The 144,179-nt window shown below is 37.9% G+C and overlaps 3 protein-coding genes across 10 annotated transcripts in view; 2 read left to right on the forward strand and 1 right to left on the reverse strand.

Moving 5' to 3' along the window:
• Positions 1 to 7,837: 7,837 nt before the first annotated feature.
• Positions 7,838 to 112,948, forward strand: LOC148830850 (synaptotagmin-6-like). The gene is made up of 7 exons (XM_088921920.1): positions 7,838 to 7,994; positions 79,260 to 79,617; positions 93,286 to 93,844; positions 100,478 to 100,598; positions 104,530 to 104,701; positions 106,740 to 106,890; positions 108,684 to 112,948. The coding sequence occupies exons 1-7, from the start codon at positions 7,838 to 7,840 to the stop codon at positions 108,753 to 108,755; spliced, it is 1,590 nt and encodes a 529-aa protein (XP_088778046.1). The 3' UTR covers positions 108,756 to 112,948.
• A 2,074-nt stretch (positions 112,949 to 115,022) lies between these two features.
• On the reverse strand, positions 115,023 to 120,969 carry LOC148830851 (olfactomedin-like protein 3A). The gene is made up of 3 exons (XM_088922254.1): positions 120,753 to 120,969; positions 118,298 to 118,583; positions 115,023 to 117,046 (listed from the first exon to the last, which is right to left on the reverse strand). The coding sequence occupies exons 1-3, from the start codon at positions 120,855 to 120,857 to the stop codon at positions 116,262 to 116,264; spliced, it is 1,176 nt and encodes a 391-aa protein (XP_088778380.1). The 5' UTR covers positions 120,858 to 120,969; the 3' UTR covers positions 115,023 to 116,261.
• Positions 120,970 to 123,741: 2,772 nt separating this feature from the next.
• The window catches only part of LOC148830852 (homeodomain-interacting protein kinase 1-like), a 23,938-nt gene continuing 3,500 nt past the window's right edge, over positions 123,742 to 144,179 (forward strand). Inside the window, exons 1-15 of one of the 8 annotated variants that reach the window (XM_088921775.1) lie at positions 123,924 to 124,040; positions 124,153 to 124,239; positions 124,986 to 125,677; positions 126,085 to 126,458; positions 127,224 to 127,347; positions 128,862 to 128,981; positions 130,260 to 130,346; positions 131,233 to 131,417; positions 132,212 to 132,362; positions 133,033 to 133,240; positions 133,390 to 133,508; positions 136,459 to 136,593; positions 140,916 to 141,079; positions 142,020 to 142,199; positions 143,108 to 143,296. In XM_088921775.1, coding sequence (XP_088777901.1) covers positions 124,988 to 125,677; positions 126,085 to 126,458; positions 127,224 to 127,347; positions 128,862 to 128,981; positions 130,260 to 130,346; positions 131,233 to 131,417; positions 132,212 to 132,362; positions 133,033 to 133,240; positions 133,390 to 133,508; positions 136,459 to 136,593; positions 140,916 to 141,079; positions 142,020 to 142,199; positions 143,108 to 143,296 — 2,726 coding nt within the window. In that variant the 5' untranslated portion in view covers positions 123,924 to 124,040; positions 124,153 to 124,239; positions 124,986 to 124,987. Of the gene's footprint in view, positions 124,041 to 124,152; positions 124,240 to 124,985; positions 125,678 to 126,084; positions 126,459 to 127,223; positions 127,348 to 128,861; positions 128,982 to 130,259; positions 130,347 to 131,232; positions 131,418 to 132,211; positions 132,363 to 133,032; positions 133,241 to 133,389; positions 133,509 to 136,458; positions 136,594 to 140,915; positions 141,080 to 142,019; positions 142,200 to 143,107; positions 143,297 to 144,179 lie in introns of all 8 variants that reach the window. The other 7 variants (XM_088921770.1, XM_088921772.1, XM_088921773.1 and 4 more) reach the window with 7 other exon arrangements.

The following is a 144,179-nucleotide window of genomic DNA, read 5'->3' on the forward strand; positions in this document are numbered from 1 at the left end:
CCCTCCCTCTAGACTTGCTTTGTAATTACTACACTACTAGGCAGCTTCACTTCTCTGTCCCTGCAGGCCATGGTTTCTTTACTGATTTATTTTAAGTTTGTGATTTACTGTATTTTCTTTGCTTTATGATGTCGATTTCTTTTGTCCTCTTATTGCAGTGATTGTTTACAACTGTGCATTACTTGACCAGGGGTTCTTGCTAAGTAGATAATAATAACAACAATCATAATAAATCCATGCTATCTGAATACAGTGGCTGAATATGCAAGATAAATATAGAACCCAAGATCAGTTTTGAAATGACAGTAGGCTATTCGACCCCCTATAGTAGCTTCTTTGGTGTTGAAAAGAACACCATCTTTTTTCTAAGACTTAAACAAAATAATGTCTAATCCTGTGATTGCTGCATGGTTGATTTTTGTAGTATAAATGTATTTATTTTTGTCCTGTTTTATTGACCAGAAAATACAGGATGTCAAGAAGAGGATAATAAATGAAAACAATAAAACTCATGGACAGCCATACTCAACAATAGTATTCAAAAGGTTTTAGTAAAGGTCTTCTAAATATATAACACAGACCTTGGTTATTCATTTTTATCGGTGTGATTTTGAAACTTGAGTTATCGAAAATTCATATGATTGTGCATCAGGGAAAGAGTTACAAGGTTTTTCAATTACTCGGAATTACCCAAATGGCCAGAAGCGAATTTCAAGGCACTGTTAAAATAGGATTAGAAATCCAAGAATGAATTTTAGCTTCAGTGCTTTGAATTTGGTTTTGCTTAGTGTTTCTGGACAGCCTTAGATGGAATGTTTTACCAGCTGATGGACTGTGGCTTTTGAAAAGGGTGCAGTATACCACAGACTTTCAACTGCACATTTTACTAACACAAAAATGATTAAAACAAGAAAGTTATATAGGACTGCGTGACAGTGCAGTAGTTAACATTACTTCCTCGCAGTGCTGGGTTTACTCCGGGTTTCCTCTCTCAGTCCAAAGACATACTGGTAGGATAATTAGTTTTGGGGAAGATTGGCCCTTGTGTGACTTTGTGTGTATCTGTGTTTGTTCAAGTGTGTGCCTTGTAATGGACTTGTCTTGTCCAGGGTGTATCCTGCCTTGTACCTGTTGCTTACCGGGCTAGGCTCCCCTGTGATCCTGTACTGGGCAAAAGCAGTTAGAAAATGGGTGGACGGAATGCAGTAATATAGCATCTAGCCCTCTGATCCTCCTTCAGCAAAGCCTCAGACAACCTTTTATGCTGGATACCAGCAGCCATATCACCCTGCATCTCACAGCACTGAAGCTAAGCAGGTGTGAGCCTGGTCAGTACCTGGATGGGAGAAAAAATAAGGTTGCTGCTGAAAGAGGTGTTAGTGGGGCCAGTAGAGGGGGCTCACCCTGCAGTCTGTCTGGGTCCTAATGCCCCAGTATAGTGATGGGGACACTATACTGTAAAAAGACGCCATCCTACGGATGAGATGTAAAACCGAGGTCCTAATTCTCTGTGGTCATTAAAAATCCCAGGGCATTTGTTGAAAACAGTAGGGGTGTACCCCAGCATCCTGATCAAAATTGGCATTTACCAATCATGGCCTACTAATAATCTCCATCTCACTCTGTTCTCCTTCCCACTGATAGCTGATGTGTGGTGAGTATACTGGTGCACTATGGCTGCCATTGCATCACTCAGGTGGTTCTGCACATTGGTGGTGGTGGAGGGGAGTCCCAATTAGCACTTTGAGTGGACTGTTCCAGTGAAAGGAATTATTATTATTATTATTATTTATTATTATTATTAACTCATTTCTGAGCATCGCCAGCCACTTATATACTGAACCATATCCCACAGGGTGACTCTCATTTAAAGGAACATCTCTCATATTTTACAGAAAAGACAAAAAATAAGTTTCTTGTACAAGTTTCTTGTATTTTGTGCAGCATGACACAGTGAACTGTAGCAGAGCTTAATACAAAGCAGTGTTTAAGTGGGTTTTGCTTTTTGTTATGGTTTCTTCTTGCATGTTGAACTAACATGTTTCTGTCATAACTAAAGAATTTCAGAACAAAACACATTTTCTGTAGAGGGGATAAGTCATATTAGCTTAGGGTCTGATATCACTATTCACATCCAACCAAGACAATCTAGTAGAAAGAACCAGAGCAGTATCAGTAAAAACATCATTCTTTCTTTGCCTTATATACTGTACCCCCTAAAACTATTGAAACAGTAAAAAACATTTATTTTTGATTTTGCAATTACATGATTTCCATTTCTGATCTTATTAATGTGAGACAAGTTCTTATTAAGATTCTTTGTATTTGTTTTACTTATCCCATGCTTACATTTGACCATATTAGAATAAAAACATGCTTTATGTTCAAGTAATTCTAAGAATAATTATTCTCTAAGTAATTCTCTAAGTAATTATTTGGTTACATGTCCTTTTGAAGGAATAACTACCTGAGGTCTGAAATTTGCTTTGCTGCAGCCAACTTTGGGCATTCTGATTTTAATTGTTTCTTCAGCATGTGAAATACTTGGCCCATCTAAGATGTGTCTAAAGCGTCTGTTCTAATATGATCATATGTATGCATGGGATTACAAATAAATTATATTGTACTATCATTCGTATTTATCTCGTGATTAAGCTTTGCGTCGAAATGCTGAATTGGCTGCACGGGGATTTCGATTAGTCACTTACAGTAGCTGGTGCTTTTTTTCCCCAGAGATTAGCAGGCGCAATGGGTCTCAGCAACTGCTACTAAGGACCTGCTTATAATGGGAACTTATTTTTTAGTCTCTTTGAAATGAGGGAGATGCAAAGAGGCTAAAATATTACAACCTAGATGGGACATCTGTCAAAAGTACACAAAGACACAAACACACATACTCCCACCAGGGTGAATTTTCACAGAAGCCAATTAACCTATCAATATGTCTTTGGACAGTGGGTGGAAACCCATGCAAACACAGGGAGAACATACAAACTCCATTCAGATAGCACAGCAGGAATTGAACCAAGGACCCTGTTGCTGCTAGACAGGAATGCTAATGGGCAGTGTGCCACTTTGCCTCCTGGTTAAAAATCTTACTTTACCTAATCGTATTTTAAATGGGACCTACAATAAAAACTTTACCCTACTGGACTACCTTACCTCAGTGGGCTGATTACTATTTAATAAACACTTTGAACATGGAATGGGACGGAGAAAATCAGCACTAAAAACCGTTCGTTTATATAATGGCATTGATAGAGAGGCTGTCATGGTGATGTTTCCCAGGTGTCTTCTCAGGGGACAAATCTTCTTGTACAGCAGTTTTTGCACCTTATTTGTGCTTTGGGATCAGCCCTTTGGAGGTGTGCCTGAATCTGCAGTCTAAACCCAGAGCCTGAGTGCATAAGCCATACTTTAGTGCCATGCTGAATACGGATGCTTCTGTATAGCTTCCTTTACTATTTCCTTTATTTCAATACAAGGAGAGAATGTGTTTATGCTTCATTCCCATGTTCATACTTTCGATTCCAATACTGCAGCACAGAGTAGGGAGAATATAGTATTAGACTCATAAATATAAACATGAGGTCATTGCCAGTGTCTCGTTTGCAGAATCCGGGCTTTCCTAGACATCCAGAAAAGATGTCTGCAAACAGCGTCAGCTTGTCAAATATAGCCTGTGATTTTGAGGCCTAGCCAGCTGACCTGCACAATCTTAAAGATTTTGAGGAATTAGTCAATCAGCCTGAAAAAAGGGTGGATTGAAAAAGGTGAGGGGAATTATAATATATTCTAGGGAAGTGTGGTATAGAAAGGGATTGGGTCACCTCGGAAGTGGATTTAGATGTTAGCTATGCTGATAGAAGCAGAAGCCGTATTGTACTGTACTTCATAGTGACAAAGAAGGCTCGGAATGATTTCTTGTCTAACTTTTTAGATGGGCTTCTGAGGGGATCAAGTTTTCCTGATCTGCAGGATGAGTGTAAAGGGTCAGAAGCAGAACCTCTGTGGTTGTTTTGTATGACACACTATGGGTACTACATGTTCATCCAAAACAGCAGACATAAATGAAAAGATCTGGGAAGAATCCTGGTGCAGTGGAGGTGGTTTTAGGTTTATTGTGCATTGGATTTATTTTAGGGCAGATGCGACCTGTGCAAGCAGGACTATTTATATATGAATCAAGAGGAGGCAAAACATGTAAATGATTTTGAATGTCCTGCTTGAGTAAAAGTACAGTGACGTGAAGAAAAAGGCAATTCAGTAAAAGTATCAATTCTAGAAATACACTTAAGTAAAAGTAAAATGTATCCAAGATGCGCTAAGTAGAAGCCCTAAACTGTCATCATGAAAGAACATGAAATCTCTTTTAAAATGGCTGCAGAACAGATTTGTGCTAAATATTCTGAAGCAAGTGATTAATTGTTTAAATACTGCACAGGATACAAATCTCCTTTTCTTTTTCCTATTTTTGCAAGGAGTTGTACTCAAACTTTTGACTGGTACTGTATAATATATGGATTTACATTTCAAAGGTCAAATAGACTTGAATAGAAATTGCAGGCCCTTTTCCATTAAACATATCAGTTTATAAAAAAAATCTGAGACACTTTTTAAATAAGTCAGTTGATTGGAGAATGCTTGTGAACAAGACAAGCTCAGAAAAAATTAAATATGACCTGCAGGCCCCATTGTCTTCCACTGCCGAAATAGCTTGACTAACTTTCCATGATTACTGTATACTATTTCTTTGTATTAAATGCCTTAATGAAACACTGTTTTTTAACAAAAAGGGGCTGTGTTAATTGAATTATTTTAACTTGTTTACCTATTACATACCAGCAGGCTCTTAGCATTTTAAAACACATTCTCACATAACTCACAAAAACCCAAATGTGATGCATCAGATCTGGGAAATTACCTATTTTCCGACAGTGTGGCTTGTTCAATGATGATTTCCTACCCTCTTGTTTAAATGGTAAAATGTTATGTCAACACAGCTGTAACTAAATGAAATCAATGTACTTTTAGAATTAATAGAAAAAAACTAGTTAATTAATCAGTAGTTATGATCAATCATCAAATTTAACATTGTAGGACTCCAAGATGTTGTGGACACATTGTGGTAAAAAGCAGATTTCACGGGATACTGTGAGTAAGGTCATTTTACCCTAACCTGGAGTGAGGTCAGAAGCATGAGCAGCCTGATCTCAATGGGTCAGAAGTAAAACAAGGCTGGGCTAGGTCAGTACTGGGATATGAGACCTCTTGGGGATGCAATGATCCCACTGTAAATGTGCGTTAGGGGATTAGTACGTAGTATGTATGTAGTAGTACTGTGGTATAGGATGTTCCATTCTTCAGAAGGGACATCATAGTAGAGTGAAGAGCACCTCCCACTGGTCCACCAACTTCACTATCTAGCTATCTAGCAATCTTGTGTTCCTTCGATTCTCCCACTACTGACCAGGCTCAGCCTTCCTTAGATTGTGAGATCTGACAAGATCAGGCTACATGCTGATAATGCTTCTAGCTCTGGCTCTCTTGGTTGATCTCCAGGGTTTCTTACTCTGTCTGTTTTCTTGGAAACGCATTAATAAAAAAGAAAAGAGGCTGGCAGCATTTTTTCCCTCATCCAAAGATATCACAGTCTCCACTGAGAGCTTCAAAATTTACTATTTGTTCCCCATGAGAACTCGTTACTTTTCAAATAGATTATATGTCTGTTTTTTTCTTTTTTCCAAGTGAAACTATAATTACATTTAAACACATTTGCAAGTCAAATACTGAGCAGTGTGCATTGATATTGCCAGGGTGAGTGTTTGGGGAGGCTGAGCTGGCTAACGGCTTACTTCACATTTTTTAGCTCCTCTGTGGTTTAAGAAGCTCAAGCAGCATTTTAACTCATTATGCCACAAGACTGAATCCTCAACTGTAACCCAAGGCTGAATCCTTAACTGTATTTTCCCAGTTAACAACTGGTGTGTGTGTGATGACATAATTGCTGCTGTATACAGTATATTGTCAAGAAAATTATCCCAGTGCTCATCCTGAATACAAGCCACCACAAATCCTGTTACACTAGATATTTTCAAATTGCCTTTTCAAATAATCCATTAATTACTTATTGTTTATATTGGCACATTTATACTTTTCAGCTTACAATACTCTGTATAGTTTTGTTTGCCCTACTGAAAAAAAGAACTTCACTGCCTCAAAAAGAGTTTAAGAGCAATGCTGTATATATAGTAGATACATTAGGCAATTAGACAATCTCTTTTGTCTTGACAAAAGGAAATTCAGAAAGGAGTTTTAATCTATAATCTATGTCCTCACAGGTAGTAACACTGTGAATACTTTTATTCAAAGTACTTATGTGAGGGTTTCAAAGCTTCCTCAATCCCCATAGAACTGAAAAAGAAACAAACAGATAAAAAATCAAAGGTTTGATTTTTACTGGCCACTCATTAATCAGGCCCTGAAATCTTGAGGAAGAACCATCCCTACAATCTCAATCTGTTTGGTTTTGTCATAAAAACCGGTTTCATCAGCAGGTCTACCTTACTGAAATGAGTGAATAAAAACTGTTTATAGTGTAAATTGTTTGCTAGTTATATCATATCATATTTATGTAGATATGAGCTACTTACATCACTATTATACTAAACATGTAGCGAAGGAAGAAAGTTCTAGAGGTGGAACTGTCAGAGTCAGATGACTGTAAAATATTAATCTTGCAGAAAACAAGCAATAATTGCTATATACTGTATGAGATAAAGCATTTCTGCACTTTTTACATTTATTTGGCTTGGTCTGTTTGGTTACTGTATAACTTTGTATTTTACTTTTGAATTCACTGTTTTTCTGTACAAATTGGTAATATTTCACCCACTGCAAAAGTTAAGCTCAGTAGTTCAGGTGTTTGTTGCCATATTTGTTGAGCTTTTAACCCTCTGCATCCACAATTGGACTGCAGCCCTTACAACACTTGAGTTACTTTTTCAGGTACTTTCAGTTTTGCCCTTGACAACTTTTTTTTTGCTTTTTGATTCTTTATTACTGAAAAGTTTCCAGTTTTTGATTTGGAATCATAACACCTCCATTTCTGCCACTCACAGATTGTGATGATACTATTTATTATAGTTTCCTCAGCCCCTGCAAAGCTTGCATTTAGCAAATAACCAGTTTAGAGGCTTAGCTTCGCTATTGATGGCATGCCTCTGCATCTGAGCACAGCTGGTAGTTGCAGGCACTCTCAGCTAGCTCTTTCTGATTTGCAGTTAACCTGCTTTATGTGCAGGGGAAAGGTTCAGTTGGAGTGCGGTATAAAGCACTTTGAATAGGGCCATACAGAGGATAACACAATTGAATTTAGTGGGAGGTGCTGTTAAAAGGGACCCCTCCTTGCCAGTAAACACAGAACTGATCTTGGAGGCAATCAGGGAATGAGAAGAGACTCCGAGTGCTCCGTGTTCAGGGGAGAACTCCACTTTGGGAATAGCACAGATAAGCAAAGCAAACGACATGCACTAATGAGACTTTTCACTGCTGCATACAGTGGCTTGTAGAGAAATAGCCCTACAGTACTAGTTGCAAAGAGAGCTATTTAAAGAAAAACATTTTTGATTTGATCTTTTTTGTGTTCCATCTCAGGCAGAGTCAGAGCATAGACAGTTCAGCATACCCATCTCCAGAAGTGTGCTTTTGAGAAGAAAAGAAGACAAACAGAAACTACTGTTTTTGAGGTTTTTGTTTTGGTGTGTGTGCTTACTTACTCTTTACATGAAGTAAAACACTTCATTGTCCAGAGAAAAAAAAGGATGCCTTTTGGGAAATGAGTGGATCCAGGCAGGATCATGACATCATTTGCCAGAGGGCGGTTGGTCTGATTGTTGACCTGTGTCAGAAGAAAAACCCAGGCCTGGAACCCAAAACTTGTCAGGATTTCCTGCTGCTTCTGTCAGAGCAAAGCTCCAGCATTTCTGAGTCAGGTAATATCTTTTGCTGCTACTTATAAAAACTAATCTTTTGAGAAAGATAATTCACAGATATTACACTGGTATTTTTGTTTTTGGTGTGTTGATAACCTGTGTGATTAATTTTCACACCTAAAATGTTTGGATAGAAAGTCATTTCAATTCAAAACAATCTACAGCAACACATTGTTAAAGGTAAACTAAAATTGTAGAGTGGGAAACCATTTGTCATTATCTCACACAAGCTAGTTACTTTTTTTCTTATGTGAGCATCAGCTGGTCAATGTGGAAACATGAATTGAATTTTTTATTATTACTTTGACAAATAGAATACACTAATATCTTTGCATCACCTCAAGCCAAAACAAATGTTATGTGGTAGCAAGCACTGACTAAATTTTCCGGTAGAAAACTTTGGTTCAGCTTGTTAATTCTAGACTTTCTTTTCACATAAAATGTCACTGTAATAATGACAGCAATATAAAAACAGCAACCATGTGAAACATTTAATCATACATTCACTCTATATCCATGAAAAATACAGGACCACTTTGCTAAAAAATATTGCATTTTTCACTGTATGATAAATTGTTCTGGGATTGCCAGAGATCCCCTTTGGTTCCTTTAGGAGTGTCAATATGTCAAACTTAAAAGGTAAAACAAAAACAGATAACCTTTGACACCCATTTTTAACTTGACTAATAGGGAATACAGCTGGACTTGTATTGCAACAATATGTTGATAACTGTTATATCAGTTTCAACAGTTGTATGTAGTTTATTTTAAAATCTGACAATTATAAGCACTTTGTTTCAAGTCTGTTTTTATTTGTGCATTGGTAATTGGTAGATCTACATCTCAGTTCCAGCAACATCAGACTCTTGAGCTTGTCTTTTCGGTTCTGTCCTTTAAATGTTGATTGTATTAAAGCCAGAATGAATAAAATCCATTTGCAAAAAGATCAAGCCGGTATGCAGACCAATACTTGTAGTTGTTTTAAATGGAAGGGGAACATCACTTTCCATTGCATTTGATCATGATTGGGAAAAGTCAGTTCATTTCTAGAGATGTTTTTGCAGTTGTCGTGACTGAAGGCTCTGCTGATAGCAACATCATTTTTTTCTTAGCTCATCTGTTGGGCAAGTTATCTACATATTCTATGTTCAGGACCACCATTTCTTTTTCTTTCCATCTGCTCCCTGTTGGGAATCTCCTCTTATTGGTCAATCCAATATTTGGAAACCAATTTTGTGAATACTCCTGTGTTTTGTGAACACTGACATACCTGCTGTCAAGTCATTTGCTAAAGGTACTGTACCTATTAAGATGTTTGGAATATCTAGTAATGGGACAGGTAATATATCTCTCACTGACAACACTACTTATTCACATGCTTCTTGGTACTGTAAGTCCCAGAAGATGCTGTTGTGTGAAGAGATGACTTACACCCTGGTCAACTCCAGCACACCTCATTCTGCCGGCACTTGTGAACTGTTTGGACAATCCTTGCCACAGTCTGCTAGCCTAGGATCAAACTATTGTTGTCTAGATAGTAGAACTCATCATCTAAGCAAGCATGTGTAATTGATTGAGCTTTCCAGGTATCCCTTTACAATTTGTGAAATCTTATGCTAAACAAATACCATCTTATACTGACCAAACAAATACAAGTACTGTGGGTTATCATATTTCATAAATTACTGCAGCTGACAACATAAACATTATGTTCGAAAAGTAGTCAATGGCCTATATAGGACATTTAGTTAACATTTAATAAAGTAATTCTCATTGAATTGTATGCATGGGAGATTTGGTCCGGACACTGGGGTAACACCCCTACTCTTTTCTAGAAATGCCCTGGGATTTTTAATGAACACGGAAAGTCAGGAGGTTTAATGTCTCATCCGAAGGTCTTTTTAACAGTAGTGTACCTATCATTATACTGGGGCATTAAGACCCACATAGAATGCAGATTAAGTGCTCCCTAATGGCTCCACTAACACCTCTTCCAGCAGCAACCTAAGCTTCCCCAGGCGGTCTCCCATCCAGGTACAGGCCACACCTGCTTAACTTCAGTGGGATGCCCGCTGTGAACTGTAGGGTAGTGTAGCTTCTGGCTATAAAACCTCTTAATTTTATAGACGGTTTTGTCTATAAAACATATTTTCCACTTTAGTTTCTTATTGTATTATCAGGAACTATTTAAATTCTACCAACCACCTTTGTATAAGACGGGTATTAATACGGAATGCTCTTATTTTCATGCATTTTTATTCTTTCCAGATCTGCTTTGGTCAGCTGTTATGTTACTGGTTTATTTTATTTTTAAAATAAAAAGCAAATGAGTTCGTGACAAGCGTTTCTCTATAAGGCATATTTCTTAATATTAGCAGACTTTGATGTTTTAATAGTGCTGTCATTTGTTTTGTGACGTACTGTAGCTGGTAGTCAGGGTTAGATGCTGCAAACTAGCTAGCTTCCTAGTGGCTCAGTTGTTAGAATTCCTGCAACTCAGTGCTGGGGCCCTGGGTTTAATCTGCATGGAGTTTGTATGTTCACACCATGTTTGCATGGGTTTCCTCTGGGTGCTGCAGTTTCCTCTTTCAGTCCAAAGACATACTGGTACTGTAGGTTAAGTGGCTTCTGGAAAAACTGACGCTAGTGTGAGTGTGTGCATGTCTATGCGTGGCTGTATCCCACTCTGTACCTGTTCTTGTCGGGATAGGCTCCAGCTGCCCTGTGACTCTGTATTGGATAGTTGTTAATACTTTCACCAGGTTTAGGTTAGTATTATAAGTTGTTCCATATATAATATTAAAGTAATTTATATGTGTGAGTAAAGAAAATTAAAATGATCTGGACAGAAATTGTGTAATTACTTGATATTATTATAGAGAAATCATCAGCCTGTCTTATGAATGGTTACCTGAGTGTTAATTTTGCATCTTTGCCGTGATTTTGCTGTAGTTATGCAGTTATAGTTATCGCAGGCTTTTTTACTTCACTGTGTTTAATATGGTCTCAGTGTGGTTGAGAATGTTCTTCCCAATGCTCACAAATCTTGTAAAGTGTTTAAAAAAATCCCTCTAGAGGAACTCCTGTATGTTTATGGTGATCAGAACTGTCATTGACTCCAGTTTCGTCCTATGTGTTGATCACAATCATAGTACGTGTGAGCTTGTCCAGTCCAACACACAGCTTCAGTCCTTTGTCCTTTCACATCCCTCTTGTGTGAGAATCTCTGATTTTCCTGTAAATCACCAATCCTAACTAATATAACTACTTGAACCAATGGAGGTTAATGCAGGTCTGCAGATGAAATGGATTTTCTTCTTTCTTTTTCCCTTTCAGTATGCACTTAACCTCTACATGTTCCTTTGAAAATGACACACATCCCCGCTCAAAAGTGTATAACAAATCTTAACACCTGTTTCTCCTACATGCATGCATGGCAGTACATCCTATCAAACAGTGGAACATTTTTATTTCATTTTACTGTCTTATCTTGATCCAAGAGAACCAGAAGTTAATGCAATGGCAGTGTAACTAAATTGTTATAATTTGACTACAATGTAATGTATTTCACAGAAATGCGTGACCGAACACAAACCTAATGCCTTGAGGGACAAGGTAAATGTAAAAGACAGATCATACAGTAGCTGCAACGAAAGCAAAAGACATCTTGAATTGTGATCACTTTGTTTTCCCCATAACAATGGAGATGTTATGCAGGAAAAAATGTCACAATAAAATACAATATTTCTTAGTTTTTACATAAAGCTTGTTAGTATCTGTATGTTCTTGTACTGAGAGCAGTATTTGTTTATGGTAAGGTGATATCTGGGAGGGTTATAATGAACTTGTCCTTATGGAAATGAAAATGAATGTGGCTGAATACAAAGATTGGTGTTATAGTTATTTGTGAAATGCCATAATACATGAGACGTTTTTTCTTCTTAATTAAAGCTGTTATCTGAATGGACAACAAGGTACTAAAACTGGGGAATTTTGAAGGTGAGGTTTGTATGTTTTATTTCTGATCTCAAGATGGCTAAGGTCTGCCGGTTAAATGTCAAATCTTGCTTGCAGGAAGAAGTGTCAAACCTGAGAATAGTAAAGCTTCACTCAGCATGTTAAATTAAATGTGTGTAATTAAACAACATAAGAAATTGCTTCATTTTGCAGCTCAATTATTCATTGGGGTGTTTGCCGTTTAATTTCTGATACCAGACGTGACATTTTTTTTTGCTTTGTTGGCTTCGGTAAAACAAGACTGCTGCATTATTCAGACCAGGAATCTGGTGCTGAACTGTATTTTTGTCCATTAAAGAGCCTTAAGGACATGCTTGTTTCAGAAGCTAAATTTCACATACATGTTTTGTTCAGTTTTCCATATTGCAACATGCTTGCCTATATATACTATATAAAATAAAGTTTATTATTATATACTGTACAGTGCATTGGCCCAAAAGGGATGTTGTGTAAATTGTCCTACAAGCAAAAGTTGGAAAGAAACTGATTAATCTTTTCAAAATATTGCAATAGGTATTGTATACTCACGCATATTAACAAATAAGGACAAGATTTTCTAGGTGTTTCTGACTCTAACGCATACATATTTTGTCTTTGTTTTGGCGAGGTTGCTTAGTCTTTTCAAACTAATATTTTAAGTCAGTGAAGTAAATTTTCCAATCAAATGAATGGATTTGTGTGCAAACTCATTGAAGAAGAGCTAAACCCTAACCTACAGATCCAGCCATTCAACATCTGCAGGAGATATTGCAGTAATTCACAGTTACCACAATTTACGGGGTACCACATTTTTTTAAAATAGTTTATTTGAAGATGTTATGGGGCTGCACTACTATTTAAAACCGCCAGGTGGAGCATTGAAAGGTTAATATGGCATGTGGAGCTTTTGGGCTGTCACCTGAAAATTCCTGGTTTCGATTCCCAATCAATGCTGAGGAACTTTTATCCTATTACAGAGTTTAAGTTGTGTACTGTTTAAAGTTTTTAGAATTTTAAACTGTGTTTTTCTTCACTGAATTTTTTAAATTTATACAGAGGGGGGTAGATGGGTTATTTTTACAATTGCCGGTAACCGGAGCTGATCAATATGTTGAAACCGTACCATAACAGTGAAGACAGACGTGTTACCGCTTTAGGTGATCCAGCGACTCACTCTGTTGTTTACTAATGTACAATGTCTAGATGCCGACAATCTTGTACTAGAAGCGTTGCAGAAGGTGATATCCTGTACATTATTTGCTGGAGTGCGGTTTAGTTCAAACACGAAAGTATTTGGGTTCCCCCTGTTTATTGGTACCAAACATCACGGTACAGGGACATCAAGGTTCTGTTGGAAAATTACAGAAAAGTGAACGCTGAAACTCCACCAGACATCATATGTACTGTTTAACCATAAGTACCGATGCGCTGTTTTTTGTAATAGGAAATTAGACACAAGACGGGCAATGATGGACAATACTGTGAGGCTTTGGGATAATTTTTCTGAAACTGAAGAGTTTTAGAGAAGATACATTGTGTATTTTCTCTTTTTAGACTTGTAAAAATCTTCCAATTTTAATGTGATTCACACCCGAAGAAGGCTCCACAACCGAAAAGTTTTTTCTTTCTTCTCTTTTCAGCATGGAATAAACCTATTACTTGTTCCTAAACTTAATATAGTCAGAATGAGAATAAGTCAGAACTTTTCCAAAATAACCACAGTAAGTGACCGAATGAAAGACTTTGATGCATAAAATGTTTATGAAGAAAGTGGAATACTGTTGTGTATTTTTTATTTAAACTACCACTACCAGCCATATACAGTTTGTATAATCTGTTTATATTCCTAAATTAATATTGTTTATGATGTTCAGAGCCATTATGCTCCTCTTATTTTTGTGCTCAGCTACCAAACTTTTCCTTTAGTTGTAAAATTCCATATTAATTTTCCATATTTAGCGGATTTAAACATGCATAGTAGAGAGATTTAATTAATCAATCATTTCACTAGCAACTAATGCACAACAAGTGCTACCTGTTGAGCATTTTGGCCAGTAAATCACATACCACGGTAGACTGTAGAACAATTCCCACAGTACAGGGTTTTACCATGCATTTTGTATGGCTACATCTGTACTACACATGTAGAGCCCTAACATCACCGACAGTTTGTTCAAGACTACAATTAATTTTATTTTTCTTAAAGTGAATGCCAGTTTATTTTCCACACAATGTGATCTAGGATAGGTTTCTGAAACATTTTCTGAACAGCACAGGAGGCCTGTCTTCTTCTCATGGGGTTCATGTATTTTTTAATATATGGATTTTAAGCAGAGGGAGGTGATATGCTTGCTTCCCATCATGCTGATTGTGTTCCAATTAAAGTGTGGGCTTTGTGAATGCAGAAAGAGATGCCTGCTGTTTTTTTTAAAGACAAAAGTGACCCTTTTAATGGATTTTAGTATGATGTCTGGAAAACCATCCCTACCCTTGGTCTTTTTCACCATCAGTATTTCAGCATTTAAAGGTCTTCAATCTATTAAAAGAAGACTGCTGTGCTCCTTCTTATTTATTCCTTGAAGGTTATTTGCAAATTCGTATAGACTGTTAAAAGAGACACTCTATTCTTAAAATGCCAAATAAACCTTAATGGCACAGTGCTGCTTTTTCAATACCTGTGTTTCTCTGCCATTGGTCTCCTACTGCAATGATTTGATAATCACATTAGTCAGCTTCCAAAGCAGATCTGAAAACAAAAAGATTAGAAGTCTGTGGCAATGTCATGTCAACGCCATCATGACTCTTATATTGGGATATGGGAAAAGAGTGCTGCAATGCAAATAAACTAAAACCTAATTTCTAAGCTCCAGCATAGGCTGCCAAAGGTTGTAGAAGAACTTGAACAGATTTTGCTCTCAAAAGTAAATTTACAACCATACGTTAACAGTCTCTTGGGTCTTTTCCAAGCGAAATAAAACTAGAAAAGGAAGAATCAGCATAACATATTGATTTATTTATAAAGGAAATGCAACAGAGGACACATTTTATTGGCACTGCAGCCATTTCTCATTGCGTTATGCTGTCCTCTTCCTCTGTCTTGTAGCACGTACACTTGCCCTTCCATACACAACTTCAGAGAGATGGAAACTCTTGTTTTAGTCCTCTCTGTCTTAATGGGCTTTTTCAAAACATATTCATTTTTTCATTTTCTCCTGAAGCTCATCAGAAAACAAAAAATGGGCCAAGCTTAGAGAACTAGTAAAACCAGTGGAAACTTGATCTCAAGACTTAAGCTTTAGCTTTACACTTTCTTTGCGTAAAAGATCATTGTCGTTTAGACAATGGAATGGCGTTGTGCTATTTACACTCACTGGGGCTAGTGTCATTGCTTTTCATTGTACTGTGCTTTTCACTGCTTTGTCATTTCTCAATTGAGAGTGCACTGAAGCGCAAGTGCCAGTAACTGTGTAAACCCATCTCTTGTAAACTCATCTCTGTTGAAGTCTTGACAGAGCAGTGATTCTGTGAGATCCATCCACCCCATTGGACAGCGTCTCTCTGGGTTGCTCTCTGGGTTAGAGTGAAATGTGACTCAAACTAAATTTCTAATTTAACATTAGAACACCAGCAGGCTAATTACCCATCCATACTAAAGCACCTGGATTGTCCTGCACCACCAATCAAATCTGTTCCCAAAAAGTCATGCCAGTTATAAACAGTTTTGTACCAGAAATGTTTATTTTGCTTTACAGAAGACAGTTCTTCCTGGTAAACCTTTTCTATACTGTAATTATTTTACCAAGACATAACCATAGTGTGTTAAGAACAGATGTTGGTTTTAAAAATAGTTAGAATCCTACAGACAGTGAGATATCTCCACAGAATGTAGATGTGGTCTTGACAGGAGTAACATCAAACTTCATGTCATGCAGACATTTCAGATTAGTATCTGAAAGCACCAACTTGAGCTTCTTTCTCGTATCATTAAATAATAGATGTTTTCTCACTCAATGTCCATTTTGGAAAGGCTTCTATGTCAGGCTTTGTACCAAAAATAAAAGTAAGAAAAGCAATACATTTTTAATCAATACCAAAGACAAGTATTTTCCACTTTCCTAAAATATTCACATAGCCAGCTGCTCTAAAGCACTAATGAAAATTCTGTTGATTGCACTACGTTAGGAATGAAAGTGTTTTGTGCTTTGGAAGGGTTTTTCATACTCTGCAAAATCAATTAGCTATTTAAAAGCGTTTTTCTGTTTAATCTTTTCATCATATTAGCTGGCTTTTACATGCATTTTGTATTCCTTCTGAATTGATTAGGTTAAAGCTATTATCCACATGGCCTACAGTTAAAATACTATTGAGTTATTTTTAAATACATATTATAAACACATAAAAGATATGGCAACCAATAATTAACAATCAGTACAAAGCATAGTGGTGTAAGAAATTAATTTAAATGGATTGAACTAATCTAATGCAATTAGTTTAAACAAAGTAAGTGAAACAAAAGTAAAATGGTCAAACTCTTACATGCAGCTTGATTCAATTTCTGCAGGTAAAGAACACAACATCCTCTGAAGCACGGACGGGTACAGCCACATCTTGTGTCCTGAAAACAGATGAAATGTAGGTTTTTAACCAATGTCAATGTGCCCTGTTCTGTCACAATGTGACATACAGTATGCCAATCTGAGGGCAATGTCTAATCGTAACTTTCTGTTGCCCTGTATTATTTTATCTATAGTTATGCCTGAGTACATGCATTATTATTGTTGGAGCTCTTGTTAGCTTATTTATTGAAGCACTGGATTTAACAAGGCACGAGGGGGAGAGAAATTAACTATTCCAAGCCAAGGTTGCCTGGATGGTGGTGCTAAATTGAGTTGATAGTGGGGGAGAGTCCCACTAGTAATGTCATTGATATCCAGCAAATATTGTGGGTGGCTTTCCTAATGGAAAACAGACCCAGGTTAATGAGAGTTAAGGGGACGTCAAACTCACTTGGAGTTTTGGTCACTGGAGCAAATGTTATAAATAGTTGCTTGTTCTATCTTGTTTTTTATGATTTTGTTGTTGGTTTTATTTGTTGTGCCTGCAATGAATTATTTTCCATTCTTTAAGTAGATGCTGTTGATTTAAACTTGCTTTAAGGACATTTTAAACTTTTATTTCAAGCCTTCTTGTACTGCATCAATATATACTTCATACTTCAAGCCATACCATATTCTTGAAAAGCAGATATGTTTTTAGTTCACGTCCAATAAGGTCCAATGGGTCAGTCTCTGGTTAGAGTGGGTACAACTGGAAAGCAGTACAGCACAGTTGGCTCTGAGCAGCATATACAGTACAAGTCTGAGTAATGATAACATCTTCACTGTGCAATAGAAAAGGATATGGGGGATTCAGGCATTTCCATTGACCGGCAATTAATTCTTGCCGTGTTCAAGTTAACACCAGTAGCTGTAAAGAAAAGCTTATCTGTTTTGGTGTGTGATTATATTCTCTCTCTCTCTCACACACACAGAGATTATTATGACAGGGACTAGGATGAAACCACAAGAATACAAAACACATACACTGGTTTAAAAACTGTATGATAGTGTTTTAATTAAAATTATTTCTAAGTTTTCTTTCCCATTAATGCTGCTGCTGTGCATATGTACAGTAGTGTCACGAAATGCCAGAGACAATGCATATCTTGTCAGTGTTATCTCTTAAGACTCATCATGCTAGGCTGTATATCTGCATGCATTTCTTCTACTGCAGCATGTTCTAATGAATAAATAAAACAGTATCTGCTAGTATATGATAGCACATAAGCCAACACTTAGAGTGTTAGAATGCTTACTGTTTGCTCCCCTGGTGTATTATAGGCACACAGATTTATATTGAACTAGTGTAAATAATTTAGATGGCTTACTCTGATACACACCAAATGGCATGCCAAAATCTTCAGTCCACTCATAGAGATTTTTTAGTGTAGATATATAAACACTGGCAATCTGTAGAATTAGTGGTATAATACCTTTCATTCTTGAACAGTGTATTGTTTTGTATTAATCTTATACATTAGCATAAACATTTAATTTTAAAACTTTTCCCTGACCCCTTTATGCAATGTGTTTTTCTAATTAATATTATAAATATATTACTTATTTATTATTACTTTATTTAATATTATTATAATTACGTATATAAATATATTACTTAGTATTGATAAATTATAAATATATTACTTATTATTGATATTATGTGTTATTAGTAATATTATTGTGGAATGTAAGAAAAACAAGACAATCACTAGACAAAAACAACAATCACTAGAGTGATTTAACAAACATAAAATTAGCATATAGCTAATCTCATTAATTTCTACTGTGAGCCAAATCTTCAGTGCAACATACAGAGCTACAGGAAATAAGTGAAGGGTTAAAATCTGAGCAGCAAACGTACAGTTAGAGAAAGACTGCAGCTAAGGTTGTTTATGATTCACTTTTTTACAGAGGAAGGTGTCAAAAACCATAGTATGGTTGCTAGCAGATCATCACCCACCTCTAAAAATGTATGTTAAAAACTCAATATATTTCATCCAAAATTGTAAAAGAAAGAAAGACATGACAAGCTTTGTATTAACAAAGCAGTGGGAATCATGGGTAGAAGCATGCTGCTCTACCAGGGTAAAGCTAAGCCAAGTATAAACTGTTCTGTCTGGGCCAATTGGTAAAACAGTTAAGGGTTCATCAGTAGCTCCTCCAAGGAGGGCTTATTCAGCTTTCTGATTGTTATAAAAGTGCAATGTAGGGAATTTCTCTGTGTACGATTATATTACATTTTGCTTAGATTTTTTTTTTAACTCAACTGCAACAATAAGCCAGTCGCGGGATGCTACAGTACATTGGTACGTAATGAATTTATTTACTGCAGCAAATAACCACTTGCAACAGAAATGAATCATGTCCTTGATGCTTCAAAATCATAGGAAAGGTTTTTGTTTATCAGTATTCTTTGGGAACTATTACATATTTGCTATCTCACTACAGAAAAACCCACTAAAATATGCAGGAATGTTGGAAACATTAATACACCAGTATACAGCAGTTAGGAAATGATTTCCTTTTCTATTTTCCTTCTAGTCTAGTGTAGTCTGCTAGTATAGTCTGATAAATTAGCAACATCTTTAGGCAAAGCCATTGGTTTGCAACAATTTCTGGTTATGGTGCTGTTTTAAAACAATTGTGTATGCAGTGCTATTATTAATTATCCAGGCATGCTTTTCTAACCACTCTATTCAATATAGGGTAATAGAGGAATTAAAACTTATCCCAGCAAGCAATAGGCACAAGGCAGGATATCACATCTATGGGACTCTAGTCCATCACAGGGCACACAAAGACACAAATAAATACATTCACACCAGGGGCCATTTTTCCCAGAAGTTCATTAACCTACCAATATGTTTTTGGACTGTGGGAGCAAACCAGAGCACCCAGTGGAAACCCATGTGAACACAGGCTGAACATCCAAACTTCATGCAAATACAGTACTGTAGCATCCCAGAAATTGAACCCAGGTCTCCAGTGCTGTGAGGCAGCAATGCTAACCACTGTGCCACTATACCACCCTATTATTAATTATGAAATATAAAGCACTGTGGTTGAGCAGTTTGAACTATGCTGTGGCCCTGCCAGAACACGTCTACTATGTGAGTATTGGTTTTGCACAGTACTGAACTAGTGGGAAAGGTGCCCTTTAAGAGCTTACCCTGTACCTAGTTAAGAATCCCAGGTCACAGAAGTACTGTTTATCATTTTTCCTTAATGTACAGGTGATGTTATATTGAATATTAATCCAACCAAAGTGGAAGAACAAATGTTATAAATATAAACAAAATAAATATTTTGTTACAGATATCAACTGATAAAACTGCAACAATACTTGTTTTTCTTTTCATTCATAACAATGAAAGGAATGTTAGAAAAGAGAGGAGTCCATTCAGTCCCTGTCATTCCTTTGAGAGATAGAAGGAAAAAGATCTAGCAGTTCAATCAAACTCTCTCCTAAATGGCTCCATAGTGTCAACTTTCTCAGTATGCCTAGGGTCTTGGTGCAACTCTCCTACAATTCTCTTTATAAAGATGTTTCTCCATTTTATTTTCCTCAATGCTGCTAAGCTTATTTCCCATTTGTCTCTCTAGGTCACTGCTTCTGCTCTTGAAGTGTTATATATTACCCATACAGAATCAGAATTGCTTCTATTTTTAATTCACTAACTTTAAGGTTGTTTTGAACATGCATATAGTTAATTTCTACCATCACTTCTATCATATACATGCCTTAGCAATTCATACATTTATAGACTGTTTCAGAGTATCTGTTACTGAAGCCTGAGAAAGAGTCCTTAAATCCAACAACCTTGCAATAAATCAGTGTACTGTTTTCCATTGGAAGGATTTGGATTTAAGGATTCTGAGAATTTAATAAAGATATGCTAGAATTAGTTGGCCAAAAGCAGAAGAGACCTGTGTTACTGTAAATAAAAGTTCACAAAATTGCAGTTGAATTAATCCTGAAAGGATTAAGCAAACATCAAACAGGTTAGTTAAAACCCTTTTGGTAATGGGTAATTGAACCCTTACATGCAATTGGAGATTGTACATGTATTCCAATTTACACTGTAAATCACCTCAACATGCAAGCTATTTATTAAGATCACTTTTGTAGTGGGGGGGCTGTTTTTCCAATTGCCTTCATATTACAGAACTATGGAAGCCCGTTTCTGCCAGGGAGTAAAAAAAAAAAATGCGCTATGGTATCTCTCAATTGCGACTTTATATCTCAGAATTCCGACTTTATATCTCACATTTGCGACTTCGAAATAGCCCACATTTCATTGTCTGTCCTTTTGTTATTGTAACGGATTGGGGTTCTAGGGCTTGTACCCTCACCTCTCCCACCCTAGTTCATGCCTCACTGCATCGGCTCGAACCCAGGTTCAACCCAGTTGAAGCTTATTGTTATTTTTATGTTTATCTCTATTTTACAGATATGTTCAATTTACTTCAATGGGGGAAATCATGTTTGCTTCTGTATATCCTATACTTTTAAGCCTATATGAAATTAAAGAGAAAAACATACTGTACATACAGTACTGTCTATGCAAGGAAAAAGCATAAGCAAGAATCTTATGCTGAGAATCTTTTTGTTTCCTTGTAGTTATGATCAACAATGGAGAAACTTTGTACTGCTGAATTACATATTTGAATGCGTGCTCTATGTGTTCAGCTTTTCTATCCATATATACAGTATGTACAGTATATAGGGCACAGGTACAATAAATTACAAGATGTGGAGACATGGACAGCTGAGGTCTGAAATTGGAAAAGAAAGTAGACTTCACTGCATAAGAAGCCTAGTGGAAATGATCTAGAGAACAGTGAGTTTCAGATTGCTTAATTTAAGAAATCTGATTTCTTTCTGGGCATTCTGTTATTCTTTTCCTTTACAGAGATGACCATTCTATCTTAGAATATTTTCATCTTCTCTATTCACAGACAATGTCTAGTTTTGTTTAATTAATAGAACTGGAATGGGTAGCAGTATTTCACAGCTCCTGGGTTGTCTGATTTATTTAAATTTGTTTATTTAAATTGACTCCCGGAATTATTGTATCAATTACTACTAGTGATGTACATGTGTAGGTTTCGCTTAGAAATTACAGCAAAAATTGACAGTTAACAAAGTGCATTTTTTAATAAATGTACATCTGATGATAAATGCAATTTTAAAATTGGCCTGGATTAAATTTGTTAATAGGAGTAAGAAGAAAACATTATGTTGCGTTCTTCTAAACCAATGTATTGTGTATAACTATTCTGTGTTGATGGTAAATGCAAATTTGAACTCTGTTCTAAACCTGTGTGGATTGTGGATTCCTGTAGAGACTGTGAAAGTAATGAAACAGGTTACATTAAGAATAAAAATGAAAACATAAGTACAATGGGCTATTCTGGGGCATATAAAAGTAAACACAGAGAACAGTGCTATAATTTAGAGCAGGGCAATAATTTTGTATGCAAGTAAATTGACATTATTTCCTGGTTGGTTGTATCCTGGTTATAGTACTGTACTGTATATAGTTGATTTTTATAATGATTTGAGAATTTAAGAGTTAGGATTTGGACTTGTAGAAACCACTGATTTTACAGACACTAGTCATTTCCATGCAGATGAACCAGGCAGAACATCAGTGAAGATGGATTAAAATCACTGACTTAGGGTCATTTAACTGATTGTTAAAGAGGTGCTGATTCTGATAAATAAAGGCTGTTGTAGTAACCATGTATGTTGTATGCATGTCAGCAGTATACCCAGAGCAGGACAATGTGTTGGAGAATAATTGATTAATAGAAACAGATATCCTTATAGACAGACAAAACCTTCAAGGTGTTTGGATGTGGTGATATCTCAGACACAAATTCACTGTGAATTTCCTTTGGGCTGAATACAGCTACTTCATTGCTTGCTTTTATTGACAGTTCCTTTTTGCATTCAAAAGCATTACCAAATCCAGGGGAACTTTGAATATCTAAATTTGGAATCACATCTGCTACCAGACTATTAACAATTTAAATTGGGAAAGGAGTCTGAAACAGAGCTTCTGATATCCTGTCTTCATGAATGAAAACATTTAGGCAAAATACAGAAAGAAAAACAGAGAAACCTCCTTTTTAATGTGAACTACCATGTTTAGAATGAAATCAGCATTGAGAAACAGACCAGGGTCGACTGTGCAGGCAGAGATAAGAGAACTTGAAAAACATTTACAATGAGACACCTAAGACGCACATGCCAACACTGATTTCATAGTGTACATTTTACAGAAGCCTAGATCTCTAAAACTGTCCTTCATTGGTGTATTTCTGAAGTTTTAAATTGTTTTAGGTGAATAAGCCCATGAACAAAAAGGCAGAAATGTATTCAGTTGTACGCAGCATGGCAGCACAGTGCTTGGCATTGCTGCCTCACAGCACTGAGATTCTGGGTTTAATTCCTGTGGTGCTATCTGCATGGAGTTTGCATGTTCTCACCGAGTTTGAATGGGTTTCAACTGGCAGCTCCAGTTACCTCCGACAGTTCAAAATCAAAATGGTACAGTAGGTTAATTGGTTTCTGGGAAATGTGGCCCTGGTTAAGTGTGTGCATACCTTTGTCTGTTTGTGCCCTGCGATGCACTAGCATCCCATCCAGGTTGTATCCTACCTTGCATCCGGTGTTTCCCTAGATAGGGTCCAGGCCACTATGACCCTGAATGGGATAAGTAAGCATTTAGTGAAAGTGATCTCATGATGATGATGATGATGATGATGATGTATTCAGTGGTGTTTGTCTGTGATTGCTACAGTACTCCTGAAAACTGATAAATTTTGACTTACAAATGTGTATTGTTGGGGGAATGGTTACTGGCCCCTAAATCTGTCCGGAATGATTCAAGCCTCCAGTGCCAGGACCTTATTCACTTAGAGTGACCTGTCTCCTTGCATTTGCTGTAGTTGATGAGACAGAATTCGAAAAGATGAAAGTCTGGATCGCATTCTTTATCTTAATGCACAATTGGAAGACCAGTGCTGCGTTTGTTATTTACGTGCTGTGTCACAAACCCTTCTTAAGCTAATTAAGCATAAATTTGTGCAGCATTTTCTAAATTATAGAGTGAGAATTTAAAAGAAAATATGGATGATTTAACCAAAACACTGGCAAAATATGCATAAATTCTACTTCTCATCTAGCTGTTTTTTTTAAAGAAGCCAGGATATCAGCTCCAACAACATGGATGTCCAGCTTGTTCCACACCCCCCAACCCTTTGTGTAAAAAAGTGCATCCTATTCTCGGTTTTGAAAGCCATTTTAGCTCCTTTAAGCTAAGCCATTGAAACACAAAAGAAGGATTCCATTTCAGTAAGAATATCTTTCTGAAGATAGTGAAAATAATTAAAGTAGTCCTTTCTGCTAGAAGTGTATTAAATAAGTGTGACTCATGATACATGAGGGAAAGATGAAGGAGAAAACCAAAACTTTCTTTCTGGCACAAAACCTGATTAATGAATAAAGTTCATGGTGACCTTTAGCAGTTTCCCAATTTTTATATTTTTTATCATTTGTTGGACACCTAACAAGCTATACTTATCTTAATGAATCCTTTGCTGGCATTGAGAAAAGAATATGTCTCCTGTCACGACAGGTACTGTACATAGCAGCGCTGCTGAAAATAAAGCATGAATTCAAGATTAAGTCAGACATCCTTGAGTTTATTCTGTGTACTAATATTCATCACACTGTGGCCATGACAGAGACTGCAAATGTCTCTAGCTCGGGTGAAAAGAATGAGATCACTCTAAAGCAAATTTAAATTGCAAGATTTTCTTAAGAAACAAATTGAGAACAAGTGCAAAATAACAGAAACATTGAAGGAAATGACAGGTACTTAATGTGATCTTATACTGCATTGATGCCCACCTAATCTCTCCCATCAGTTCGATCATTATTTCTTTTCCTGTTCTTTCCTGGTAGGACATAAGGCTGAGTCAGCTGGATGTCACAGACTAAAGAAACTGTACATGCACAGCAAATATTTTCTACATCAAACATGACAAACCTGTTCATGGACTATACCACATAGGCTAGAAGCTGGAATGTGTAATGTTTTCCAAATCTTCACAAGACTAAACCATTTTATCAGAGACACTCTGGCAAGAGCTGGAGGACTTTTCACATCAGACATGACACAAGAAAGGGCACAACTTCACATGTACTATGTACAGGACTGCAGGAGCTTAAACTGGTTAAAACTGCTAGCCTCAGGTTATCTATGATATACATCGCTCTGTAGGCATCCTCTCACGAGGCACCAATAAATGTAGGGGTTTGTGCATTTACTGGGACAATTATTAATTGTAGCAGAAAGTCACAAAATGATTCTTTAATGGCTATTAGAAAACCAACCTTACAGCATAACTCAGCAATGCACACACATGGATACTAATACATGACGATACATTTATTAATGCATAAAATGTGCATATAAACATAACAGATCTTATAGTGAGGGTTAGCAGAATACAAAAGATATATATTCAATCACCAAGAAGGACATACATTCAGTATATCATTCATTTATACCGTTTCGTAAATGAATTTGGATTACAACTTCTACACTAGATACTCAAAAGCAAGTACATCACTCATAGGAATTAAATTGATATCAACTGGGGTTGAGATAACAATTGAATTCTTGAGCTGTAATGCAGAATGTTGAATACTCATCCAATCTGTGGGGATTCAGATCTCCCGCGAAAACAAAGGAACAGTGGCGGGTTGTTGCCGTGTCCGATCGGCGTTCTCTGGCCAGGCAGTGCTGATTCGACGAGACAGAAGTGGGAGAGATTCCTGCTGCGATGCTCTGGTAGTAGGCTCTCTGAAGACCTGCTAGTTAGTTCTGGCTTTACTAGTGAGTGTTTGTACACGGAAAGTGACTGCGGGTCCAAGCAGGTCACACTCTTTAGACAGGAAGAAGACCGGTTCGTTCACGATGTAGTGCTAGCCCTGAATCCTGAGATTCAGCTGTCCACAGTTCCGACCGTAGTTCACTTGTTGATCAGGTGAGCGTTCACGGTGGGTTCACGGGGCTTGCTGCTGGGCTAACCTTGGGTGGATCCTTTGGTTACGCGCTGGCAACCTCTGTTCTCAACTCTTAGAACAAAGGAAAGTCCTGGCACTCGGACACACTGGCCGTTAAGTGATTGTCCAAGCTGAGTTTGAGAATGTCCAGGAGGTGTAGCCCTGTGCTGCCTGTTTTACCTGGAGGAACTACAGTCGTTCATTGGTTGAAAGTTTCGTGGACATCCGAGACCCACGTGGGGTTACCCTGCCCTACCAGTTCCTGATTGGCTGATCTAGGTGGAGGATGAGTAACCATGCTCTCTGACCTTAGGGTTGTAAACCTTGGGATGAGACTCTCCCTTGGAATCTCCCAGACAGTAAGGCGCCAGAGATGACCATTTATTAGGGTTGCTGGAGAATCTCAGCATTGGGAGTTGTTCCTTGTCAGGACACTCTATCACCTAGAAAAACACCTTAAATGTGAACCAAATGGAATGGCCTCTCTGTATCCAGCACCACTGAGATGAGAGACAGAAAAACTGGCAAGGGAGCAGCAAACTTAATTCCTGTATTTTTAATAAGCCTTGCCGCTACAGCTCTTTTTTGTTTAGCCACAACATTTCACCAGGTCTCACACTGCATATTTAAAAAAAATTGAGTACAGTAAGTGAACTACGGGCTTTGGAATTTATTGTATTTTGAGTGTGCTTTGCTCACTATCATTTAATTAGCGAGTGAAAAGGAACAAGTGAAGGTTAATTCCGTGCTGAAAACGAAAAAAGTAAACAACTTTTTTCTCTTTGGTGTCTCAAGAGCCAATATGCTTGCTTCTTCTTTCTAGTTTTCAGTGCAGAATTAACCTTTATTTCTTCCTTTGTGGACAATGCACATTGATACAGCTCCCCTCTTAAATCTCTTCAGTCTTTTAATTCTGATATTTGCTTTTTATTCTAGTAGGACAGTCCTCCAGGCTGTCTGAATGAAATGTAAATAATCTTAGTCAACAATTGCACAGGTATAACTCTTTAGCTCTCTGGTGGTGCTGGGGTTAGCTTTGCTGCTTTACAGCTCTGGAGCCCTGGGTTCAATTCTGGCCTTGGGTGCTAACTGTGTGGATTTAGTATGTTCTCCCCATGTTTGCGTGGGTTTCCTCTGGGTGCTCCAGCTTTCTCACACAGTCAAAAAATATATTCAGGAGAAATTGTGCCTGGTGTGAATGGGTGGGTCTGAATTTGGACAAGTGGTAAGAAAATGCATGACTGGATGTCTCTCTTATGTCTAAGATCATGTTGTCATGATTGTGTCCAACTCATATTTTTTTCTATCAATTCAGTTTGTATGACTGGTGAAAGAATTATCTTACAGTAACTACTACAATATATGTGATTAAAAAAAATGTTTTTTAACTTCAGCTCATTGGTTGCTGTTTTAGGTGAGTGTAATGATTACTGATGCCAAAATGGCTCCTCCACTGAATGTATAGTAGCATACAAATTGCATGAACAAACTGAGAGATGATTTGTTGGACAGATAGGCCTCTCCAAAATTTATTTTCCAGCTCTACATGAGCAGGCCAGTTTGAGACAAAAACTACTAACACACAAGATTTATAAATTCTGTTTGTCATCTGTAGGAGAGGCCTTCCTTTCTTTCACTTCAGTAAATATGTCAATATAACCGGACAGGATATTATATATACAGTGGTGTGAAAAAGTGTTTGCCCCCTTCCTGATTTCTTATTTTTTTTGCATGTTTGTCACACTGAAATGTTTCAGATCATCAAACAAATTGAGATATTAGACAAAGATAACACAAGTAAACACAAAATGCAGTTTTTAAATGAAGGTTTTTATTATTAAGGGAAAAAAAAAAAATCCAAACCTACATGGCCCTGTGTGAAAAAGTAATTGCCCCCTAAACCTAATAACTGGTTGGACCACCCTTAGCAGTAACAACTGCAATCAAGCGTTTGCAATAACTGGCAATGAGTCTTTTACAGCGCTGCGGAGGAATTTTGGCCCACTCATCTTTGCAGAATTGTTGTAATTCAGCCACATTGGAGGGTTTTCGAGCCTTAACTGCTTTTTTAAGGTCATACCACAACATCTCAATCGGATTCAGGTCAGGACTTTGACTAGGCCACTCCAAAGTCTTCATTTTGTTTTTCTTAAGCCATTCAGAGGTGGACTTGCTGGTGTGTTTTGGATCATTGTCCTGCTGCAGTACCCAAGCGCGCTTCAGCTTGAGGTCACGAACAGATGGCCGGACATTCTCCTTCAGGATTTTTTGGTAGACAGCAGAATTCATGGTTCCATTTACCACAGCAAGTCTTCCAGGTCCTGAAGCAGCAAAACAGCCCCAGACCATCACACTACCACCACCATATTTTACTGTTGGTATGATGTTCCTTTTCTGAAATGCTGTGTTACTTTTACGCCAGATGTAATGGGACACACACCTTCCAAAAAGTTCAACTTTTGTCTCGTCAATCCACAGAGTATTTTCCCAAAAGTCTTGGGGATCATCAAAATGTTTTCTGGCAAAACTGAGATGAGCCTTTATGTTCTTTTTGCTCAGCAGTGGTTTTTCTCTTGGAACTCTGCCACGCAGGCCATTTTTGCCCAGTCTCTTTCTTATGGTGGAGTCATGTACACTGACCTTAACTGAGGCAAGTGAAGCCTGCAGTTCTTTGAATGTTGTTGTGGGGTTTTTTCTGACCTCTTGGATGAGTCGTCACTGCGCTCTTGGGGTTATTTTGGTCGGCCGGCCACTCCTGGGAAGGTTCACCACTGTTCCATGTTTTTGCCATTTGTGGATAATGGCTCTCACTGTGGTTTGCTGGAGTCCCAAAGCTTTAGAAATGGCCTTATAACCTTTTCCAGGCTGATAAATCTCAATTACTCTGTTTCTCATTTGTTCCTGAATTTCTTTGGATCGCAGCATGATGTCTAGCTTTTGAGGATCTCTTGGTCTACTTCACTTTGTCAGGCAGGTCCTATTTAAGTGATTTCTTGATTGAGAACAGGTGTGGCAGTAATCAGGCCTGGGTGTGGCTAGAGAAATTGAACTCAGCTTTCCGAAGATGTGATAAACCACAGTTGATTTATGTTTTAACAGGGGGGGGGGGGGGGCAATCACTTTTTCACACAGGGCCATGTAGGTTTGGATTTTTTTTCCCTTAATAATAAAAACCTTCATTTAAAAACTGCATTTTGTGTTTACTTGTGTTATCTTTGTCTAATATCTCAATTTGTTTGATGATCTGAAACATTTCAGTGTGACAAACATGCAAAAAAATAAGAAATCAGGAAGGGGGCAAACACTTTTTCACACCACTGTATATACAAAGATACACACATTGCCACCCATCACTGTTTTGGGTTCTGCCTGGCGGTGCCATGGCACAAAAGACAGGACTGCAAATGCATTTTAATTTGTTGGAATCTGCCAAAAGAAAGGTTTATAGGAGTTCTATTTGTGTGTGGTGAAACAGGTTTATTAATTGTATAAATCATAGAAAGCAGGGTCTGAATGGCACTTGTTGGTAATTAAATTCACAAAAGGGGTTTTAACACCAAGATTACATATTCATGTATTATTAATAGTATTCAATAATGCATTATTATGTAAATTAGATTTTCTTACAACATTGCACCATATATTGCTTTCATTGCTCATTATCAAAATTCTGAGAGGAAGATAAAAATGAATGAATACCAGAATAGTAAATCTCTCCTACATATTGTGAATTTTTAAAAATATTTTGGAACTTTTCAGGAAGCTATAATGAATTGACATTTGTTGGCTTCATCATGCTTCACTTGATACAACACATCCTATCTCTCAGTTCTTCAGGAAAAAGGTGTGTTAATGTTACCACTGTGCATGGGTTTGAAGCATTATCTGATTTAGTGAATGCAAAAGCAAATGCCAAAACTTCAAAAGGAGAATTCTTAAGAAAAAACTTCCAGCAATGTGCATCAGCTTTGGACAGAACGCTGATGAAAATGACACCTGTCGGAAGAAGTTTCCCGTTTCGTCTCAGTTCCTTGGAGCACACAGTCAAGTCAACTTGCTCCTAAACACGAAAAAGGTGCAGGTGTTGGGCTGTCCACTTTGATTAATATTTGGCTGACACTTATTTAAAGCCGCTTTTTTCTATGTATTTATACAGCTGTGAAATTTCCAGAAGTAATCTGAGCAAATTACCTTGTAATACTAGTGCCCCACTTAGCATTCAAACTCATACCCTTTCAGTTATGAGTCCAAAGCCTTAACCACTACTCCACACTGCTGCTTCCTTGCCTGAATCCTATTGAAAAACAATTAGGGGGCCAGAAGTAAGCTGTGGGTACTGGGAAACCAACCAATTTAAATACACTCCAAGCTACTTTCTCTGAAGAATGACAAATAAATTAGCATCAATCCTTTCTAGCTATCTGATGTTCCCAAGAATGTTTAATTGTTTTACCAAAATGCAATGCACATACATAAACATCATGCTATATGTATATTCATGTTTTTCTTTATTTTACTCAAAGGACATGACTTACCATTACAGCTCTTCAACTACTGATAATTAAGCACAATGAATTGTACTTTCAAAAGAATTTTGCAAGATGTTTTTTTTATCTAAATAACTAATCAATATATACAATAATTTGTATTTGGCTTGTTAGTAAGGTTTATTATTATTAAATTATAAAGTTATAGTCCATAGGCTGTAGTCTGCCACACAAGGCGTGGGGCTGCCTAAACTGCCTGTGGACAAGCTTTGGACATTTTATCACGGTTGGAAGCTTTGTTCTGACAGTAGGAAGGTCTGTGCCATTCACTGCTTTGAATTAGGATAGGCTCTGCTAACTCAGGTCACCACTGTTGCATAAGACTCAGCAGCCAACTGGTTAAATGAAACCTTTGACTGAATGTAAGACAGCTTGTATTTTTATTCATATCAGACACAGTGGTTGTACATTGAACTTGTGAATAATGCCACCCTGCCCATATCTTGGTCAAGCAGAGATTATTTGTGGTATGTTCTGGACAAGTTGGATCATACAAAGAATATATGGCCTTTCGAAACCATTTATTTGTCACGATCGCAAACCCCTCCTCTTAAGGGCGCTCCAGCCCTTCCTCGTTTGCCTCATTCCCCGCACCTGTTCCCTGTTCCTACCCCGTTTCAGTTCACCTTTAAAAGCCAGGCGCTCACTTCACTCGAGGCTCTGCATCTGATTTCCACATCGTGAGAGCCCGGGACCTGGTTGAGTCTGTCTCCGTTATGTTTTTAGCTTCCTGCTCCTGTTCCTGTTCCCCCCGCCGGTCCCGACCCGGCACCTGTTTTTAGTCCCTTGTTTTTGATGGATTGCCCGGCAATGGACTTTTGCTTGTTTTTGGATTCTCCCTTGGACTTATTCTTTGGATTGTTTGCCTCGGCCACACCTCCCCGGATCACCAGCACTGTATGGACACGCCCCCCTGTTTTCATCCCCGTATTCCTGCATGACTTTTTCCCCAGTGTTTCCTCACAATTCTGGATTGTGTCGTCCGCATAGGGTCCGGAAAGAACTGTTCATTACAATATAATGAAGAACATACAATATCCTTATTACAGTCAAGAGCCTGACAATTATAAATTTTCTGAACTTTTAATTTTTTTTTTAGTCTTCATTTTGCAAAAAATAAAACAAATTATTTTTTATGTATTTTCTTCAATTGAAACCGACTCTCTGAGGTTGTGTCTTATTTTCTCATCCGATAAATACCCTGATTCAACTGAAGTGTATGTTGAACTGCCTGAGCTGTGAATAAGAAATTAATTCATGCACCTAGCCAGTTTTCCCAGAAAACCTTTAAGTATAATCAGCTTACAGTTTTGTGAAAGACATTTGTTGTATCTTCACGTAAATGACACGGAGGCGGGTGAGGAACAATTAACTATATATTAAAGTTAAGTTTGGTTGTTCAGAACATTACACTACTGATCCGACATCTTACTCTCCCGCTAGCTCTCTTCAACTGTCCTCAAGCTCCCCAGTTCTTCCCGGTTTTCTCCTTTGCTTTCTGGTGCCAAAACTATAACAGCCGGGTGACTCCTACAACTTAGGCAAATGGGGTAGACTCATCTGATGGACTGTTACTTGTAATTCCAAACAATACTTATGCATTTATTTATGTATATATCACTTGACTACAACATTGGTAACACAAACAGTGTTGTGGTACAATTGGCATGTTTTAGCATCTTATTTGTGATTTAGACAGGAATTCTGTTATAGTATGGCTCAATCTACAACTCAGTACAGGTTATGATGTTCCGATGAGATTACTGAAATTTTAGTTGGATGCTTTATGTCTGTAATATTTCCTATTCACCATGCACAGGGAGATCCCAAGAATCACTAACCTTGTTCAGCCATGTTTGGATACAGACGCTTCTCTCTGATAATGGGCATGCATGCTATATAAAGACTGTAAAGAAGACATAGTTGTATCTGCCATTATTTTCCTTTCCTTGAGTTAGAGAAACAATGTTGATAACAGAACATTCATGGCTCTGTGTGGCCTGCAGGTGAAACCACAGTCACAAAATAAAGCCACATCAGATGATTGGTAGTTGATTGGTTTTGGCTGGTACCTTCCAGTACATTTATGGTTCACAACATATGAATTAAAATAACCCAAAGGCTTAAAGTAAGGAAGTGCAATTGTTGGGTATGCACTGGCCTGCTGGGCATTTCTCTCACCAACCACCTCTTCTCTGAAATTGTGGTGTACTCACTTCACCTGATACCTCCCTTTTATTTCCCTGGTGGACCAGCCCTGGGAGATGAAGTGAAAATAGTCTATTTCATGCTTCTTTAACTCTGCACATGTTTATTAGTCCTCTGTTCTGATTGCTCTGATAACTCCCAGGGAGGTATTGTTTTGTCTTTAACAATAAATCAGTTTTTTTTTCTCAACTGCATTGAGAAATGCAAATTTAGAAGACTTTATAACGGTGGAGATGAACTAGGGCACTAGACCTGGAAGACTACTATCTTGCTAGTTCTGCAGTTTTTGTAATTTATCATCTGTGTACAACATTGTAAAGAAACCAAATCGGTTTAATCTCGCCAATGCTTGATTCAGATGAATGGTGGAGACTGCAGGCACTACAAAAAAAAACCAGTACAAAACAAACAATTGCATGAACACATCTTCCTAACAGTGCAGTATGAGGATGTGAATGCAAACAAGAAAACTGCTCATATAGGATTTGTTTAATTTGCAATCTGCTATACTGAAAGCTGGCTCATTCAAATAAATTATAGTGTCTGCTTTCAATTTTGGCAATCTTTTAACTACAAATAATTTGAATTTATCAATTTGGCATTTTTAAAGCTACTCAATATAAATAATTTTATGTAGCACTTTCCAGGAAAATTAAAAATATAAACTCTAGGAAAGAGCAGGTCACAAACTGTAATCAAAAGAAATGTTGCTTAAATATTTTGATTTATCATTATTATACTATTATATTTTTTATTTACTAATTTACCAAAGCATTCTAAAGCTCATTTTAGTGATTTCACAAGTATGAAAAGGGTAGAATGAACTTAATAGAATGTTGATATTTTAGCTGTAAAAGAAAGCTGAGTTGGACAAGAGCGCATTATGAAAACAAGAGTCCTTGCTCTGCTTTTTACTGCAGAATTTCTAAATACCCCTAGGAAAAAGAGCAAAGAATATACCTTGGATCACTCTCTTAACTACCTTTGATGAGCTCTCTTGTCTGGCTGATTAAAGCACATCCCAGAATTCTGCACACACTGCCTGGGTGCACCTGTCAGAAGACTTTAAGATGATCTGCAAAAGATCAGGAGCAACTTCTGTCATTAGACCATTTGATCAGTGCTGGACAGTGTCTTGTAACAAAGCATTAGTAAGCTTGTCATGTATCAGGGAAGAAAATAAAATCTAACATTGTTAGAGAAGGGCATGAATTCATTGATTTGTAACAGCATATTGAATTGCAAGAAATCTGGCACAGGGGAAGAACTGAAGGCTTAAAAACCATCCAGTGTTGCTCTGCTGAGGTTCATGTAATAATTCAAGTCTCTGGATGCAGAAAAAGGAAGTCACAGAAAGCATGTCACTGTCAATCAGGAGCATGTGCATTTCTTTATTAGTTTCTTAAATGTTAAAAGGTACAGTGGTTTGGAAAGATTTCGTAGATTGAGTTTTTTCAGAGGAAGAATCTTACTGTTGTGCAGCAGTAAGTCCTTTTTATCATAATGCCATAGTGCTGGTCTCACTGAAGTCACCACTGCAGCACATCAAGAATGAACGTGTTGGTTTGTGCTCAAGTCACCAAGATAGTGGCTGCTGTCGTTACTCTGTTCATTTTGTTTTCCATTCTTCTTATTGTCATTATAAAAACTGAGTAATCAGGCAATACATTCTCCTGTTTATTCCTGCTCAATAAAGGAAGACAGTGTGTGAAGAGACGTACTGCAAACACCTGTATCTCCAGTTCTACCTTTCCAACAGGATTATGGGAGCAAATATATAGCACCTTACATGTCCTGTTATTGATTCCGCACAATTTTTTTAAGATTCCATTTTTCTTCTTATCTTATCCAATTAAAGAGATAATTCATTTTTCAAACATTGCTCACTAAATGCATTAAGGGAGTTTTCCAAGCAAAGTCTTTCTGCTTTCTCATCCAATTTTCTCTGCAACCCTGAGAGGGTTTTGCTAATATGCAGTGGCAGCTTAAGCACAGAACAGAAAAAGATTCACCCAAAAAGTGGTGCTGTCCAATTCACACCATACTAAAAAGAAATTAAATAAGTTAAAAAGATATTTAGTAAAATGTTCTGCTCCAAGATCTTTGGTTCTAGTTTGTACAGTATTTGAGTTATTTTTCTTTGCCTCTTCAGTTGACTTGCTGCAGGGCATTGCTACTCTTCCAACAGCCACTGCCTGACTTTCATTAGGCCCTGCTTTCTGCAATCAACTCTTTGTCTGAAACATAACCACATCATATTCCCAGTCCAACCAATGCAGAAACTGAAATGTAGTAGGCCTCTCCATTAGTCCCATCAACTAGCATGGCACTGGGAGATGGGGGCAAAGTAGAGCATACATGTGGGAGCATCTGAATTAGTTACAAGACTGGACAGGCTGGTCTTGTTTTGGCCTAGTTTCTGTTTGTGTAGCTGGATGTGCATTTAATAACAAAGCTTAAGTCAGCTTACAAAGCGGTACGTGGGAGCCTGTGAAGTAACTGAAGCATCAGGACACGGATGGGTCTGTAGCTACAGATGAGAGTTTGAGCACCTTCCACTTCAGTTTAAAAAATGTGCCTGCAAGGACTGTTGTCAGCAGAAAAATAGAAATTGTTTCCATTTTCTTGTCATTTGTATTCTTCTTCGTTACTTAAAAAATTGAAAAACATACAGTAGTTTGACCTACAGTATCACAATTCAGTGACGAATTGAAAAGAGGAAAGACTACAACAAGAGCAGTGAAGCTTTTTTTTAATGTGGAAAAAACATAGAAACATCATTGTGGTGGAACGACTTGGCAAATCTTTGTCTAAAAAATCAGAATGGCTTCCAAAACAGCTCTAGAAAGCGTTGTAAGAACTGCAACAGAAATCATTCAGTCTGAACATGGAAGTTGTTTTCAAACCCTTTTTTGGTTTCAATAGGTCATAACAGAGATTGAGAAAAATAAGCATTGTTCCAGTCAGGTAAAATTGAAGTTTTACACTGAAAAAGAGGATGTTTTTCCACCCTCTTGGATATTAAAAACACTAAGTAACACTGAGAATGTTTGTACAATACTGCCCTAGCTCAGGATGGGTATAATTTGTTTTTGGGATAAAGTTATTATATTTTTCTTTAATGGTATTCTCTGTTTTAGGTTGTCTTTGTGGATATGTATAAAAAAATCTTTATCCAGGATTCCTGGAAATGAGATCTTATAAATTCGGTTTTGCGAATCCTGAGATCTAGCATTCTATAACTGTTTCTTACCAAATAGGACCCTTGTGAATTGAAAGCACTTTCCACTCTCCTACAGATAGAAAGTTTTTTCCTCTTACACACTTTTCCATTATCATAGATGAGTACTGCTCATTTACCCCTTTCTGCTAGAGGTGTTAAGTATATAACTCCCTTGTGCACACTACTGTGTGAAATCAGTCTCTTACAGTGCAAAGTTATCCCATTAGAGACTTTTAAGCCTGCAATCAATTCATTTATGGTAAAACAAAAAGAAACATCACTTTTACATACCATTCATTTTTTATGATCAGTACATTGATGTGGGGGTCAGTACTGCTGCCTCAGATCTGCTGGGTCCTACGTTTTATCATAAAAACATCATATCATTATGTATGGAGATTGCATGTTCTCCCTGGGTTTGTGGGAGCTTTCAACAGATGGTCCATCTTCCAGATACTGTGCAAGCTGTCTGTTGTAATTGTTTTTTGTATATTGTGCTTGTGAGCATGTTCCCTCTGATGGTCTTGTTTCCCTGTTTTCAGGAATGTTGTCACACATTGTGTTCTGTGTTCTGTGTTCCCTGGATAGGCTCTGGGTTTTTGTGACCCCTACCAGCATTAAAACAGTTTTATAATAATGGATACATGCATGGTCTTCTTTAACATAATAGAATTGTAATTGCTTCATTTAGTAGTGGATCGTAATATATTGTTCCTAGGACATCAATGTCTGACGAGCTGCTTGTCTAAATGAGGAAATGCTATCTATAAGATATTGATATGCCAGTGCATGTGAAGATTTTCAAACACTACACAATTGCCTACACCACTTGGAGTCCTAAAACTGATTGGACTTGAAGGTTGTGCAATAGCTTGCAAAAATAAGATGTCAGTTTCATGAATTTTCTTCGAATGCAGCTGTGCGGCAAAGACAATTCAATTGCCCACGTTAAGGATACTTTAGTGAGAAGTGATGATTAATGCATGAGTGGCACAATTATTGGGCTGCAAAGACAAAAACTACAATGAGTCCCTGTGTGTAAAATGCAAAAATGTCTCATTCTGTGGACATACTTCGAGGTTAAAGCAGAAGGAAAATTGTACAAGGCAGTTTTTTTTAAAGGTACTCTAAAACAGGGCTTCAAGGAAAAAAATACTTTTGAATAAATGCACATTGCAAAGTATATGAAAGGAATATGTAAAATATAGAGTATTTATATAATAATTACAGTACAATTACTATGTGTATTGAACTGAAGAACTGTATTCTGTTCTGTTGCTATGTAAATATGGTTCACCTTTGGGTTACAGTTATTTTAAGGCTTGACTGCATTACTACAGCCAGTTGTATTCACAGTCACTGAAAGCAGTATTGGTATAATTATGATGCCTTTTATTATTACTGACAAGAAATGATCAGATTATATGGGTTGACTAGTTCATAGAAAGTTCACTGCTTTCACACAGTGGGTCTTTTAACACCCACTCATTACATAACCAAAACAACAGAAGACAGAAGCAATTTTCATTTTTTATATTATCATAATCACTGTCTTTTGATTATTTTATGTAGTTCCAGGGACTTATACCATGGATACATATCCATGGGTTTTATATACTGTACAGTATGTATATGACTCTCTGATGGTTTAAATGCTACATTCATTTTCTACAAATGAATATCCAACTTCTGTCATCATTTAGGATTTAAGGTGAGCAATGATTAATGGAGGGCATATATGTGAAATAATAAGTGTTTTCCAATGACATCACCAATCTTTAGCTCTTAGGAGATTCTTATAAATCACCTGTCAGCAGACTGACCTTTTCCTGGGTTTGACACTTACTTGGGCTGAGCAGCTCAGCTGACTGGAGACTGTGGAGGTGGCATGAATTAACAGTCTGGCTGCTTATGGAAGACTTGAGCCCTGACTTGGATCTAATAGATTGATGACTATTAGTTGCTGAGTGGACAGCTGAGTTAAAGGGGGGAGGCTGTTCCCCAGCTCTTTGTGGATAATGGGCCTGTTATGGTGATCTCACTCCCCATGGTTCCCAGGATTGTCAGCTGGACGAGCTTGTGACATAACCGGTTGGATGCTCAAGTATGCATGGGAAGGCTGGTCACATTTGGGATGCTGATGTATGGCTAATAAATCTATAGACTCTGGGCAATGGTCAGTGCACAGATGCTGTAATTGAAAATGTGCCACTGGAACAAAACATATTGACTTTTTGAATAAAGAGAATTAATTTATTGGTGCGCAGAAAAGTGTCACATAACAATGTATCTCAAGGAAAATATTTCTACACTTGTTCTTATCTGGAGTTTACCTTATCCATCATGTATGCCGCTAAATATATAAGAACCTAATGCATTTCCTTTTATATTGTCTATAATGGCTGGATATTTTTCACATTGAATATTATTTCATTTCAGGTTTCACAAGTTTCGTACATGCTCCTTTTTAGTTTGATAAGAGCTATTTTTATTACTGTTTAAACTGACTTTTCATTTCTTGTGTCTTGACTTTTTCTTATCCTTATCGGTTTAACGATCTTGCATGATGATAATCATTACTATGTCATATTAATTTCGATCACATCATCATATATTATTATATGTCACAGTAAATGCATTAAGGGATTTATGTAGCTAAAAGGCATATTTGAAGGAGAATTTTGTTAACATTTTTTCCTGTTTTGTTGGATCTGAATTGTCCTTGATCAATTCATTACACAAAAGGATTACTGCTGTTTTTACTGTTGTTACAACTCTTGGAATAGGAGTCCTATCACTGAAAATCATGTTTGAGTTTTTCTTTTTTCTCACACCACAAAGACTGCATAGTATAAAGGCAGAATTCTGTAACATGTAAGGGCAGTGGACTATAGACCTTTTTATGTGTGTGCTCATTGTCAAACCTTATTTGACAAAACTCCTCTTCTGTGGTTTAAAACTGAGACTTCACATAAGTAAATATAACCCCTAAAATTCCAGAATGACTGGTAATAAGTACAGATTGGAGGCAGCTTAAGTCTGAAAACTAAAAAAAAATAATACCACATGAATTTGTTTTACCTTCATATATTGATTTTGAAAAGTATTTCATAGTTTCATAAGGATTTCAGAAGTCCATAACCAGGCTGTGAAGTGTTGGTTGATGCCAGTAGTAGATACTGTAGCCTGCTGTTGATTACTAACAAGATGATTGTCCAGCTCAAAAGAAGTAAAAAAGAAGCCGTTTTTTTTGTTTTGGTGTTCTATTTTTTCTGTAGCTGACCAGACTCTTCTACAGTATTTAACTGTTTTTTCATCTGAAATAGTTGAAATATAACTGTTTTCTTGTATTTCAGCTAAAAAGTATATACTGCACCTGAATTTTACGAAGTCTGAAATTATTCATTGGCAATCACAGTGTCTCCCCACCTCCATGCTTAATGTTTAGGAAATAATAGACACCCTGAGCCAGAGCTCTTGTTGTTTTCATTACTTTCTGCACGACTACTTTTTTAGTGACAATTTCAATTTCAGTTTCTTCAATGATCTCAACAATATGCTTCTGCACAACGAAAAGAAGCTACATATCTTTGTAGAATGAGGATGAAGAATTGCAGAATATTTTTAATGTCTTGATGTTTTTGAAAACTTTTAGCAGTAACAGACTCTTGGCTCAAAATGAATTAGGTGTACTTTACCACAAAGATAAAATTATATAATCTTCATCTGACACCAAGGCTGATTTAAAAATAATCATCATAACACTCATAAAAAACAATTTTTTGGGGGGAAGAGGGGGTTATATATCACAGCAGTAAGCATTCTGCTCACTGCTGAAATACCCTAATGTAATCTGAGTAATAAGAAGATTGTAAGTCTTGCTATATTTCCACACGAGATGCAGCACAAATAATTTGACCCATTCATACATATATCCTGAGGGGGAATATACTCAGCAGTGCATTAAATTTAAAATTACATTCTTCAGATTTCAGTGTACAGTATACAGCTATGCATATGTTGAGGGACCCATGTCTGAATTAGCCCTTGCATAATTGATTGTGAAAAAAATTGGTTGTCTCCCCCACACACACTTTTTATGGGTTTTATAATTTTTTTCCACATTTGTTTTAAACCGAAAGAAAGCAATGTCTCATGAGCTGCATATTCACAACTGTGTTTGATATTCATGACCGCTTCTTGTTTTTATTTATTTATTTTAACGAATGCATTTTCCCCATTGGTTCTCTTGTACTTTCAAAGCACAAAATAAATGCATAAAAATGAGACTACAGAATGGCAGCAGCGAAAAACATGAAACAGAAATCCACTGGGTTCAGTAGAGAAGATGTTTAGGTAGCATTTGTCACTGCTCTCCAGGGTGAGTGAAGTATTTGCTCCTCAACACTTGCAATACAGTATCTTGCTTGCTTGCAACACCATAGAAACCAAGTACCAGGTGCAGTGTCTGCTCATTCAGTCTGTAAGCGAGGGAGGGATAGGATCGGACCGGCAGAGCTGAAAGACAAAGACAGAAGAACCTATCAGTGGTGAGTACTGCTGTCAGTGTTGCATCTGACCAATTTGAAATGCAGAAGCTGCTTTTTGTCTATTTTTCATCTTTCTCTCTCATCTATAGCTCATCTGAAGCAGATAGTCTATCTAAAAAAAAAAAAAATAATAATCACAGAGGTTTTGATCTTTTGAAGCCTTAATGCCACAGACAAGTGTCTTTTTTTCCTCTCCCCTTTCTGGGTAATTGTAGTAACAAATTCTAACAATTCCTTAGCTTGTACATCAAAGATAATTAACTCTCTGATCTTTCTAAATGGAAAATTGTTTCTTTCTCTTAATGCATTTGTTTGCTTTTTGAATGGAATTTCTTTGATATTGCGATATTGTTATAATTGTATAATGTAGGGGAAAAGGGATTTTTTGTCTTTATTCTGCATAGTATCAGTTTTTACAGTCTTTCTGAGTATTGTGTGATCACCTTCCGCCTCTCAACTTTCCCCTCTTTTGTCCCAGAATTTGTTTCTGAAATGTATTAAATCTTTCTCTTTAACCTAATTTTGGTTGCTGTTTTATTTTTCATGGTTTTCTGTTGACTCAGTCATCTCGGATTGTTTTTTCTAAGTTTGCACAACCGCATTAATGAAACTTGCAATGCTGAAAGTGAGAGTTCCCAGGGAGGAAATTAAGTGCATTTTGAAAATCATAATCCTTATAAGAATGCCTTATCCATCTGTTAGGTATCAATTATTCTTGCAGAGAATTAGAATGCTTCATTTATTTCATTTTACATTTTTTTTTGTCAAAAATAAAATTAGATTTAATTTGTACTTACAGTGGTGAAAACAGGGGTTGAATGTCAGCAGGAATAATCAGTGATTGTAAGGTTTACAAAACTGCACAAAGTGAATCTACATGGTGCTGTAACACTGTGAACTGTAGGTCCCACTAAAAGAGAATGTGAATTGTGTTTATAAATTCAGTGGCAGAAAACAAAAGAATTACTGTAGCAGCAGTTTGAATGATATATACTGTATTTGTGGAATTTTTAAGGCACTTGAGTTAAGATATTTACATTTAAGTAAAATGTTCTGAACTTTAGGCTGTACAAAGAATCAAATACTGCATCAGCTTGATGATGATGATGTGCAGTTTTTGTCGAGTGAATAATCTTCTTTAAATATTGTGATATTTCTTTTTTCAGTAATTGCACTATAGTAGATGGCTAAATATAATTAGTCATTATTAAGTTTTGGCAAAGTATTGGTTCTCATAACATGGCACTCGGCATTCACCCAGTAATGTCAGCAATGTTAGCCCCAGTAGCAGTAGGACAGAATGCAAATATTGCCATCATCTTTCCTGACTTGGTTTTCTTACAGTGATGCCTCATTGGTCAACTTGTGGACCTTCCATGTCTATACTTTCACTCTAAAATATGTGTAGAGCATACATACTGTATACAGTAAATTGCATTATGTGGAAGGAAAACTATTGTACATACATTATTGTACATTCAGAATGTAACATTAAAAAGGGATCAACCATTTTGTTGCTGTAAGAGTAAGCAATCTCTTTAGGAAAATAAGAACAATGTTGCACTTAAGAATCTGCATAGAGACTTCTAAATGATCTCTGTTCTTTACTATGTAAACTTTCTATCAGATACTGTCGCCCAAATGTGATATATTACAGAGGGTATTCATTGAATAGTGCTTAAAAAACAACAGTAGGTGAGTTTTACTTGGATGCTCAATAATGGAGAAGATGGAAGTTTTCTTAAATGATTTTATAACATAATTTACTTTATATTTCCTTAATATTGAGTTATTCAGGTATATTTTAAAATTGACATACTTAATTCCTTTTCCAAATGTAAATTTTAAACAGAGCTTACAATATACCTTGCTGTCACTAAGTTATAAATGAAGCTGCAGTAAATCCAATAGATCACGTTTTATTTTCTTGAACTATTTGCCAGTACTTCAGAAGCTGATGTTCCAAGATTCAAGACGTAAAAGGGATATATGTGGCACTGATGTTGAATAATTGAGTCCAAATTTGTCATAAACTGCACATCCATAATCACCCTGAAATGTTCAAAAGGAAATTTTTAATTAACTGCAATAACTCACGTTATAGCGAGTCACATTTCTTGATATGTACAGAAAAAAGCATCAACATCAGTAGAAAATGATCCAGTATTTATGGATCAACATAATGAGACAGGGATAAACATTGTGGCAGAGAATGTCAGCTGGAATGTGCTGATTATCACAGTCATGAAAATGTGCACCTGTGTACATCACTGAGGGAATACATGCTGTATAATGACTGCTGTAATCATAACCTCTGTATATTGTATACAGAATATCTTCCCTACAAGGTAACTGTCCAGTCAGAATGTGTGGACTTCCATTGATGGTCCAAGATCAAATAAATGAAATCTGTCATTTTCTGTTTATTCAGCCAAGGTCAAATTTTAATCTTGCACTTCTGCTCTCCTGCATAAATATACTCTCAGGCTGCCCACAACTGGGGGCTCTTATCTATCTGCTCTTATCTATTCTATAACCACTCCCTCCTCCCCAGCTGCACCCTTGCAGCAGCTCCATGGTTCATTCTTTGTAACTTAAGGGGAGTTCTGATCTTCAGCCAGCACTGTCACTTCCTCAGCCAGGCAACTTAATGGCAAAGGATTAAGCATGTCATCCCTCTTTTGTCTTTGGTTCACTTAGTCGTTATTAGAAATTCACCCAACTATAGAATAATAATATGAGTTTCTTGGGAATTAGTGTGTATTATCTGCACACTGGTCAAGAAAGGAATGGTAGGTTTTCCTTTGCATCAAAAGCTAATACAGTATAAACTGTCTAATGTCAGGTGGACAGGTGCCAACATTATGAGGTTGTGTTTCTTTTTTAATTTCCTTTTGTTCTTACTTCAGTCATCTTCCCTTGCCTTCAGGAAACAGAGCAGATTTATGAGTCCATGCTTTCCAAAGAAGACTAGCACATTGAATAAGATGATAAATTGTTGTTTTGAAATTGAATAGATAGGCAATTGTATAGTTTTTGGCTTGGTCTTCTAGTGTGCTCTGTGCTGCCTATTTAAATTGGTTTTATCTTTATGACATGTTTGTTGTCTAATAATTTGTGCCTTATTATAGTACTATTCTTCAGGTATTGTAAAAGTTGAATATAATTGATAGTGCAATTTACATCCAATATGTGTCGAATTTAAATAAAAAAAGACAGATTCTAATTCCAATTAAATGGATGCTGTTTTTCATTGTGGAAGGAATTCCAACCTTTTTTTACATCTCCCACCATTTTTCATGTGGATGATGTGCTTGAATTTCTATCCAATTTTTAAATAAAGGCAAGTAATAAGTAACATGTCTCAGTTAAATTAGATCTCTTGTGCGTTATCAATCAGGACAGAGGATGCAGTATTAAATTTATGAATGTTGATAGCCAGTGACAGTGGTGTTTCCACTCGTACCCTTAAGGTGTGTGACATCAGTCCACGTGCTGCTACTGTAAATAGGGAAGGCATCTTTATGTGGCTCAGGAGAAGACTGAGAGGTTCATCGAGATGACTTGTCTTTAAGAGTGGCAGTATGATATCACACAAGTACAGTGACCTCTTAATGTTCTGAACAGCACTTTGGTATAGTTTTTGTTTTACAATTGATTTTACCTTTAACATCCTTATGTCCTGAGATTATTTACTTTACCTTTCATTATAATGAGTGATTTTTGTTGACATTTTTCTTCCTGAGAGTTGTGCTTTGTGAAACTGTGAGACACCATTTTCATATTAAGCGAACCAAAGAACATAAAACGTTTGCAGACATGGGTATGTTAGCTTATTAGTCTAATTTATATACTGTATCTTATTGATCCAAGAATCTGATCCAGGTATTGTTAAGGAATTTCAGGGTATCACCTTCAACAATATGGCTGTGCATTCTGTACTGGGCACATGACTTATAGCTTTCTGTGTTAAGAAGTGCTAAATATTTTTACTTGGGTCTTGGGGACCTTATTTTGTTGTAGGACTTGAAACAACCTCGGAGATTAAATGAATGTCATGGGCACACTCGACAGGCTCACAAAAGCAGGTCAAAACATTAGTTTTTTTTCTAGAATTGATTACTGCAAAACCCTACTTGCTGGGGTAATTAAATCCTCAGTGAACGAACTCCAATATGTTCAGAATTTGGCAGCCGGAATCCTGAGCAGGTCGCATGCAAGTGATTACATTATGCTTGTCTTGGAGTCTTTTCAATGGCTTTCTATTGGGTTTTGACTTCAAAATTCCTCAATCTCACCTATAAGGCTCTACATAGCTTGGCTCTTCTTACCTACTGTATGTGTCTTATTATCTGTCTTGTCCCCATCTCGCAACCTTCATTCTTCTGATTCTTGTCTTCAAGATGTCTCTGAATCTTGTTTACATTCAATGGGGGGGCAGAGCCTACTCTTGCTACACCTGAAAATTCTGGAATTCCACCCCAAGGATATCAGAGACTCATCTACCCAGAATGTATTTAAATATATTTCTTTTCAGAAAGGCTTTTATTTAATTAATGTGTGTGTCTGATCCATTATCTAATTTGAGCTTGACCTTGTGTTTCTTACATGTACTTTGTAATTTGCTATCCTTAGAACTGTTTTTTTCACCTACTGTAAAGCACTTTGAAATTTTACTTTTATAGGCACTATATAAAATAGTTTATTATTATTACTATTATTATTATTAACAAAGCAAATATTTCCATGATGTTTTGAGGAATAAATTTTACATAAATCAGATCAAGTGTTCGGTCCTTGTGCAGTCCCAATTTCTCAGACCGGTTATTAAATCTTGGTAACAAAATAAATTCATTGACTGTATAGAAAAAAAATACAAATTTTGATTTAAGCACAAATCGTGAACTTTGTGAAAGTACTGTATGGTTACCCCATGGTAAGAATCGAGACGTGAAGTGGCCCTTCCTGCTCACTAGTCACTGTAATGTGACTGTAATGTAAAATAGGTACAGGTTGTGCAGCATTTCACCACTGAAATGTTCCAATGTGATCTGCATGCAGAGTTAACAAGTAAATAGTATTTGTCTGCAAAACCATTTCAAAGTCAAGAGCATTATTTCTATTAGATTAAGAGATGTACTGATAAACCTGCTTGTTTACAATGTTATAATGCTGCTTCAAGTCACTGGAAGTTTTGTTGCCTCGTCCTGAATAACTATGGCAGCAAAATAGTGCTTTGCATACCTGGACACTTTATCTTTTTGTGGAGGTTTTACAAATTACTGTCTACATTTAACTTTTATTTTTGTTTGAAATACACCCAGCAATGATTTTGTCTAACCCTAAAATATAAAAATAGCATTACAGTCCCTCTTAAAGGTGTAAAAGGTTTAACATGATAAATTCCTTATAAGTTGGCTATCTACTATATTCCATGCTGGAAAGAGAAGAAAGAAAACACAAAGTTTCAGCCATGGAGCCTTTTTCGGGTGTGAAGAAGGCTCCACGGCCAGAACGTTGTTTTTTCTTTCTTCTCTTATCTACTATATTGTCATTCTCTGTGAACTCACAATTGCTAGTCACTATAAGCATACTTTAATGAGATGAGGGGTTAAAAACTAAGTATCAAAGGTCCTGACACCAAACTGAATAAAACTATCAATAATTACACAATCTATAGACAATGGAAACCAAGTGTTACACAGCACACATGTACTTTTCAAAAGCACAGTTTTGTAACACTACAATAAACAGGCAAACTTCATAAGGCAAATATTGATTACAACAACAACAGAACATTTCACAACTATATGCAGGTATTTACAAATATGTAAGTACCAGAAATTGAGACACCAAATGCTTTAAAAGGGAAAAGACAGAACCTACAAGCTAATAAAGGTCCTGCACAGGAATAAATAACTTTCTAAAATGGATGGTAAATGATTGGGAACCAATTGCTCTATTCCAAATGATGCATTACAGAACAGCTACAGGGAAGAATACCCTGTAGCTGTTGTTAACCTGTGGATTCTGTAATTAAGGAATCAGTATTTCTAACAATATAAAACTCCATGTCCCTTTAGTATGGTACTATTCTGGCTTCTTCATCTGTCTAGTTACTTCTCTAGTCTTCCTTTCTCTTCCTCTCCTCTATTCTCTAGTCTCAGTCTTTAATGTGTGTCCTGTTTATCCTGACCCGAGGTTGTCTTTCTACTGTATGTCCAATCTCCATAAAGGCTGGCTCAGTGACCTCAGACTCAGAATAATCTGGTCACTGTTAAAGATTGATGTTCCAAAATTTCTGGTTTGAGTTGAACTGAGTTAACTATTATAATAATGTTTACTCACTCAAGGACATAGGACAGCTGCATACACACATTCAGAGAATGCCCATTATACCCTGAAGTTTTGATTGGGGTGCCTAGCTATTCATTCATAACATTTGCCTAAGGATATGCAATAAGAAGTCTTATTGCAGGTAGGTCTCAATTTACTGGCTCATAATATGCACATTTTTGGCTTCACATGCTTCAAAAATATGTACCATTTCTTAATTGAGGCTGAATTATTCCTCACTTTCACAGGCTTGGTCACAGTCAGTAACAGGTAACTTGATGGAGTGTTGGGGACAATATATACGCCACTGTACTTCACTTTGCACGTGAGTAGTGATGCTTGGGTGACCCATCAGCAACAGAGAAATCTCTACTTCCTTGTTCTTCCTGCCGCTATCATCCCATCTCCCATTGTCTCACACCAGCTAAATGAATTAATAAAATGGTTTGATCGGGGAGCTGCATAACCATGCACCATTTGCAAAGAAATGTACAATGAAAGTGTATGCCACGCTAAAAGGTAAAGAAAAGAAAAAAATGTGGAGTCAACCTTCATGTCGACACTTGAGGAAGGCTTCACAGCCGAAATGTTTTTATTCTTACCATACCTTGCAGCATGGAATGAATCTTTACCTGTTCCTTTGAATATATAAAATGTTCATATTGTATAAAATCCAAAATAAGACAAAAAAATCAAAGTGAAAAAAAAATCACAAAGCTTAAATTCAGTGCTATTTTAAAGTCATTGTAATTTTATAAATAAAAACTATGAAAAACAAAATGGTCAGCTTCTTATAAACATCTAAAACGATTACATAAAATGGTCAATACTTAATAATCATCTAAAACCCGAAATAAGGAAAAACTAGTTATGATGTTATTAATTAGATATTAAAATAATAAAATTTAAAAGGCTATTTGACAGTAAAATGTATGAAGACAACAGTGTAGTCCTCACAGGATCTGTGCCTGTGGCTGGAAGGTTGCCGGTTCAAATCCCATGGCCAGCAGCATAATCCTACTCCGTTGGGCCCCTGAGCAAGGCCCTTAACCCCAATTGCTCCAGGGGTGCCATATAAATGGCTGACCCTGCGCTCTGACCCCAAGCTTCTCTCCCTGTCTGTGTCTCATGGAGAGCAAGCTGGGGTATGTGAAAAGACAAACTCCTAATACAAGAATTTGTATATGGCCAATAAAGTGATCTCTTGTTCCCGTAGGTATATAACTCACCATCCACCACAAATGGTGCACCCATTCTGACTTCACACCTCTTGATTGGCCTCTCTTTCTGTCCCCTGCTCCCGCCTCTCACTCCTCCTCCCTCCCAACCTTTGTTCTCCCACTACTTTACCTTTGCCTACTGCCCTGTCTCTCTCACACCTGAAGAAGGCTCCACGGCCGAAATGTTGTGTTCTCTTTCTTCTTTTTTTCAGCATGGAATAAACCTATTACTTGTTCCTTTGCAGCCTACGCATGCTGACGCAGCTACCCACCTGAACTACTACCGACTACAGCTGCTGCGACCCACTATGCCTTCCTCCAAATCTCTTTCTAGATCTCTTCGTCATACCTTCTCTTCCTCCCTGGGCCACTTGCCCTCTTCTCTCACTAAACCAGCATTCCGTCTCTTCACAGCTATCTGTTCCAAGACCAGGCTTTCTAACCACCTTCTATTCCTTTACAGATGTCGTCGACATAATATCATCCCTAAAGGATTTCGCCTTAAATTTAATACCTTTTCTTTTGACTCTGATACCACCCAGAGTAACACTCAGAGAATTCTAAAACAATTTTCTAGGAAACTAATGCTCTCTACCATTTTCTCCCTCAAAAAACAGATTATCCTTTCCGACAACAACATCAAAGAGGCTAAGGAATTTCTACGGCTTACAGCTCCACATCATCTTCCCTTCATAACTAACCTCATTAGATCTCTCAACTCTAAACTCTACCAGTTTCTCACTACAGAGAAGGACAAAAAACTCAGTCATCTTCTACAGAAGAAAACCATCAACACCCCGAACACCCTCACCAACCCTAACCTTGTTGTCACCATACCTTCTGACCTTTCCCTTTCACAGGATGAGCGATCCCTCCTCAGCAAAGGGCTCAGTTTTGTACCAGTTCCCAGGAAGCTGGACATCTCCCAGACCAATGTCGACCTTAGCCGCTTTTACCGCAGGATCCATCTCAGAGCACATTTTGCCGACAATTCCTCTTCACAGGCAGCTGATAACAACCCGGTTATTGATGTCATTAACAACATTAATCCCAAACAGAGCTGTTGGACTCCCTCCTCTGGCCGTTTTCCACCAGTTGATTATTTCATCAACCAATGCACTAATCAAGCTCCCAAGGCACTCTCTATACCCAGTAAACATAGGTCTAACCTCACCCAAGGAGAAAATCAGGCGCTCCAGTCTCTCCGCAACAGGGATGATATCGTCATCAAACCAGCGGACAAAGGAGGCGCTGTTGTGGTGTGGCGTAAGGATCTATACATCTCTGAAGCCTCTAGACAACTAACTGACACTTCTGCCTACCTCCCTCTCCAACAGGACCCTACCACTGACTACCAAAAGGAAGTGGTATCCACCATTTCTCTTCTTATCAGCAGTAATGAGCTCCCCCAGGAGGCAAACCGGCTCATCATGGAACATCCACAGGTATCTCAATTTTACCTCCTCCCCAAAATCCACAAACCGGACACCCCTGGACGCCCCATCGTATCAGCATGTAACTGTCCAACTACTTACATCTCAGCCTTTCTCGACAGCCTCATGAGACCGCTGGTTGAAGATCTTCCCTCATACATCAAAGACACCAACCACGCGCTCCAACTTTTTAATGATTTCCAATTTCAGGGTACCGAATGCTACATTTTTACCATGGACATCACATCTCTGTACACCGTCATTCCCCATAATGACGGCCTTACAGCACTCAAGCACATGCTGGACAAACGCACAGTGCTTGATCCACCCACCCACACCCTGGTACGCCTTGCAGAATTGGTCCTCACACTGAACGCATTCTCTTTCAATAATCTTTTTTACCAACAGGTCAGTGGAGTTGCCATGGGCACCAGAATGGGACCCAGCTATGCCAACATTTTTGTCGGCTGGGTAGAAGAACGCTTCTTCGCTTCCTACACTGGCTATGTCCCTGACCTCTACAAACGATATATTGATGACTGTGTCGGTGCCGCCACATGCTCCAGCGATCAGCTTGAGTTCTTCCTGCACCATTTCACCAACTTCCACCCGTCCCTCAAATATACGATTAACATATCTTCCACTAGTCTTCCGTTTCTAGACATCCACTTGTCTATCAACTACCCCCGACTGTCCACTTCAGTTTATTACAAACCCACGGATTCACACAGCTACCTCCTGTACAGCTCATTTCACCCCAACCACACTAAAAACTCTCTTCCTTTTTCACAGTTCCTTAGGTTACGGCGATTATGCAGCGACGACATCGACTTCGAGAACCAAGCCCTCGAAATGTACTCATTTTTCATCAACAGAGGATACTCCAGCAGTGTGATTGACAGGGCCCTTGCCCGAGCCAAAAACACCCCCCGGACCATCAACCCGATCAGGAACTCCCGCCGTAACAACCGCATTCCTCTGGTGCTTCCTTACCACCCTAACACACTTCCTATCCCCAGGACCATTAACCACAACTTTTCCATCCTACAGGATGATCCCTCCATTGGGGCCCTCTTTTCTGATCGCCCTATCATCTCATATCGCCGACCACCTAATCTGCGTAACCTCCTTGTTCACAGCTCCCTTGACCGCCCTCAACAACCATCCACACCAGGCACTTTCCCTTGCAACAGAGCTCGCTGTATCACCTGCAAATACACAGCCACCACCACACTCATTCAAGGCCCCTCAGGACAATTCCGGATCACCCAGACAGCATCTTGTACCTCCAGCAACCTTATTTACTGTATCTCTTGCAGTAAATGCCCAGCCATCTACATTGGAGAAACAGGAAGGAGACTCGGAGACCGTTTCAGAGAACACGTCAGGGCTGTAAAGATTAAAGATCTCTCCAAGCCCATTGTTTCTCATTTCACCTCTGACGGCCACGACCACTCTAATCTCTCCGTCTGTGTTCTCAAAGACGGTTTTCCAAACTCATACATCAGAAAGACCACCGAAACTAAAATTATTCTGCATTTAGGATCACACCTTCTCCCTTCCCTTAACGACAGACTACTGTTCTTTTAAATTTTCTCCATTCATTGGAAGTTTCATTTCACACCTCTCTGCACCCATTCTGACTTCACACCTCTTGATTGGCCTCTCTTTCTGTCCCCTGCTCCCGCCTCTCACTCCTCCTCCCTCCCAACCTTTGTTCTCCCGCTACTTTACCTTTGCCCACTGCCCTGTCTCTCTCACACCTGAAGAAGGCTCCACGGCCGAAACGTTGTGTTCTCTTTCTTCTTTTTTTCAGCATGGAATAAACCTATTACTTGTTCCTTTGCATCCACCACAAATGTCAGTCTTCCCTTCACCTTTTACAGTACATTTAATTGATAAACATTGACAATATTAAGAAAAATTCGTTTAAAAATGACTTTTAGTACAAGTATATAAACATCTTGTAAGAGTAAATTATTATAACTGCTTTTTATTTGACACATCAACCCTCTGTTGAGAAGGAATATAAATAAGATATATAAGATAAATAAGCAGGTGATTTTAAATGGTGTCTCTCTTTGTTATGTTACCTTTGAGGCACAAATTATGTTTTTTTCTTTGAGCAGTGATTTTTAACATCTTTTGAATTGATGATTATAAACCTATTAAAAGATAAATTATACCTGCAGGGGCACCATGTTTTTGGCAGAGTCTTTTATTTATAAGTAGAATTGAGTTGTTCATGATGGAATTAATTATGACACTAAAGTTGCAGCCCAAGGCATGAAGGCATGGTTGCCAAACTGTTTCTATGTATTACCAAACAGGAGCTTCCAGCTGAAGACTTGGAAGATAAATTGGTCAATATGCGTTTTTTTCTTCAGCCTGATGAATCCTTAAGGATCTTGTAAGATGTGCAGGCAGCTCAAGAAAACTAACAGAGCTGTTTTTCTCACACGTGGAACTGCAGTGTTTTCTTTGAGTGCTTAAGTAGGGTAAAAATTGCAACTGAACTCTGAATAGCTACACAGGAAATCTACATGGTTTATAATGTCTGCAATGTAATGCCTTGTCAGACAGTCATTTGTGTTAGTTTCGTGTTGTGCAACAGATATATCCAGGCAGGGAGATAAATGAGCTTACAGAGGAAATAACAGATACAGGAAATAAACACATCCCATGGTGAAGTAACTTAAATTTTACTTTATTTTTTTAATTTCCTAATGCTCTGTTCATCCTTACTATCAAAGTAATACAAGGTTCATTTCACAAAATGTAAAACATTAGTCTCTGCTAGTAAAGGACTAAGTCTGAATTTCTTAATAAACCTGCATCAGATCCAGGTTATTATGAACATATGATCATAAAAATGGGAAAACCAGAACTTCTTGCTTGTGTGTGTGGGGGGGCAAGAGGCCAGACAGCTGATACTGATCGTGTAACAGTATCATGGTGTATTCGGTGAAAGAAAAAAAGTTTTCTCCGTATTACTTGCATAATCCCTGGAACTCTTAGAGTCAAGACCTAGGAAGATTTTAAATGTTTAAATCTTTAATGAAATGAATCCTGAATTATTACACATTTGCCAAGATGAATAATGATTTTCTAACTGCTATGTGTGACAAATACTATATTCTGATCAGCAGTTTTTCTTTTTCTGTAACAGATCAAACTGAATGATTAGTGTTTTCAATGTCATCAGAAGGGAAACTGAATGCATTTTTTTTTCAATTTACAGAAAAAAAGGACTTTAACCAGTGTGTGCCTACAAAACATGCTTGTGATTTTTTTTGTAGTCACAAATGTCACCATTTGTCTTCTGGTAGTTAATGAAAACTCACTAATTTGCAATTTCTCTTCCAATAACAGCAGACATCATTCCATCCAACTTGAATTGCCTAACATCTGATGAATGATAAATGACTGAACACCTGATCAATGTCAGATGTTCACTCATTTATCATGAAATATGAGTTGATTGGAGAGGCTTGTTTGTCAAACTTTGTAAATATGCACAGACAATCCTTTTAGTGGAGGTGTTTCAGTTCCTTGTGTTAAATTTCCAGTCAGAGGAAACTTTGAAACCCTGTAATGTCTCAGAGTGAGCAGGTGTGTAAATTATAGTATATAGACTCCATAGATAGATTGATATGGTCGCTCTGTCTATGGATAATTCCAATGAGTTTGTGTACACCTATCCCTCAACCCTCAGCTGCCCCCTGTAAGAGTATGTAGTAGTTGTATAATTTGTATTCTTCTAGCATTTTTTAAAAAGACCAAAGCCAAAATCACTTTTCTATTTCACTTTGATAAGGGCAGCACAATACAAGGACAGATAACAAACACAGAAACACAGTGGATATGTGATATCTATCCCAGAAGGTATACATTTTGTTCTATGTGCTTAAGATTCAGTTAATAACATGTTTCTGTTGCATACAAAACCAGCAGAGCAGTGCAAGAGCACTTAATTACATAGATATCATTTTTAAAGATGGTTTAAAATCATTACCTTAACTGTTACTGGATACAGAACAAAAGTGACTGAGTGATACATTTATTGTAATCTAAACATAAGTTCCTTAAATTTTGTAATTTCTGCAGTAAAATCAGTTACATGTTTTTTGAATGTTAATAAGGTTTGTGTAGTGAGTATAAGATTTGAGCTGTGATTGGCTCACTCTGTAAAGATGAGATAGAGAACAAATATAATCAAATTGGCAATAATAAGTAAAAACTGAAGCCAACTGTGTTACTTAGGAGAAAAAACAGTTCTGTACAGTTGTAAGCCAGTCTACCAATGTCAAAGTCAACCCATCTCTAAATCAATTTTCCCAGAGCACATGGAAAGATTGCAAACAGCAATTCCACTGCAGGTGGGTTCCAGTAGTAAAAATACTCTTATATTGAGTTTGTATTAACTCAAGGTAATCTTTCCTTTCATTTCTGGAGTGACTTTCAGCAGGTTGTGTGGACACCAGAGTAACACAGAGAAGCTTCAGAGTGGATGGACACCACTGACCTTGCAATGTCAGCCACAAATTGCCCTCACTCCCTTATGAACTTTTACTGCGGTAAAGTGTCAAGGAAACTTGATAGTGTTACAAAGCTTTTCTTTTATTCTACTCTTTTATGTTATGTCTTTTATAACTTAAAATTAAGTAATTTATTTTCTTGTTGATTTTGCACATTTCACATTTCAAATTTTGCACATTTTGGCCTGCAGCCATATCTACCTGCAGCTCACAACTGGCAACCCACTGTAGCTAAGATGGTCAGTACCTGGATGGGAGACCTTCTGGGAAAAACTAAGGTTGCTGCTGGAAGAGGTGTCAGTGGTTCCAGTAGGGGGTACTCACCTTGTGGTCTGTGTGGGTCTTAATTCCCCAGTATAGTTCTCCTAATGATCCCCAATCTCTGAATAGGCTTCATTACTCTGTTCTCCTCCCCACTGATAGCTGGTGTGTGGTGAGTGTACTGGTGCACTACGGGTACCGTTGCATCATCCAGGTGTATCCTGTATTATTATTATTGTTGTTAGTTCTACTATGCTTTACAGTACTAGACTATGTAACACTATTGTTTTCTTTAGTAAGTATTTATAAAGGTTGAGTGAAAAACAAAGTGAGGGTGATCTTCACTTTTGGGGTTCAGGGTCAGACCTGCCATTCTATGATGCTGTCCTGTTATTAACTGGAAGTAAAGCAAGATGTTATTCCAGTGTAATGGAGACAGTTTTGTCCCCCTACTGGTCAGATATCTACATTTAATATCTTGTTTATTTATAGGACATTACCCACTACAGGCTGGTGTGACGCAGCTCTAGGACTGATGTTCTAGGCAAATATCAAGAAAGGTTTCTGTTTATAAGACAAGACACAGGAGGCTGTCCTTGCAGTAATGTAGTGCTAGCAGTAGGGAGAGGAAATCATTTTGGAAAAACCCCAAGGAGGAACCAATATATCATTTCTACCACACTGGAGAACAAAGACAGCTTTTCTCTAAAAAGTAACAGAATACAGCCCTTCACTACACATCATTGCGAACATCTGCTATCAGTGCTCTGCCTTAAAGTCCACACTTAGTAATGGAATACATCCAGGAAAAATCTCAGACCTTTCAGAACAGTAGTATAATCCAGAGACAGAATGATGGAAGAGCACAGATGTGGCTGTAGATTAATCATGTTGAGCTAGGGCATATTTTGGAGTGACAGATTCCAGTATTATAGTGGATTATTGTTTTCTTCATTTGTCTTTTGAGATTAAAAAAATAGATATTTGCTTTGATGTTTAGAGTAATAGACCACATTGACAGCACTTTGACTTTCAATTAAATTGTCATGGAGGAGCTTCAGTGGTTATTTTTGAATTTTTTTTTTCACTTTTCAGAAAAGTATCATGTGTGCACCTCCTGTTGATGTGCACTTCCCTTCAGATGCTGAGTGTCTCTGTGAATCTCAGTGTTTGGGGTTTCTCACCTCCTCCCCTGCCTTTGAGCACTTGATGCTCCCTTTTTAATTTTAAGAATCTTGAAGTGCAAAACAAAATTACAGTGGTTATTATTATTGTTATTTTTATTATTATTATATCATTCTGCAGCTGTTAGTGCAGTTTTATGCTAAAAAGAGGACCTCCTGCTAATAAATGTTGTTTCCAATCTGCCTAATTACCGCAGATCAAGGCAAGAAAAAAGATTTTTTTATTGTGATACTTAACTCGGTGAGAGATCTGTTAAGAATGTTTTTAAGACTCTAGCTGCTATACAGAAAAAATACTTAATATTTTTTAATATTCATAGTAATTAAACTAGTAATCAATTCTCACACTTTATCAATGCCTTCCTTTTTGAAGATACCATTTACAAGTCACTGTTTTGGCTTGATGCTGAAATAGACAATTTATATATACAGTATAAGAATTAAATCCTGCAGACGTATCCAGAAATGTATTGTAATGCTCATGGGGGTTCGCTGGTGGAAAGAAACAGTCTGGAGGCTCTGGCACGGGTTGGCAGGACATTTATTAAAGACGCTGAGGGGGGTTACACACGTAGGGACAGGGGGAATACAGCACTGCACCACACCTACACAGACACAAGAGGAAAGAGGGCGTCTCCAGCCCTCGTCACACTATATACGGGCGGGAAGTTCCTCTCCTCAGCCGCTGTTCCCAGCCTGCCTTGCGTGCGCAAGGCCACAGCGCCCCACGTGGGCGCTACAGTATTTATTTGTGTTTGAAAGAGCTAAGTATAATTATCTCAAAGATTATAACTCTTGCTTTTCGTGCACTTGAAAGGTGCAGTGCTAGTACACTAGAGAGAAAAATATAGATTGTATTGTTTAATAAGAACTGCAGTCCTCCCCTATTATATTTCCACATTGTAGAACCTCACTGTGAATAACTGCCTGTTATTCTGTCTTAACTGGTGTTTACTATTAACTATCAGTGCTATTTTTACCCATTATACAGCTGCCCTGTGCCCACTGGCTGCTAATTACATGAGCAAAGCAGGCTCAGATACAGGCATTGTATCCTCATTCTATTAGCAACATAATCATTACCAGCAGTAATGCAGTTAAACTGTGATAGGTTATTCTTTGTTATCGTTAACTGTGCAGTTTTTGTACACTGCATACAGAAAAGTGTACTTTTAAAATGCCAGCTAAATCATGTTTATATTTTCACCAGGGAAAAAGAGAAAAAACTACAGTACATGTAAGCATCTGAGAATGAAGACAACACCATCACAACATTGAATATATTTCTTCGACAGTGGCAAAATGTTAAAGGTCTATTAGACACTTTCTAGCTGAGTTACTGGGTTTGTTCGTTTTGCAGGCCTGGAGCTGAGTGATGGTTCCTTTTTTTTATGCAAGAGCACTGCTATTTTCAATTAGACTGCACAAGCAGTAGCAATAACAGGGTCAGAAATGTCACTTGCTGTTTCCTAACTTAGACATGACAAAAAGACTTATTTCTAAACCAGAGAAAAATTGAGCTGTAGAGTAAAACATATAGGTTGGATTGTAATAGGGTGTTATCACTCTGTCATTTCAATCATGTTGATCAACTGAAAATGCCCTTCTAACAGCAAGTATTTGGTTGCACATTGTTTAATTTTGCAGTCTTGCACATTTGACAGTTTCCTTACATTTTGAGTGATAGCTGTCATCTTAAAATTAATTTGAAGGAGTTAAGACAACATGCTGTTAACTGTGTCATTGCTGGTGTCAATCAGACCTTATGATGAAAGCCTATTCTTGTTTTACAGTCCAATACTATCCTTGCAACCTTAATATTTCTGATTAAATGTTTTTTCTACTTGATGTTGCTACATTGAAGCTTGTGAAACAGCAGCTTGAGTAGAGACACAAATTATATTATCATATTTTGTCTTTGTGCAATTTAAGGTGGAATATATAATCAAATTAAATTTCATAATATTTTTTACATTGGGGAATCTAGAATCCCTCAATGCTTAATGTGGATCATACACAAAATATTATGTAAAGTCACATGTATAACATGCATGCATGGATGACATCTGTGCCATGTTCAGGTTGTCTGAAATGTGTCATTCTCAGGATTATTGAAAGCATCAGGATACTTTGTGGTGGAAAATAGAACACATCCCAGGCTAATAAATATTAGCCTAACAGAATATTATTTGTCTAACAGATGCAACTGCATTTCAGACAGACTCATTGCTTCAGCTGGAAAATACTTTGCCTGATTGACTCTGTTGGCAGAAACAAAGGGCCTTGTTATTGAGTAATACAGTATTTTTCCTTCACATTGCAAAGAAATCCATTATTCCTAAAAGAAACCAAAGAGTCTTTTTGCAGATCTGGGATTTCTGGATTACAGAAACAGAAATAGTGAAGAATAAATAGGCAATTGAGGTTACACTGTGTACAGGGGGGGATTCATTCGCCTTGATAGAGCTTGCAGAGACATACTAAAGAATAGATCCAATTTATCATTCCAATGTCAACATGTGATAATTGTCTCGATTATACTTGACCTTCCTTATTCTCCTGGTAAAACACTGGCTGCTGGTTACTCTTTCTTAAGCTCACTATTGCAACCCCAGTTAAACAACCAGACTCTCCAGGTAAATCGATTTGTGTTTATGAGCCATAACAAAGAAAATATTACTAAAATGCAAAGAGCAGAATGTTTCTTACCTCTGAGAAAACAATTCAGACAATGAAACACCAATCACAACACAATGATCACTCTGGGCAGCCATTTGTAAATTTGGTTTTCTGTTTAAGAAACCTTATTACCCTCATCTGTAAGGTGCTTAGAATGCATTTTAGTGAAATTTGGCCATGATTAGATTTGAAAGAGACCGATTCTTCTTCATGTGGGTGTGCAACTTCACACTTCACAATGACAGCAGATGTGGAACAATTGCTATACTATTGCACTTTACGTCCCTTGAAAAAGAGTCACTTATTTGTATGACCCTCAGGGCAAGTGCCATAGGGTACAGTGCTGCTGATTTCAGCAGATGATACCAAAGGAAAGGAGGCTGTAGAGGCTTAAATGGGGGTGTTTTAATTCCTTATTTTCAGTACAAATAAAAAAACAACACTGGAGACATTCAGCCAATCCTATATTTTTGCTTTATCATCTAATCATGCTGTGTAGACTCCATTGTACATAGAAATTAACATTGAACTGAAAGCTTTGGAAAAAGGTATTCTACCATTCCCCATTGCTCTGTGAAATCTGTGGTGGTTCCCATCACCACCCAAACCTCCAACATCAAGGTGCCAAAGTGCAGTTCTAACCTTAATGACCTACTGTATTTTGCACAATGTGAAGCAGAAAGACAGTGAATCCACAATCTGTAGAATTATTAGCTTCCATGACAAATCCAGGGTTTCTGTGAAAGGTTTCTTTGGGATTCTTGGCATTTGTGAGAAACAAATGTAAATTCGACAAATTTCAATGGAAGGAAATGTTTAGTGCCCACCATTGTTTCAAAAACGATCATAAACAATAACAACATTAAAATTTGTATTAATATGTTTATTGCAATTATTATTAAAATGGTTATTAATAACTATTACAGGTTCAGTATAGATAGTAATTAAATAATTTGCATAATACATTTAGATGATTATTTTGTTATTAACAGAGAACACTCGTTCAGGTACAGGATAGTAAAAGTAAGTTAAATAAAATAAATAATAAAGCTTGCACAAACTGTTCAATGTATGCACATATTAACCGATATCACAATTCTGATATGATTTACATATCAGCAGTGAATAGGTATATTACATTAGTAATCTGAGCAAAATATAAATATGTGCAAATTCACAAGTTACTGGTATAGACTGCTTCCTTAACAAAACAGAGAACTTTGTGGAACTCAGTGTTCACTATGACAAGTCAGAATTTGTGAAACTCCTTATTTTTTAAGCCTTTATTTAATAGGGAATTTCATTTGGGACATAAACTCATTTACAATGAGATACTGGCCAATACGATTACAGCATTGTAACATGGAAGACAAAGCAGCAAAGGAACAAAAAGATCAATACAAACTTAAAAAAAAATAGGATGTGGATTGAGAACTGAGTTAACAACTGCAATGCATTCAAATTTGCACATTTTCTGGTTTGTCTGCAGATGATTCCAGTTATTTAAATGCTTTATAGTAAATAATTTATTTTTTGTGAAGGACTGCAGTCTTTGTTTGTCACAGTACTGTGTTCAGATTAAAAATGTTCGAATGTAGTAAAAACATCTGCTCCCCCCTGTAGTGCTGGTACTGAAAAACAAAACGTGGATTGAAAACAACTGCAAGAGCAGGACATTTCATTTGGAAATTCACACATTCGTACCAAGGCCCCCTGTTTTAAAACACTGTCAGTTTTAACCATGTTAGAAATTCCTAGGGGTACAAATTGAGAGAATCAGTGTCCAGGAAAAGCAAGTGTTTAGCAGGTATCAAAAGCCAGTATAGTCAGGGGTGATGAATTATTTCTCCTGCCCGTTGTGTTTCCATGATGTCACACACAACCAAATCTTTTTAACTTTCTCTGTGAAATGTAAGGGAGTGAGTAGTTTGGATGTTATGTTTTCATGACTGCCATCATTAAAATGGGACAGAAACACATTTTATGCTGTGGCATTCTCCATCCCTGGAGATGGGGCACTGTAATGAAACACTGTAAAGAATGTTTCTATGTAAACAGCTTGCACTCTGATATTAATTGCAAGTTGTTTAAGGCCATGGGAAGCCAACACACTGCAATTCAATTCCCCAGGTATTCTTGCCTCAACAGAGCAGACGATTACCCACACCTCTCTTCACTAGCAATTCATCCTTTATTAGGGTTTTACTGCAATTTTGTTGTCTAGAACATAAAATTTACACAAATCAGCTGTCTTACTGTCATGTCCTTAAACATGACATTTTTTTCAATTTGACCCCTCAATCGCTCCTGACCATTCAATGTATGATGGGAAGAGACAATCTTCCTTTAATGGGCAGGTTTCTATGGTAACCAGGTTGGAATTGAAGACACTTGATAAAAAAAACCCCAGGGGCTTCAGTTTGCTCTCTGACTCTGCTTCAAAACAAGGTTTAATGAAATTTATTGGTGTTCTGAAATTCTTTATACATTTCCCCTCGCATACAGACTTGGTTCAGCAACTTGCAGACGAGCTAGAAAAATTCAAATCAGCCCTTCAGGTTTGGAGAATATTATTCTAAGGAGACTTATTTCAAGCATTCATACTGTATATTCCTGTATGTTTTGAATGGGGAAGATTACAATTCACTGAGGAGATGTGCTTGAAATGCTTTAATATAAAATAATCACAGAATAAACTACCTGAAAGTAGACAGAGCTTTACCTGAGAATTATATTCCATGCTTTTTCTCAACATCTTTCATCACACATACCAAATTCATGTTTATAAAATGTATATAAAATCTGGAGGAACATCTTGTTATTGTAACTGATGATCTTGCATAACCATAAAATTACTAATACTGTATATCTGTTTTGGTGTCCTTCTTTTCAGAATGCAAGATGTGAGTCTATTGACTTGACTCACATCTTGCATCTCCTTTTTCTTCTTCAAAACCAGGCCAGAAATATTTATACGTGATGAGGAGAAGATACATTGACAATATATTTTTCAAAAATACTTTTGAACTTTGCAATTTTTTATTCTGGTAAAAAACATTAATTTAAACATGTAGGTTGTGAAATATCTAGATTGCTGCTTTTCAAAAGACAAGACATATGTGCCTTCTCATTAGACTATGCGGGTATTCCTGTATGTAAAAAAAGGTGCTCTGTTTTTCCTTTTAATTCTAGTTCTGTCTCTGTATTCTCTGTGGACAATTTATCAGAACATTTATTTTTACCATTTTGTTGAAACCTTCTCTGATCCTTCTAATGTCTGAAAGAATTTTAGACATTCCTGCTATTATCAGATGTGTGGCATCTGTATTAAAGAATGAGCTGAAACCTCATCAGCTCTCTTGTGTAAAGCAGCATACAGTAGATCACAGAATTCTGTCAGCCTCTGCCTGTGCTGACTTACTTGCTCTGTGGTTACGTTAGCGTGTGATGACAGTTAAGAGGATCTGCTTTGCATGGCTCAGTTTACACAGTCTTTATTGTATATATAAATAAAAATATCCCAAATAAGCATTTAAATTACTTCTCGTGCCTCACACCTGAAAAAGGCTCCACGGCCGAAATGTTGTGTTCTCTTTCTTCTTTTTTTCAGCATGGAATAAACCTATTACTTGTTCCTTTGTAAATTACTTCTTTTCTAGGGCAATGTTTACACTGCAAACAGAGGTGGAATAATTTTTCATTTATTGACATTATGAATAGCTGCCTAAATTAAATGCTATTGTAGGGTGAAAGCCTAAATGTTGTTTGCTTTGAAGACATTCTAGCTCATGGTTGAATATCTGGCCATTAAATTTATAACCTATTGCTTATAGTGTAAAATGCTCTTCTCTTTTGTAATGTGTTTCTGAATATAAGCAATTAATAGATAGATAGATACTTTATTGATCCCGTGAGGGAAATTGCAGTGCAAGAGCAGCTTTACACAGACAACACAGCCACAGTGTAACGAATGATACAATAATAATAATAGTACAATACATACAATACAATCAGTACAGTGAGGGGTGCACTAAAAGAGTTACTCACAGTCCGGACACACAAAGAACAAACTAGAACAGAACAGTATGCAGAAAAATCGTATAACACATATGAATATAAATATAGGTGTAATATAGATATAAATAGATATAAATATAAATGTATTGCACGGGTCCCTGGCATATATTGCACAAAAAAACAGTTGTAAATGGGAAAAGAAAGAGAGCAGATGTAGCAGTAGATGTGTAGATGTGTTTAGTCCAGAAACAGGTCACTATCAATGTTGCCTCTGCCCAGACGCAAGGTGGATGCATTGTACAGTCTTATGGCAGAAGGCAAGAATGACCTCCTGTAGCGCTCCCTGTCGCACCATGGATGAATCAGTCTATTGCTGAACGTGCTCTTCATTTCTACAAGCCTGTCATAGAGGGGATGGGAGATGTTGTCCATGATGGCCTCTAGTTTGGAATACTCATAATACTCTAATACCATAATACTCTATACAGCAACAGCTCACAGACATATCTTGTCATTAAATAACACCTTTGTATGTTTTCATCATGACAAGTATTATAATAATGTTGTGCATTAAGAGCATTTCTGTTTCAGTAACAATGAAATCATGGTATGTATGAAATAGTGTGTACATTTGATCATTATTTTAGAAGTTCTGATATAAAGTACAGTATGCAATCATGTTTAACTTATGACAGTACTATTAAAATCTGGGCAGCAAGGTGATGTGATTAGTATCACTGCTGGTGCTGCTTTTCTCAATTCCAAACCTAGGGTAGTAACTGTATAAAGAGTTTGTATGTTCTCCTGGTGTTTGCGTGGATGCTCCAGTTTCCAAAAATATACTGGTAGGTTAATTGACTTCTGGGAAAACTGTTGTCCTTTCCAAGGTGTATCCTGCATAGTGCCCGCTGCTTGCCAGGATAGGCTCTGGCTCCCCTTAGACCCTGAATTGGAAGAAGTGGTTACAAATGGATAAATGATTAGCATCTCTGTGTAAATAATACAGTAACACATTGCTTTATTTAATATTTGACTTAATATTTTCCCGACAGCTTGGTGGTGAACGTTTCTTCACAGAAAACATTGAGAAGTAAACATTTTAGATATAATGTGTAAGCATTAGCTATGTTGAGCTGTCGTTGAATCCAGAGTGTACCCTGCCTTGTGCCTGTTGCTTGTCAGGATAGCCTCTAGGTCCAATGCGACCCTGAATTGGAGGAAGCATCTAGAAAATGGATGGATTCATGGATGGATATATTTAGGGTGTGTAGGCTATTTGGCCCTTGTCTTGGCAGTGATTATTTTATTGCTTAGCTGCTGCTCCAGCACCCAAAGCAATTAGAATTGCCAGAGCAAGAGTTCTTAGTGCATTTTTAAAATTCAGGACATCTAACAAGATCGCAGCCTCAACCAAGTGGAGATCAAATGTCTGAACCAGCTTTCAAATTGGAAATTTCAACCCCCTGATAATTATGTACACAGTATACTTTTGGAAATGTTGTTCAGCCTGCATTGCACCTTCCACATACTATACATCCTGAGATGCTACCCTGGGGGAGATGGGTTGCTGCTGGTCTGCAATCCCACCAAGCATTTGAGAGTCATGCAGTAGTGTAGATGTATTCTGCATCTCGTTTATCCTTCATACAGCAGTATATTTTTTTTATTCTGCACGTCAAATTTTGTTTCATATTTAAATGTAATTTATTTCAACTCTTGGGTGAAGTCTGCCATGGAATCCAAAACTAAATTTGCTCTCTGTCCACATTAATTTCCATCTTTTGATTACTTGCTTGGATTCAGATTTCATTTCTGCCACTTCAGGCAGAATTTGTCTAAATATCATTTTAAATGAAATTTCAATTTAACTTTGGAATTGCCTGAGCCTTGGAAATCTATCCATCAATTGTCTATACAGAAGAAGAAAGAATTTTATACAATAATTAAAGTTAACCATGCAAAATTGCCTTTGCACTGATCTACCATAAAAATACTCAAGCCATTGGTTTAGACAAGACATGGTGTGATATTTCTCTATACATTGCTTTGGGATTAGACAGTGAAATACGATGACATTTATCATCCTATTTCATGGAAAAACAGTTCATAATTGCATTACTGCAATTAGTTTTGCTATTGCAGCAAACAACTGTTTTTAAAAATTACTTTAATGTATATTTTATCAAATGTGTGACTTTTTAACAGCAGGTACAGTACAAAACACAGTGTGCGGAAAAATGATCCATGATTAGGACAGGTATTTGCTGATTCTGCACTCCTGAAAACACCAACAAGTAAGTTTTCAATAATTGTTTAGCAGCTTAATTAAAAATACTATTCTTGTAAAAATTCTCTCTTCCTGCTCTGAATAATTAAAAACGTGCACTCATGCAATTCAACAGTAAAACTGAAATGTAAGCAAAGGGGTACCAGCATTAATGTGGGATACCCTGCAATAAAATACAGTAGCATCATGCCCAAGGGGGAGTCAGATACTCCATCTGCTTAACATTACAGAAAGAGGGATAGGATCCAGCCCGAGTAACTCCGCTTTTAAACATCTTCTTTAAAATCAATTTTCTTTGTGCATTCTTACACCCCAGGAGGCTTCACCTTCACAGCTGCATGTTTTTTTTTACAGATGCAATTCAATATTTATTTAAATCAATAGTTCAGACTGTTTCCTCTTTTTTGTAGTTATGTTTCTCAAATACTATCCTGGCATGTTCACCGCTCAGACAGCCAGCATAAATCGTTAAAAATCTGGATTTCAGTTACTTTTTTTCCTCTTGATTGTTCACACTTCCACAGGATGTCTTCTGGAGCTTTGATTCTTATCTGCCTTACATAATACACTCACTTTCAGTTAAAATCAGGAACCAATCCAGTTTGCATGAATCAGCTGACGGAACAGGGTTTTTTGTAAAGTCTGTCTCTAACAGTGAAGTTAGTGAACAATTTAACAGTCTATCTCTAACAGCGAAGAATTTAACAGTGAAGAACTCTTTAGTTTAACTTTACTGAATATTGCATATAGAATTAACACTTCCCAGTGATTACTCACTTAGTGGTATCGAACATTTTTAGCTTTCGATAACTGTTATCTATCCAAAAGTGTGGTAATTTATCTGTGGCATCACCATAAAAAAACAAATCATACTCAAAATAAATACACATTAAAAACCAACAATAGTCCTAGTCATACAATGATACATATACACATACTGTACACTCAGCTTGCTCTGCCGATATTACATTATCATTACTTTAATCTGATAGCTTCATACAGGAAATAATCACTTACTGATTGCACAGAGAAGAGAAGATTCCTTGTATACATTTTTCTTGGCCATAGGCCTTCTAAAATGCCTTCCTGAAGGCAGCAGCTGGAAATGCAGTATAATACAGTCAACTGTTTCTATGGTCAACCCATTATTTTACTATCAGTGTTAACAATTCTGACCAATTTCTCCTTACTCTTAATACTCAGGCTATCCTTTGATGCTTTTCGCTAACATTCTATAAACTCTCATTTTGACTCATCCCAAACTCTTTTGACTTCCTGATCAAAAGTATATACTGACAAGACTTCTTAAAAAAACAATAAGTATTCCCTGGAAAGTTTAAATATTCATCTGTTACTGTTCCTAGGTATTTGAAACACTGAACAACCTCCACAGACTGATTAAAAAGGGAGAGAGGTTGAAAATATTACTATCACAAGTAGCCAGTACTTTGGTCTTATCAACATTAATATGATGCATACTTGACTAACACCACCTTTACTGTTCCTTGTGGAGCTACTACTGTATGTTTTTCTGTTTAGGTTTTTAAGATGATCATAAAAGTCAGTTTTTCTTGTGTCTTTAGAGCTGTGCTTAACTTCCTTCATGATGTAGGATTGCATGTGTTCAGTCAGTGCTGTATGGAGTGTCTCAATGAGGCATCGATCAAGTTTTCTATCTGGGATTATTTTTAAGTTAATTTATGACAATATTTTACAATTAGTTATACACTTTTACATAGACATCAGATGTCTCAGTGGTTAATTGTGGGTGTTGAAATGAACTTAAAGTACAAGGAAAGGAGCCTATATTTATGATTTTGCTTGCAGTTATGCTGCACCAGACAACATGAGCTCACTGCAGGAGTTTTCTTAGTGACATGCCCAGCAAGGCTGTGAGCCAAGCTTCACATCCTTTCCTCTTAAATGAAGTAGCCCTTAATAAACTTATAATATTAAAGCAAGTGCACATGAAATGAGGACTGAAACTTCTTTAGGAAAAGAAATGTCCAATTGTATCAAGCTCTTCTGCAGTTGTAGGCATGCAAATCTCTGATGCCTGCTGAAGGACTAGGAGGATCTTGCAGTACACTGGTTTGTTGCTCTTTATTTGCCTGTGGCATAGACATTGTTGGTGAGCCTCCTGTTGTCTCTCACGTGTTCTTTGCAGATGACTCTGCAGCTGACATACATCAAAATAAACTTATGCCACAGAAAGCAAAAGCTAACCTGCTTTCCTGCCTTCCTTGCAAAACAACAGGAATCTTCATTTCCTTGAGCAGAGTTAAAACTATTTTTAGGGTTTTTTTTCCAAGTCTAACACAGCATGGGGTGTATTAAGTTAGATTAATATTTTGATATAAGAAATGTTATTTCAGATACATTGATAAACTGCATTAAAAACTAGATGTCTTATCTGAACAACTAATTGCGTTTTCTGAGTTTGACAGATGGGAAGTGTTAACTTGTTGCAGTACACTGTAAAGCAGGAAACAATTGCATTTTTTCATTATAATACAGCATCTTTTATATGAAGCCTTGGAAGACTAACAGTGAAATGCAGTTTAAGTGATTACAACTTCTGCAGACAAAAAAAAAAAACAATAGTCCCCAAAGAGCACTTAGAACATGCTACAGCAATAAAACTCGGTTTGGTTTACTCTAATCAGGAACTGACATAACTGATTCCTCTCTTTCCTCAGAGCTTTTAAACAGCTAACTCTGCTTGTTCAACTCAAGAGATTTACTCTCCAAAGGGGCCTTTGTCAGGGATCTTAGAACGAGATAAGCAGAATAATGCACGAAAAAGAAATGTGCGGCTGACATCTCGCCTCCACTGGTCTTTTGCATGCAGTATTCATTCAGGCACCTTTTCTTTGCCAATGTAAAGGCATTGGCCAAAAAGCCACTGCAGCCAATAACAGACTGTATAAGGTGATTGTATCAAAACATCACGCTCATGAGTGTCTCCAGGAATTTAACAAATCGGAGCTGATCGGAGTTTGTTTCTTTCTCTTTCATGTTCTTCATTGCTCTTGCTATGGTAGATATTGACATAAAGGTAAGTCAACTCTGGCATATTTTCTGTTTATTTCCTTTGCAACGAAGTAAGAATAAAAGTTACAGCTAAAGACTAAACTGTCGTCAGCAACTGGAGGAGAGCAGGTCTGTTATGTCTTTCAGAAATATCCTGGGTAATATAACATGTAGTTTACTTGCGGCCTCTTTACATGTGAGATCTGTCAGTAATATCAATGTTATCAATATCAACATCGAATTCCCCTTCAATAGTTTTTGCTTGATTTGTTTATGTGAATGTAATTATTGGACAATCTCTGAATATGTGACTGGATACCCGTTAGACACATTCTGTGTATGATTTTTTTAATTATAGATCATTGAGCAGCTAACTTTTAACAACAGCATTCATTATAGCAGACCATCAATTTCAGAGCTTTGCTGAATCCCTCTTGGCTTCACTATGTCAATTAGTCTTCCATTCTTGTTTCTGTAATGTATTGTATGTGCTTCTTGAAAAGTGGTCGTAGAGATGTAACATATTGTTTGTTATTATTTTGTTATCATTTTGAGCAGCACAATGTTGCAGTGGCTAACATCTTTGCCTCGCACTACTGGGGCTCTGGGTTCAATTCTGGACCTGGGGTTGCTGTCTGTGTGAGGTTTGTATGTTCTCTCCATGTTCACGTGGGTTTCCTCCAGGTGCTTCAGTTTCTTCCCACAATCCAAAGGCATATGGGTAGTTTAATTGGCTTGTGGGAAAATTTGAGTTTTGAGTGTGTCATGTCTGTGTGTACCCTGTGATGAACAGGTGTTCTGTTCAGGTTGTATCCTGCCACATGCCTGTTCCTAAAAAATTGATGTATTATTGTAGAGCTTTCTTAAAATTGTGTAAGCAGAAGCAAACTTTATGTAATTCAGAAATAGTCAAGTATAGAAGATATTTGAATATAATAAAAATTCCACTCAAAATATTCAACTCCAATTCAGTTTTGTAACATTGGAAAGATCAATAGCATTTTTCTTAGAAGAAGTAAGAAAAATAATAAAAGTCCTATGTTAGGAGATGGACAGAAAAGGTGTGTGGAGTGGAGGTAGCAGACAATCATGAAAGTTCCCAAGTATCTCCCACCATCTGTCTTGCCAAGGACAAGCAGCATTTAGCACCTCTTTTAAAATAGAAAAACCTGGTAACTTATGCCACAATTTCATATTTACCACCAGTGGTAAATTCCAGCTCCTTAGATGATTGGTGTTTGTCAGAAGCTTCTTCACCCATCCGATGAAAAAACATTAGTAGGTATTGGTTTTGCAATGTGTAGTTACAGTATGCTAATATACAGTATTCCACCCCACCTGGATTTTACAACCTGATCATCAGAACCCTGGGTCATGTAATTAATTTCTGTGTCTAATCTAAAAATTTCCAGGGGAATGTTGGTAAGTCAAAGCCTTGATTTCTTTTACAGCTTAAACATCAAATAATTACATTTTTGGACTAAACTTGTATGACAAGTTTCTTATCACCATTTCATCAATGTTGAAAATCTGCTCCATGGCTTCTCATTGTTTTGATGAATACAGAAATAGCTTTGTTAACAGATTTTTCTAAGAAGCTTGTTAGATAGCAAGGAAGGGATTAGACCAGGAAATTAAGCAGAGAAACCCTGTTCATCCTAATTGCATTTATTAATCTCAGAAATTAAATCAGCATGTATAAGATCCTCCTTATTCTGTCAACTAAATGGGAACTGTTTTCTGCTGTATATTACAACATGCTATTACTATTACTGTAGTCATAAAAGTATCCAGATACTGAAAACCTTTAAGCCCAGATAAAGGGGAATATTATTTTTGAGTTTCTCACAGAGAAAAGAAGGAAGGTTTTGCTTAAATCAATATTCTTCAAAGAGAATCCAAACTGCCTCTGGAATTCAGAACTGCTGGGACAGACACCACATCACCAAAGGGATAGAAAGGAACATTTTCAGTGCAGAGAATGAGTTGTTTTTTGTTCTAGTCCCAGTCTAAACTCAATAGAGCTTTTTATGTAATCATATAGTCAACAATGCCTAATGCTAAAACACAGACAATTGAGGATAGTGGGTACTTTTTGCACACCTTCAAAGAGAAGATCTCGTAGACAAAATCTCATTTATTCAAATGGAAGGATACATGGATTTAACATAATGTAAATTGGATTCTGTTTTACTTCCCTTTTACAGTCTATTTTACCCCTTCAAATACATTGTCTATGTCAATGTAAGCACAGAAATCTGTCTTCAATAATTTAGTATTACGAAAGATTTAGATTAACATCTTTCTTTAAGAAAACCTTGCTTAAGATCACTTTATTAGCCATATACAATTTCTTGTATTAGGAATTTGTCTTTTCCCAACTAGCTCTCCAAGAGGCACACAGGCACACAAACAGGGAGAGAGAAGCTTGGGGTCAGGGCGTAGGGTCAGCCATTTATACGGCGCCCCTGGAGCAGCTTGGGTTAAGGGCCTTGCTTAGGGGCCCAACGGAGTAGTATTCCTCTGCCGGCAGGCGGGGGGATATGACCCAGCAACCTTCCAATGACAGGTGCAGATCCTTAGCCACAGAGCCACCACTCCGCCCCTGGGTTAGAAGTTTAGGGTTAGAATTCTATGCTAACAATTCTGCAGTGACTAAAGAATTTAGGTTTTTGTATTCTTATCATAAATCGTTTTGAGTGATGTCACATATTTCATTACTATCTCTGCAGGATCTATAAAATTTACATAAACAAATAAAGATGGTGTTGATAATAGAGGTTAAATAGTCCTCACAGCAGCTTGAGAACAAGAAATTGCTAAGAGTTAATAAAATGTCATGGCTAAGAAATAATTAAGCTTAAAATCTTAAAATCCAAGTGTTTATTAAGCACACAGACATATTTACAAGCTAGTATCTACATACTATTATATATATATACTGTAAAGATTCAGAACTTAAAACACCATATCAGGCCTTTACACACTGAAGTAGTAGCAGTGACACAATTACTCAGAAATGTACTGGAATCGTTACAATGAATTAACTTCTTGCACTTGTGTCAAAAAAGTTTTGAAAAGGCCACACACACAAATGGAGAACCATTTCATCCACTAGTGAAATGCAGAGCTCATCTGTGTGATGTGCAGCAAACTTTCTGGAGCCAGCAGATCCTCTTAACAGCAGGTCAGTTGGAGAAGTGTGAAATTGCTTCACCCAAAGAATTAAATGAAACTTTTGGGAGGCCAGATTGTGCAAGCCCAGAGTGGAATTTACTTTTATGAAAAATGCCATGGGATCTTTAAAGACCATGCAGTTTGGACCTAGGTTTTGACATCTCGTGTATCACCTGTCACCTTACTGGGGTGTTCATTTTGAAATTCTGCTCTGGCGCCAACAACATGGTCTCTCATTCCCATACTGACCAGGTCCTTAGCTTCTGAGATCTGAGCAGTGTCCAAGGTGGTAATGTCTTGTTTAATAATAATAATAATTGCTTACACTTATATGGTGGTTTTCTGGACACTCCACTCAAAGCGCTTTACAGATAATGGGGACTCCCCTCCACCACCACCCATGTGCAGCATCCACCTGGATGATGCGACGGCAGCCATAGTGCGCCAGAACGCTCACCACACATCAGCTATCAGTGGGGAGGAGAGCAGTGTAATGAAGCCAATTCATAGATGGGGATTATTAGGAGGTCATGATTGGTAAAGGCCAATGGGAAATTTGGTCAGGACACCGGGGTTACACCCCTACTCTTTTTGAGAAACACCCTGGGATTTTTAATGACCACAGAGAGTCAGGACCTCGGTTTTATGTCTCATCCGAAGTTTACAGTATAGTTCAGTTTACAGTCATTTACGGTATAGTGTCCCCGCAGGGTGAGCGCCCTCTGCTGGCCCCACTAACGCCTCTTCCAGCAACAACCTTAGTTTTTCCTTAGAGGTCTCCCATCCAGGTACTGACCATCCAGGTACTGACCAGGCTCACACCTGCTTAGCTTCAGTGGGCTGCCAATTGCTGCAGGGTGACATGGCTGCTGTGTACAAATAAGAGAAATAAGAGAAAGGTAAAACTAGGTTCATAAAATAAATAATCCTCTCCAGGTGATGCTGCACTCTAAATTGATACTAAAAGAAAACAATTTTTGGCCAATATACAGTGGTGTGAAAAAGTGTTTGCCCCCTTCCTGATTTCTTATTTTTTTGCATGTTTGTCACACTGAAATGTTTCAGATCATCAAACAAATTGAAATATTAGACAAAGATAACACAAGTAAACACAAAATGCAGTTTTTAAATGAAGGTTTTTATTATTAAGGGAAAAAAAAATCCAAACCTACATGGCCCTGTGTGAAAAAGTGATTGCCCCCTAAACCTAATAACTGGTTGGGCCACCCTTAGCAGCAACAACTGCAATCAAGCGTTTGCGATAACTGGCAATTAGTCTTTTACAGCGCTGTGGAGGAATTTCGGCCCACTCATCTTTGCAGAATTGTTGTAATTCAGCCACATTGAAGGGTTTTCGAGCCTTAACCGCTTTTTTAAGGTCATGCCACAACATCTCAATCGGATTCAGGTCAGGACTTTGACTAGGCCACTCCAAAGTCTTCATTTTGTTTTTCTTAAGCCATTCAGAGGTGGACTTGCTGGTGTGTTTTGGATCATTGTCCTGCTGCAGTACCCAAGCGCGCTTCAGCTTGAGGTCACGAACAGATGGCCGGACATTCTCCTTCAGGATTTTTTGGTAGACAGCAGAATTCATGGTTCCATTTACCACAGCAAGTCTTCCAGGTCCTGAAGCAGCAAAACAGCCCCAGACCATCACACTACCACCACCATATTTTACTGTTGGTATGATGTTCCTTTTCTGAAATGCTGTGTTACTTTTACGCCAGATGTAATGGGACACACACCTTCTAAAAAGTTCAACTTTTGTCTCGTCAGTCCACAGAGTATTTTCCCAAAAGTCTTGGGGATCACCAAGATGATTTCTGGCAAAACTGAGACGAGCCTTTATGTTCTTTTTGCTCAGCAGTGGTTTTCGTCTTGGAACTCTGCCTTGCAGGCCATTTTTGCCCAGTCTCTTTCCTATGGTGGAGTTATGAACACTGACCTTAACTGAGACAAGTGAAGCCTGCAGTTCTTTGGATGTTGTTGTGGGGTTTTTTCTGACCTCTTGGATGAGTCGTCGCTGCGCTCTTGTGGTAATTTTGGTCAGCCGGCCACTCCTGGGAAGGTTCACCACTGTTCCATGTTTTCGCCATTTGTGCCACTGTGGTTCGCTGGAGTCCCAAAGCTTTAGAAATGGCTTTATAACCTTTTCCAGACTGATAAATCTCAATTACTCTGTTTCTCATTTGTTCCTGAATTTCTGTGGATCGCAGCATGATTTCTAGCTTTTGAGGATCTTTTGGTCTACTTCACTTTGTCAGGCAGGTCCTATTTAAGTGATTTCTTGATTGAGAACAGGTGTGGCAGTAATCAGGCCTGGGTGTGGCTAGAGAAATTGAACTCAGCTTTCCAAAGATGTGATAAACCACAGTTGATTTATGTTTTAACAGGGGGGGGGCAATCACTTTTTCACACAGGGCCATTTAGGTTTGGATTTTTTTTTCCCTTAATAATAAAAACCTTCATTTAAAAACTGCATTTTGTGTTTACTTGTGTTATCTTTGTCTAATATTTCAATTTGTTTGATGATCTGAAACATTTCAGTGTGACAAACATGCAAAAAAATAAGAAATCAGGAAGGGTGCAAACACTTTTTCACACCACTGTACATCTAAATACAAGGGGGTGTAACTCATTTTGCCTGTCAGACTTAAAAAGGACGTTAAATATTTTCAAACATATTAAAAAGTTTGCTCCATTCCCTAAATTTAAGCAGATTTTTTTCAATGCCTAATACCTGATATTTTTTTTATCTTTTCAAAGAAGAATCCAATTTGAATATTGTTTGTGGTTCAAAGAACAAACACCCTTTTCCTCACACTCACTTTCTTCTTACCTCCTGCATATATAAATACACCACTGATTGTTTTAGCAAGCAGGTCAGCTCCTGAAAATTCCAGTTCCAAAGGTTGTTGAGCCAGGTTGTCTCCACTCAATTGACACTGCTATCTGGGCAGTTTAACATCTGTACAAACACACTAAAAAGAGAGATTCTTCCCATCCATCCATTCTCAATAGAGAAGAGGCAGAGCAGCTGCAGGGCAATAAAATAAACAGTGCAATTACCCAATATCCAACAATATTATACATTTCTAAATATAAACCATGTTTTAGAATGCTGTTTTCAATGCATTCTGAAACATCCACAGTGCATATTTTTACTTCCCAATATTGTAACAGTCAAAGTAAGCAAAATAAGTATCACATTAAAAGTGAAACAGGGTTTGGGAAGGATAAAACTGCAAGCAGAAAGGTTTTCATAGTTTTTCAGAGGGCATCAGGTTTGCTTTTAGACAGGTAGTCTTCAAATTGACAGAAACTAATGAGCTAACTCACACCTGTTAAATAACCTGAATTTCCTATTGTAAACAATGCAAAGCCTGGAAATCCTCAGAACAAGACAAGGTCTACCAACGATGTCTTTCATTAAAAAGTCACATCTCTGCATCTGACAACAGACAGGTCTTTAGAGAACGAAAGCTTTGAGCCATTGTACATAAGGTCATCTTTAATCCTGGCTGGTTTAAGCTGGAGATCAGATGTGTGATCAAAAGGTAAATGCAACCCAAGCAGGTTGCATTCCATCTATAAAAAATGAAACAGGTAAAAATTACTTCCTTTTAGAGCAAGCTCATACTCCGGATATATTCTTTATATCTCTTTATTCTCAACATCAATAGTTCTGGATTTTAAATTTTAGTCTTCACTGGGTTTGCTTTGAGTTAGCTTTTTTTAAGAATAGTATTTTGCACCCGTGAAACATTGCTAGCTTTTGGAGTCGGTCATGTCTCATGTGTGCTCATTACTTTCATAATACACAGACTACTCCATGAATTCTAAAAAAAGGACAAAATTCAGTTTTTAGGCAAATCAATTTTTTTTGCAATTCTGTTTAAGATCCACCATGGCCTCTGAAAGCAATATATTTGGTCTCTAAGATTCATGCATATTATTTACTATATTATTATAGTTTTTGTGAATCTGAAGCTTGTTTGCACAAAATAAACAGTACAAAGTTACAGAATTGTTTTTTTAACAAAGACAGAAATTTAGTCTCTAAAATTAGGCACCTGATTTCCTGTGGTTTGCTTTCAGTTTTTTTTCCTTCAGTGTGGGTTTTAACAAGTTAAATTAATATTTATATTCTCATTTTAAATTTTAGTTTTGCATAGTGAAGCTTATGTGCATTAGTTAAGGAACTAAATGTCCAAACAAATCATTTTCATTTGGAAATAATACACAACAAGCACATGCCCTTATTTCCTATAATAAGAATACAATTACTGTATTGTAGAAATGAATGTGGGTATAGTGTAATCACATACATATTATAAAGAAGAAAGGACCACTGCAAAATTAAAATTAAATGAAGCAAAATTGTAAAGCAAAGGTGCACGATTCTCCAGAATGTGGTTTGTAAATTCATTACTGTGTGTCAGGAACATGAATGAAGCTTGAAAAATTACCGCAAAGGAAGAACAGAAAATTGTGCTGCCTTTTCACAAACTATAGAATTTTGTAATTTGTATGTGGTAGTTGTCAGTATTCTCGGTTGATCTCAAGGGATTCACGCTCTGTACATTTTCTTGGAAATGCATTAATAATAAGAAGAAAAGAGGCTGGCAACATTTTTTTTTATCCAAGGATATCACAGTCTCCACTGAGTTTAAAGAATTACCATGTTTTCCCCAAGAGGACTCGTTACTTTTCAAATAGATTATATGTCTGTTTTTCCTTTTTTTCCATGTGAAACTGTAATTACATTTAAACACATTTGCAAGTCAAACACTTGCAGTGCGCATTGATATTGCCGGGGTGAGTGTTTGGGAAGGCTGAGCTGGCTAATGGCTTACTTCACATTTTTTTAGCTCCTGCCAGGTTTAAGAAGCTCAAACACCATTTTAACTCATTCAGGCACCAGCCACCCTCAACATATTCTCCTGCATACGAGCTGGGGTGTGTATAATGACATAAGCAGAATGATTCCAAGTCTGAACGAAATATCATACGCATGGTTTAAAGAAACCAAATCTTTTTAGAGGAGATTAAGAGGGGACTTGATACAAGAATTCAAGATCCTGAAGTTATTGACATAGTCAACACAATGAAATACAATGTTTTCACCGTTGTGAATCTACATGTGAAAACAGCTGAAAGTTATGAGGAAATATGCTAAAGACTGAGACAACAAAGCACTTATAAGCATAGTCTTGGGTGTCGGGAACAAAACATCAATTTCTTCTGTGCTCACTTTACCTGAAAGAGGTGAAGTTTCTGTAGCCTTGCCAGTAAATAATAATAATAATAATAATAATTGCTTACACTTATATAGATCTTTTCTGGACACTCCACTCAAAGTGCTTTACAGGTGATGGGGACTCCCCTCCACCACCACCAATGTGCAGCATCCACCTGGATGTTGCGACGGCAGCCATAGTGCGCCAGAACGCTCACCACACATCAGCTATCAGTGGGGAGGAGAGCAGTATAATGAAGCCAATTCATAGATGGGGATTATTAGGAGGCCATGATTGGTAAGGGCTAATGGGAAATTTGGCCAGGACGCCGGGGTTACACCCCTACTCTTTTCCAGAAATGCCCTGGGATTTTTAATGACCACAGAGAGTCAGGACCTCGGTTTTTACATCTCATCCGAAGGACGGCGCCTGTTTACAGTATAGTGTCCCCCTCACTATACTGGGGCATTAGGACCCACATGGACCATAAGGTGAGCGCCCCCTGCTGGCCCCACTAACACTTCTTCCAGCAGCAACCTTAGTTTTTCCCAGGAGGTCTTCAGTGTGTTGCCCATTGTGAGTTGCAGAGTGATATGGCTGCTGGCCAATGGGAGAACACAATTTTGGTGCAGTTTCTTTTTGTCTGTATCTTCTCGATCTTTCCCAATTCTGTTTTCTTAAAGAGTGTGTGGTACCTTATTTATACTGCATTGGAGATCACTGTTTTACTGTACTGTCCACAGAACAATTATCATAATGATCACCCAAGAAAGGTTTTGATTATTGTGTAAATATTACTGACATTGCCTTGCCATCTGGACTCTAGCCTTTGTGACTGTTTCAATTGACATGATAAGATAAGGCACAGCTGTGGGGCTTCAGTTATCCTGACCAAACACTCCAGAAAATGCCCATTGTCTTACCTTAAAGATAAGAGATGCTGTAGTTGCTCTCTTGATACCCCATTATCACATGCAACCGTGGATGTGTTTTTTTCATCCTGAATGAAATATTTCTTCTTGCTCTTTGAAGACATTGACCTCATTGACCACATGATAAATACAGTTTGTTTCCTTCTGTATTGTTACTTTTAAGGTATTACTTTAAGGATGTTTAAAATATGATATAATGTCAAAATGATGACAGAAATGTCAAGTCTTATGTAGAATATTTTATGGAAACTACACATTACTCATAATGCCATTCTGACAACTCATATCATCTGCCACACACTATCTCAAAAGTAAGTAAAAAAATGTTGGGAAAAAACGTTGTTGATGGTTAATGAGTTCAAAACACTTTTAATTATTTCTAAGGCCTCTTCATTATGAAAACATCCCAATGGCTCACTCACTTAAACTTTTATAGGAGAGCTGTATTTATCAGGCCTTGGTCTGCAGACTGAATTAAAAATACATTTAAATGTTTTAGACTCATGTTCCTGAGCTGAGCTACTAAAATAATGTCTAATTTCATATTCAGAGTTTTGAGATTATGTGACCACATATCTCACTGAAATACCATTAAGAAAGGATGAATTGGTGGAAATATTAAAATTGTTTAAGCTGATTAAATAAAATAATTCAGCACTTTAAAAAATGTAAGGCAAGATCTGCCTTTTTAGTGTCTTATTACAAATGAACTGACCTCATCAGTTACCAATCATAGCTGTGCAGACTACAGCCTGCCTAATAAGGAGTATCCTTATCCGTTTCTGGGTTTGTAGTGTTCCTGCAGGTATTATTTTATTTATATCTCTTAATTATGAATTCTGTTTACATCTACTGAGCTTGTATCTCATTGTGTTTACTTATAAAACTTTAATTCAGTACAAGCACCCACTGAAAGCTTTTGCAATTCAGTGCATTTTTGTCAGTTTTGTAAGAGAGTAATAAAGTACTGTCAGTGTACTGTGTACAGTGTACTGAGTGTACTGTCAATGTAGTGGACTGATTCTCACAAGTTGAATGAAGATAATTGCCCACTGACAGGTTGACAGCTGGGGCAGAAATTAGGAAGCAATTAAGTAGACTAAACCAAGATCAGGAAACGTGACTGTCTCCCCCTCCAGCCCTTTCTAAACCTTTTGAATAATAATAATGTAATAATAAGAGTCAGCAGTCAGTTACGTATTTATAACTACCTTTTCTGGGATAAGCTCTTTGGCACCCACTGGCCCTTGCAATTACACCCCTTAGGTTTGTGAACTGTCATGCATATCATAAGTGTCATTTTTCAAAAATGGTATGATTTTTAATTATCAGCAATACAAGTTGTGAAGAAACGGGCAAGTAAAACGGGAATACAGAGATTGTTTTAGTTGAATAGATCAGAAGTCATCACTTTGGCCCTAGGGTGTATTACCAGTGAGTGTGTGTCCATGCAGAACCTGAGCTGCAGTATTGCTAACATAAGGCCAGACTAGCACTTTCTGAATCTGTTGTCTCCTCTCAGCTCTGATGTCCTGCATTGTTTTTCTTCAAATGGATCCATATATTCCATATATTCCTTCAGAAAGGTGATCTGGAACACAGCATATTGATGCCTTTGCTAATTGGTACATATGCTTTATAGGGACATGCACAAATGACATAACGTGTCACGACGTGTTTTAGCATCATTTACAGTATAGCGACACTGAAACAAATGTTACGACCTTTTATGCACACTATATGTTATTTGAGCATGTCCTTATAAAGCATTATGGCTGTGATTAGAACATCTTGTGTAGCAGTTAGAAAGGGATTATGAAACCATTGTACCGCAACATTCAAATAACACATTATCATTAAATGTAATTATTGGCAAGTAATAGTAAAGCCATTTGACTTAATGCACTTTTATGTCTTCTAGTCATGTTTTTTTCCTTAGTTGGCTGTGACAACTTTGTCGATTCCTTCCAGGATCTTAATATCTGGTTCAAATCTCCACAGACCTTTAAATCTCTAGGCTAAAGAGATTAAATTCTCTTATCCCTTCTATAGGTTATATGTTGTTGAATTTAGCCTAGTCTGGAATTTCTTCACCAAAATTGATTTAGAATGCCTTTTTACAGCATTTTTCTGAATTTGAAAATCCTGTATCAAATCCCCACAATGTCCTGTCAACCCCAGCCCAATATTGTTGCAAAAGAAGAGGAAGGGTATAATGAAGAGCCAATTTTGAAGGGGTAACAAAGTAAATGGCCTCTTACAAGCAAAATTATGTTGTGGGGAGCATCACAGTGAGGGAATAAAAGGTGAATCCACTTTCACATTGGGGATCAGATTTTGATTTATATTTTGTGAAGCAGGTTTACAGTTTGCTCCTTACCTTTTCTGTATTAAAAGAGCCCTGGTAATAGAAACAGCAGTTTAGAAGCAGTGATTGCTCTACGGTTGCTTGCGAGAATTTTAAATATGTTTCTCTTTCTGCATCACATGCAATGAGAACAAATGACCAGACTGTGACAGTTTGGTAACTCTGGAGACAAATACAGTATATACTTCATATATACAGTACATTTCCAGCATGTTCTGTGTCTTGCCTTTTTTGTCACTTGTTTATTAGTTTAATTAAAACAATTTTCTGCTTCTCTCTCTTTCTCTCATATGTCCCTCTTGTACCTTCATGTCTGTCTGTGCAACCCCTCCCCTCCATCCCTCCCCACCCCACAGACTTGTCGTTTGGCCTCCTTGCTGTCGTAGTCATAGTGTGTGGCCTGGCCCTGTTGGGAGTCTTTGTTTTTGTCTTTTGGAAGCTGTGCTGGGTGCCCTGGCGGGACAAGGCTGTGTCGTCCGGCGCTGCTGTTCTGGCCCCCACCTACCCCTCCGGCGGAGGAGGAAACTGTCACAAAGGGAAAATGGCCACGGAAAAGCTGAAGGACTCAGGTGCCATGAACTTCCTGGAGGCGGCAGTGAAGATCAGTCACACTTCGCCAGACATTCCCGCCGAAGTCCAGCTCTCCATGAGAGACCACTTCCTGCGGCGAACTCGCATGCAGCGCCAGACCACTGAGCCAGCCTCTTCCACCAGGTCAGGAACCACCCGACACTCTTACTAACCTTGTTCTCACAGTATGGAAGACAGCTCTTCCTTTCTGAGATCTTGTAGAGGCAAAATGTAAGAGGTTAAACTATAGTAGAAAAAAGTAAAGAAATGTGATTTTCAACAATATTCACAAACATTTAAAATTCCAAACAACTGAAACTTCATTAAACTTCATTAATGCATGCATCTATGATTAAAAAAAAAAACAGGAAAGGATTCTCTATTTTTTTACAGTAGGTTCTCAACTCAGAACCTTGAGTAGAGAATTGCCAAGTGGCAGAGTGGCCAAGTTTATATCTTTAAACTTCACAGACACATTTTTCACACACAGAGCCTTTTGGTTTTTTATGAAGACAGGTCCGTAGGTGTACAGTACTATGTTTAGGAATCTTTTATTAGAGCAGTTATATTATTATATTTTATTTTCCCCCAAATAAAATAAAATTAAAAACATACAAATGTGCACCAATTTATAATTACCTAATTTTGCTAGCATTATGGAGGTTTTCAGACCTTGTTGTTTGTGTGTGTGGTTGCAAGTGCCTGTTTCTGTTCTGGTATCAGTCATTTTCATGATGAAAGTTCACTGGCATCTATTCTGGTCCTGACCATCTAGAGACAAATATCAGCCTGGTCTTGTTCCTGTCTCATCTGTAAACTTAAGTTGTGTTTAATCTCTCATTTGTCTCTCATTTGTCCTGGAGGAATTGCCCAAGATCCCTAAGAGATGAGAGAACTAATTGTTGTCAACAGTTAGCATTGTTCTCTCTTTTTTTTACTTTGTTGTTCTGCATTTGCTCTGTATAAACCTTGGTAATGTTTTAAACCTTGGTAATGATAATAGTCTTTGTGTTACTTATTAGCTTTTACTATTGTGCATGAACAGAGGTAATCTGTTTGCTTCTTTAATTATACACATACACATTGTTTAATAGAGGATTATGATATTGTATGTGATTACTTTGGGGGGCTTTAAAACAAGAAAGATACTCAGGACACCAGAATAACCTGTATTTCATCACTGAATGTGATGATTCCAGATGTTGATTTTTTATGTGAAGAAAAAAGATATAAAAACATAAAATATGCTATTTGCCACCACACTTGTGCACTAATAGATCTAGGGGAATTGTTTATAATTGTTGACAACCACTGGAAAAATCTGATTATTCACTTTCCTAGTTGCCTCCAACTGGAACTGATTCTTCTAAAACAGTGCCAAGCAAAGTGCCAATAACAAATCCCTTCCTTTTTTGTTGGAAAAGGGCCTTATGATCCCTTTGCAATCTCAACAGACAGCAACTTTTTTAGAACCCTTGAAGTTCAGGATTTGGAGACAAAGCAACTCTGGAGGAATATCAATGTTCAAATCTTGTTTATTTATTTTCTCAGTTTTTGTCACGGTGTTGTCAATGCATTGCTTTTGCAAAAGGTCCCTTAGCATCGTTTATCTTTCTCTAATTGGCTGCGCACAAATATTTAAAACAAACACAGAAGATGTTTTTTCAATGGCTAAGTGTCCCTGTTGATAGCCTAATCATCCATCATCCAGTGATTATAGTTTGTTGTTGAAGTCAGCTGTAAAATCTGTTGGTTTTTAACTATATTCAAAGTTGAAAAATGTACTTTTCTGTAACACTGCACATCATTAGACAGAAAGTCATGGTGTAACTAACCTAGATCATGCAGATAAACATGCCAAAAAGGAAAAACTGTACGTGTATATTATTCTTTGATTTAGCTGTTTTTGTGTGATGTTGATATTTGTCTGTCAACTTATTTGCCCCTTTTATTTGCTGAACAACAGGCAATCTCAATCTTTGAGAACTGACATAGTGTACTGTGGTCTAAGACAAAAAGTGCAACTCGGCTCTCACCACCCTGAACGCCAGGTGGGCATGCAATAATAACATCATTACTGGCAGCTTCTTAATAGAAGCAGCTATATCAGATGCTCACAGGGATGTCTCCACGTTCATCCCAGAACCTTGCCAACAGTAGTTCAGCTAAGGCACAACTTTCTCCTCAAAAAGAGAAATCTTTCATAACCGTACATTTACACTCGTCTTTAAAATGAAAAATACTTACAGTCTGATCTCCTGCCGGTGTTCTATGTCATCCTGAGATATTGAGTGTAAAGCCAGTGATAACTGCAGAGAAGACATTCCCTGCACTATCACAATGTGCCACCCAATGTGGGGCTGCATTCTAAAAGGGCTGTGGCAAACAAAATCGCTATGCTTGAAGATCCAAGCCCTCAGCCTACCTGTCACCACTCAACAGGAGGCTAATGGATTACAGTGTCAAGCCCAGGATACTCTTTAGACTCAGCTCTCAATATTCTAAGAGGTAGCATAGACCTGTTACCTGCAGGAGCAGGTTGGAGTTATCCAAGATCTGTGTCACCAGATGGTGGACAAAATAGCATATAAAGAATCTCTGGAATCAGCCACCTCACCTCAGATCCAAGTCCAGCCTGCTCATGTTTTGCAGAAGATGACTCTGCAAGAGAATGTGGAAGCATACCTGAGGGCTTTGCCTCCCATAAAGTAACTCGGCCGAATGCTTCAACTTGGATCCTGGCCTCTGGGCGAGTATTGTGGCTCCCTTCTTCTGCGGTGAAGCATGGAAGGCATACTATGACCTTGACAGCACCACAGAATCAGACTATAAGCTTCTAAAAGCTGAAATTCTCACCCATGAAGGAGTCACTACCTGAGTCAGGGCATAGGGCTTTCAGGAGTGGTGCTATGATCCATGTATCATCACTCACTCCCAGATGTTTGATATGACCTACCTAGCCCAGAAGTGGCTGGAGACAGAACACTGAACCAAACAGTCGAATGATTAGTCCTCGACACCTGTCTCCGACATTTACCCCCTGAAATGTAACGGACTGTCGGACAGATGGATCCCCAAATAGGAAACGGTTTCATGGCAACCTTAGAGTGACATCCTTCAGCAGCCATCAGTGGCAGGAATTCAAAGGGGGCATCTTCCCTGTGTTGAGGACTAAGCACTAATGGGTGCAAAGCGGAGATTAGAAGCAGCTGGGGTCTCCATTTTCAGCCAACCCCAAGAATGGTTGTTTCATTCCGAGAGATGAACTATGGAAGAACCACAAAAGTGCAACAAGGTGTTACATCATCCACAACTCCTCAAAGCTTTGCAAAGAGGACCAAGCTCAATTCCACTCATGCTTGGGAGAGACTTTCTTTTCCTCTCACAGGGTACGGAAATTCGGAATAAACCCTTGAGGAAAGAGGAAACGGGGAGAATCTCCAGAGGATAAATAGAGAACATCCTACCATGACACACCAAGCATGACAGAAAAGTCTGGAAAATCTAAAAGGTAATCTGTGAATTTGGAAAATGAGGAGGAAAGGGGGTAGCTACTCAAATAGACTCTAATCCTAAACATTTTCTCCTACCATATCTACACATAGGTCAAAAACTATAAAGACTCGAGATTTTCATGCCAATCTACTTGTCGCCTGGGAAATGGGGATAGTGATGGGGCATTTGCAGCCTGACCAATTGGAGAACCCTACCTTAGTCCATGCTAGACAGCCCGAACCAGAAGATACTCCTGGTTCCACTGAAACACCAACAGGTCATACTACAAGTTGTCCTCTTGCATTTATTTGCGAGACATCTAGGGCTAGACAAAATACACGACCAAGTCTTAAAAAAGTTCTTCTGGCCTGGGGTATACGCAGAGGTTGGGTTTTACTGTCTCAGCTGTCCTGACTGTCAGCTTAGCTCTCCGAAAACCCCTGTTGTGCACTCCACTACAGCCACTACCTATAATAGAGGAGCCCTTTTCATGCATTGTTGTGGATTTCCTAGGACTGCTACCCAAAATGTTGAGAGGGCATGAACACATATTTCTAAATGTACATTATGCCTAGTGATACCAGAAAGCAATACACCTTCACAGGCTCAGTCCGGAGATTCTTACAGACCAGGGGACAACATTCAAGTCGCCCCTCATGCAGGACATAGATTCACATTTTTAAGGATGTCAGTATACTACTCCCATACCAACAGCCTGGTGGAATACTTCAGTCAAACCCTGAAGCAAATGTTGAAGAAGGTGGCTCAAAATGATAGAAAAGACTAGGACAACTCCTACCCCTTCTGATGTTTGCTGTCAGGGAAGTGCCCCAAGTCTTGACAGTTTTCTCCTCATTCGCATTACTTTATGGGAGGCAACCCCATGGATCCTGGATGTGAATCAAGATGTCTGGGAAAGCCAAAGTCTCACTTCAGCTAATATTCTAGATAACATGACTAAAAGCTAAAACAGCATGTGGAGGAGCACTTTAAGAAAGCGCAGGAAAGACAGTGAGGGTACGGCCATACCACGTCCCCAAAACTAAACGTAAGGAGGTCTGTCAGGGGGTACAGAAAATGGTAGATCTGCACATTGTCAAAGAGAGTAAAGGCCTCTTGTCCAGACCTCTTGATCTTGTCCCCCAACCTGACAGAAACTCATGTTTCTGCAACAACTTCAGGAATCTGAAAGACAAGTCACGGTTTGATGCCTACCACATACCCTGGGTAGATGAACTTCAGGAGAGGACATGGAAGGTGAAGTACCTGCCCTGCCTGGATTTAACCAAAGGCTATTGGCAGATAGCACAGGCTGCAAATGCCAAGCCCAAGACATTTTTTTGACTCCCTTAGATCTATAGAACTTTTCAAGATGTTATCTTTAGGCCTCCACTGAGCTCCAGCCACCTTCCAGAGTCTGATGGACCGATTATTGAGAATGCACGTCTCTTAAGCTTCAGCCCACTTCAACGACCTACTGATTTTCTGCAAAGACTGGGACTGTCACCTGGAACACTGTCAGTCTGTACTCAGCTCTCTAGCAAAAGAAGGCTTGCATATAAACCCAACAAAAAGCCAGTTTGGATTTTCCTTGACCCACTATCTGGGTTACATGGTGGGGGTGGACAGAGTTGTCCTCAGGTCAACTAGGTAAAAGCCATCTGTGACTGGCCAGTACCCAGGATATAAACTCAGGTGAGGTCCTTCTTGGGCCTGGTTGGTTATTACTGCAGGTTCATCCCTCTGTTCACGGACTGGGCAGCCCTGCTTTCTGAGGTAATGCTGTACTCGGCCTGAAGATGATGTGCTGGACTCCAGAGTCCATTCACTGACTTAAAGGTGGCACTTTATGAGGATCAAGTGCTCAGGGTACCAGATTCTGGGAGGCTATTCTTTCTCCAGATGGATGCCTCTAAGAGGGAACTTGGTTCGGTACCATCCCAGGTGTTTAACGGTGTTGAGCATCCTGTCCTGTATCTCAGTTGCAAGCTCCTTCTGAGGGAAGGAAACTATGTGGTCATGGAGAAAGAGTGTCTTGCAGTGAAGTGGGCCATTGAGACTAATTGCTCAGTATGGAATTTACCTTGTTGAAAGACCATACACTGCTTACCTGGATGAAGGCCAACAAGGAAAATAACACCTGGTTGACTCACTGGTTCCTAACTCTTCAGCGCTACAGGTTTGGGGTGAAAATCCAAACTGGTCTGGCACAGAGGAATGCCGATGCCCTCTCCAGAGTCCACTGTCAAGCTGCTCAAAGACAACTTGTTTGAGTTCGGGGAGAAAGGATATGTGACATAGCAGAGATCCATCCAAAACTCCACCAGTCACCGCTAGAGGGCCCACAAAGACAGACAATGCGGCTAACCTCCCTGACAGCCAGACGGGCATGCAATAAAAACATCATTGCCAGCAGCTGCTCCTCTTAAAAGGAGCAGCTATGTCAGATGCCTTCACAATTGTTGTGGAACCTCACTGACAGCAGTTCAGTTAAGGCACAACTTTCTCCTCATAGAGAGAAAACTTTCATAGCCGAGCATTTACACTTATTGTTAAAATTAAAAATACTTACACAGTGATACCCCGCAGGTGTTCTATATTGAGATATAATGATAATAATAAACTTTATTTTTTATGTAGCGCCTTTAAAGGTGGCTTCTCAAAGCGCTTTACAGGATGAGAACAACAATAAATAAGAAGAATACACAAGATAAAACACAATTACTATATATAGAGGAGACCGTGGATGGTGGTGCTAAGAAAAGCAAAGGGTTGAAGAATGGAACCAGTTAAGTAAAGGCTTTTCTGAAGAAGAGGGTTTTGAGTCTGGATTTGAAGGAGTTTAGAGAAGGTGACTCTCTGATATCCTTGGGGAGAGAGTTCCTGCGCTTGGGGGCAAAACAGGAGAAGGCCCTGTCACCTGTAGGCATCCTCTCACGAGGCACCAATAAATGTAGGGGTTTTGTGCATTTACTGGGACAATTATTAACTGTAGCAGTAAGTCACAAAATGATTCTTTGATGGCTGTTAGAAAACCGACCTTGCGGGATAACAGCAACGCACACACACGGATACTAATACACGAGAATACATTTATGAATACATAAAATGTGCAGAAACATAACAGATCTTATCAGTGAGGGTTAGCAGAATACAAAAGGTATATATTAAATCACAAAGAGTTACAAACCAAGAGGGACATACATTCAGTATACCATTCTTTTAGACCATTTCGTAAATGAACTTGGATTACAACTTCTACACTAGATACTCAAAAGCAAGTACATCACTCATAGGAATTAAATTGATATCAACTGGCGTTGAGGTAACAATTGAATTCTCGAGCTGTAATGCAGAATGTTGAATACTCATCCAATCTGTGTGGATTCAGATCTCCTGCAGACACAAAGGAAAAGTGGCAGGTTGTTGCTGTGTCCAATCGGCGTTCTCTGGCCCGGTGCCAGGCAGTGCTGGTTCGGCGTGAGAGAAGTGGGAGAGATTCCTGCTGCGACGCTGGTAGTGGGCTCTCTGAAGACCGGCTGTTAGTTCTGGCTTTACTAGCAGAGTTTCTGCACATGAGAAAACTGACTGTGGGTCACACTCTTTACACAGGAAGAAGATTGGTTCGTTCCTGATGTAGCGCTAGTTCTGAATACTGATATTCAGCTGTCCACAGTTCTGACCGTAGATCACTTGTTGATCAGGCTTGCTGCTGGGCTAACCTCTGGTGGATCCTTTGGTTACGCGCTGGCAACCTCCGTTCCGGAGGAGCTCTGTGCTGCCTGTTTTACCTGGAGGAACTATGGTCGTTCATTGGTTGAAAGTTTCGTGGGCATTCGAGACCCATGTGGGGTTACCCTGCCCTACAAGTTCCTGACTGGCTGAGGATGAGTAACAATGCACTCTGACCTTAGGGTTGTAAACAACTTGGGATGAGACTCTCCCTTGGAATCTCCCAGAAAGTAAGGCGCCAGAGATGACCATTTATTAGGGTGGCTGAAGAATCTCAGCATTGGGAGTTGTTCCTTATCGGGACACTCTATCAGCTAGAAAAACACCTTAACTGTGAACCAAATGGAATGGCCTCTCTGTATCCAGCACCACTGAGATGAAGGAGAGAGGGACTTGCAAGGGAGCAGCAAACTTAATTCCTGTATTTTTAATAAGCCTTGCCACTACACACCCATACAATGCAGACGGGCCTGGGGGACAGTAAGGAGAGCAGAATTAGAAGAGCGAAGGTTGCGAGGTGGGGAGTAGGGCGATAATAGTTCAGACAGGTACTGAGGTGCCAAGTCATGCAGAGCCTTATAGGTGAGCATGAGCATTTTAAAGTCTACACGGAATTTGACCGGAAGCCAGTGCAAGGACTCCAGGATAGGAGTAATGTGAGCACTTGCACTAGACCTGGTCAGGATTCTGGCTGCTGAATTTTGGACATACTGCAGTTTTTTCAGAGTAGATTTAGATATCCCAGCAAGTAGAGCATTACAGTAGTCAATTCGAGAGAACACAAGTGTGTTGATCAGCTTTTCAGCCACAGTTAGTGATAGCATAGGGCGTAGTCTAGCAATATTTCTGAGGTGAAAAAAAGATGTTTTGACAGTATGCTGCACATGTGGGTCGAATGTTAAGCCAGAATCGAATATAACCCCAAGGTTTTTCAATTTTGATTGAATATTGAGTGTAAAGGAGGTTATAAGCTCAGAGAAGATGTTCCCGGCACTATCACAGAACATACAATAAATAGATGGAGAAATATAAGCCCGTTTGTATGATCTCAAAGAGAAGTCGGGTTGTTACTTAATTTTGTATGTTTAGTATTCGTTAACTGCTGAACATCCACAGAACCTTATCACTCATAACTACAACTAATTCAGAACATTATTATCAGTAAATCTTTTTTGGGTTCAAGTCTGTACCTGTAATGCTATCTGTATGGAGTTTGTCTGTTCTCCCCATGTTCGCATGGGTTTCCTTTGGGTGCTCTCCTCCCACAGTCCAAAGACATACTGGCAGGTTAAATGGGTTTTGGGAAAATTGGCCCATGTGTGAGTGACTGTGTATTTGTCTGTGTGTGCCCTGCAATGGATTAGTGCCCCATCCAATGTGTACACTACCTTGCACCCATTGCTTGGCAGGATAGGCTCCAGCACTCCCACAACCCTTTATTGGAAGAAGTAATGTGAAAATGAATGGATTTGGCAGAACATATAACAGTTTGCAGGTTTCTAATAAATGTGCACTGGGGCTCCAGGCTGGCTGTCATGTCCTCATCTTACAAGAAAGTCATTTTTATAGGAACAGCATGAGGATATGTTTTGTCCTGCTGGAATGTTGTCATATAAGGTTGAACCCACGGGAAGGGCTGTGAGTGAATTCCCAAGACTTGATCAGTGTAGCACCTTACAGTCGGGTTACCATCAACTGCTATAAGCACACTTCTGTGGTGACTAGACACTCCTGTCCAGGCTATCAAACTTGAATGATGATCAATTAATCTTGGAGAGGTTTCATGACTCATGGTCTCACAGATCAGGCTATTTTTGTGCTTATGAGTTTACTCAGACATGCAAGACATTACGTAATAATCAGTTGAGAAAGTGGTAAGTGCATTTACAGAGGCTTTGAATTTGACTTTGATGAACTATTAATGTTTTATTATCCAAAAAACTGCCTAGATCTTTATGGTATATTGTAATGCTAATGTATTGAACAGAATTCACTAGCACTCAGGGGAGAAAACACTCCATCAGCTTCTGTGTTATGTTTCACATTAATGATTTTTTGCTGTCAGATTTCATTCCTTCAAACCCCTTTCACATATTGAACTTTAAATATCAAGATTAGTATAGACAGAGAAAAGGTACAATAGGATGCCATTATTACCAGAAAATATAAGAGTGTACTGTATGCTTTCTCTTTTGTCTACCAAGATAATTTTGTATAATGTTAGATGTGCAAGCCTTATTGTAACTATTTTCACAATATGGTAATATATTTACAGTACTGGATATTTCTGGATGTACAACTTCAACAGGTTATTAAATAAATATCAAGTATCTCACTTACTCACTTACCTACCACAGATAGAATTAACAAATATTACTACAGAATTAATTCCAAAATTGGCCTAATGCTTTTAGTTCTCAGGGTAGCTCTTATGTTAAAGGATTCTTTGATGTTATTAATTTCAGTTAAAAGACTAGTTAAATCAATTACCAAGGTAAAACTGCCAATTGGTTTTGTCTGTATTCAGCTGAAACTCATGATATGAATATGGCCAACTCTCACAACCATGTAATTTTTAAAAAGCAAAATGAAAATAATGAACACAGAACTGTGCACGACTATTCATATTTTGCAGAATTCAGTGGCATTGTCTTTTCACTGTATTAGCAGAGCAGTTAGCTACACCTGGTACTTTTTCTTGTTTTTTTTAACATACTGTACATAAATCTTTTTTTATTCTACATTGGTACTGTGGGTTAAATCATTAAACAATTAAATATAATTTTACCACATAACAATATTACGTTTTGGTCAATGTAGAGAAAAAAGGACCTGACCTAACTCTGTAAAGGTCAAAAAAGAGCCAACAGAATCACCCCTGGAGTGGAAGAAACAGGATAAAATCCAAAGACTTAAAAGAACTCATCCTCTGCAGCCTGTAACAGAGAAGACTGTACTGAGATTGACTTTGGTATTTAAAATTCTGAAAAGAAATTAATATCTACTTCAACCTTGACAGAGAAACTAAGCCTGCAGGACAAAAATGAAACTTAAGGACAAATGGCTTTCGGACAGAAAATAAGGGAGAAATTGTTATAAAGTGTTGTAAAAATACCTAATCTTTTTTGAAAACTTGATTTACTGGGATCCTTTGCAAAATAATTTGAGGATTGTCTCAGACCAGAAATCCAACAACAAAGACTTGAAATCTCTCCTTTCTTTGTAATCATTCTTGTCTTCTCACAAGAATGATGTATTAACTATCCTGGTGTTTCCTCAATTCAATATATAATTAAATATAAAAGTCAGAAATGCAAGACTTTTTTGGAAATAAAAAAACTGTTTTTCAAAACTGTACAAATCTAATGGAAGAAGGGAGTTTCTACAACATACTTTACTATAAAAATGTTTAATAGGGTAATGTAATAATGTACAGGTAAGAATACGACCATATTACCTGTGAGTACATTACACGAGCAAGTGCAGACTACAAAATAAATTGAAGTTTGTGTGTTAGACTTCGAAGCAAAAAGACTGTACAAGTAAAAGCAACCACAACCAGTTAGGTGCAGAATTACATACAGTAACGGGGATTGTACTCTGATCTGTAGTATGTTGTTTCTATGTGCACTGCAGTCAATGTTTCTAGCAGTTTATATACAGTAGGTTGGCATGTGGAGGCAGTTGACAAGATCTCTGGATGTAGTTTTAATACAGTAGGTACGTTTGTTACAAAGCTGGCCAGTGACACGACAATTTTAACTGTTTAATTTTTAATGGTTCCACCATTGGGGTGAATGGAGAATACAGATACAGGATGCAGGGAGGTATACTGTAGTGGGTAGCTCGTTAGAACTGGTAACTGGCAGGTTGTGGGTTTGAGTCCCTGCTGCAGATACTGTTGTATCCTTGAACTACAAACTTTACCCCTGTTGCTCCAGTCTGTCCAGCTTCATAAACAGGGACTAGCATTGCCTGGGGATGATCCCATCGATAGACTGGCTTCCAATCCTGGGTGGGTCTTGTGTTCTGTAGTTCTCTTATCACTATGGAAACAAGGATGAGCCGTGGCCTCATGAGAAGCTGTGTCTCTGCTATGCACGTTACCTTTACTTATACGAAGCAGGAGAGCAAAAGGAGCTTACAAGTTGGCAGTCAGCATGACAAGAGGATATGTAGAAAGATACCAGGGGTCAGTGGTGTAGGAAAGAAGTCAAAACAGGAGACTTTAATGGGAAAAAAGGCAGAAGTGTTGATTTAGAGATGTGTGGAAAAGAATATATGACTTGAACAGCAAAAAAAAATCATTTTATTTTTGCTGCAAGGGTGATAAATATTTCCTCTAATTTTCTTGGTTGTTTTTTTTATTATTTTCCAGAAGGCTGTGGAATTTGTACAGATTAGAAAAAGCAACAGTTCACACGCTAATCTTTCATATCTTCGTCGGAGTAGGATGTTCTCTACTCTCTGTGAAATACTATTTATCCACAGCTATGCATTATCTCAGACTCTGCTGAATTTAACCATTAATCTTTCATGATTCACTATCTATAAAAATGCTTAGAAATCTAGTCAGATCATACCATATGTTCAGCATTGTCCTAGAAATATTATGCACATGAAAGACCATTCAGCTGATCTTGCTTGTTTGGTTGCTAGTGTATTTTTAATCTACAGCAATACTCACTAAGCAGTAGTGATGGTTCTTTGTGAATACGATTCCAGAATAGAGTTTGGCAGTGTTGTCACATGCACCCAAAACCCTCTGTGTAGAGAAGAGTTTATTTTTCACATTTAATTTCCATTCCTGTTATCTTCTCCTGGTTTCCATTGTGACTATAAGGTAGGGGTCTGGGCTGACATTGTCTATCCCTTTCAGGAGTTTGAATTTCTCAATCAAATCTCCACCAGGGGTGTGTGTGGACAACAGTTAATAATCATTGCTGAAAGGTAAAGACACAGGATTGTCCTAAATTAAATGTTGATTTAAATAATTACAATGGCAAAGTATTTTTAATCCAAAAGTTTTTAAAAATGTCCTACATATTCTAAAGTTTTGCTTCATTTGTCATACATATAGAATAATAAATTAATTGCAAGTGATCTGACTTTAGTTTATATTGATAAAGAAATCAGTTCATAACTAAATCTCCTGAGAAACTGAGCCAGTCAAAATTTTGAAAACAAACTGGGGTGGGTCCTGTAGACCAAATGTTACAGGTTGGAATGGCTGAATCAGTAGCTGACCATTGTTAGGGTCTCAGCACAGCTGGCAAAGAGCCACTGAGGCTGGGTGGGTTTGTGTTGGCCAGAGAGTCCTCAGACTGCATGCAAGAGCGATCCCTTGGATCAGCCATGAATTCATGGTCTTGAGGTGCTGTTGGTGAGAGTTGCACAGTTCTGCCAGCAGATAGAAGATCAGCAAGTTTTCACTGTGGAACTCGCTCTGTAATAATAAACACATGATTTGGAGGGTGAATGTTTCTAAGGAAAGCCTACACTATCTTCCTCCATCCTTCTGTGGTGGTTCAAGGTTTTTTTGGATGTGGAGGTGAGGGCACAGCTGGGGTATATTAATAAACGTGGAGTAACAGTTAGGTCTTTGGACTTTGGTCAGGGTTTAAATCCTCAGAATTGCTCTGTTATTGTATTCCTGAGCAAGGCACTATACTTCGATTATAAGGACCTTGTTTCAATAAATTGCTTAACTACATACTGTAAATTAGTAAAAAAAAAAGCTGCTTTGGATAAAAGTGTCAGCCACATAATTAATTCTAAAATGAAAAATAATGGGTCTGTCACTGTACACACAAAGTACAGATGTCTACATATTTTCATTATTTTTACATCAATAATAATTAGAAGCAAGTGAAGTTACAAGGTAACTTGGGGGTTGGGGGGTGCTGTATTGTGATAGCAGCAATAAACTAGGATGCACTCTAGGGTTTTTTATATTAGAAGATACAGTATCTACCTGGAATGGATTTCTTTTCTGTAGATGGGTAGGTGGTCTACCTGAGTAAAAGGGCAGTGATTCTTCCAAAGGATTCCATTACTAATTTAACGTGACATGGTGAACATTGCATAATGAAGATGAATCAAAGAGATGGATTCAAACTTTTGTTATTAAATGGCAGATACAGAAGTAAAATTATGACATGTTTGTATAAAATGTGACAGATCTATGACTTCATAACTTGTCCTACACATTGAATATGTGATATGATGTCTTTCCGCATATTTTTTTTAAATTTGATCCATAAAACATCTGATAATCATTTAAAAGACACAATTTAATTGTAAACATAAATTTGATATTGTGTCTGCTATTGAACAGTACACTAAATGCAGATATGCCTCTTTTAATTTTTAATAGTTCCCACTACAGAAAAGTATAAACAAATCTTTGTAAACTATTTTTTCTGTAATATTTCAATACATGGATCTGAAATTCCTATGTAATGAGCTACTCAAACGCATTGAAATATTTAGTGCATTGCATAAGTTTCAGTTTGTAAATTGTGTCCTTAAACAGACTGCAGTGCTGTGATTGGCTGCTAAGGATGTTTCTTGTTCTCTGTCTAGGCACAATTCATTTAAGAGGCATCTCCCAAGACAGATGCATGTATCAAGCCTGGACCTTGGCACAGACCTTCTGCATGTCGATGAACAGCCAACAAGTATAGGACGCATCAAACCAGAGCTTTACAAGCAGAAGTCTGTGGAGGCCGAGGACTCTTCCAAGAACAGTGCTAAGACATGTGGCAAGATCAACTTTTCCCTCATGTATGACTACGAGAACGAGTCCCTTGTTGTGAACATCCTCAAAGCCTTTGACCTTCCTGCTAAGGATCTCTGTGGCAGTTCGGACCCCTACGTCAAGATTTACTTGCTTCCCGACCGCAAGCGCAAATTCCAGACCCGAGTCCACCGCAAGACCCTCAACCCAACGTTTGACGAGTCCTTCCAGTTCCCGGTACCATACGAGGAGCTGAGCTGCCGGAAGCTTCACCTGAGTGTCTTTGATTTCGACCGCTTCTCTCGCCACGACATGATCGGGGAAGTAATACTGGAGAACCTCTTTGAGGCATCAGACCTTTCAAGAGAGACATCGATCTGGAAAGACATCCAGTATGCCACGACGGTAAGGTGACCCTGTGATTCTGCTTGCTTGTTTTTCTGCTCAGCCGATTTGGTAGAAATTGTGTTAACTGCATTCTCTTTGTCTATTTGAACCAAAATGTTCAGTGGTAGTTGAAAGGAAAAAGGCAATATTGTCACCTAGAAAATGTACATAAGAAAGGTTGCAAGCAAGATTTAGCCCATCTAGCCTCTCTTGCCAGGGTCTTCAACAGCATTACTGAATAGCTGATTCCATACTCCCATAAGCCTTTGTGTAAAGAAGTGCCCATGGTTCATGTTACACTCTGATTCTGAAGAAGTGCACTGGGTTGACTTTGTTGGTGCCTTTGAGCATTTTAAATACTTGAAACAGGTCCTCTCATTGTCTGCTCTGTCCATGGCTTAAGTAATGCAGTTCTTTTAGCCTATCAATGCAGAGGATGAATGTGTTTTAAATTCAGGAAGAATCTGGTTGTATCTCTTCTGGACTGATTTCATACAAGCAATTTTTATAATATGATTGTTACAAAACTGCAACAGTATTATAAATGTGGTCTTAGTTCTGCATTGAACAATTTTAACTTAACATCCCCTGATTTAAATTCTAAGCTTTCAACTATATATCATAAAATTCTTCTTGCTTTTATTTTTTCCCCACATTCTTTTGAAGATGTAAATGATATGTCATCATGAACACCTCTTCAAGATCAGCATTCCCTACTTTGTGTTTTTAGCTAAAGTTTTTACTTGCTGCATGAAATCCACAAGTGAATTTGCTTGACATTATTGATTTTTCTTCTTTAAGACATTCAGGCAAAATCTTTAAACTCTGCTAAGTAAGCATCTTCAAGGTGTCAGCATATGTTTGATTCTTAATCAGCTTTTCAGCAACAAGAGGTATTTCTAAGGAAGAGAATTTTATCTTTTTTTTTCTGTCTGCCAAAAGAAGCAGCCCATAATAAAGTAAGTTGCTGGGGTACAATGTGTCAAGATGTTGTATATAGTGATGCCTAAAGATAAGATCACTTTTTCTTGTATTAGGAATTTGTCTTTTCACATACCCCAACTTGCTCTCCATGAGACACACAGACAGGGAGAGAAGCTTGGGGTCAGAGCACAGGGTCAGCCATTTATATGGTGCCCCTGGAGCAGTTGGGGTTAAGGGCCTTGCTCAGGGGCCTAACGGAGTAGGATTCCTCTACCAGTTGCGGGAACCTTTCAGCCACAGGCGGAGCCACAAAGCCACCACAGGAACAGTAGACATGTTACACACCTGTTTAAAAATGATCATTTTGATTGTTTTGCATTAGGAATTAATGCAGGTTACAGCATCCAAGAAGAACTCATTTTGTAGCTCAGCTTTGGCGGCAGCCTTATTGTGAAATCCTGCAAAGACTGCGTTCTTGCATTGCTGGTGTGGGATTCTGAAAAGCATATCATTTAAATATGTTTAAATATGAATGAAACTCAGGCAGAATAGACCATTTTGTTTTTTAGTTACTCAGGAACAAAGGGTTGGAAAATGGAGGACTGAGATAGAAAATTAATTCTCTGGAATTGTACATGTGTTAAATATTATGGTAATAAATTCATAGCATCATACCATTTAGTTCACAAAAAAGGCAACAAAATATCCCTTGCTTCCTGTATACAATGATTCCTCTGACCTTTGCTGCAGTCTGTTATTTGCTTCACTTTACATTCCTATTATTACTGTAATGTAATTTTGTTCCTTCTTGCCCTTTGGCAAGGAACATACAATCATTATGAATGTTACTGTGAAAAAGAGACACAGACAATGGTATTCTCAGCACTCTTATCATTACAGCAACACAGCATCTCTTCCACCAAATGTGCATAGAAAACAAGAAAAACCTGAACAAAGACACCCTCTGCAGCTGTGGCTCGGATCACACCAGCTAAGCAACTTTTGTGAAACAAAAGACACATTAACGAGTAATGCATAATGAAATGATAGCATTTTTAAAACATCAATCTTTAAAAACAATAATGAGATATTTAATTTGTTAATAAAACTCTGAAAACCTAACCAATTCAATTTGGAAATGAAAAACTCTGTATTTGCGTTAGTAATGCACATCCATTAATATTAGTTATATTACAAATAGTATATATGCAATTATGTGTAATAATAGCTACAGTATAGCACACTGTAGATTTTGATACACTGTTGTCCTGAAGTTGTTTCTCATTTGTTTTACTGCATATTAATGCTATAAATAACAATCACTGCATGGATGTTAAATCAGGAACATCTGAATGTTTGGAATGTTTACAAGACAAATTGAAACAAACTTGTTAGTTGAAACAAATATTAGTTGAAAGAGTTTAAACAAATGTTACTGTGTTTAACTGTAGTGTTCCACATCCCCCAGAGGGGACTGTTCCAGCAGCCTCTTCCCTTTTTCCTTAAAACTCACCTTCTTCCCCCTCCTTCTCTATAAAACAGGAAGGAGTATAAAAACCCTCCAGCGAGTAACATGCCCTCTGTGAAATAAAGGGCAATTAACCTTCTCCAGCCTACAGTATCAGTCCCCACTTTGCCTACATAGAACCAGTTTGGTCATATTTCATTTTAAGTGCTGTATATTGAATTGGAATGTCCAAATGAAAGATTGGTCCTGGTTTGAACTCACTCATGCGAAAAACATGCTAGTGGTCTCCTTACAAGAGCCATCTCAATGGCCTTGCGTGTTTCTGAAACTCACTGCACACGCTTTTGGTTTGAAGGTAGCTGCAGTAAGAGTTGTTAGAAATGCAGGATTCACATATTAATCTGTCTACAACATGTGACCATGATGCACCACGGCTTCAGTGATAATAATTGTGAAACGTTAAATTGTGATGTTCGACTGAGTGACAACACATTTTACTATGGCGTTTTCACAGTTGGTTTTAATTGGCTTAAGAAGAAACCAGGAAGGTGAAAACAATAAAGGAAAGTGGGATTTGTATCATTACAGTGCAAATGGCAAAACCACTTTGAGTGGCCTGGTGTCTTCTGCCAGGGCTTTTCTGATTTAAATAAAATATTGGGCATAAAACATTGGAAAAAACAGAACCTAAAAAATGTGAGAAATCTGAAATCTTTGATAAGTTACAAATGAATTATGTACACTATCTCCTTGTGTCAATTAATTATAAAAACAAAATGAGGAACATGTGCCAAATCCCAAAAGCATCTCTGGTGTGCAAATATTTTTCCATATATATAAATATGTATTATGTGCACAATTGAAATGCAGTCTTTTCAAGGGGGCAAGAAATTAGGAAACAACTGTTACAAGCAAAAATGATGTTAGAAAGTTCAACTCCTTCAATATTTCAAATCTAATTTGAGGGCTGGCAGCAAGCGCAGCATGTGTGGATTTAATAAAACATTTTACTTTTTTAATCCTGCTGTTCCTTCCTGAGTTTAATAAGTGTGAAATCCTGGTCTAATATATAACAAATATGCCAAGTGGGTTTTTAATGAAAAAATAAACATTGATTGATTGACTGTTTGATTGATAACATGGTAGAAGATTATATCTCTTATGAGCAAATTGACTTTTTCTCCTTGAACTAAATCGGGAATCAAATGTACATTTTCACAAGGACACATTACCATTTAATTTAAAAGCAGTTTTAGGCCGATTAAATATGGCGGTTCTCAACTGCAAACTTTTTTCCGCAGTATTTCAGTCTATTTAATGCATCAACATTACTTTTGTCCAATTCAGTTCAATTCAGAGAGGACTGTAAACTAATAACTTTAATAACCTGTTTTTAATAGTTTTTGCATAATCATTTCCTGAAATATTTTAGGGCGTACTTTTAGAGTGAAATATTTCTGTGTACTTCTAAAAAAAGAAAGTCAACTGCTGAGTGTTATCTAAAATAACATTCTCTAACTCCCACATTCAGTGGAGGTGAAATGTACTGTATGTAGTGAACAAAGTCTGGATTATCTTCTGGGCCTTGCATCAGCAACTATTTCTTTACATATGAACTACATATTTTTCATTAAATGAAAGAGATTACATTTTTAAAATATCTGTCTTATTTGTCATTGAAAGAGTCGTCTTAGTTATGGTACTACTTCAAACTTGCGATGGGCTGCTCAGGGTTGACACCTTTCGGTGCCCCTGGGATCTTTTTATGGGGTGAAAAGGTAAAGGACAAATCCAAAAGCATTTTTAATAAATGTGAACAAACATTTCATTTTTTACTGATTCTTCCACCATACATTGCCTCAAGGAGTTTTCTTCTGATGGGAAGGAAAACGAAAAGAGAATTTCAAAACTATACAATAGATCTTTAGATTCGCATGTAAAAACTGAAACGTAAAATTTTGTAATTGCAATGAATGCAATAAATTAAACACCCACATCTATATTTGTAGTAAAATGTGAATTAATAGCATATGTTTTTAATGAACTTTAAAATTAATTAACAGATGTCTGATTTAAAGTGCATATGCTAAATTATGTAAATGGTATTTTTTTTAATTCAGCTTACAGATGGCCTCAGAAGGTGCCTTTCCCCATTTTAAGAGCTCTGCCTCTTTCATTACCTCTCTTATTCCCTGGGATTTTAAGGAATCTTTCTTGCTCTTTTGTAATATTGCAGCCTAGCTTTAGATATGTAATAATGAGTGAATACAGTATTCTATCAATCTAACATCTATAAAAAACATGAATGTATTATCTGTCATAAATGCTATCAACATGACCCAGTGCCTTGATTATGTACTGGTGTTAACTGGTCAAGCACATAAACTGTGTTACCAGTTTGAAAATACATTTTACGGTCTATAATGTTTTTGTTTGAATTACTCATTGGCATAAAAAGTAAGATGTTAATATTACTGGGTCCAAATTACTTAGGATATACTGGACTCACCAAATTTACAACCTCCTATTGTGTCTTTCTGTTTCAGCATCACTATTTTTTAATTACGTTTGATCTAGTCAGACTCGTTCTACTCTGCTCTGGAAATGTTCAAATAGATAATGGCTTCCTCAAAGGCCAACAAGAAAACCTGTTGCATGTCCTGCAGTCATATGGGAGGTCACAAGGGACCACAGTTTCATAGAAAACATCTATTGGTCAAGTTTATTGACTATGGATGAAAGGGTCTGGACTGGAATCTACAAATTCACCAATAGTGGTGAGGTTCATAATATACTTCAGACTGGAGTTTTACCCTATAGTCCATTACAAAAGATTTTGGTCCACTGTACATATACAAGCAATTAAAAACTCTAGGTGTTATCATTTTAAAGCCTTTTTATACTGTATCATTTGTGAAGATCTTCAAAAATAACCGAATGTCCTTTCCAGGCAGTAAATGAATTTTTAAAATTTTTAAATAATTAAAATTAAAAAATAAATGTAACACAAGCATCAAACAATCCTTATGCTTTTATATCAAGTTACAGATCCAGAGAAGGCTAAAAGCACTGCCCCTTTCAAGTGAATGCCTATGATATTCAGACTTAATGGAGGGATTATACAATGATAGTTATATAACTTATCACTAGGGCAGTTGTTATTTTTCTGTATAACCATATTAATCAGAAAGACACTAAAGTGTCTTGGTGAGACCGTTCAATAATCTTGTAGCTACTGCTAAAGTGGCAGAAAGCAGTTAGCTCCTTGTGTGCAGTGCTAATTTTATTGAGCTGTGGTGATTTGCAGCAAAAACACAAAGCATTCCTTTTAATTGGTGTCATAAAACATGCTCTGGCAGAGAGGCACAAGGGAATGGTCATGGCTGTTGTTTAATGAAGTGACAAGCACGTGAAATTTAAAGGCAGAATTCTAGAGCTGGACAATGTGGGGAACTTTATAAGGCATCAGACAACGAAAAATTTAAATATAGGATTTTCAATGTTATATTTCAAAGCTTTGAAGTGGAATAACAGCTGAATTTTTCATGTTGTGCTAGCTTATCAGAATGGGTTTCATTGTTTAAAATAGCATGCAGTAGCGAGGCAGTAACATGAAATGATGAATGTAGCTGTGTAGTAGTTCTCACAAAACCACACAGTATGGCATGGGCATTGAAGTAATAAACATGAACTTGTAATCAGGGTTATTAAACATATCAGACATTAAACACTTCATGAATGGTTCTTGTTAAATAATTCTCTTTACTTTTTCTTAGCAAAAAAAATAGTTCATTATCTTTACTTTATTTTTCAAATTTCCTTGAGGACACGTTTTGTCCGTGGTGTTTTATATTTTAGTGATATGTAGAGAGGTTATGAATGCCACTATAGCAAAACATAACATCTGTACTTGCAACAAGTGTTTCATTCATGATTTTTGTCACATATACAGACATAGTTCAGGTGGGTAACTGCGTCAGCATGCGTAGGCTGCAAAGGAACAAGTAATAGGTTTATTCCATGCTGAAAAGAGAAGAAATCACTGACACCCGAAGTGGACTCCACAGCCGAAAAGTTGTTTCCTTTCTTCTCTTTTCAGCATGGAATAAACCTATTACTTGTTCATGTACAGACCTATACAAGAACATTTTTTCCATGTTTTTGATTTTGTAAATAATAATAAAATGGTGGTCGTATTCTCCCTAAAGAGCTCTGAATGTATGCTCAAGTGAAAACTGTGCTTTCACTCCTCTTCACAGGAGAGTGTTGATCTGGGAGAAATCATGTTTTCACTATGTTACCTACCCACTGCTGGCCGTCTCACACTCACAGTGATTAAGTGCAGAAATCTCAAGGCCATGGACATCACTGGCTACTCAGGTAAGAACTGAAAAGTGCATTTTTAGAATCTGGCTCCCCGCAACCCTGCATGTATGAAGCTGTTAGAAAAAGGGTGGATGGATGAATTTCAAATTGACACTATTGTGGTCACCAAAATGATGATTTATGTGTGAATGTACTATAGTTACTATTGGTATATGAACCACTTTAACACACTCAGTTCTATCATTGCCAGTCCTGAAACATGCGAGAAACTGAATATTTGTAAGAAATGTCACACTAATAAAAACATACAAATCTGAGTGAGGCTTTCAAATAGGAAAGATCACTAGTCGGAAAGCCTCAGCTCAATGATCTTATGTAAAATTGGCTGTGTTGATGGTACATCTTTAAGGGAATGCCAGGAAAAACAGATGTTTTTTTCATTAAGGATGTGATTAAGGAAGGTTTGGTGCAGTCTGACTGTCTTTTTCAACTCTGTTTTTCAACCGGTCTCATGATTTTATTCACTAGCACAATTTTATCCTAAAACAAAGTATAGAGAGAACTCAGAGGCTAACTGCTCTGTTCCCACTTGCATTTTAAATTATTTTTCAAAATTCCTATTCCTTTGTATTCTTCAGCATTTTTCTTTATGAAGAATTCCAGCCCTTTTCCTTTAATAATATTAATTTGTTGGCTGTTGTTCATTTTACATGATTTGACAGTGTTGTTTGTTTTGTAATTATCAATTTCATTGAAAAAAATGAAAAACAAATAATAGAAATTCAAGTAAAAGTGAACACCAAAAATACATATCTCTGGACAGCTTTATATTGCTGTTCTGGAATGATAGAAAACATATACAGTATATATATTTGCTGAATACACATCATATATGGTCTTTTGTCTGCCACTTGTATTGCTGAAGTAGATGTTAAAAGGCTAAATGCCATGCTATTGTTACAGCAGGTCAACGTATATGTCGAACACTAATACAAGTGTCTGCTGCTTCAGTTGCTTACTAAAGTGTCAAGCTTATATTAAATATGAATCTCATTAATTGAAGTTTCACAAATTGATTATTACTTTCATTTCATCTGCAGGAAGGAAGGCTTTAACAATTCTCCGCGCAATATTAAAAACGTTCCTTTGAAGATCTGATGACTTTCCATTGTGCTTTACTTCAGTCTGTGAGCAACATCTATAGCAATTACATTTTACCCCCCAAGCAATCCAGTTTTACACTAAGTTATTTCATCTGCTGTTTTTTATATGAGCTCAAGATAAACACGACAGCTTACATATGTTTTGAGGCACCCAGGCGGAATGGATCTAAGAATCTAAATGCTTTATTTTAACTACAATCAGCTTTTACCAAAAACAGTACAATAAATCTGCAGCTAGACACTAAAATATTCAGACACAAGTGCACAAAATGTGAATACAGTACATCTACCTAGAAATATTTAAAGAATCCTCCAAGTGCTATAGCCACTTCAGTAAAAAATCATCTTCTTTTATCAATAGGGCATTTCATTCAATCCCACACAATTCTGAGTTTCTTCTGCCTATATTAAATATTGTTATTGAGCTTAATTGCTATCATCATTTTATTTCATGGTCTATAGGGAGTCTGCATTTTCTCGTGTGTCTTGGTTGATCTTGAAATTCTCCATTGCCCTGTAATGGACTGGTGTACCAGTCCAGGGTGTTGATTGGATTTGCACCCAGTACTCCTGTGATAGACTCCAGGTTGCTGTGATCCTTACCTAGAATGAATAATTGTCTGATGTTCTTTTTTTTCATATGGAGAAATAATCTACATGATATGCATGGAATCTAAAACTGGTCTCAGAAATGGTAAAATTAAAGATAAGATACAAAAATAAAGCAAGGATGCACTTCTGCTTCTAGCATATTTTATCTAGTTATTGTTTCTCCAGAACACTCTTGGTCTTCTCTTTTGTAGCCTAATACTGCCACCTAACTACAGAAACAAGAACTGTATTAATTATAATCCAAGATCCTGGTTAAAAAAACTTTATAGAACTAGAATTTGTTAACAAAAACATTTAAGGACAGTAGAGGCACACACAAAAATAACTGGAATTAAAAGACTATTTTATATAATAAGTATTTTAGAAGTAGCTAACATAAGATGTGTCCGTGCTCTTGTTCAGTAGCCTAAAACCAACTCTGAGACATGAAGCCGTAGTGAATCCCTGTAGGTTTCCGAATTGCACTCTGGAGCCAGAGTGGATTATCAGACCCTCTGGAGCCTGGAACCAGAGTTGATCTTAAAAAGCTGCTGGATTCTCTCCTGACAAGCACTGCAGCTGCTGTATAGATGAAGTGTAACCCATCTGAGTAATATGTGCCATAAAACATCTACATAATGTAAATGGGATACCTTTCTCTTCTTGGAATAGCTATGTCCTTCTTCAAATCTTATCAGATCTATTAGAACCTCTATCTATTAGATTCAAATGCTTTCAACACAGAGACAGATTAAAAAAAGAACAAAAACTTATTTCACACAAATCATAAATAATTAACATTGTGAATCAAAATCTGTAGTAAGGATTCAAAATAAGTACTTAGATAGTCAGGCTACATCTTCTTAAAACAGTGATTCTGTAATGAGCAGCTGTCTCTCGGAGCTGTTGCATCCCTAACAACTAAAGCACAATTTTGAGATGGGGTGGGCAGTTCTGATCCTGGTGAGCCTGTATGTCTATATATCTCAGCCCTTAACGAGCTCAATCAGCTCATTATTGGCTTAGTGGGACTGATTTAACAGCTTCCTCCAACCCCTCACATGCCAAAGCTCTGAAGAGAACTGGAAAACCTGCAGACAGACTGCAGACCAGGTTTGCCCACCCCTGATTTAGAAAGAAAATTAGTGCAGGCATGCGCACACAATTTAGCTAGGGATCTGGTGGTCCAGCTGATTCCAATTAGGATTTTTTTAAATAGGTAGAGAACACAGGTTAAGGTTGGGGGAGCAAGAGTTGGCACCAAAATGAGTCCTGTTGATTAAATACTCATCCGTTGTTCTGTCAATTTATAAAAAGCTATTCTGTCATATTGAGAAGATTGTTAGGTAAGGTTAGAGATGTGGGAATGGATTGCATCTAGAAGTATGAAGAGTGAAGCACAGTTTGCTTTTCCCAAACACACATTTAAGTACTAGTGGCGAGCACACTCCGAGGACCCGGGGCTCCATTGGGAAAGAAGGTGTGAGCTCTCAAGTAGACAGTAACTTATGAGCAGGAGGTAGATTTAATTACATACAGAGTTCCAGCCTCAGCCCTGCCCAGCGATTCCCCATGTGATTATATTCCACTTCAGAGCATGCAGGGTGCAAAGACCCAGCTATCAGGTGGTTAATATGTGTAGGTTCTCCAACACCATGCGATCAGTTAAGGAGAATCTGCCAGAATGTCTCAGTTCTGGGCCTCATGACCCTGGTTGGAGAGGGTCTAGTGGTCTCTGTTTACTTAAATAATGTAAACCAAGCTTGAGACGGGTGCACTGTTGGGACTTGAATCCTGAATTGCTTACCTAACTTCTGTAAGATACTTTGGATAAAAGCATCAGCCAAATAAATTTCAAATAATAGCATGAAATGTCAATATTTTTTTTTTCAATTAAAAGAAAGTCTGAGGCTGAATTGAGTTTTTGAGTTCTTCTTGACATGTGGGTTATCTGTATAGTGCCTTTAATCTTGATTACTACTAATGTTTTCCACCCTGTGTCCATGTCAAAAAATGAGAAAAGGGCTTTACCAGTATTCTATACCCCTGCTCTGGTGCAGCCATGCCAAAGAGACATGTAAGTTTTGTACTGGACATATAGGACTTGGCAACACTGTATTTCATTGATCAAACCAATAAAATTCCATCATGAAATTGATTTGGCTACATATCCCCTACTCTCTGTTGTGCTAGATCTTTTCTTTTCTTCTCCCTCCTTTTTCCCTTCGCAGACCCCTATGTGAAAGTGTCCCTTATATGCGATGGAAGACGCCTGAAAAAGAAGAAGACGACTATCAAGAAAAACACACTTAATCCCACCTACAACGAAGCGATTATCTTTGACATCCCACCAGAGAGCATGGACCAAGTCAGTCTTCTCATCTCAGTCATGGACTATGACAGGTATGCATCCTACAGTATGTTCACACCAACACTCAGAAGACAGACATAATTTTAAAGTACATTGTCATCATAATTGCCCTGCGATGGACTCCACCTGGTGCCTAATGCTTGCCGGGATAGACTCTGGCCCCCTGAATTGAATAAAGCATTTAGAAAGTGGATAGATAGATCATCCTCATAATACTAACTATACAAGGACTGAACAAACCGCACAAAAGTATTCCTAAAAACTAAGCATATTTGAAACTCATTTTCATTATGCATTTTCACCTCCTGATCTATCTGTTCTTTTTACATAAAAAATAGGTTGTATAATTTAATGTTCAGTATTATTGTGTCTTGTATATTAAAATGAATTATGTGTGCAGAGTATACACACTTTGATAACATGACAAAAAAACAAAATTATAATTAAGAAATACTGTCCATATAGTCCATATTGTGCAAATAAGTTCATATACTGTATGTAGGATATGGCTCTCACTTCACAGATGTAGCAGTGCCATTTATGTATTATCATTGTGGGATTCTTTGAAGTGTAGGATCTGTATGTAAATACCCTTTTAAGTACAAAATAAACAAAAAACATCAAACTTCATTTTAATTATGTTATTACACAGAGAATGAGAAGACAGAAGCATACCCTAAAACTGACTTTGTACAGTGTATAAATGTTTAACACAGTTTCATCATGGCATTCTCCTTATACATGTGATTTGCAGTGTTCTCCCTACTTTAGCAAATCAACTTGCCCCTTCAAGTTTTAATTTTGGTCAGCTTTGGACTGCTTCTTCAACCACACCCTGTTTGCATTTGTATCTTCATCTTCTCATGTGGCAACACTGTACTGTCTCAACCTATAATGATTGCAATTACTAATTTCAAAAAGCTGTTGTGGGAAGAGCCAACAATAATAAAAAAAACAGATTTGAACCAGAGTGCATGATAGTGATTTATGTTGAATTTGACAAGGAATTGATAAAACAGACCAAATGCAAAGCTGCAATTTTAAAATTGTGTAATGGACTACTAATAACATACAATATTTACAATACTGCTTTCAAATCTGGTCAGTTGATGCCACAAAAGGAAAGAGTTCAGAGACAGATTACAGGACCTCTTAAAAATATTGAGAAAGTCAACCCAAAACACTACTGCAAGCTCCGCTAAAATTACAGGTACACAAGGAGAAATCCTGGTGCACTCTGATCTCAAAACTGGGGCTCAGACTTAAACTTAGACCGGGTGTTTGAACAAACTTATACGGCTCATTCCATAGGAGTCTTCCAAAACCAGCTGGGTGCCTGAGAGACTGCTCAAGTGCTTGCCGCCAGACATGCAAGATTAGCTGACCTCTCCTTCATACTGTAGCTTTCGAATGCTCTTTGTAGCATTTTGAGAGTGTATGTAAATTAAATAGACATATATTTGTATCCCCCCCCGCTTTGAAAATCTTGATTTCAGATGTTTTCGTGGCCCCCATTTCTCCTTCAAGGAGCCAGGTACGCATGACTGGTCAGATGACTTCCTATTATTTGTAATCCTTCTTATGTTCTGTTTGAAGCCAGCCTTCTCTTAATGACCACAGTTGGTTCTGTTTTCCCCACTGCTTTGTCATGTCCTTCCATCCATTCTCTAGCTGCTTCATCCAGCTCGAGGTTACAGAGGAGCAGGAGCCTATCCCAGCAAGGCCACTCTGTCGCAGGGCACACACAGGCGCACACTCTCACCGGCACCGTTTTTTTCCAGAAGCAAATTAACCTACTAGTGTGTTTTTGGACCGTGGGGGTAAACCAAAGCACCTAGAGAACCCCCACACGAACACAGGAAGAAAATACAAACTCCACACAGTTAGCAACTCAGGTCCCAGAATTGAACCCATGGCCCCAGCTGGCAGCCAGGGTAACCGTTATGCCACTGTACAGCCTCTCTGTCATGTCATTTATTGTCAATTGAATCTTGCCTTTTTTGTCTCCAGACCTTATTAACAATTAATGGAAACAATTCATGGATACCAGCCTTCTCCATTTATCTGTAGGGTGGGACACAATGAAATAATAGGCGTGAACCGTGTGGGAAGCAACGCTGAAGGTCTCGGCAGGGACCACTGGAATGAAATGCTGGCCTACCCTCGCAAGCCCATTGCTCACTGGCACCCGTTACAGGAAGCAAAGAAATCTGTCAAAGAGGTTTGTGCATGTCGTCTCCTTTCAACTTCAGGCTTTGATTTACATTTACACCATCTGCACAAATATTTGGTTAGTTATTCTCTAGAAGGAACTTTTTACAGGGCTTCTGTTTACTGAACAGTTATGGAAAAGTACTTATTTCAAGTATTGCATCTCCTTCCTTTTCTTGAGTTTATGGGACTTAACACTGCACCCACAAAGGTTGGTGAGCTCTTACAGAGCTCCTTCCCTCACAAATGCTGACCTTTATGTCAGAAAAGAATAGCAGACAGCATTAGTATGTTAAAGCGCTTTAACACCACCAATTGAAAAAGGAAATGCAACAAACTGGACTAGTGGTGTAAGAACTGAGACACATACAGAAACAAAAGCATAAATCAGCTAATAGCTACCAAATTAAAGTATGAGAACAAGCCTGTACACATAAGAGAAACCCAAAATTGTGCATGATAGTAGAAAGCCATAAGGCAGAGAATGAAATCAAATCAAATCAAAATCAAATCAAAGTTTATTTATCAAATGCACAACAATACGGCGTGCAGCAGTAGTTGCTGGCAATGAAATGTCTTTTTCTGCGAGCTCACAAAAATCACAAGAATCACAGAAATCACAAAAATCACAAAATTAATTGAAAAGAACAGATAAGAACTGTGGGATGAAAACATATAAGGATGGTCAACAGGGAGGAAGAAATTTTAAGAACAAAGAATAAACAAATTAAGGTCTGTGGTTTCTAGTTAACACTCACATCTACACAAAATGTGGTGACAAATTCGGCACAAATATAAGGACTTACCTTAACTTCAATTATCTCTATAGGCAATACAATAACATACTGTATATACCGTACACTCAAAACTAGCATGCCAAGTCCAAAAGTAAAGCTTTACTATTGCAATCCAATGTGGAAAGACTGCAAAATGAATGAATAAAAATGACTTTAAAAAATGAATTAACAAAAATGAACAAAATTCCAAGACCAAGTCCTAAAGAATTGGAGACTTACTGTTACTGTGCTGTTATCTTTCACATTTCAAAAACCGGTGGAAGTGCTGCTCTGTTTCTAACTCTTAGAGAGAAGCAGCAGTAAAGGAATAGGAGCTTGGCCCTTTACTGCAGTCATCCCAGGCTAACCTGAGAACTGAAGGGGAGAGGGCATTGCCTTACTGGAGAAAGGAGCCAATGGAGATTGAGCTTGTATAGTGGTTTAGGTCAGGACTTAGGGAAGCACCTGGAAAGACTGGTCCTGCAGTGTTTTTTTTTTCTTTGTGTCCATGATTTAACAAGTTTTGAAAATGCCCATAATTTGCAATTGATGTATTAATTCTCTAAGGTGCAAAATATCATTTATTACCTTTGGTTTGTTTTACTGCTGTGGAATTGGGGGGAAAAAAGGTTTCAGATTAGTTTTTGGTGTAATACCAAAGGGTATTTATTTCTCCTGCTGTCTGGTTTGATTTGTGCTTGCAGACAAGATGCTGTCATGACCTCCCCCTTGCACAGTGAATTTGAAATCCTTCCATCTGGGCATCGATTTAGATTGCCTAGATTCAAAAACAATAGAACTAAATTATCTTTCATTCCCATGGCTATTAACCTGACTAATTTGGACAACTGATTGTATATTTCTCACATTTGGGACAATAAAGGAAGTAATTAAGTAAGATAACAAGCTCTTCAGTCTTGGGTTCTGGTTCTGTTTGTACCCCCATGTTGCTCCGTGCTGCTGCTCTTCTTCATCGCCTCTTTGTCTTTTCATCGCCAGTAACTATTGCTGCTCTCTTGCTGTTCAGTGGCAGGGTCGCACCGCCAGCTTTGACAGCCAGGGATCCTGCCCCTCACCCAAGCCCCCATCAACTCCCTGAAGGAGGACCAGGCCAGGGTGGGTTTGCAGACACTGCTCTACTCTTGCCATCTTCTTGTCTGAGGACAATTCCTTCTTTGTCAATTGTCATCCAACTTGAAGAGTCACAGGACAACACAAATTGATGGAACTTCTGACTGAGATCAATTGCATCTTGACATGGTTACAAGAAACATACATTCATCATTCCTATCTGGTTTTAAAACAAACACTCAACCCTCTTGATTTTCCATACATATGTATGTAATTACTTAAAGGTACCATGCCAGTTTGTTGCCAGAGTGCTGTATTTCAGGGGCATGGAGCTCTTTATAATACTTACAGTCTTTTATATAGCATGGAGAAATTGACACAGGGAAATCCCAAAACACACTAGAACTACACAGGAAATTACCATTGCAGCTGACAGCAAACCGAAATGGCTAAGAAAGAAAATGTCTGAGAGATAATAATTAAGTGTAGGTGATCAAAAGTAGTAATATATCTGCTTATGTGTTGTGTCCTCATGCTCGCTAAGGTCAAAGCAAATGAGGTAAAAATAACCTCAACATAAGGTATAAGGAGCCCAGTAATGCTTGGAACATGCATGTCATCTTCCTAGCTGTCCCCAAAGAAAACATTTCATAAACATGCTTCCTGCTAATTCTGTTTAGCAAACCTCAGACACAGGTCTGTACCTCATAAGTGGAAAATTGTAAAGTCCATCTACAAGTAAGGAAGAAACCAGTACCAGTTGAGAGAAAAAAAATCAGAAAGTCTTCAAATACATATACTGTAAGTGTATAGTGTCATTTCCAACTCAACTGGAAAATACAACTTTTTAACAGTCTTAGCACACAGGCAACGTGAGTTAAGGAAAGGAAGCACTAGTCCATCATACCTACAGTTTTCTTTATTAAAGTAACATATGCAAAACAAAGAAAAGAAGATGCTGTTTTGAAATTTCTATAAACTCTTGTGATCTAGTTCCCTAGACATGGTTCGTTTTAAAACCTAAAGAGGTAGAAATCCAAGTGAAAATCCCAAGGATTAAGATCTGTTCAATATATAGAAAACAGAGGGCAGTGTTATGAGAAGAGATCTCAATGTCGATTCACATGATCTCTCTTGGCATTTATATTGTCTTTTTAAATTTGTGCTGAGTGTTTGATCTCATTTTGTATCTGGCTATCTTTTGCAAACCCTGTAAGATTTTTAAATCTTATTGTTTAATCAGTTTAATCAGTATTGCTTAAACCGCCATTAAAATCAAGTTTTTATTTATTGACCTTGTGGAATAAACCACACTTATTTGCTTTGATGATGATCATTCATCCATTCTCTACCAATTCCACCTCTATGGGCCCACTCCAGTCTGTTTGTCTTAAGGACAGCCTCATTCCTTTATAGGCTTTCATAAAACTTTAAAAACAAAGAAAGCAAATTCCCTGGACTGCTGATTTATAGAATAAACACTCCTGTTTTAATGTTTTATTCACTGGACCCCTCGGATTTCTTCACCCCTATTCTTTCTAACTTGTTGTGGTTGTAATAGGAGACCTAATTTAGTTAGCAAAATTCTCTGTTGTGTTTTTTCCCTGTCAAAATTGAAATTGAAAACCTGTATTAATAGTTTCAATAGTAGTGTTAGTCTTATCATATACTTTTGAGAGTTTAACAAAATATATTGTCTGGAATTCATTACTAGACATTTTGCATGTTGGCCAGCAACTTGCGTGACCCACACAGAATCTGAAATTTGCCCTGGATGGTATCCTTTGATTCCTCTCCTTGAAGGTCTCTGATCTCTGGACTCCCCAAACAGACTCATAATCCTTGTACTGTGAGGTCCTGATCTTGGGTGGTCAGGCATACTGCTACTGCTGAAAGCAATTACAACAAATAGTATGCTGCCCTGTTGTTCTACACTTTGCATGAAACTACTGAGCTTCTGTTTTGATATAGAGCACAGAAACTGGGAATTTACACAAAATATTGTCCAAACAGATTTAGCAAATTGCTCCAAATCACAGTTTCACAATTTCAGAAAGACAACATAATTACCAAGTGAGAGAACATAATATGACCTTTCACATTCGTATTCTTAAAAAAACTGTATTCAAGGAAAATATCAGTTAGGTGGTTCAATTAATGAGTTTTAATAAATTTGTAGGATAACGCTGATGGTTTCTCCAGTTTCCAATCTAAAAAGATGTGTCCCTGTCTGTACTTTATTATTTTTACTAGCAATATTTTACTAAGCGTCTAAACGTCTAGATCAATGCCTCCATTTTAAATGTATTATGTTGTAAATTAATTATTTTATTGCATATGATACTTCTTGTTTGTTTTTTCCATTATCATCAGTCTCACCCTAGGTAACTTCTAAAGTATGCTACTGTTTTATGTATTCTTTGAAGAGTGGAAATACTGCCATTCCCTATGGTGTTCTGCTAATTACCTTTTCACAAATTAGGTATTCCACTAGTATGTTCTGTTTTTGTATGAAAATGCCATGAATTACAGGGATTTGAGATAAAAAATAAACCCTTCAATTTGATCATGCCTATTGTGACAGAGGCATGAGTGCATTTCCATTTACTCTATGAAGCACAGCAGTTCATACACAGTATGAAGGAGTGGTTAGGGTTCTGGTTACTCAGCTAGAGGGTAATTGGTCCAAATTCTGCAAAACCTCACACAGATTGTTTAGCAAATGCCCTGCTTTATACATGGGTCTCCATGTTACCATTTTAAATGAGGAGTTGTAGAGTCACCTCATGTATAAAGGAATGAAGAAGAATCACATTATAGATTTCCTGTTTGGAGTTAAGAAACAAATTAACACCAGAGTGTATAATTTCTTTATTTGACCACAATCGAATGATTTCAATAGATCTGTTCAAAAGCAACAAATACCAAATTGTATTTCTAACTCTTTTGCAGCAAACTGAATATTTTGAATGGGTGGGTATCTAGCAAGATGTTACCCCCTCATAAAAAAAATAAATAAAGATTTTTCTGTCTTTTGCATATTTTTGTACAACAACAAGCTAAAGCACAATATTAACCTTTTTCTGGCATCTGGCTGTAATGTCCTGGCTTCTGCAACTTGGTATGCTGATAGGGCGTCATTTGTACATTTTTAGTTGTAATATTGCAAAAATGAAATCAACTCATATTTTGGAAGGTTGGGGGTGTGTTAGTGTTAGAAGAGTCAGAAATAGGTGCTCCACAGAGCTCACAAATCAACCTACGAGAGTCAGACTTGCATAAGATTCTTTGTAAATGTTTTCAATTAGTTTACATCATTTCACATTGCAGGGGGTGCATACAGGAAGGAAGCACTTCTTGACTTTGCACAGAACTACATGAATTACTCAGCTTAGCCTTAGCTATGAAAAAGTCAGAGAACGTTACTTTTTCCCCCAGATCCATTCCAGTAGTCCCTCAATAATTAAGGGCTGTAACTATGGCTGCTGAGAGGCTACAAAGTCATGGTTGTTTGCCCCATCTAATCTGGGACAACTTTAGATACCTTTTTCCGTTCCTGGATGTGCAGATGCCATCTGCTTTCTATTGTGATATCTATAAATAGGCAGCAACTTAGAGAAAATGAAATAGTCAGGGAGACATCTGCAGTTGGCTGAAGTGATCAATGTTCACTTGGATTTTAATGTGAAACAAGTAGTCTGTTTATGTACATTTCCAGACTGTAGCAGAAAAGGTCACAAACAATTGTCAGTTCTACACTTTAAAAAAGATGGAGTACTTATTTTAAAATACGTGTTAGTGTTCTTTATTACATTATATACTAAAATGTATACACATGTATACAGGATGATCTGTGCAACACAAAAATTATGGAATTTTTCAACTCTTTATCTGTAACTTTCAGTTCACACAGAATTTGACAAGTTGCAATGTCACAATAATCTTTTTAATTGTTTCCTACGGTACATGGTGTTTGATAATGTTCCTCTGTTAAGTCATTGTAGCAGAAATTCTGTAGCTGGTTCAATTGGCTTAAATAATTTGGCTCTGTTTCTGTTCAAGATTGTTTAACTGTGCTTTTTCTTCTTCCATGAATTCATGCAAATGAGTAATTTCCAGTTTTGTATTGAAAATTTCTATTTGTATCTATATATGTTTTAAACCTTTCCCTGTGTTTTAAGGATAGGGAAATGTAACAAATAAACCTACCAAGTTCTAAAAGAGTGTTTTGGCAGGTTTTTTTCATTGTCAGATTGAGAACCCTTGACCAAAATAATGAGTATAACAGATAAATAATAACAGATATGATACACCTAAAGTGCCAAAAGGCCACTTCTTGTTTGTCACTATTTTTATTTTTTTACATAACCCATTTCGAAATAGGAACATAATTTCTGACTAATAATACGTACAGCATTTAGGAATCATCGATCTACAGACAGACTGAGCAGATCTGAATGATCCATAGAGTGTGTGCAATTCTCCTACTAGGATGCAGTGGATGCTGCCCTTTTAATGATTCAATCGCCTAGTTTAAAAGAAAGAAAGACAGTAGTTTGTGTACACCCTTTGTTTGTTTTCTGTTAAATCCAAGAATTATAATTATAATTATCAGATTATAATTATAATTATGATTCAGTAGAAGGGAGCATTGTTTATTTAAAGCATTATTTTTTTCAAAAAGCCAAATCTTTTATATTTACAGCACTTTTGGTCTTATCGTAAAACAACTTATATAATAATATAAATTGGAATAATTAAGAATAAAGAATAAGAAAAAAGAATAATTAAGAACCCGTCCTTTAATGTTGATAGTCTCAGTTTTACACTACTCTTTTTTTTCTTCTCTTAAGCACAGGGAACATTAGTATTTTAAGCATGTTATTATTCTTATCTCCATTTACATTTTCCAAATGGAGAATGAAAAACTGCAAGCATGTTGAAGTCTTGTAATAACTAGAAACCCTATGATATAATCAGCAAGATAACTATAACTTTTCTAGTGCCATATTTGTCTTGTAGCTTTGATTACAATCCATTCTAAATTCCCAGAACTTTTCAGAAAGTATGCCAATTCAGGAAATCACAACTGATTTTCATTGTGCTTAATTACCTGCAAATATGAAGAGATGACTAGTAATCAGTTATACTGGCACAAAGAAATCCTGTGCATGCTTCCAATTTATGTCAATGATTTTTAAAACTAGAATGTATTGCCAAGCAGCAAAGCTAGATTTCATTCATGCCAGTATTTGAGTGTTTCAGTATGAGGTCCAATATGAGATGTTTCAATATGAGGTTTATGAGTAGGTGGTAAACTTGTTAAAAATATGACTTTAAAAATATAAATGTTACAGCCAAATCCTAAGAGACCAACACACTCTCAGAACAGCTTGTTCTTTTTAACACTTTAGCTCTAAAAATGTGGACTTTACCATAAACAGTATGTGATCCCTCTGATAAATTCAATTTCAGGTTAGCTTGAAGCAGGCAGTGATGATTATAGTTTGAAAAGATAATGAAATATTGCTTTCAATATCTAGGAGTAAACAAAGCCATAATACTAATACTATACATAGTAATAATTTATATGGCACCTATATCACCCTGCAACTCACAACTGGCAACTCATTGAAGCTAAGCAGGTAAGCAGGCTAACAGACATCTTGGCCAAATTGCCCCTTGGCCTTTAACAATCATGACCTCCTAGATATCCCTATCTATGAATTGGCTTCAATACTCTCTACTCCTCCCCACTGAGAGCAAGCTGGTGTGTGGTGAGCAAACTGGCACACAATAGCTGCTGTTGCATCATCCAGGTAGGAGTTGCACACTGGTGCTGATGGAGTCCCCATTACCTGTAAAGTGCTTTAAGTGGAGTGTCCAGAAAAGCGCTATATAACTGGAAGGAATTATTATTACACCTTGTCCCAATCAGTAGTCAGAGTTCATGTGGTTGCATTAAAAAAACAGGCTTCTAAAGCACTCATCTTTTTTTCTATAAATTTTCCCAATATTTTGACAATAATCCATTAATTTTAGAGAATTGTTCCCAAAGCCAAACATTACATCGTTTTAACAATAGGGGCTTCGTGTTGTAGCAATGCAGTCTCGACAATTTTAAGTGTCTTTTATATGAAATTATACACTTTCTATGCTAAGGTTTTAATCCTGATTGTTGTTATTAGTAGTATCATGCTCTGTAATCCTACAGTATGTTTAATATACTTTTTTTGCTCAGTCTTTCAATCAAATTCCAGTGTGCTTTATTTTGAAGTTCAACTCAAGATAAAAGTAGTAAAATTAACTTTTTATTATTTTGTATGACATTTTGGAACATACACTATAGAATCAGAAACTAATACTCCTTCGGTGTTAACTTAATCACATACAACATGGAAGAATATACAAAAACCATGTTATACTTTGACATACAGAACCTATTGACCTAACAAAATACACTTTAATTTCTAGAGGTGCCCTAATTTTAAAAATATACAGGGTGTTTAAAGATTGAGTCTAATGATACACAACTGGTTGAAATTACATAAAAATTCAGGATCTACATTAATATGTCCTAGAAAATATCTGTTCAAATATCAGTCAAAATCAATCAGTCAAAATAGACATAAGAAAAGAAAATGTACTGCTACAGACTGTGGAAAAATAGGACAACTCCACAAGACTAATGATTGAGCAAACATAGTAGATAATAGTGTACATACTGTATATATCAAACAAAAAAATAAATGATATCCATTACACTATAGGAAAAAATGTATAAATTGTTACTATTAATGCATCTGGAATTCTTTTTAAATGATCCTTTAAAGTATAAAAGCTTAAGTGCAACTAATGTGTATAATTTTAACATTTATATTGCTTTTTCCACTCCACTGGCTGAATTAAATAGCGTAACTCAGATTATTCTTTTTCTTCTCATTTGTGAAAATGGCAGGCACAGAATATAGTGAGAGTTGGGTTTAGAAAACAAATTGCATTAGCCATTATTCGATTTCCTTGAGAGTTGCAGCCTAACCTTGCAGACATACTGTAGAGTCCAAGGTAGGACTATACCTTGCAAAGGACACTGTTTCATCACAGGGCAGACACACACACGTGAACACAGATGGTGTGTCTAAGGACTGAGAATAAAAAGTTACACAGGTACAAGAAAAAAAATAAAAGCTCCACATAAATGGCATCCTGGACCAAATTGTAACCCAGAACCTTGAGCTGTGAGGAAACTGTTATGTCACTGTGCCACCTGTTACTTCCATGATCTGCTGTGAAATATTTTTTATTGCATCAAAACAGTCCTGTTAATCATAATGGGCATTCAAGCAATCGGCCACAAAAGTCCTCAATAAAGACCAATACATACTGTGGGAAAATCATGGAGCAGATAATAATTTGGGAATGACGGGTTCATTAAAAGTACAAATACACCTCTTATTGCTTTTAGTTTGATTGTTAAGACATTTCTCTAAAAACAAGAAGCTGAAGACATCAGAACTAAGAGGATCAGCGTATCTCACACCTCCAGTTTTTTCTTCATGTTAAGCTTGTAGAGGATCTGATATCCATCATCCCAGGCATAGATTTGCTTCTCCCGAGGGTTGTACTTCAGGCTGGAGTGCGAACCATAGCGTTTGGGGAAGTACACTAGCGGGGCGTCCTCATTGGTCACCATGTCGCTGACATCAAAGACGCACTGCACCCGGGAGCGACTGGCCAGCTTGGTGTTGTAAACCACGTACACTGTGCCACAGATGACGAACGCAGCCTCAGCGTTTTCTCTCTGGCATGGCGTGTCCCACATCTGTTCAATATCAAGTGTCCTGGGGTCCATCTTAGCCAGGCAGATATTTTTTTCGTTCTCCTTGGTGGCATACAAGGCCCACAGCCCCTCTTCATCTGCTGCAAGGTCTATGTAGGTTTCTGGAGAAAGGCCGTAGACTGGGACTTGTTCTTCAGCTGGGAATACTGCGCTGTCCACCACTGTTTCATTTTTCAAGTCATATTTGATCACCTGGAATTCCTTTCCTTCCTTCACATAGTATGCATATCCATTATAGACTATGTGTCCCATACCTCCCCAGGGAAAGGGCAGCTTTATCTGCTTTGCCTTGGAGATGCCTGATGAGGATGTGAACTCACGAATGGTGCTGAACTCATACAGTGTTTCACCCATGGTGCCATTAAAGATGTACACCTTTTCAGACGCCGTCTTGGTGTCTTTTGTCCACGTGCCTTTGGGGCCTCCCATTCTCTTTAAGATCTTCATGGCTTTGATGCTAGATATCATATCCCTGCAATCTAGGGGAGGAAAACACTTGTGAACTGAAAAATTCCAACTAAGCTGTAAATCACACATGCAGTGCACTGATGCACAAAAATGATCATCTTCAAATCACACTTTATCTACAGTCCATTCCTGACTGATTAAAGAAATAAGATGATTTATGTGGTAAAAGCTTTGTGTAAATAACATAATTGCTGATGATTAATTTTGTAGACATAATCAGTTAAAGTCCAAGTAGTAGGGTATGGCAAAGGATTCACTTTTTGCCACAGTTTATGAGCTCAAGTCCGAATGAGTTGTCACACATTAGTGTTCTGCAACAATGATGCTAGAGATCATAACCTACAGAAGAGGCAATTGCAGTATGGCTAAGAATATGAATTACTAAATATATAGATCTTTAAAAGCACCTTCCAGGGCAATAGCAGAATCATCTTAAAAACACAATGTGACTCTTTTATATCACAGATCCCTGTCTTATGTTAAGAGCGAAGCCTAAGCTTCAAAGGCTGTTATCCTACCATGCACTGGAAAAGCAAACGAAGAAGGAAAGAGCCCAACCCTTTATAAAAACAAGAAGTATGAATTATATAACAAGGAGTTACAGAAATAGAAAAAGACCAAGTGTTGATGTTGACTGTATTCCAAACAGTGTGGCAAACAAAAATCAAACAGTGCAGTTGAATTAGGAACTTTGAAAACGAATCAGGTGAAGTAATGTTTAACCTACACAATGTTCTAGTTTTTCCATTGTGGGGAACTACTTTAGAAAACAAGTTGCATACTTCAACAAAGGCTCTCCAAGAACAGATGTAATGGAGAGAAATAAAAGAATCATGATACTGTACGCACAGATCATTTAAGGAATCTCCATTAATTTGGAAGCAAGACATCAGGGTGATTTGACCTGGCTATACAACATCCTGCCATTAAAAAGGCCAGCACTTGAACCCAAATGGAATTAATACTAGAAGTTTTAAGAGTGAGAAGAGGATGCACATATCCTTTAAACGCAGAGTGTTTGCACATGTTGTGGAATCCAATACACATGGACACATGGAATGCACATGGAATCTCTAAAAAAGGCTAGATTACTGGATCAGTTCAGGTACTGTATTAGCAACCATCATAATGAGAGGCACTGAATTCCCTCCTGCAATTTCTTGTGATTTTAAATGCAGTTTTAGTAGAATCGATTCACAAGTGAGAATTTTAAATTTTTAAAGTGAGAGGTATTATACTACCCAGCATTTAGATTTGCTTACCCGTGAGCTTGTCGTATTTGTCCTTCTGTTTCTCTTTCACGTTGGTCACCTGTTGCTCTACCAGCTTCTCATCCACCTCCACGCAGGGCGGTGAGTGGTTCTGTGTTTCCAGGTAGTCCATTTCTCGCTCGATACGGTCCACCCGCGTGTTGGTGTTCTCTAGGTCACTGCGCAGCCCCTCACGCTCCTTCTCCACGTTCTCCAGAAGGCCCACTATCTGCTGCTTGAACTCGCGAAGCTCCGTTGCGTAACGGTTAGTCTGATCATGCCATAGGGAGATGCGATCCTGAGGGAGAGAGAAGGAGGGAGAGGGGAGGTCTCTGCAAATGAATGATGCTTTATCTGTTTTTAGTTTTCAGGTTTTCATCGAAACGACTTTGCACTGCATGCATGAAAGACTTGCTCCATTAAGTGATCGTGTCATCTCAACATTATTTTTTTCTCTTGCTTTAATTACATGCTCAGATATTCTCACCCACCAGCATATCTCCCTTTAAATTATTTACAGTCAATAGGTCTTTATCACATCCCAAATTAGTTACCATATTTTACCATATTTTAAATGAACTTATTTTAAATGTGATTGCATACTTCTGAATTCTGGTAAAATTGTGTCTGTCCTTATCATTTAACTATAGGAGAAACATTAAACATATGTATACATAAGTGACTCAAAGCAACACAGGAAAAGTGCAGAAAATTCTGCGTTGTGACAGCTTTGGGGGGAGTTTCATCTGTAAATACTGATGAGAGATTAATGGCATAAAACAATCACCTGTTGTTCCATTTAAAGCAAAGTTTTAATGAAGGCCATATCATAAAAATAACAAAGAGAACCTAGTTAAAAATTACTTCAAGAGTATGGCAAGGCCTGTGGTAAAGTGCACATTTAAGAATAGCATTGCACAAAAATGGTGTAGTTTCTGAGAAGAACCATCTCTTTTAACTCCTGCTTGTCCTTACAGTATGTGAATTTTGTATCTGTTAAAAATGTATAGAAAAAAGATAAAATGGAATGCAAGTACCACTAACAGGGAAAGAGTGATTTAAATGATTAAGGAGCCAAGATATACTTCCAAGAGTTTACCTACATTTTTATTATTTCAATCTTTCTCTCACGATAAAACCACCATGTATCGAAGACTTTTATTTTACTGCTTATAGAGATTAAGCTCCTTGGGTGGAGTAGATCAAGACTACATGGTTTACTTATTTCTGTCAATGTATATTTTATCTCTCTTCGTGGGGTTACATCATATGTGAATACTTTATAAAACACCTTTAAGAGACAGGTCCCAGTGCTTTTTCCTATTATGACAGACAACTACATTGTGAAATTAGCCTTTTTAGATGCGAAATGTTCAGCAACATATTGTCTAAATAATTATTGAAATAATCACTTTATTTTTGATTGGGAGTGTAAATCCATAGGGAAATACTCTAAGGATTGTATGTCAGTGCTTGTAGATGCAGTCAAGCTCAAAGGCAAAGTTAAACTGTTGAGTAATTTTGAAAAATTTGATAACTTGGAGATGACAAATTTAAAAGCCTTTCGTATGACTTTTTGAATAAAGTAGAATGTTTTACTTTTGCTATACATTACAAGATTAATATAAAACTACAAATATGAATACTTCACATATTACAAAAATGTACATTATACAATACATCTATACCGTGATTCCTTCATAAAGAATTGTGCTTTGTCACCCGAGTCACATCACTGTGGTCACTACTACTCTGTTCATGAATGCACCTCATTATTTGTACCTGTTACACCCATCAGCACATCTCCACTGTGTGATGTCACTGCATTTGCAGAGTGTAAAGGTGTACGTAATGTCTGTTTCTTAAAACTGGAGTCTCCAGTCCTGGAGGGTCAATGTATCTGCAGGATTTCTTTGTCTTATTTAGTCTTACAGTATCTCTACTTTTTCTTCAAAAGAGAATTCCACTTTCTCGGTAAAAAGGTTATGATTGATGAAAAAAATAAGAGTGATCTTATTCCAAATCAGTTTACTGTCACACAAATCTGATCATTAGAAACACAAGCTTCTAATCTGCTTTCCAAATGATTCAGTGAGAGGTTAGATACAGATTTACAACACAGCAAACTTAGCAAAACAAAGTAAGAAGCAGGACTTTCTTATGCACATAAATAGTCTGTTGTAGTAGGATATCTTTGAAAGCAGTCTGTGTAAATCAGATCTCATTCATTGTAGGAATAATAACTCTCCATTTTTTTCTATCTACGCAACATCTTCAGATTGCCGTTAAATATCTTGCCATGAAAGTTCAACCATGTAGTACAGAGTAAATTGATTTCTTTCCACGTTCTCACATCTGTGTTTCATTGTATGTTCGGATTACTTCAGAAAGCTTTGCCAAGATGTTGAAATAAAGCACTACTCATAGGAGTGCAGGGCATAGCTGGGGAACCAAACTGGGAACTTACCTCTATGGCTAAGAGTCTCCTCTCTAGGTATTCCAGCAGCGCTTGCTGCTGAGCGCAGGAGAGGCTGAGGAGAGCAGTGAAGAGAAGAAGAGATGGCACAGCCATGGTCCTGCCTGAGGGGAAGAAGGGCAACAATCACTCCAGAAGAGCGTGGATTCTGGTGCAGTACTCACAGCTGGCTGGGTGCGTATGGCTGAAAGAATCCACTTCTGGAACTGGAAAACACTTTGGCTCTCTCTCAGCAGGAATGTTTTCACAAATGCAGAGGGAGGAGTCTTTTCACATCTGGGATTGCCATTTTCTCACTTTTTCCTCTGTCCCACTGCTGTGATTGGTCCCTGGAGCAACATTCTGGACATTCCCAAGCGGTCATTTCCTTTACATGGCTATAAAACGTGTGAAAGAATTGTGCACAACCATAATATGTAAACTTCGGCTTCGGAGCACATTTAGTAAGAAGAGGAAAAAAGCTTATATTTCCAGAAAGGCATCACAGACTTTAACAGTAATGTGTGACAGAGGACATGAGACATGAAAAGGATGAAAAATGGAACTGACCAGATACTTAAAGAAAAAATGACTTGAAACCTGTGCTTAATTTTTAAGCATATTAGACATACCAATACATTCTGTATGTTGTAAATAGGATAACATTTTTACTTAGGATTTTTGCCTTGCTAATGTTCTGCACATATTACAAAGGTGAAAGTTATCATTTTATAACTGTGAAGATTAAAGCACAACACATGATGTGCATAATAACATTTAGAAGCATGGACAGATGACCGCAGAGGAATTGTAGCTTTTAAAATAACTCAGACCAGATATAATCTTAACCACAAACAACATCAAATGCTGTTTCTAAGTGATGTTATCCCCCTTGTGGTTATTTTGACTTTTTATCATAATTTCTCCAGTTGAAAAAAAAGTTTTTAAATGTTTGACTATGAGATATGTTTTTAAACATATGATTTAGGTAGACAGGTTTCAAGTGTTTGCTATGTTAATCTGAATGCAATTACCAGACATTTTGATTTAGATTTGAGACTTAAATAACAGAAACAAAAATCAAACAAGTTGAAATATAAAAAACTGTTCAGAATACTATTCTGAATAAAAAGAGAGCAGCAATCCAACATTTCAAAGACAGGACATGGTCACATATTTTAGCAAAGTGCAAATACAGCACTATTTGTGACATCAGCAAGGTGACAGCATCATTAAGGACTGTGACGCGGATGGTGTGATTCTACCCAGTTCAATTCCTGTCTACTGCCCAGTAAAGAGCTTGGAATACCATTTCACTACCTACCCCTAAGCAGATTGGCTTTTGGTGCCTCTCATACCTAGGACTGGTAATAGAATGGGACACACACACAGCTTAGTTAATTTTCTCTGAATCACTTATATTACAAATATTACATGAAATCATCATCATCCTTATGTTCTAATCACTTGCTCCTGGTGAGGGTCGCAGTGGTAACAGGCAGCGCAGGGCAGACCAGACTTCCCTTCCCCCAGCAAGAGTCTCCAGCTCCTCCTGGCTCCCAGGCACCCCCAGGCAAGAAGAGCAATATAATCCCTCCATGGTGTCCAAAATCTGTCCTGGGGTCTCTTTCCATTGGTGGTACACGTCCAGTGGGAGGTGCTTGGTGGGGGGGCATCGGGGCATCATCACCAGATGCCTGAGCCACCTCAACTGGCTCTGCTCAATCCAGAGAAGCAGTGATTGTCCTCTACTCCAAGGTCCTCCCAGACTGCAAAACTTCTCACCTTGGGAGAGTAAACCCAGCAGCTCCATGCAGAAACCTCATTTCTGCTGCTTGAACCTGTGATCTCATTCTTTCGGTCACAACCCACAGCTTGTATCCATAAGTGAGAACAGGGACATAGACTGACCAGAATACCTCCAGGGTAAGAAGTCATTAAACCCTGCTGTATCCGAGTTTGAAGGGTAGAATGGTCTACATAAATTCATTAAACAATTCAACAGACGACAGTAAAAGCACAAGAGAAACCTTTGGCATTTAAACTTGTAAGAGTTGTGAAAAATGGAAATGAATCAGTTACTATAAGATAAGATCACTTTATTAGTCATATACAATTTCTTGCATTAGGAATTTGTCTATTTCGCATACCCCAACTTGCTCTCCATGAGACACACTGACAGACAGAGAGAAGCTTAGCAGGGCGCAGGGTCAGCCATTTATACGGCACCCCTGGAGCAGATGGGGTTAAGGGCCCTGCTTAGGAGCCCAACAGAGTAGGATTTCTCTGCCAGCTGCAGGATTTGAACCGGCAACCTTCCAGCCACAGGCACAGATTCTAAGTCACAGAGCTACCTTAAGACCTCTTCCTCTTATGTTATTACAAACCTTTATATATATTTTTACAGAATTAAAATATAAACATCAGAAACTATATTGGATGTATATGGATGCTGACTATTTTTACTTTATCTCAAGAGTTCAAAGTATGTCAAGAACTAAAGACCTTCTTGGATCACGATACGTAGAGATAAAATGTATGTTATTTTATCTTGGGTTGCAATTGTATTAAAATTGTATTTGACATATTTTAGGATGTTACAAATAAACTACGACAGCAAATATTATCTAAATTATACATTTGACCGTGGTGTTAAAAAGATCAGTAATGCAAATTATATTATATTGGTGCTGGTCAGGATGAGAGTTAGGAATATCCCAAACGTAAACAGTTAAAATGCAGTACGGGTAAAATGCTTAAACTTTGTTTTTTATGGCTGAAGCACGCATTATCATATTAGCGTTCACTGAAGAAACCTGCGAGTTAGAAAAGAAAGAAGCCGTATTACAACGTCTCCAGAGAAGTCTTTTAAACTAATTTTCACTTTCTATAGTTTCTATACCACGTAACACCAGATTACTGTACTTCCTATGCGTAATTGTTTTGTGTGCCCTTGCTTTCTAGATTTTACGGTAACGTGGAAGTGGGCGCTTTAATTCTTACTCGGAAGTCTGATCCTCTTCCTGTGCTGCATTGCAAGCGATTTTTCACTGGGTCTTAAGTGTTTATATTTACATTGTTAAAGAGATCGTTTCTTTGTTTTTTAAAAGTACACTTTGAGTATAAAACGCAAACTGCAGTACTCGGAGGTGTGATGGACAGTTTCCAAAGTGGATGGATGGAGTTACTTCATTCGCAAAGTGAATAACAGAAAAAACAATGACGGCCTGTTTCCGACGATTCGGCCCGGCCGCACAAATCACTGAGATATGAAGACGAAGACTAACTACACATATCCAGGTACTGAAAGTATTTATTTTTTGTTTAATTTGATACATATATACAGTTTTTTGTTTCTTTGATTTTTTTTTTCTGACGGGAGGGGAAAAAAGTAACTCGCCTTCTTTTGCAGGCGAAGATGTTTTTTTCTGAAAAGGGTTTCGATTCCTTTACTTCGGTCTCTGCTTTGATTTCCATCCACAGTTGATATGAATTGACAGTAAGTAGAGTTAGTTACTTTTGTTATTATAAGATATTAGCAATCGGATTGGCAACCTTATAACTCACCCTTTAATAGTGGTAACAAAGCTATAGCTTTTTCCAGTATCTGCGGTGAGATTAACTGAACGATGCTTTCATAAACTATCAAGACTGCATTGATTAATTATTTCTCCATGAACTACGTATGGTTTAAATCAATTAACAAACGGCAGGATTCGATTTCTCTTTCAAACATTGCTGTCTTAAGGGTTTCGTTCACTTTGCGTTATTGCTTATTGTCCTAAACCACTGTGTCATTGAAGTTCGTAGTCCATCGCTTTGTTTTCGTCTCCTTGCCATTTGCTTAGCAGAGTAGCCCAGTCCAATTCTGACCCCCCCACTGCACAAGTGCGCAGGCTCATTACGTCATTGAAGGAACGACCGAGTCTTGATATGTGCCTGTCTTCTAAGGAATTACATGTTAAGTGCACATTTTTTAGGGAAATTGTTATATAGGACAATGGTGATATCAGGATAACACCATTGCACGTTTTCAGCCCTTCTGTTGTTTGAAATGTATGTATCAGTGTTTTAAATCACAGCTTCTACAATTAAAATTCTAAAAAAAAAAGAGCTGTCTAATATTTAATGTGTAAAAGATGCAGTCATAACATGCATTTTAGGGTTTCTGCTAGCACTGAGGCCTCTTTTTTTCTGGATCAGTGTGGATTACAGACACTGTATTTTCCTGTTCTTTTGCCCCAGGTATGGCTTCTCAGCTTCAAGTCTTCTCCCCTCCTTCGGTGTCGTCCAGTGCCTTTTGCCGGGTGAAGAAACTGAAGGTCGAGAGCTGTGCGTGGGAAGTGACAGGGCAAGTGGGGGAAAACAAATTCTACCCTCTGAGTAACTCCCAGGAGGACTCCTCTGCCCCTGCTGCCAGCTTTAATGCCCCCGTCACAACCTACAGCTCTGCCAGCCTCCTCTTTCCACCTGCAGGAGGGTCGCGTGGGCAAATTGTTGTGCGAGCCGCCGACAGCACCGGCAGCCTCTCGGGGCCCTCCAGTCGTCGCGGCAACGATGTCGCCCTGCGCGACGCTTATCAGAAATATGGCCTGAAACGCAAGAGCGAGGAGGTTGACAAGAGTGGGAGTGTGCAGATCTTGGAGGAGCTCTCGGCGCCGGTGGTTTCCAACAGGACTGGCACGGTCACCACCACACAGTCCATAACCCATTCCACCTCTACGACGAAGAGCAGCAGCTCCAATAGCGAAGGGGACTACCAGCTGGTGCAGCACGAGATCCTGTGCTCTGTCACCAACAGCTACGAGGTGCTGGAGTTCCTGGGCCGCGGCACCTTCGGGCAGGTAGCCAAGTGCTGGAAGCGTGGCACCAATGAGATTGTCGCCATCAAGATTCTGAAGAACCATCCTTCATATGCCCGGCAGGGTCAGATTGAGGTGAGTGGAGGGGGTTTGATGTGAACTTTGAGACAAGGTCGATCAGAGGTCGAGTTGGTCGAGTACATCGTCTGACCATGAATCAGTTCTTTGTTTTAAGATATGCAGAATGCAGGTTAGTTCTTAAAATGAATACCTATTCTCCATTCCCATGACTGTCAAGGTACCATCGAACCACTGTGCTTACTAGGAAACCAAGGAAGAATGTTAGTTTCTTAAAGCCCTAAGGTGATGGAACTGTTTAGGAGATTCAGTCTTCCTAAGAATGTAGAAAATGACTTGCGTAGCACAAGAGTACCAATCACCATTGAGCTGTATGCAATCTGAAATGGTGACAAAGTCCTGACATTGATGTTTTTAATGATGATGTTAGTCTGATGTTCTTAATCAGTAAATTCCTCTTTCAGGTAAGCATCCTAAACCGACTGAGCACAGAAAATGCCGATGAGTTCAACTTTGTGCGCTCCTATGAATGCTTCCAGCATAAGAACCACACGTGCCTGGTGTTTGAAATGCTGGAGCAGAACCTGTACGATTTCCTCAAACACAGCAAGTTTAGCCCCCTGCTCCTGAAGTCCATTCGACCCATTCTGCAGCAAGTGGCCACTGCCCTGATGAAGCTGAAAAGCCTGGGGCTGATCCACGCCGACCTTAAACCAGAGAACATCATGCTGGTGGACCCTGTGAGACAGCCTTATCGCGTCAAAGTCATTGACTTTGGCTCAGCGAGCCATGTGTCCAAGGCCGTTTGCTCTACCTATCTACAGTCCCGCTATTACCGGTAAGCCTGCCCGTCCAGAATGCACACCATGGAACTGCTGTGCTGTTCGATGTTTAGTGCATAGCAGCTTCAAATATATATTAAAAATGATGAAGGAGCTGTTAGAGGAAAAACATGAGATTGCTTTCTATAGTGGATTTTGCCACATTGGTCACCTGAGGTCATTTTTGTTACAGTTGTCCCACAAGTAAAATATGGTTCAACATGTAGGGTCTACAAACAAAGAAAATAATTTTGTTTCGGGGAAAAACAAGCAAAGTCAGCACTCAAAAATATCAGCAAGGCAGTAGCACCTTACATGGCAAACAAAAGGCTAATTACGTTACATTCATGTGACTTTCTTTACCAGCTAACTAATAATTACCTGCTTCACCTCTAATGTGGCTATTTACAATTAATTAGAGGCTGTATAGCAGTCTCTTTTGGCAGGTTGGCAGGAACTGCAGCCCCTTCTTCAGCTGGCCTTCTCCAAACATGCACTGATTAGTTTTGTACCAGTCAAATTTCCACCCCACCTTCCTACTCTACTGGTATCATATAGCAGCACTCAGTGGCATGTTCTGCATGTGATCTGGCAATCTTTAGGTCACAGGACGAGTCCCTTGTACAAACAGATGCTTTTATGTGAAATGACCACAGTTTCCAATTAATAATATAAGTAAGATTAATTACAGATTTGTGATCCTTAGTGTTTTTGGTTTTTCTGAAACAGTCTAAGTCTTGTAATTTGAATACATACAACAGTGTCATTCTTTTTGTGTATAGGGCACCAGAGATTATTCTAGGACTTCCTTTTTGTGAAGCAATTGATATGTGGTCACTGGGCTGTGTGATTGCGGAGTTGTTTTTGGGGTGGCCACTGTACCCTGGAGCCTCGGAGTATGATCAGGTCAGTACTGTTACCTACTATTTGACTTTCCTAAGCCAGTGACACTTAATACAAAATTATTGGGTAGTGAAGAAGAGACATCTTTAATCCTGTTTACTGAAGTGCAAATGTACCTTGCCGGGAAATAGTGTGTATGCATTTTGACAGACTCTGTAATACAAGCGTACTTTTGTCCAGTATAAATAGGTGAAAACAAAACCAAATATCAAACAAAAAAGTGTTGAGGTCAGACAATGCCTCCATTAGCAGTAGGGTGATAAACACATTTTCAAAAAAGCAAAAGTCATGCTGGAGCAGAACTGTTGTGCATCTGCACACTTTGCTTATCACATTATTCTAACATTTCACCAACTCTTTTAAAGCTAAGAGAGCTGCATAGATATAATGGATTTTCAGATGCATAAAATTAAATAAAATTACCTTTGCAGTTGCAATCACAATACAGAGAAATCTGGAAAGCAAACAGGTTTTAATTGTACAAAAATTCTAATGCAGTGGAGTTGTATAGGGATAATATTATTACAATTGTCTGATTCTTTAGTGATCACAGTGTCATGAATATAATGATATAGTGTAGCTCTCTACTCTTAAGCAGTGCCAGTTATCCTGGTCAGTTAAAACTTAAAATTTTCCGTTTTTATCCCTGCTTGAGAAAGGAAAACAAAGCTGCTGGAACGGACCTTGTTTATCCTATGTGATTAGTCAGCTCTTTCCTGTCACTAAAAAAAGCACCTTTTCAGCCTTTAATTGCTACTTATTCTGTTCTGAATGTGAATTTAGGATTTTTTCAGCTTTTGTCCTGTTTATAATTTGGTGCCCAGAAATGACTGTGTGTGCCATCTAATTAAAGCATTGTGCTACTTTACTGTTTTGTATATCAAAGTGCTGTTTCTTCACTGCTTCTCCACAGTTCTTGTAGCTGACCCTTCCAAATCTGCTGTAGCACCTAAATATTTCCTTAGTGCGATATCCAGTTGTGGAGCCAGAAATATTTCTGTTTTCATTCAGTCATGTCAGTCGACATACATTTTATAATGCATTTCATTGGTCAGGTAACTGCCCATCTGTATGGCTATTTTTTTGTTTGTTTTGTGTTTAAAGCAGAATCTGGAATTAATTTCAGTGGCTCATTATAAAGGCTACCGATTTACACTAATGCTGCTGAAGGTGGTGACAACTCCTGTATATTTGCAAGAGTATATCCACAACTTCTGGCAAAATCCGTAACATTTTGAAAAGATGTTTGACGTATATGTGAATTAAGTAATAAAGTCCCTTTGGTTAAAAAAAGGGTCTTCCCTGTCATGTTCTACATTAGCATGTAGAATAAATAATAACTGGTGGTGGTAGTTGCTAAGACAGCACATGCACAGTGCAGAGTAGAAGTGACTTTATTGCCTCTCTGAATCTCTCAGAGGACATAGACTTATCACATTGTGAGTATTGTTGGGTACTGCATTGCTATAGTTATGGTTTAGTGAAGTTTTTTTTTGGGATTATCTCTGTTTTTGCAGATACGATACATCTCGCAAACCCAGGGATTGCCCGCAGAGTACTTACTGAGCGCAGGGACCAAAACCAGCCGTTTCTTTAACAGAGGCCATGATTCCAGTTACCCTCTTTGGAGACTAAAGGTAAATGGGCATGTGTCCATCCATCCATTTTCTAACCACTTTAACCAGTACAGGGTCACAGGGGAGCCAAAGCCTAATCCAGCAAGCCAAGGACAGAAGGCAAGGTACACCCTGGACAGGACGCCTCTTGATCACAGGGCAGACAGACCAAAGCACAGAAGCCAATTAACCTACCAGTATACAGCGCCTTGCAAAAGTATTCAGACCCTTGACCGATTCTCTCAATTTACTGAATTACAAATCCTACATTGAAATTTAGTTCTCTTATGATATTTTTATTTCGAAGCACTGAAACTCAAAATTAATTATTCTAATGTGACATTGTTTTATGTTAGAAAATATTCTTAAGAAAAATAAAAAAACTGAAATATGCTGTTTGCATAAGTATTCAATTTTAATATTTTGTAGAGCCACCTTTTGCAGCAATAACAGCTTAAAGTATTTTGGGGTAAGTATGTACCAGCTTTGCACACTGTTCAGGAGTGATTTTGGCCCGTTCTTCCAGGCAGATTTGCTCCAGGTTGTTCAGGTTAGTCGGATGACGCTTGTGCACCGCCATTTTCAAGTAGTGCCCACTATTCAAATAGTGTCTGAAATAAAAATGTCACAGAGAACAAAGTTTCAATGTAGCATTTGTGGTTAAGTAAAATGACAGAATTGGTCAAGGGTCTGAATACTTTTGCAAGGTGCTGTATGTTTTGACTGGGAGGAAACCAGAGCACACAGAGGGAGCCCACGCAAACCTGTGGAGGACTTGCAAACTCCACACAGACAGCACCCCAGGCCCCCTATGTTGTGAGGCAGCAATGCTAACCACTGCACAATCTCAGTAAGGGACATGTGTTTATATTTTTCCAGGAAGTTATCTTGTTTAGGAGATATTTTAATAGCCATTTTCCTAGAACAAAAAACGCTTTCTAAGCAGTTAATTGAATTAATCTCATAATTTAAATGTTTATTGAAAAGTAGACAAAGTTTGTTTCAGCAAAAGAGTTCAGAAGCGACAGTTTTCAGACTGGTGTTATTAGGAAAGAGCTGGTCTTGGCTGCTTGCTGAGCACTTCAAGTGAGTCTGTGTCTGAACTGTATCTCTTAACAATATCCTGATGCACCCCTTGGTAAGTAAACAAGAGTCTTCTATCTCCATTCAGATCCAGCTACTTGTGCTGATTCTGGTTGAGATTAGCTTTAAATCCTTGATCAGATTTCCCTTTTTTTCTTGAGTTTGTGCTGCATCTATTAATGGTTTCTTTGTATGTCCTTGTGCTGCTCTTTTCAGACACCAGCAGAACACGAAGCAGAGATGGGAATAAAGTCGAAGGAAGCCAGGAAGTATATTTTCAATTGTTTGGATGATATGATGCAGGTAATTTTGCCTTTTATCACTGTGTCTAAAGATAATTTTTCATTTTAAAAACACTTGACAAATATATATATATGGCATAAACTGTATATATGACAAATATATCAAAGATAAAAAATCAGCAAAACTCAATAACGATGCCAGGCCTTGTAGACAGTTATAAAGTCAATGCTTAACACAATCCTGAACTGTTGCTTTTGACTTAATGCAGTTCCTCAAAATTTTGTGCAAATCTGAAAATTAAATAGTTAAAAGGCTGTCAGTATAGAAATACATAGGAACTGTGTGTCTTGCAGTGGCCTGTGATTATCAGATTTGCACCGTAATACAGTTAATACTCTAGTGAATGAATGTTTCACAGTTAAGTCATGCGTGTCAGACAACCTGATTTGTCATTTTCAGAACAATCCAGCATGAAGATCTGCTTGGGGAAAAAAGAAAGAAAGATTAGAACATATTCCCGATTCTTAGAAATCTATGTATCAGTACTGAAGCCATTAAATTACTGCAGTCGGGAAAAGAACACACTTAAATAAGGATTTAATTTTTTTTTCAGAATCCTTAAGAGAATGAAAGAGGTGACGAATCTTATTCATTTGATTGGTCAGCAAACAGAGGTCTAATAAATGCATTGTAAAGCTTAAAAATAACTTCCCTGGATTAAAATGTCTCACTATTTGCTATGTACTCAAGCATTTTTTTATTGCTTCTCTGCGCTTGATAAAGTCATGCTCATTTACACTTAATTGTTTTCTTTGGAATTGTACAGTTTAGTGTCATGAAATGGAAAATCTCATCATGAAACATGATCTAGAAATTAAAGGATGTGACCAATTGAAAATACAAAGCGTATAAAACTCTGTTTCCTGTTTTTTGTGTGTCATGCAAGGTGAACATGTCCACTGATTTGGAAGGAACAGATATGCTGGCTGAGAAGGCAGATCGGAGGGAGTTCATTGATTTGTTGAAAAAAATGCTGACCTTGGATGCTGATAAAAGAATAACTCCAATGAAAACTCTTGGCCACTCTTTTGTGACAATGGCTCACCTGCTGGACTTCCCACACAGTTCCCAGTGAGTGAAAGACCTCTTTAAATGCCCTTTTAAGGAAGGGTGGAGATTATGAAGAATTCTTCAGTCAACTCAAAGAAATCAGGAGACTCACAAAATGACTGTAGCACATTAACAGTAGAACTATTAAGAAGAGGTCAATTATCAGATGTTATTTAGAAGGCACATCAGATCAAGTGTAATTACAGACGAAACACCATATTCAAATGAACAGTTGTGCAAGCAACCCTTCAATACTTCAAAAATACTATGCTGAATTTATCCAGGGTAACAAGCAATTACACAGTTATGTGTACATTCATACAAAAATTTTAAATGCAACTTATTCATTTAATTATTGAGCAAAGTGTAAATTCATAAAAACATTTCAAGAAATATTTTGCATCTCCCGTTAAACAAATACCCTTTTGTGTCAGTGAAGAGTAATCTGAGTAGCATTATTCATGGAGGTGAAAAACCTTTCAGCTTTCTTTGTGCCTTTATCACACAAGTCTTTTGCAGGGTGCAGGCTTATCTGAAGATCTGTTTTTAGTGCATTTAGCTACCTGCTGTTTTCTTCTACTTGCGTCACTGAATGTGTTCCTGGGTCCAGGCTGAGATACCCAGTGCCTTGCAATTTCAAGATGATTCAATTCCGTCTACTTGAATTTTCTGCACTTCATCCCCTGCAAAGCCAAGGAATTGGTTAACTGGATCAGGCCGCCACCTTTCCATTGACTCTGCAAGAGGTGTTGAGTAACATATTGTGCTTTTCTGTTTTGTATAGACTGCCCTAAATGTTTTCTTTTTCCCTTCAGTGTGAAGTCCTGTTTTCAGAACATGGAAATTTGCAAGCGCAGAGGGAATAGCTTTGACAACGGGAAGAGCATCTTTAGTACAAACGCTGCACAAAACACTGCCAGCAACCTCACTGTGACATTTGGCAGCCAACTTAACCAGCACAATCAGGTAGTGCGTGTTCTGCTCCCCATAGCATTTGAAGCAGTTGGCTTACATCTGGATCAGGCTTGAAGTTGGTATAATATAGATATCAGTCAAGCTGTCTCTAGCCAGATCAGTTCTGAGATGGGATGCATTCAAAGACAGACTTTTGTAGTCTATGGCAATCTCTCCCTTACTTCATGAAAATCCAGCTCTCCAGTACTGAGGTCATGGGTATTACAGATTGCCCTTTCTACAGGGGAAGGTTTTCTAACCCTTGGCAAAAAAAGAGGTTGTAATTGTTTTTGTTGTATGTTTATTTTTTATTAACTACAGCTGCTTTTCTATCTGTTGGGTTGACACATGCTTCCACAAATGACATGTCTAGGGCTTCACATATAATCATTGGATCTGAAAATAAGGCACTAGCTTATAATTATAGTTCTAGTTTTCTTTGGAGTTTTCCTGGAACATGATCAGTTTTTTTTTTAGAGAATATCTGCTCTGAATTGTCTCCTGTCTATTGACTGTCTAACATGTTCCAGAAATCTGTGCTTTTATGTGGCATCCTTCCTGTGGTCAGTCCAGTTTCTGCATGACCTCAGTTTGCATGTATCAGTTTTGTTCGGTTGATCGAGTTAACTTCTCCCCTATTCACACTGTGATTTCTGTTAAATGCCTGCATGTTTCTTTTCAGGTTCCTTCTGCAGGTGCGCCGTCTCTCTCCCTCACCAGCACCAACTTGCCACTTCTGAGTTATCAGCCTGCTCTGTATCAGCAGGCTGCGGTCAGCATCCCGGGCATCACACAGCAGAGTGTTTCTCTGCAGGCCCGACCTGCCCAACTGTGTGCCCAGACTGAACCCTTCCAGCAGACACTGATTGTGTGTCCTCCAACAATCCAGGGTAATCTGACTAGTTGGTAGTCTCCATCATGTCATTTAGATTGCTTTTTAGTAGATTTGTTAAAGATTGTCAGATTAATCTGAAATAATAAATAATGTATATGCATAGTCTTTTTTATAAATACCAGCTCAATTATCTTTTTTTTCTAGGGCTTCAGACATCCACTAAACATTCTGCCTTTCCAGTCAGGATGGAAAACACTGTTCCTATAGTTCCTCAGACACAGTCTGCGCAGGCTCTGCAGATACAGCCAGGAATGCTCACACAGGTATGACATCTGGATGCATTCCAGGGACTGCGCTCATAATACTCTCACACTGATGTGTGTGTTGCCAAGATTAATTCACATCATTTGACCGTGGCACACGTTAGAGAAAGATGAGGAAAGCATTTGAGATTGATATTGTGGCATTGTGCTACCAAGTGCAGTGCTAAACTGAAACAAGTAGTGGTGGAGAGAATTTTTTAGCAACTGCAGAAGGTTTTCTGAATATTATTTTCTCGATAAAGGAAAGCAAACAACATGTAGTCATACTGGGTTCTTCCCAGAAGAGCACAGGTAGGGCCAGTGTTTTCAGGCAGTGAGCAATTTTGGATTTCAAAAACTTTACATTTTGAAAGTTGCAAAAATATTGCAGACGATCACATGAAAAATGTGAATCGGTTACAGCACCAAAATCTATATTTCAGTGTTTTCAGAAGCACTCATATGTAGAAGTATTGTTTTAAGCTTAAATGATATAATTTGCATATAACATTGCTTGGAGTGCCTACCTATACCATTGAGATCTAGATAGTTTTATTCAATAGGGTAACTGTAAAGGAATTTCGTGATTCAGTGATCAGGTATCTGAGAAAATGGAAGTATTCTTATTTAAAAAACCAATGGTTTAACAAAATAGTAGCCTACTTTAACCTACAAACTCATTACACCTGCATGTGCAGGTGCTTATATCGTATTGCAAGCTGCAAAATTTACACATTCATATATCACAATCAGTTGAGCTCATTTTATATATCATTTTGTCATCAGACAAATAGAAATCAAGGGCTGCAAAACCACATTAGCTCTACAACCACTAAGCTCAAAGAAACATACAGTTTGGGTGATTTAAGTACGGTAATTCAACCACTATACTCTAGATGCAATCACTTCATCACAGGACACAAGAATAGTAAGGAAAGAGAGAGGCTCACAAATGGAATAATACATACAAATTATAATAATTATTGTTCGTGCCCATATTATTTTACTTCATTTTTCAATTATTCACTTCTGGTGTGTGGTTGTGAATGATTCACAAGTAAGGTGGTCAAGTAAATAGAACCATAAGGCCATTTCGGAAACTCTCATTTCTGAAAATTCAGGTAATTATGGTACCATTCAGAAAGCACTCTTCCTGTTTTTGAAACTATGACAGTGTAGCATTAATGAGGATGCTATCACAAATCAGAGCAGCTTAAAGACCTCTGTGCGTACTGGTGCAATAGCCTGACCACTCCTGACTGAGACACCTCTAAAGCTTGTTGTCATCTCTTCTCTGGTGCGCTGAGATGAGCACTTGACTTGGGATCCTTCTGAAATTTGTGGCTTGTACTAGGTTTGTGTTTTGGGCACGCCTTTTCATGTGCCTGCAGTTAATCCATTAGTATCTGACACAAACTTCCTTTCTTGTTTTTTTTTTCTAGTAACATGGGGGAAAAACCTTGTGTATTAACTTTAGCTCCTTTGTGACAGTATGACATGTAAACACCACGCTGTGTCCATCGGTGGTGTTATGTGCTTTTTCTGTGGTCACCAGTGACTGGTCATTGTGAACACTGCCTGCTCAGAGACCATTCAGACCTGAGACTCATGGGCCGTGTGGAGCGCTGTGACGAGTTGTGATTTTATATGTGCAGTGCACTAGTGACCAGCAGTCCCTGTCGGTGGCCAGTGGTGTGTCTTTCTTGTCTGCAATGAGGCAAATCTGTGGTGCGTTCTGTTTGAAAGTTTGATAATAAGGGGTGGAGTGCCTTGGAGATTTTTTGTTACTAGATGTTTACCTGTTTTGGTCGTGGTGCCTAAGCTGCTCTTTTGTAACAATTCAGGCGCATCTGGTATTCATTACAATCTCTGGCTTTACGAACATGACTGTTAAAATGCAGGTGCCCCAGACAAGGTTCTGTGACCATACAGTTTCTCACGTAGCAGTCACCATAGCCCAGAGGTCTTCTGTTGAACTACGAAGATGTGGCTTATTGTAGCAAAAAATCTCTTGTAATTGCGGGAAACAAGTATAATAATTTACTCTTTTGTTTTAGTGAACATCATTAAATTGGTTGCTTGGAAATTGGGGTATAGATGTTTAATGACATTTTTGACAAGTATATGCAGTGGGACTTGAGTTCTGCTTTTGTCTAAATGACTTTCATAACTATTGGAAACTTAATACTTTATTATTGTCTCGTATGTTAACCTATATTAAATCACCAGATTTGTGGCTATTGAAGACCTTTGTCTTTCCAAGCTGTGCCTTTGAAGTTTGTGTTGATCTTGGCTGTTGCTGGCAATCCAGATGTATTTATTAATTGTGCCATTCTATCAGTGTCAGTAGCTTTAGTATCTGCAGACACTGTTGTTTACATTATATGTTGGTTCTTCATAATGAGGCTTCCCTGACCTGAAGTACAAATTTTGTTAATTGAAAGAAAATGTTGAAGCTCACGTATTTTAATTTTTTTTTTCTTGAACTTTATTTTTTACTGGGAATGATTCTTGTCGGAAAAATGTATGTTATCACTCCAGTCCTAACTAAACAGAGAGGAAGATCTTGTTGGGTGCCATGTTGTGCTCCTGAGCAATGTTCTTAACTTCCTGGTGCTGGTTCCAGCATTCCAATTTCCAGCTGTCTTCACTCGCATTGGATCGGCTAAAATAATAATATGATGATTTTGCTTTAATTTGGAGACCACCAGCAATTGCTATTCTGTGATGAGTGGAATTCATCTTTCTGCTTTAGAGATTTAAAACAAAACAGCTGCTGCATTATTTATCAGAAGTCCACAAAGTTTTTCGGTGGGTATTACCACCCGCCAACAAACCCCCCCTCTGGATTTGTGGCCTTTCTTTTCCCTGAGTCTTGTTCCCCGGAGTGGCGGTTGCTGAGGGATCTCCTCCAGGACTGAACTCCGTGCTCCGCGGTCATGTGGATCTAACTCACACACCTCCTCTCCAGGGATCCTGCTCCCCACTGATGGTGGCCACCTTGAACCCCCATGTTGCCACAGTAGCGCCGCAGTACTCGGTCCCCCTGGCGCTGAGCTGCGCGGCGGGAAGGCCGGCCCTTCTAGAGCAGACGGCCACTGTGCTGGTAAACTCCTCTGTGCTCCGATGCTGTTTCTCACACTAACAGCTTTTTTTTTACGCCAGTGTATTTAATCCTCCTCCTCTCCTTTTACCCAAGGGGCTGCAGAGGGCATGGAAGCATGTGCTAAGTGGTGTGCCTCCTGTTTGTGCTTTTGCTTGCAGCTTTTATGTCCGTAGCCCCCAGCGCCACTCCATTGCTCCCCCCCCACCCCCAGTAGAAATCAGAGAGCTGGAAGCAGAGCCACACCCTCTGGGTGCCAGAAAGACTCAAAGCTCAGGGCTTCATCTTAATTCTGTTTAAAACCCTTTTGTCTGAAAACCATGTGGTTGATTTCAGGACATTCTGGAATGGCGGTTTTTACAAAATCTTTACAAAAAATATTTCTGCCCACATTTGAAATAATGTTGCCCCTTTCTCCCTTATTTAACAAGGTTTACATTTCTGTTTCAAAGTACTGTTTTTGAGTGGATTAATATGAACCTTATTGTCTGTCTTTAGGTATTTTAGGGACCGCTCCGTGATCGGCATGGCTGCTTGGCATGTGCCCGCTCAGAAAGAAAGCGCTGCTCAGTTCTTTGTCCCTGTATTGTTTGTCTGTCTTCTGGAGTGGCATACCAAAAGCCTCATTCGTGTTCTGTTTTTCTCTCCAGATTAATCAAATCTTCCTTCTATGCAGGTCATGACCCGGGAAACCAGCACATCATTCTTATAGCAGCACTTGGACAAACTCGGATATATACCCACACACGTGCAAACATGCATAAGCTTGAACCCTTCCACTTCAATGCCATATGCCTAATATTTTATTTTTTATGTTCCATAAATCTGAACAGTGTACGAGTCCTGGTGCACAGAAATGTTGCGTGAATACCAAACAAATTCAAAATAGGATTATTACAAATGATATCATTTGTATGACTGCAGTCATGTACAAAACAGTGGAAGCAAACCTTAAGATCTTTTACAAAATAAGAAGATCAGGATGAAGTGTATTGTGTAGAAATGGCTGAGCATGTGCTGGTAATGGAGCCTTAAAATGAGTGTGAAAAAGGGACAGAGAGCCATTGCAGGCCTCATTTTGGGTGCATCTAATCTAGGTAATGAGAATTAGATCTGGGGTATCCACCTCCCAGAGGTGCGGTGTTTTTTCTTGTTTTGTTGGTGTTTGTTTGGCTCTTAGCTTAGATACTTCACTTTAGGCTCCCGAAATGTCTATACTACATCTTGAAAACCTATTTTATCATAACCTATGAAAATAAACTCATCAATCTAGAAATCCCGCTAATTATTTTAATACTCTGTTTGATACAAAAGCCAATAAACACAGCAGCCCTCCAGGAACTGAGTATGTGAAGAGTACCTGCCTATTTCTGTTCTCAGGAAATAATAGTCACGTGGAATGATTTTAAATATCTCTGCTCAGCATTAACTGTAGGGACATCGCCCAGCATTGTAGGATAGAAGAAGGAATGAGTGATGACACTACATAATTCTGAATTATAAATCTTTTTTTGTGGAGGGACATAGCCTAGAAGCTATGACCAGCAGGCTTGTTTAAAGTAGCACATAAGAGGATAGTGCTATGCTGTGCTTTTATTTTTCCTCATAAGTATATGAAGAATTCCTGTCTGATTTTGTTTTCAGAATACAATAGTGATGCAGAATGGTGTTTAGGGAAAATTTTAGATGCCAAATAGCAGTGAATAGTTTTATCTTAATTAGACTGCATACAGAAGTGGAGAGGTAACAAGTAAGTAAATTGTCCTTCTAATATGCTAATTTCTCGTAAAGGTTATTAAAAAAATAATTGTAGATTAAGCAGAAAATGTACTGAATGGCAATATTATTCAAATAGTCTTCAAATAAGTAAGTTAAAATAGATTGAAGAACAACCCAGGCTACTGTTAAATACTATTGTAATGAAGACTAAATTACTATATGGCCAAAGAGCTTTTAAACAAGTGGACTTGGTTGGACTCCACTTTCCAGAAGGGAGAAATGCTATTTCCATGTGTTGTGATTCTGCCCCATATACAGTATTTTCAGTGGGTTTGATGGATACATTGTGTATATCTCAAAATGTGTGCCAACCACAAAAACTCTTTATGTATATAGTTTCACGCATTCTTACAAATGCACATTTAATGCACTTACAAATAAATAAGTGCATTACATAAAATAAGTAATAAGCAGTTTTCAGAGCTGAGACTTTGTTTAGTGGTTTGTTTAACAATAGTGCAGTAGTAACTTACTTATTTTATCTTTGTACGGTCATCCTCCTTGCTTAAGTTCTTGTGACAGACCCATGAAAGGTATTTTACTTTTTTTAGTTTGCTGCGGATAACTTTCAGAGAAATGGAAATGCTTCTTTAGGCAGGCTGTTCCTGGGCTAAGTCTTCCCCTTGCTTAGGTTTTTTTGTGTATATATCTGAGAACTCAAATGAAGATGGTTCCCAATTAAGGCATTTAAAATAAACTGGTGTATTGATTTGGAATCAACATGGTGACATCAGGGAGAGGATTAACATTAAGATATTAATATAAGAATATGTCCATGTGCAAGTTGGTGGTAGTGCTACTGCAGTGTTAATGTTATTAAATTATAGCACGTTATTTAACCCAGTGATGTGTAGCAGATGCTCAAGTGCATTTTCACAACGTTGCAGGTGATAAGAGGGCACTTGGCCCATCTTGCTTGTCTGGTAATTTAGTCGCTAAGTACATTTTTAAAATGTTGTCCAACCATTTCTTAAAAGAGCCTAGAATTGTTCCAGACAGTCCCATTTTTCTGTGGAAAGAAGTGCTTCCTCTTCAGTATCCTAAATAATTTCACTTTTAGTTTCGTTTCTAGATTTAAGCCCATGGTGTTATGTATAGTCAACAGGGGAAATAGACCCTTGGTTTGACCTTAACTCTACGTGTTAGAAGTTTAGAAAATCTCCTTTCAGCGATCATGCTCATACAACAAGGAATCGTTTGTTGCTTTTCTTTCTAACGCCCTGAAATCTTTTTGTATATATTGACCAAAACTGACCACCGGATTCTAAATTAAGTCTTGCTAGTGCATAACTTTTTTTTTTAATTCCACACATTTTGGTATATACCAAATTGTTCTGTTTTTTTGTTACTTTCCTACATTGCCTTAATGTGGACATAGACACATCTGTATGATAGCCAGACTCATGTGTAACTTCCTGTTGCTTAGAATCACCTATGTGATATTTACTGTGTGTTACTGCTGCCAGTTTGGATCTCTTTGCATTGATACATGTTGGATTTCTTTTACTACACATTTACCTACTCCATTTTTGTCTTATGTTCTTTGTTATTCTGTGTCCACTCTTTCTGTGGTAGCCTCTCCCATTTACTGCAAGTGGTTTGCTAACTGTATCCATATAGAAGTTGTTGATAAAGATGAGAAAAAGGCAGTGGGTCTAAATGATTGCTGTGGCGATTGACGATTGAATACGTGACCTTGGATTACAAGGGGTCTTACCAGAACTTTCTTGGAAGTCTAGATATGTCATATATATTAGTTATTCAATGTTCTTATTACTTATTCTAAAAATTAAATCCTTTAGCTGATCTAAACCTTTTAAAAATTCATATTACCAAATAGTATTCCTCTATTTTAGCCCAAAGTATACTTTCAATTACTTTTGCAGTAACAGAAGTTAGATTGTCCAGATTTATAATTTCCTGGTTGAATTCTATCCACCTTCTTACAAAACAGTGTTACTTTTGCAATTCTGCAAAGTGAGCTAAATTCTTCTAGTTAGGGGTCTATGAATAACATTCTTCAGTTACTGGGCATATCCTATCAAAACTTTTTGATATATTAGTTTTTTTTTCCCCATCCTACTCTCTGTAGTACCTCAGTGTTGGTTAAAATAAAATTGCCCAATACAGATGAATCTTGTTCCACAACACTGAGCATGCTATTGACATCTTCTATTGTAGAAAACTATGTGGAGTTTTTGTTTAATGATTATTATTTCATCACATTCCATTATTAATCCCCTAAAATCTTGTAGACGGTTTGCAGCAGCACATTTTTTCATTGTAAACATACAATAAAAACATATCCCAAAACACAACATTATGGAAACCACAATGGCCATCTTTGTCTCCTTTTTTATGAGGTTGGATGGCCACGTTACTTTTCTGAAATTCTGTGGTGCTTTGCTTTTTATTTCTTAAAATAGTCTTCGGGATAGTTTGTGTTTTTTTTAGATAAATGGGATATTAAAGCAAGCTTCTGTAAGATCCCCCTCCCCCTTTGTTATTCAGAAATTATGATAATATGAAGTTTTTCTTGTTTACAGCAGGCTTGGCCCACAGGAACTCAGCAGATTCTCATACCATCACCTTGGCAACAGATGTCTGGCATTTCGCTCCATAATACTGTCCAGCCAGTCATCACTGAGTCCCCTATGGGTGCCATCCTCTCTGACAACATGAGCTCTGGGCAACAAATAGCCAACTGGAGGTGAGCAAGGGGAGCTAAATCCGTTTATTTAAGGTTTACTTATTTAGTATTTTTCAGTTATTCTGATTCAAATGCTGGGGTTGCTGGATGAAACTGACAGCCAGTGTTCGGGAGAAACTGGAATCAAAGATAAATTGTGTAGACGTATATTAAGTTCTTGTCTTTATGCGAAGCCTTGGTTTTAAAGCAAAAGTCTTCCGCTAAAAATAACAGACACAAGACAAAACAAAGTTCTAACAGTTTAGATAATACTTACTATGCCTCAATGGAATGCGTGGTATGTTGATGTTAAATATATCATTTTCAAAAAGTCTTTTTAGTAATGCAATTAGAACAAAACTTTATTTTTACTACTTTAGAATGGAATAAGAAAATAAACACATTGTGGCTGCATGGAACGAAGGTTAATGTATCAAAACCCAAAGAGAATTAAAAAAAATGACTAAAGGTTTGTTTCACATAGGTTCAAGATCAGGTTAGTACTGAGTGTAGAGTAAGACACATCTCTATTAGAAATTCGATGTATCATTTTTATTGTAATTGGAAAATTTGAAACTGTTTGGCCTGAAGGAAAAACCATAAAAATGGGTACAGAGCCAAGCACAATCAGGATATGAATAAAATATATTAAAAATCAATTAATATCCATATGACCGTAGCCTGTAAGGGTTTAGTTTAGGGTTTTAGGCAAAGGATACAGAAAGAAGAAAGAACTGTGCCAAGGTACTTGAACACAACATATGATATTATACCTTTCCACCTATAAAAGACACTTCTTTCATATGTAAAAAGTCAGTTGTGTATAAACAGCTGTAAAATAATCAAATGTGTCTTTTCAGCATGTGATCTGAAAGTTGCACAGTGATACTGCCATCTCTGTTTATGTTCTCAGTGTGTTCTTGTGATTCTTGTGCAGAAGCTCAGTTTACTGTGTTTTTAGGAGCTCCCATGGTGGACAGTACAGTGGAGTGATGCAGCAGGCGTCTGTTCTCGGTGGCCACGTGTCCTTGACCACTGCCGCCCAGCCCCTGACCGCAGGAGCAGCGTCTGCTGTGAGACCCCAGCAAGGAGGGACCTCAGGGAGGAGGGCCAGAGCGCGGAACACAGACAACAGGACCAGGTGCGGTAGGCCACGCTGCTAAACGTTGGGCTTTGGGTCAGTTAGTGAGCTGTATTATAAGTGGAAAATGAGTTACCAGGTAGCTCAGCCAGCAGAGATGCCCATACTGTCCAGATGTGGTCGGTTCGAGTTCCATTTTCTTACCACTTCATCCAGTTCAGGGTTGTGCAGGAGACGGGGCCTACCCTGGTAAGCAGCACAGGGCAGGGCACACGCACACGCACACGCCAGTGCCAGTTTTCCCAGAAGCCAGTGAACCTACCAGTATGTCTTTGGGACTGTGGGAGGAAACTGGAGCACCTGGAGGAAACCCAGAAAAACAAGGGGAGAAAATGCAAACTCCATCCAGATAATGCCCCAAGTCCAGAACTGAAAACCAGGGCCCAGCACTACAGCAGTGGTAACCACTGCCCCACAGTGCTACCCTAACCAAAGTGCCAATGAGGTTAAATTCTGAGTATTAGTTTTCTTCTCACTTATTGGTGTGATGTTAGTACCAGTCATGTGCTGTCCAGCAGCGAAGCCAGTGAGACATGCTCTGCTTCTCCAATCACCTTGAACTCTCCCCGATGTCTCCGATGTTGTAGCATATCAAAAGAACGACTCTTTTTGCTGTGTAGGAAAGCATTTCTGCATGTCGTCATTCTTACTCTGCAGTTCTCTCCATAAGCTGCGTCTTAACAATTAGTGATTTCCTACTATTATCATTTTAAAAAAGGTTTGTCAGTGCCAATTAGAAAACGTGGATTCTATTTTGGTGGCTGAACCTGTCTATCTTAATGACATCAATACTTCAGCACTGCTTAAGAGCATAATTTAGTAAGTAATTGGAGAATAATTAGTAATTTATTGTAATTGGATTTGGTAGCCTTTTTATTATTTCACTGTTAACTCTTCTGTGTTTCTAGCAGGGTGATGTCTCTACTGGAAACTGTGCCCCCTGTGGTACACTGCAGCCCCCTATTGGCAACACCACCATACAATGCTGTGGTACCACAGCCAATTCTCATCACTGATACACCAAGCCCTGCTGTCAGCGTCATCACCATTCACAGTGACACAGAGGACGAGGATGAAAGGAAGTTCTACCCTAGCAGGTGAGATGGCGTTGTTAAGTGGAGTTAGATTGACCATCAGATCTGTTCTTTTCTTAGGTACAATCGATTGTAATTTGTGTGGTACATGGAGATGTCATTTTCTCATAAGGGCCAGTGTACGTGATTATTCTTTTATGAAAAGTGTCCACTCAGAGTGCAGGTGACCCTTTGCAGTCTGAATGTTGTGGGCTTGATCCCCATTTATAACACTAGTGTACTCTGAGGGCTGAAAGCTCTATCACTAGTGAAGTGAAGTAGGGAGCTATCCAGGCCATTGTCTTACAATACCCCAGCTCGGTGTTTGTCCTCTTTCTGATGTGATGACTTCACATCTCTGAGAGAGGTATAGAAGAGAAAAAAAACAACTGGCTACTCTGCATTTGTTTAATTCAAATGTATATATTTATGTTTAACTGTAAAAGATCTTGTGTTTATTACCAAAACACCATAAAATACCTATCAGTACAGGACGACATAGAATTGTTTAAACCATAACTCTTTTCTGCTTCTCAGTGTTTTCTGTTCTTTTTTGGGGGGATATGAATAAATCTGTATGCAGTGTATGATTTCCACAGTACAGAGGAAAATGCACTCCTTTATATCTTTAAAAAGATGCGATTGCAATCATTTTTTCCACTCCTTGCTCAAATGGGAAAATATATAATATGGTCATAACAATATAGAAGAAAGGTTTTCTCTCCTGCTTCATTTTTTTAAACTTGGTTCATATTTTTTCTTTTTTTTTTAGTTTTGAGCAAATAATTTACTAAAACACTAACAAAACATGTTTACATCTTTTCAAATTTGACCTGCTGGCATTTTTCCTCTTATTCTTACTGCAGAGACTGAGCTTATGTCTGTATAGAACAGAGAAGCCTAATTT

This window comes from Atractosteus spatula, chromosome 7, assembly GCF_055471065.1.
Source record: "Atractosteus spatula isolate fAtrSpa1 chromosome 7, fAtrSpa1.hap1, whole genome shotgun sequence".
Classification (NCBI taxonomy): Eukaryota; Metazoa; Chordata; class Actinopteri; order Semionotiformes; family Lepisosteidae; genus Atractosteus; species Atractosteus spatula.

Excerpts from the sequence above, each read along its gene's own strand:
- LOC148830851 (XM_088922254.1), bottom strand. The coding sequence starts at position 120,857 with ATGGCTGTGCCATCTCTTCTTCTCTTCACTGCTCTCCTCAGCCTCTCC. Across the intron at positions 118,584-120,752 it reads GGAGACTCTTAGCCATAGAG|GATCGCATCTCCCTATGGCA; the intron begins GTAAGTTCCCAG and ends TCTCTCCCTCAG. Across the intron at positions 117,047-118,297 it reads CAAATACGACAAGCTCACGG|ATTGCAGGGATATGATATCT; the intron begins GTAAGCAAATCT and ends TTCCTCCCCTAG.
- LOC148830850 (XM_088921920.1), top strand. The coding sequence starts at position 7,838 with ATGAGTGGATCCAGGCAGGATCATGACATCATTTGCCAGAGGGCGGTT. Across the intron at positions 7,995-79,259 it reads CTCCAGCATTTCTGAGTCAG|ACTTGTCGTTTGGCCTCCTT; the intron begins GTAATATCTTTT and ends CCCACCCCACAG. Across the intron at positions 106,891-108,683 it reads CAAAGAAATCTGTCAAAGAG|TGGCAGGGTCGCACCGCCAG; the intron begins GTTTGTGCATGT and ends CTTGCTGTTCAG.